The 144,179-nt window shown below is 45.8% G+C and overlaps 1 protein-coding gene, 3 long non-coding RNA genes and 1 pseudogene across 5 annotated transcripts; 1 reads left to right on the forward strand and 4 right to left on the reverse strand.

The window, feature by feature from the left end:
• Positions 1-27,254: 27,254 nt before the first annotated feature.
• On the reverse strand, positions 27,255-29,124 carry LOC135386880 (uncharacterized). The gene is made up of 4 exons (XR_010420685.1): positions 28,707-29,124; positions 28,525-28,633; positions 28,299-28,434; positions 27,255-27,707 (listed from the first exon to the last, which is right to left on the reverse strand). It is a non-coding gene; the product is annotated as an uncharacterized LOC135386880 (long non-coding RNA).
• A 1,396-nt stretch (positions 29,125-30,520) lies between these two features.
• LOC135389332 (uncharacterized) lies at positions 30,521-76,897 on the reverse strand (annotated as a pseudogene).
• Positions 60,911-61,569, reverse strand: LOC135388408 (uncharacterized). Its single transcript, XR_010421347.1, has 3 exons — positions 61,323-61,569; positions 61,079-61,250; positions 60,911-60,960 (listed from the first exon to the last, which is right to left on the reverse strand). It is a non-coding gene; the product is annotated as an uncharacterized LOC135388408 (long non-coding RNA).
• Positions 76,898-79,025: 2,128 nt separating the features above from the next.
• Positions 79,026-80,198, forward strand: LOC135389333 (uncharacterized). Its single transcript, XM_064619395.1, has one exon. The coding sequence runs from the start codon at positions 79,026-79,028 to the stop codon at positions 80,196-80,198; it is 1,173 nt and encodes a 390-aa protein (XP_064475465.1).
• An 11,223-nt stretch (positions 80,199-91,421) lies between these two features.
• Positions 91,422-102,945, reverse strand: LOC135388409 (uncharacterized). Of its 2 annotated transcripts, XR_010421349.1 has the most exons (5): positions 102,792-102,945; positions 102,532-102,634; positions 99,464-99,622; positions 93,166-93,311; positions 91,422-92,168 (listed from the first exon to the last, which is right to left on the reverse strand). It is a non-coding gene; the product is annotated as an uncharacterized LOC135388409 (long non-coding RNA). The 2 variants fall into 2 exon arrangements; XR_010421348.1 differs by lacking the exon at positions 102,532-102,634 and having other exon boundaries at positions 102,792-102,936.
• Between the last annotated feature and the right edge of the window lie 41,234 nt (positions 102,946-144,179).

The raw sequence follows: 144,179 nt of genomic DNA on the forward strand, positions 1-144,179 counted from the left end.
GACATTGATGGTGGCACCTGCCTCCTCCTCCGTCGACATCTGCCTCCGCTCCGCACATTTTGAGCTTGGCTGCTTGTTGTAGCCGGCAACTCTCTGGAAGCCCCAGCAGGCTGTGTGGTCGTGAGCTGTTACCCGAATCACTGCTTAGTTAAGTTGTAGAACTAAAAAGGAGGACGAGATCACTCGACAAGCTCAGCAAGCACACCGTAAATCCACCAAATAACTTTATCCTCGTCAGTATAGCAATCTTCCACGCGCCGTATAGTGCACAGATCACCGTGCTCGTCTTCTACGAATGTGATGCTAAAATAAAATACGAAACTAATTCTCAACACATGTGTAGAGTGAAAAGAAAAAGAGACACCTCCGAGCGCCGAAGGATTCCCTTCGAGCCAGCGACGGCAGCAGACGATACCGCACTGCATTCGCATTGGCTGATTCGTGTATTACGTGCTCATCTAGCGAAGTATGTGCAAGAAGGTTTCTTTCCACGCGGTAACAAAATTTATATTTGTTAGAGGTAAATACAAAGTAAGTTAATGTCGTCGAATTTAGGCTTTTTGCTTGACAGACTTGAGTCTGCCACCGAGAGTAGCGTCATTACTCCTCGCGCCGGCGAGGCTCGCCTATCCAGCGGACGACGGTGGCCTTACTGACCACTTCAGATCGTGCGTCGGCAGCGCGCGCTTGCCCGACGGTGGGCGTTGCCACGTTAGGCCGACGCACCGATGCAATGGCCAGTAATCCGCCCCTGGTCTGTTACAAAGACGATCTTTGACAGCAGGTCACAGTCATAGCCTAGTTTCGAAAACCTTCGCTGCAACTCCTTTCTTAGGTTGTCCCCCGTCTTCCTTTCCTCTGGAAAATCACACGTGAATAGAACATGGCTCTGCAGTTTCCAGTTGTCGTCAACCATGTGAACCGTTACTGTAGTGTATACCACTTTTTTGAAGTCATCTGTCCACATATCTGTTGTTGAAGCACAACATTCACTTTTCATAGCTGATTCCAAAGGACCTTTCATTTTAACCCGCAATTCATTCGCGACCTCCTCAGTGTGTCTCGAAATCGTGGTGGAATGTGGGATAATATCTTTAGCTTCGACGAGGCCGTATTGCGCACCGATCTTAATAAGTGTCTGGGCCACTTCAAGAAAGCCCTTACCAGCTACGGCATCATAGAGTCGAAGATCTTTGGCACAGAAGTGAACACATGCTGTGATTAACTCACTGCGAGTAGATGATCGGATATTTGGTGAACTTTCCTTGAAGTACGACGAAATAGCAGCGTATCTAGACTCGTCCATGCATTTGTGTCGCTTTAGATGAGATGTTCCTGTTTTCGACCCGTCGTACGCGAAAATTTTCTTGCATTTCGTGCACTGCACATGACCCTGTTGCTGCAGGGTATTCGTGTCGACAATAAGCTGGAACGTCTTCCACACGTCACTTTCTTTTGAGTCTCTCTCCTGCAGTTTGTACGTCCCTGCCTGGAGCTTTGCTTGAACATCACTTGGTGTGTCAGACATCGTTTACCGAGTTAGCACTCCTGGCTCACTGAATGAACATGTGGTCAAGACAGCGGCGACGCTGGACTGAACGCATCAAGGGCAACCTCCATGGAGCGAATGTACAGCGAAAAAGCTGTTAACTTCGCTCAGCGTCCGACGCCCTACGCGAGGCGTCAAAAATGTGAGCGTCCGCCGCCGATCTGCCCATGCTAGATATTTTCGCCCAGCGTCCGCGATTCCGGAAGCGTCAACTGCAGATGAACCAATCAAAGTGCTCTTCCGCTACGAATATACGCCAGATCGTCTGCACGTGGTTGTCTGCTCTCGTGAATCATCTTCATCGTCCTCTTCTTGCAACTGGGTGCTGTCGTCTGCTCGCGCTTTCGCCAACTGCAGCGCTAGAACGTGAGGCATTCTCTGCCAAGAAGCATATTTTCCTTACGCAGTAGTGAATATGCCTTTCGGTACGTTCCTGGGCGCATCTTTTCAGACAGTTGTTGGATTTAGTTGCAAAATTTGTGACATTAAATGCAATTTTTCGAGCAACTGATTTCACTAAGCTTTCACCTTATACCCTGGCAACAGTGACATCACAGCATGACTTCCCGACGCCGTCCGGTGGTTTTTCGCCCCATGGAGCTGGTGCCGGCGAACAACTGGCGGCGGAACGCGCGTGGCAGTCTGCCGCGCGAACTTCGTTGCAAAAATTCGCTCCATGGAGGTTGCCCTTCATATGACTTCGCATTGGAAGGAGGCAGACCCAGCGGCTCCATGCACCGGCGACGCACGTGGCGCGCGCCATCTCCCAGTGGTTAACTCTCTCACCAAGCACATGAGCAAAGCGAAATAGCTTTGGGAATGTTCTAGATCTGCAGGATCGAACCATAGAATGGTGCGGCCTTGTTTGTTTTTGCAGATACTATAGGGACAGGAATGACGCAAGCACGTCATCATATAAGCTAATAGTCCCGCATTGTATGGGGTTAGCTACGTGACACGGCCTGGCCGGGCTCACGAAAATATGTTTGTCAGCCCGGGCGCGGCCCGGCCCGCCGTACTGGCATGATTGGTGGGCCCGGGTCCGGCCCGGCCCGGCCCACATAGCAAATAAAATGTCGGGCCCCCGGCCCGGACCCGACCCGGCCCGCGGGCCGGGCCGGGGGCCCGTGCCCGTGCAGGGCTCTACTCTGGCCTGTCACCGCGGCACCGATTTTCCAAATTAATTGCACCGTGGTGATACAACTTTGGACAGAAATATTTTGTAGGAATGCTCTTCACATACTGCTTTAGCAGATGACAGCAGTTTTGGGCCATGTTAGATACCACTTTAATGCTCCTTTAAGCTAATTTCCAAGTTACTTTTAATTCGCCTTTCACTACCGTCCACTTATTTTCTTGCTTTCTCTCCGGTTCTTGTGGCATTTTATGCCACAGAACGTGATATTCAATCAATGGCAGTATTCTGTTCAGGAAGCAAGAACCGCTGCCATTGAAATGAAGCTGAATCATCGTGCGCCTACGTGGAGTAAGATGCAAAGCGTTCGAATTGTTGAACATAAACGAAAACGATCTAAGGGTGCTTCACTCCTCAGCATGCAACTCAAGGTCTAACTGAATTCCCCACGGGCGCTGCACCTGTGTAGTGCTATTTTGCGTCCGAAGTAACTTGGAAGTAACTCGTTCTTTTTTTTTAAGTAACTCCGTAACGGCGAGTTACATTTCAGGCTAAAGAACATCGTTATTAACTTAGTTAAATTTTTCACACGGTCACTTAACTCGTAACGAGTTCTTGTCGACGGGTAACTTCTTAATCTATGCTTTTCAGTATGCGCGCTCTGTTTGTTTGTTTGTAAAAGAAAGAAGCCCGCTCTGTCAGGGAACGAGGCGGCCGTGTAAAGCAGTGCAGCGGTCGGATTGACAAGTGCTTCTGATCTATTGCAATATCTCTTGCAAAGCAAAACAAATACGCCTCATTTTAAGAACAAAATATGATTAGATTCGAAAATCAATAAAAAAATTGTCAACAAATACCTTGAGACATCGTGATATTTTTATTCCCGTGTCTAGGCTTTGAGGGGAATATGAATTGGGTAAGGTATTTTTCCTTTTTGTGGAGCAGGACAATGGCTGACCCCTATGGGCTTTCTTTAGGACTAATACATTACATTTAAGTTTATATTTACATTGAACAAAATTTGTATTTCTTATTTTGTTAATATACTGTAAACACATCACGCGGCATCATGAGAGCTGCCTTATTGCGACCCTGATTGCACCCTCTCCCCATTGCAATGAGGGCGCAGCATGAAAGCGACGTCACTATAACCGACATTGATGACATAGTAGTTCACATAGTAGTTCTGGCATTCCGAACTGCCTAGTGAGTGTACTTATCGCAGTTTCAGTATGCATCATACAAATAACACGTGAATAAGACAGAACAGTTATGTGCATACCTGGAGTGAACATTGGCACCAAGTGCTCAGTGAACTGTTTGGTGACCCCAGCAAAATGCAGTGCATATAATCCACTGTCTGCCGAAACAAGATCAACGCTTCGGAAATTCATTAATGGTGATGGCCCTTTCACACCATTAATAGGGCACCATAGGTCTAGTGCCATGGCCACGTCCCTCATAACCATGTCGTCAGTGCGATTCCCCTCTGGCATGGTGCAGATGAACCTCATCCTTCCTGGGCAAATACCATGCATACCAAGCAGTTTTCAGAAGACAACATGCAACCAACATTTCTATTAAAGGGCTGAAAACGAAGGCCAAGATAAGTCACCATTTCTGTATTAGCCTGCAATATAGCACCATGTGCATGGGAAGTAACCACTGCATGCCACGTGGTTTTGTACAACAGCCAGTGCAGGTGTGTCTCCGCAGCAGCAGAGTGGCACAACTTTGGATAACATGCTTCCATGTTATTGTCGGTGTTCGATCTGCTTCCTCAATGTCCAAGAACATTGGCTTGTTTGGGTGTTTTTTGTTTTTTTTACCAAATACCAACAACCATACAGTTCTTAAACCGGACCCTTACTAGTAACCCATTGATGCCTCACCGCGCGAAGGATGTTGACTTGAATGAACCACACAACATTTTTCATTACTCCCACACTGAGCTTCCGTCTTTGTTAGAGTTGTTAAGTCTGACTTGGAAATGACACCCCATCACCTGTTAGTTTTTCTTTCTTTCTTTTTTTGTTTGAGAACTCCGTCCGTGAAATTTGTTATCATCTTATGGTTTTGAATAGACTCTATATTGTATTGGTTGCTATAAAAATCATCACAGTTCTTCTGCATTGAATGTTTTATCTCTTCAGCAAAATTTGAAACGCTGAAGAAGCCACCTGAGGCTTTTATCTCTCCCTGTTCGTACCTTCCTGAGCACACAGAGCATATCACTTCGGAACTGCCATCCTGCTCAAGTAGTGCGCTGCATTTCTCACAGTAGTAGTATACTTTCACATGCTTTGCTACTTTTGGAGTCCAAAGCTTCCTAAGCATATAGGCACATCGTGACGGAACTTCAAATCCAAACAAGGTGTTTATAAGCCGCAACAAGTCGTGTACGGATGCTCAAGTTAGAGAATGCCCTCCGGCAAACGAAAGTAATAAAAGGATTGCTTCATATCCCAGATTCAGTGATGCAGCTGGCGAAGTTTCTCCTTCCTCATACAATGGTACAGTATTGGGTTCCTGCGCGTCATCACTTAGGGGAGGTGTCTCGGTATATTCACAATCTGGACCTGTTCCAGTCCCGCTCAGCGAGCACTTCCATTCGCTATTCCTTTGTGTGACTGTCAACGACGTTTCACCACCACCACTCGCGCTTTCGCAGCAAGATACAGAAGCCAAATGCATGAGGGTGCCTTATAAGGCATTCTTAGTAGCTAATGCGCCAGAAAAACCCAAATCAAATCAAATCAAAAGCCTTATAAGGCATTGCTTTTCTTCCGGTTGTACTGCGTTGAACGCAGAATAATCAGCGGCTCCCTTTTGTTCACGTACTGCTTCCTTAGTTTAATTGATCGCTGCCTTCCATTTTGTGTTTCGCCAATATTCTCTGCAAACGCTTCTCCAGTACTGTGGGAAGGAACATCCTGGGAACGAGGGGGCACTGAAAACCGATTCTAGAACTGCAACGCAGGAATGTTTGAGATGTGTTGGCACAAAACGCAGATCCTTTTCGTCAAAGATACCCTAGTATCCGAAAATTACATTGTCAGATGCTATAGGTTTTACACGGGTAATATAGGTATTATAGGAGATGTAGGACCTGTATCGCTTATATTACATGTACAGTGCATGTATGGGGACAGAGCAATGAATTTGGCTGTGGTGATACATGCATGCATATGCAATGTACAAAAATAAAGGAAAAGTAGTACAATAAAATACGTTCTACTTCCCTGTACATTATTTCTTAAATTATTCTTCGTTTTTTTTACATTCAAGGGCACAGCTGTAAAGGCTTGCACTGTCGTGGAGCAGATGACAGAGTTGCATGGGTGAAGCGTATGCCCAATCTCTTTCGCAGGAAACACAAGGCAGTGAAGAGCCCTGCAACGCAGTTTAGCGTAACTTACCCAATGTCTTTCAACGTTTCCACGACGTATCTGTTCATTTTCCACATCATGTGTTTGCTGGCTCAGCTGCGCGGTTCGCCGAAATTAATCTGTCAAAAGCATCTGAAATTTACAGATTCGACATTACGCCAGTTTCACGTCAGTTCAGGCAGGGAGGTCCCATCGACCTCCTGAATTTTCACTATTTGTAATATTTCGAAGCTCATCGTACAGATGATCAACAGCGGTAAAATGAATAATTTCTACCGAATAGTTTTCGTGCAAAAAAATCGAGAAAATCTGGCTCTGGATTCGAGTGTTTCAGTTTTGCCGTGTTTGCACGCGTATATTTTCCCGAGTTTTAAAGGAACTGTAAAGTGAATTTTAACCCAGGGTAACCTTACGATTTTATGAAAGCCTAGGAGGAGCACGTCTCAGTTGCGAAATATTTCTGTTGGAATCCCTTTTTTCTTTGAGTAATCGAATTTCAAAGATCGCATTCGAGCGCAAAGCTGAGTACTCTCTCAGCAACAACACTGGATTGGCTCGTCTCGATCAAAATGTTCATGGCGCACACCTTTTAAGGTGTATTTTAACACCCTCATGGCAATTGGGGTGTAAAGCGTGTACCGCTGAATAAAACTGCTGGGTTCGTGGCAATATGCTGGTAACTGTGTAATCACAATTACCAGCATATTGCATATAATCACATTGAGGTCCACATATGTATGCACATCAAGGTGATTCAATATGTGTGCAAACATGCACAGACGACAAACCGACAATCATGTATGGCATGGCAGCTGTGCATGGCAATGAAGCATGGCAGCTGTATTTAGCTTTTCGTAGAATTGTAGACCTTCTCATGAGCAGGCACCTCCCCCATATGCATGTTCATTACTTAGAACGTTGCATTTATTCGTTTCTTCAAGGCTTTTCAGTGTGGTACCCACAAATATCTAACCCCTGTAAAATGCATTACATTGTTCATTATCCGCGACTCATCAGGATGTTTGGTCCTCTCCCAGCTCTATGGTGTATGCGTTTCGAAGGGAAACACCAGCAATTTAAAGATGTTGCTAGAAACACTCGAAATTTTACGAACATAACATTTTCATTAGCAAGAAGACATCAATTTGATCAAACGTATGTGTGGTCGCAGCCCTTCATCAGAAATGCCACATCTACTGATGGTTCCAAGGAGATACTACTTCAACATGCCCCAGAAGCAATTCAGAGTTACATTCATGACCGTGATATTCGCGCAGAATCTATAGTCTATGTGAAAAGTGCAGTTGATAATGATAACACATTTGCTGTTGGCTGTGTTGTTGCAAAAGAACTTTCCGAGGAGGACTTACCCGTGTTCGTCGAAATTCCAGGCATATATGTTATTAACACTGATACCATTTTTCTCATACAAACATTAACTGCAGTTGAGTATGATGAGCACTATCATGTATTTGTTCTGCCTTGCAATGAGGAGCAACGTGTTTTAAGAAATTTAAGCACTATCTCAACAGATCTTCTAAATCTGCATCCATTATCAGATGGTAGACGTGTTGTAAATCCACGCCATGCACTTTTGTAATCTAACTTCCCGTTCCCTGTCGTTGTATATATTTACTTTTGTTCATGTGAACGAAAATAAACATACTATCTTTATACACTCAGGCGACACACTTATCACCATATTTCACCTGAAGGTGTAGTACACCATTGTTACACCCTCAGGAACTTCCAAAACAAAGTTGTAGGGTGTGAGAGGGGTGTGATCTTTGTTAATACACCTATTTTACACCTTTAAAGGTGTGAAACGATTTAGAGTGTAGTCTCGCCTTTCTCATCCGCGTCCCGGTCTGTGGCGAAACCATAATGGCCGAAATGTTTTTGGGTTCACGGCGTGTGATGTCGATTTTTCCAAACCTGAATGCCCTCGAGCTTGGGATAGTTCAGCAGTCACGCCGGCAAAACTTTTGTTCTTACGAGGACACGCCGGAAACACAGCATGACGCGATATCATCCGCAGAATCGTCGACGGGGGATGAATTGCCGTCATCGCCGTCACCTGGCCGCGTGGGAAACTGTCTTCATGTGTAATGAAAATGTTGAGACCCTCACAGCGGAAATATGGTATTGCTCCTTCGGTTCAGGTGTCCTTGCGGCAAATGCTTGTCGATGACGACGGCAGACGAATGTCTTTGTTGCCGCGAAATGAGACGTTACTGAAGCAGCGCATTAGTTGCGTTTCAAGAAATCTGTACTTTGAAGTTCTGTGGCTGGAGACTGAAGTGCTTCAGATGTCCTACTGCCACGTGACAGAAAGCGAGGACTACGCCCTTATCAGGAACGGCGAAGTCAACAAGTGCGTTCATTCACGTGTGCCTTCAGTTTATCAGTAAACTTACATAATTAATTTTACGCTGCCCATGGTACATGCAGGGAACTTCGGTACGTTGCCTACAAAAAGTTTACCAGGTGGCTCTGAGGACCATTAGGAAAGCATTGCAGTCCTCAAAGCATGTACTGAACATGTCATAAGGGAAAACTTTGCTTCTGAAGCATACAAAGGTTTTTGCCTTTTTGGCGTGTGATGCAGTAGGTGTTGTCTGACAATGTGTATGTTTATTCGCTTTCACTGAGGTGAAGCTCTCACTTTTCTTTCAGATGCTTGTGTGCAGCATTGAATAACTGCCATCTTGACAGAGGTATACTGGATGGTTTGGTAGTGAACACGGCTTGATCGCAACAGTATCTCTTTCATGCACAATAGAGGTCTGCCATATACCCTTCTGGAGTTACCAGGCACGCACTACACAGTAAAATACATTCTACAGACATCAAAGCTTGTAAATATTGCTTTATTGATCACTGTGTTTATGAATGAACACACGAATGATAGCAGTAAACAGACAAACAAGGAAGGAGAACATCCCCATACCGTGTCCATATGGTGGTGGTGGTGATGGTGAAAGGGCTTGCCGTTATCGGCCTCACGTATGTGGGCAACGTCACGACTGACGCCCTGAGGAAATGTGCGTTCTGGGCCAAATTCTAGGGGAACTGTGCCGACATATGTCTGAAAGCGTCTGAGGAAAACCCAGGAAAAACCCCAGACAGCACAGCCGGCACCGGGATTCGAACCCGGGTACCTCCCATACCGTACCGTACCATACGGGTACCGTGTCCATATCAATTTGAAAGTGCTTCACCGCCCGCCAACCAGTAACGTAATGTATGCATGCTTTTTTTCCTACTTTTCAGTGCAGAGGTGTTTGCTACAAACACGTTCCAGTTCACAAGCGCTCTGTCTATGATGTATTTGGCACTGCACACGGCAATGTATTTGGGCACTGCCGAAAGACGGTGATGGACAAGTTGGATAAGCGGGCCACGTTCGGGTCAAACGGGCCATGTTCGCCACGACAGTTTTCGTTCTCACGAGTCAGTGTCAACGACATCGTGATGGACGGGAGTTAATTTGCACGAGTCAGTATCAGCGACACTGTGTTGCGCGTGTGTTAAAAATTGCGAGCTCTTTGCCTGCGCACATCGAACCTGACTTCATTTCTTTGGTGGAGGTGCGGCCGCCCCTGTTGCAAATAAGGTGCAAAGACTACTACAAGAAAGACGTTCGCGAGAGAAATTTCGCGGAAATTGCAACTAAGCTAAGCATCGAAGGCAAGTGATTGTTTACATAGCTGTACCAGTGGTGTCTATCAGCACTACGACGTCTTTCGTTGTCTGCACTTGCCGCTGCGAAGGCGAAATGAAATTCCTTGCGGTCAGCCTTTGAACGACGTGAAGTCGACCGAAAGAGTTCTGGCGACGGCGCCAACCAGGCGTACATATCAACCTGGATGCACTTCAAACGGATGGGATTCCTTGTTGGCGGAAACCCGAGGTCCGCAAGCGAGTCAAGCCTTGACGGAAACCTCCCGCAGGGATCTCCGACGGTTCCGTCTCCGTCTCCAGCTGTCTAGGTACTGTGCTAACATCCGATCACCTTACCTTAAATACCAATTGGCATAAATGAGATTAACATGCGTGACATTTCTTTCCATAAAAGGAGGTGGGCATAAATGTCAGCTACCGCTGGCACGAGGTGAAGTATATTCTATCGCACTACATGCGTAGATCAGCCTTGTTGTTATAGAACTGCAATGCAGATAGCAGTTGTGGTTCTTGTGCTACCATTTTTATGACGCTTTATCATTGTCATGATAGCTAATAATGAAATTATCATATTTATCATATTTATCATATTTATTGTATGCGTGGCTTCGGTGTGAGCACGTTCTCATTCCTTTCTGAGCCATTTTTGTCATGCCGTGCACAGACTTGAAGCATGCACGAACAACTAAGTATTTAATTGTTTAAGTCCTGTATTTTTCACAAATCTAGGTGCTCCTCGAGTCCACGCAGAGGACAGTGGAAGCAAGTTATGAAGGGCATGCAGATGAGCCCCTTCTGCTGGATGACGAGACGCACACTGCCGTTATTCAGGGATACCGGACAATGATCACATTATCAAGTAGCAGCAGCGCTGGGCAAGCGCGGGAGAGATCAAGGGCAGATAAAGAGGATGAGACAAGCATTGTGGCGCAACGGTCAGCCCTTCTTCACGCAGCAGTCTACAGGCTCAGCCGTCCTCCCCCACACACTGGTGAAGTCGTGGCTTCCTGAAACAGTTGGAAAACTTCATTCGCTGTGTTGCTTCTGGGACAGAGCGAGACAGATTATTACACGCAATTTGGAACAAAGCATTTAATTCGAAACATGGATCAGGAGAATTAATTTCTTTAGAGAATGTTGCATAAAATATCTGCTCTTTCGAAGTGTTGGTTGACTTTACTTCATTTAGGACCGCTAATATATATACTCAGACATCATTCCAGTCCAACTGCACGCCTCTGCTAGCTCACAACACCTGCTCCATTGAAGTAGGCACAGAAATTCTCCCTCACTTGCTTTGCTGCAGCTGTATTGTTGTGGCCCCGAGACCCGTGTGGGCAGTGTACCTCAAACAAGCCACGGTGACTCTGCCTCCATTCACTATAATTCATCTCACCTATATCGACGGAGGTATCGGCAACACTGACATCACTGGATCTAGCATGTGCCTACATCAAACCCAAAAAGTTTTCCTAAACTGTGAGGATGTCCTCTGTATCAAGATATCCAGGTGTGTACAGCCTCTTGGTACCCCTGGCGCTTCGTAGGACATTGTGCAGCGTCACGGTTGCCTTCACAACATCCCTTGCATTTTCCGCACGGACTCTCATACGGCATCTGTATACGTGCCAGCGGCTGGCAAGTACTTCAAAAGCATTTTCAATAACCCTTCTTGCCCCCGAGAAGCTGCATACAGGGTGAGCAGCTAATGGCGGCTTGTGTTCGTTGTCCTTGTGTACCAAGCTTGTGCACCTAATTCTAACCTTCTTTCAATGTTCGGTTCCCGGGCTTGAAAAGGTCTCTGCATGTAGGTCTTGAGGCCGAAACCTTCATCCGCTACAGTGGTGTAGGGAAGGACCTGGTCAGTACCCCGAGGAGCCCTGGCTGAGGGGATGTGGAGCTTGTTTATTTCGATCGCACTCTTGAGGCTGCAATGGTTACAAACTGCGCTGTCTGAAAGTCTCCCGTTCCTCCCCACATCGATGTACTGAAACTCGAGGTCAGCCCCAACAAGTGTCATGAGCACAATGCTGAAGCTGCCTTTGTAATTTCTGTACATAGCCCCAGAGTCTAGTGGAGGTAAGATCTGAACGTGCTTTCCGTCTAGGGCTCCCGTGCAGCTTGGAAATTTTCCATGCATCTTCAAAAGCCACAGGGATTTGCTTCCTCATTTGCAGGTGTCCTCAGGTATAGTGATTTGAGGACGTTGTACAGAGCCTTATACACTATCCCTGACAGGGTGTTATGAGCCATGTGGAACTGATATCCAAGTGAAGCCGCAACTGATATCCAAGCCAGAAGTCGCCGGGGAGGTGCAGTGTCGTTCCAAACACGAGCTCTGCGGCGGAGCAGGAAAGATCTTGCTTGAGGGCAGAACGAATGCCCAACAGCACAATCGGCAGATGGTCTACCCAGGTGACTTGAGCCTCACGAGCAATAAGAGATGCCTTAAGCTGGCGATGGAAGCGCTCTACAGCACCGTTGGAGGCCGGATGATAGGCAGTCGTTCTGATGTGGTGAACTCCCAGCACGGTCATGAGAGCCTTGAAGAGGGCGCTTTGGAATTGCCTGCCCTGGTCGGTCGTAATGCGAGTGGGGCATTCGTAGCGGGGGATCCAGGTAGAGACGATCGCACGAGCTACGGTGTCGGCGGTCATGTCGGGGATGGGCACAGCTTCAGGCCACCGGGTATACTTGTCGACCATGGTAAGAAGTTACCGGTAGTCGCGGGAGGATGGCAAGGGGCCGACAATGTCGACATGGAGGTGACGGAAGCGGCTGTCTGGCAGGGGAAACCGGCCGACGGGCGACTTGGTGTGACGGGTTATTTTGGCCCGCTGGCAGGCCATACAGGATCTTGCCCAGCGTCTCACGTCGGCGTTTATGCCCGGCCAGACGAAACGGGAACATAAGAGACGCTGAGTGGCCCGGATGAGCGATGCTGTGTAAGCTCTGGAAGGCTGGGAAACGGAACGAAGGAGGGAGATGCGGGCGCGGCGAATCACCGGAAACGTCGCAGGCGATGTCGCAAGGCGCCATGGGGAGAGCTATGTACTTGAGCTGGAGGGACGTCATGCGTTGGCCAGCAGACGCATAATCACGGAGTCTCGATCATTTGCCTGTGCTTCCGCGATGGCTTCGAGAGTGATGCCTGAGACACGGACAGCCTCGATGCGGGAAAGGGCATCCGCTGATTGGTTTTCAGCACCGTGCACAAAGCTAATGTCTGTGGTGTACTCAGAGATGTAGCACAGGTGACGAAGGTCGGTAGAGGAGTACGCAGCACTGTTAGACTTGAACGCAAACGTCAGAGGCTTATGGTCCGTGAGGACGTGGAAGGTCTGCCCGTCGAGGAAATGGTGAAAGTGTTTACGCGCACAGTAGATGGCCAGTAGCTCTCGATTGAACGTGCTGTACTCTTCCTCAGAAGGCTTGAGTCTCTGGGAAAAGAAGCGGCGAGCGGGCACCAACCGGATGGGGAATATTGCTGGAGCACGGCTCCGACGGCATGGGTGGATGCGTCGACCATGAGGCGGAGGTCTGCCGAAGGATCAGGATGTACCAGTAGGGCGGCATTGGCCAAGGCGGTCTTGGCACGTACAAATGCGTCCAGATCCTCAGGAGTGAGATGGAAAGGCTTCGCCGCACTCGCAGAATTGCGCAGCGTATCAGTGAGAGGGCCAAGAATGTCGGCACAGTGCGGAATGAAGCGGCGGTGAAAGTTGATGAGTCCGTGGAATTCGCGGAGTTTCCGAATAGAAGTGGGGGCGGGGAACTGCTGGATCGCCTGCACTGGATGGGAGAGGCCGAATACCCTCCGGGGTTACCTCGTGTCCCAGGAACTGCACGGACGATTGGCCGAAAACGCATTTTGCGGGGTTAAGCATAAGGCCATACTCGTCCATCCTGCGGAACAGCTGGCATAGATGTTCATCATGTTCACCGGGAGTCTTACTGACGACCAGTATATCATCGAGATATGCGAAGGCGAACTGGAGCCCGCGCAGAACCTCGTTAATAAATCTCTGGAAGGTATGCGCCGCGTTACGCAGACCGAAGGGCATGCGGATGAACTCGAAAAGGCCAAATGGTGTTATGATTGCTGCTTTTGGGATGTCTTCCGGTGCCACAGGTATTTCATGATAGGCCTTTACGAGGTCGATCTTGCTGAAGGTGGTCGCGCCAGCGAGGCCTAGGGCGAAGTCGTGAAGGTGTGGAAGGGGATACGGGTCTGGGACCGTAGAGGCGTTCAAAGCTCTATAATCGCCGCAGGGGCGCCAATCCCCTGATGACTTCGGAACCATATGAAGCGGTGAAGACCACTGACTGGACGATGGTCGGATCAGACCCAGCTGCAACATGTGGTCGAACTCTTGGCGGGCGATCTTGAGCCGGTCGCCGGTGAGGCGGCGTGGCCGAGCCGTTACAGGGGGACCCGTCGTCACAGTGGTGTGGGTGACAGCATGCTTCGGGATGACAGCGAAGTTGCAGGGCTTCGCGACGGAAGGGAAGTCGAGCAGAATGGCGGAATACGGAGACGAGGGCAAAACTGTCCTGATGCCCGAACTATGCTGGGAAGATGGGACGCCAGAGATTGTCAGGCCGGTTGCGGAGTCAGCAAGTTGCTTGCGGGTGATACTTATGTCGAGCCCGAAGTGGTGAAGGAAGTGGGCTCCCAGAATTGCGTTAGGCACGTCGGCTGTGACAAACAGCCAACGAAAAAGGCGCCTGAACCCGATGTCAATGGTGAGGGATCGCAGGCCAAAGGCTGCGATGGGCGACGTGTTGGCCTGAAGAGTCGAGGAGGAGGTCCACGGGCGCGATCAGCCCGCGTGGGGGGGTACGATGCTCACCTCAGCGCCGGTGTCCACCAAAAAGCGGTGGCCTGCGATTCGGTCAATGACGTAGAACAGGCGGCTTCCTGGGGGGCCGTGGTCGAAGGCCGCCTCTATCGACCGGCCTCCACATTTCCCGTCCAGGAACAACGTCGTGTGCAGTTCAGTGCCTTGTCGCCGTATTTCCTGTGATACCAGCAGAGGCCGTTGGGCTGGCTCTGCGCATCAGAGTGAGCGGAAGGAGAGCGGCGGCGGTCGCGGGAAGGCGAACGTAAATTCATAGGGCGGTGAGCGAGATCAGGGTGGAGACTTTCCACAGCTTCAGACAACCGCGCAATCTGCTCCTGAAGGGCGCGGGTAGCGTTGTCAGAGGGAGGAGGAGGGGCAGGTGGCGTGCGGTGGGAAACAGCGGGAATGGAAGGCGAAATGTACTCAATGATCCTATCCGCGAGTTAGGCAAAGGCGTTGAGGGAGAGCTCTTCGAAGCCCGCCAAGACCATTCGTACTTGTTGCGGGAGCCTCTGGAGGAATAGCTCATGTAATATGGGGTGCTGATCGTCCGTGGCGCCTCCGAGCAGTTGTTGCATACGGTGGAGAAGCTGCTGTGGCTTGCGGTCGCCCAGCTCCTCTCCAGAGAGCCGGTGACGGATCCGTGACTGCTCTGTGCACTCAGTACGTGAAAGAATCGCTTCCTTGACCTGCTGGTACGGATTTGCGGCAGGTGGGGAGGCCACAAGTTAGTCTACCTGGTCGGCAACATCGGGAGGTAAGGCCGAAATGACGTTCAGATACATCGTACGGAGCTAAGTGATTCGGCGAAGGGCGAAGCGAGCTTCGATCTGCGATAACCATGCGCGCGGGTTTTTCGTCCAAAACGGCGGTAGGTGGACTTCTCAGCCAACAGCGCCTATTGTGGGGCCTGTCGAAGCGGACGGTACAGGAGGCGGCGGCTCCAAAGGAGCGTCTGGAGAAACGTTCATTGTCGGGTCACCAGTGGAGGCGTGTACCTCGGAAGACAAGGAAGGACAACCAGACTGACTGTCGTTGTCAGAAGGAATGCGAAAGCGCACTGGCGCGCAGAAGCGGCCCCGTGAGCTCGCGTCACATTTATTGCGATCGTCGTCGACGGGCGGCACTGATAGGTGGCCGCTACACGATCTATGTCGGTAGCGCGAACGTGTCGTTCGGGAGCGAGAACACGTGGTATGTGACGCAACGTAACGCTAGCGATGAGAATTTTGTATTCCCTGCGCTCCAGACGCGTTGCCCGTAAGCGACGGTATCGCTGACGGGAACGACAGCCTCCACCCTGTCGTTATGGTTGGTCATACTGTCGTTAAGCGAAACGAGAGCTGTCAAGACGGCTGCAAGTTACTTCGCGTGGCACAATACACACAGAGGTCTGCCTAAAGCTTACATCTCTCCACTTGTCAACTGTCCTGACAGTTCCTTCGCTGAGAATTTAATATCGCGACTAATTCTGCCCACTGAATCTAATTGTGTGCAGGTCGTCAGCAATCACGAACTGCAACACAATTTCATATTATTCGTGCGTTGAGCGAGAAGCGCGAGACTTCTCCGAGGTCAACGCGTCGTCATCGTCGTTTGCTTCCAACACAAGGCATTCCACGTGATCCTCCTCCTGCTGCGCTGTTGGCTGAGAGTGCGGCGTCTCGTTCCCAGACGTCTTAACCTCTAGCGACAGTCAACAAACCAAGCGTACTATCGTTAAAAGCCACATGGGAATACCAAAACGGGCAAGTATCGCTCGCGGTGCTTGTAATCGCCTTCTACCGATACTCCTCTATAGACACCGTCGCTGGCGCTAGACAGTGGCTGGCTCGGAATAGGGCCCCTTGTTCGACTTAGAGGAGAACAAGAGCCGCAAGGCGCAATCTCTGTGCTTTCCGTATTTACTTCTGCCATGATTGCCTGTTGCGTTTCAAAAGACACAGGCTAGATCAAAACAAGATGAGCCACCATAGTTTCACGTTGCGTTGTCACGAATTGATACATTGTGCACTGAATTATGCTTCATACTCACGTAGTTGCAGGAGACAGTCGAAAATCGGCAGGTGCAGCCCAGTCTTCGTCGTCTTCGTAGATATTGAACAGCGATGGCGGCGAATGGAAAGTATATAAACTCCTCGGTTGGTTACTGTGACACTGACGTGTGCCATAGATCAGGATTTCAGCCACTCTCACTGTTCTTCCTGTTAAGTTGTATAATCACTGTGACCGATATTTGAACAACACATGTTCGGGACGATGTATAATCATACAAGCGTTTGGACTAAACGATGTTGTCAAACGAGAATTGTATGACCAGTGTGACCGAGCATTATACATACACCATACACATTTGAAGACATGTCGTCATACATGTTTGGAGCACGTGTATAACAAGTGTGACTCCGGCCTAAGAGAAAATAGGCTATCACCTTGCCTGTCAAACATCACGAGTTCATGACTTCATCAGTATAAGAAGGCCTCAGGTGGGGACACGCCAATGTCTTCAACAGTGGCTTCTCTTCAGAGGCATCCCTATCATTGACTCCACAAGCATGTGAAGAGAAATTTTAGACCTTTTCTGTGCACATCCATCTTTGTAACCCTTTCTCAATTTCCCATTCTAAATTTCCCATGATTCCCCTTATGCCAGTCCAGTTGCAGTCATTGGTGACGGCTCAGGGCTATTGCAGACCGCTACTATTTTACTGTAGCCCACATATTTGCAAGTTGTCGGTGTTTCACTCAGGAGATTATCTACGTCCTCTGCCAAGAAAAGATAATATGGTTATAGCTAAGTGTCTTCCCTATGCTCTTTATATCGAAACGTGGTCCCTCATGGCTGTCATGGATGTTGATAGCGTGCCGGGTCAAACCTAGACACATTATCTCGAAGTTAGTATCGAAGTGTTTCCTGAATGACAGCTCATTTGTATATGTAAGCTCATACTTCTCCACATGCTAAGCAGAAGCTCTGGATTTCCCTCAGAATTTGAACTACACCTGTAAAGGTGGTTACAAGACCGCTGCATCCACGGGGTTAGCTCAGCACATGCACGGGACTTGGCTGCAACCTCAAGCTTTTTTAACCCTCTGTTACAAGATCCTCGTTGTGACTACATGGCCCATAAGCATATCCAACCATGGCAATTGCATAGTGCAATTGTTTGCTATATGTAACTACAAGGTATTTCTTTTTACCTTTTATGACATGTACCTTTTACGTCATTGTTGCAGATAGAATTATTGTGACAGAAAATTCAAGTATGCAAAGCTTGTGTGCCTTCTTTTGTATTATTTTTTCGCTCCCTTAATCCTTTCTAACAAGAATTTGTATTTCCTCCTCATCACCTTCTTTGTCCCCTTTCTCTAACGTACATCAGTATAAATATCTGTACCAAGCGTGTGTGTCTGTATCGTACCTGATGAGGGAAGGAAGGAAGGACGAACTGAATTCGAAAGCTTGTGTTATAGTAAAATAAATTATTTGAATACTTACCTTATTCAATTGCGAGTGCTAGACTTTTCCAATTTTTGGTTGTTGGTTTCCACTCTATGCTCTGCAACAGTGCCATGAGTTCTGATAATCCTACCTGTGTCGCGAGGAGCCTTTCTGGTAGGTGTTGTAGGTGAGATCACTTTAATATCCCTGGTCCGAATTCCTATAGGACCTTGTGATGTTATGAAACCATATGGGACATGTAGGACTGATAGGAACCTGTAAGCCCCATTGGACCATATAGGTCCTGGTGGACATGTAGGTCCATATGGGTTGTGCCATTGCGCATGCAACGTGGTGCTGTGAAGTGAAAAGTCCAGGCTAAATGAAACTTAACACTTTTATTTTGGAGGCATAGCTTACAAAGGCATAGCTATGCAAAAAATGCCAAATGAGTACCTATAGAGAGCCAAATGTATCTTTACTGACTCTATAGAAACGCAATAGAAAATCAGCTCCTAATGAGTTTCCTCCATAGAAAGTCAAAATAGTTTCTTATGATTTCCCTAATTGTATTTCTAATTACAAGATTCTGTATTGACTTCCAGTTGAAATGAATATATATACGCATGTGAAAACTAACGTTATACCGAGAAAAATTTCCGTAAACACAGAGAGACAAATGAAATCTGACTACTTAGGTTTTTTGTGAGCGTCTGTTTTTGCTTTTTTTCTTTCTCTGTCGTCATAATTTTGAGCAATAAACAATTGGGTTCATGTAACCAAATGTGCCGTCCACAACACAATTGCTTGGCAGTTCTCTATATACTGTCAGAGAAGAGGACACCGTGGAAGCAGGTGGACATGGGTGTAGGGCAGCGCTTGACAGTGGTCGGGATCTGTCACAAACAGCGGCGATGGTAGGGGTAGCCACTTCCATAACCTTATCTGCATGCTGCGCAAGCTGAGCCAGAGGCAGGGCTGAAGTTGTGGCCAGAACCATTTCCACAGTGGGTGGAAGCCTTTGCAGAAACAGATCTCGGAGCAGGGCTTCGTCAAAGGTGGCAGCTCGGTCAGTGAGGAGGGCTTGCATATAGCGAGGTATCTGGGAGGGCGGCGGTCGTCAAGTTCCTCTGAGGTTAGTAGCTGTTGAAGCAGCTTCCGTCCCGATAGCATGGTGCGCTGGAGAACAGCAGCTCTCAAGGCGTCGTATCGGTTGGTCGCCGGGGGAGTGGATATGATGTCGTCGACGTCCATAGCAATTTCTGGAAGCAAGGCGACGATGTGCCGGTACCGAGTGAGTTGGGATGTTATTCCGGCGAGGAGGAATTGGGCTTCGACTTGCTAAAACCGGATGCTGGGGTTGCGAAGCCAAAATGGCGGCAGACGAATGGCGACGTGGCATAAATGGGGGTGGCCCGCGTCTTGTGCGGCGACCGCAGGTCCGACAAGCGGAATAAGATTGGGGTCGCCGGAAGGATCCATGAAGAAGGGTGTGCGTTCGATTCCGGGTCACCAAAAATGAGGAGCACGATACGACTACCTCATGACTCATGAGCCCGGGTCAAACTGATTTTATTCTACTTCGGCAGCTAGGCACGAAAGGAAATTCAAAAAGCGTGCCTCGAGGAGGCATCAGACTTCCTCGTCGTCTCTGTGGCATGGCCGCCAAAAAGTAAGAGAGCAAGAAGAACCCAGTGTCATATTTGTTATTTTTTAGCAGTTATACTGTGTTTAGAAGGATGAATAGCACCTAGTGCCGGCATTTGCACTGGGTGTCTCTCAGTGTGTCGTGAAGTTACATTTCTGCTGACGTGTGCAGCGCGGACTACGTTGCGTGTGCTGTGAATGATCTTGTGTAATACAGCGGAAGCAGAGGCCCTAAATAAGGTTATTTAGCGGCTCTTCGTACAAGCACTTACGTTTCAAAGATAATCATCGTTTTAATCGTTAACCGGATTTACTTCGGCGAAGGTTGATCACCGGCGCAACTTGCGTGTGCTTCGCAAACTTTGACAAGTGAACACGCACACACAAACACCCTTTCCAATGACTGCGTATTGTGGAGAATAGAACACAAGGAAGAAACGGACGACTCTGTGATATTGACAGATGCATAATTGTGCATGCCGTAATCTAAAATCTGCCGTGAGCAAGGTATTGACATGGATAGCCACATAGTGCATTCGTGTGTGTGTGTACTGTGTGTGTGTTCGTCTGCGTTGTGCTCACATTTTGTGTAACATAAGATTGGACTTTCAATGCAATCATGAACACAACAGCCGCAGGATTGCCCTTTTGTGAGTTTCAATGCATGATGTAATAGCTGTGTTGAATTATCTTTCTGGAATAAATTTCGTCTGCTCTGCAGTATTAGTCTCTTCCCTTGTGTGTCGTCTGCCGAATGTAGCTCTACCATCGGAAATGGAAAATCGGATAAGAGTGTGAAAAACAAGCAAAGAATAATATGACATTCTGGTGACCTACATGGAAAACAACCCTGAAGTTCATCAGAATAAACTCACACCAAAATTCACACAACGTGACAGAGACTGTCATTGGAAAACAATAACTGGCCCCTTGAATGCAGCCGCACCTGAAAAAACTATTGGCAATTGGAAGAAAGTAGGTTATCGCCTGTGATATGGGCGCGTTGTAGTTGCTGAATGCTTTCAATGGAGAGTTACATTACTAGGTGTGGGCAGACCGGAAGAGCAGTGTAAAAGACAAGGCATCGGGACATAGACGTGAAAGGCACAAGACAGGGGGAAATGAACAAGCATCACTAGAGTTGACGCCCCTTGAAAACAGAGTGGCTGCGCTTTTGGGTGTGCATGTCATCCATGGCGACCCTCTTGTTGGGGAAAGTGATGGAAACAAGGTCTATTTTACTGGATGTGGCACGTGGCTTTCTATTACTAACTGAATACGAAATATAACGTAATCTCGTCTTTAAACTGAATGTACTCTGTGATACATCAATCGAGTCACAGGCTGTCGATGCAACACACGCAACCATCGGAAAGTTTTCAAAGGAAGCCAAGATGTACAACATGATGACACTGCACCAGGGGCTAGTGTTGCACATCACCAGCTGCGGGCCTCCCTCCCTGTGGTGCAGATGAGATTACCTCGAGGTAGGTATGCATGCTTTGTGGGGGGAGGGCTCCTCGTGCATACTTCCGTGCAGTGAAAACTTACACGGTGGTGAAACACGGGATAATGTGTAGTAATTCATATGTTTCTCTCTTTACCGCGTGTTTTTTTTTCTCTTTTTCTCACACATATAAGAGAACACTAAAACTTCTCGTGCTCCAGAGCGATCTATAAATTGCACGAAAGCACTTTGACTAAGGGGGAAGGGGGATATGTTTAATGCTGATGAAAAAAGCGAGGGGAACGGTTTGACTTGGGTATAAGACTGAAACCTATGTACTTTTCTGCATTTGCAGTAAAGTGTTCTGCTAGTGGTGATGTTACAAAACACACAGTAAAAGTACGTTTATGTCATGTCATCAGTATTGTGAACATAACATACACAGCATACACATATACATAGATGTACGTGGCCGTATAGCATGCGTACAAGAAATACGACCTGGAAACACATAACCTGTGTAGAAAAAACAACAGCAGCTATAGCACAATTGGTGAACCCATCTATGAACCCTCATATCAAGAGAAGCTGCTCCGACATATTGCTCTGATACCATTTGTAGCGAAGGTAGCAAGTTTTGATTATTAATTAAGTTTGATTCATCTTGCAGTTCGACACAGTGGGAGACATCCGCCGCCGAGAACCTGTGATGAGTTGATTGCACAAGTGGCAGGAATCCATCAGCAACAAGGCAAGACTGTAAACGCTATTCGGCAGATGGCAGAGGCTCTCACAGATATCTCAAACAGTCTCTCTATAATTGCCTCTGCATTCCTTCAGCAAGATGAGAACATGGATATAGAATAAAGGTGAGCCCTCCATATGTCTCTTGAGTGTATACGCACAGCAAAGGTCAAAGCTTCAAAGTCTCTTTTCCAAACAATAACTGGTTACTGTGAAAGTATTTCAAACTTGTGTTACAATGACATTTACTGTAATTGATACCTCTAAAACAATTGTTCTGATAGACAAATATTGTCATATACAGCACAACTAAGGCTCAGTCAAAAAGTAATCTTAATCTTCTTTTTTATTTAGAAGAAAATGTAGCAGAGAGATAAAAAGCTTGTGATCACTTTTGAACGTAGTCCCCCAGCAGACTTGTACGTATCTTGAGTACGTACTCAAAATACAGTATTTTAAATACTTTTTCCGGTATTTTGGTACTCTACTCAATACTTTTTTACGACAAGTATTTTTAATGTATTTAAAATACTTTTTTCGGTATTTGCTACTCAGTACTCAAAATACTTTCCTTCCTCGTCAATCCATATCCAGCACGCTTCCCGCCGTGCCGAGATTTTTAGCTCACTGGAACTTAACCCCCTTTTTCTTCTTTTTCTTTTTTTTCGGGAATTCGCGATTCTGTCATTTATCCCCTTGTACAATAGGCTGGTCCCAAGCCTGGCCTTGCTTCTCAATAGCCAGCTTCGTCAGAAAACCGTTCCTATTCATATTGCCAGGTAAATCACCAGGGGATTAGGTACAAGATAATCCCAGCATTTATTCCCTTGGTCATCAAAGCAATAAACACGTGCCAGAGGTTGAAAGACCCAAACCGACATACAGGAGGGATTACGAAGTTTTGGGTCAGAACATATCAACAAAGTTTACTTGGGTTCACCAAACATTACTTGACACCAAGACGTTGCAAATGAAAGATATGCATGGCTGATGAAGTTTATTCCTTTCATTTGTAAGGCCACGTTCAGAATACGCGTTTCACTTACTGCTAATACTAAAGTACTTTAAAGAGTATCTTAAATACTTCTTAGAGTATTTAGTACTCTACTCAAATTACTTTCAGTTTTGAGTATTTTGTACTCTATTTTAAATACTTTTTCCGTAGAGTATTTAGTATCGTATTTTAAATACTTTTGCGCAGTATTTTGTACAAGTCTGTCCCCCAGCCCCCGCGTTCAATGCACATGCGCCACCGCTTCACCAGAGGCGCGTTGTTGGCCATACAGTCACTGCGTCGCCGTGTATCGCAGCTCGTCACCTGTCACCGCGCCGCTAGCGGAATGACGACACCCTCCCACTGGCCAGCAACGTGATTCTAACGAACCGTCATTTGCGTCCTCTTCTTTTTCCATTTCCGGGACGCTGCTGTGACGGTACCCTCCGTACCAGATGCCTCTTTGCAGCTTCAAAAAATAAGAAATCTTTCCAATAACAGAAATGCCGGTACTTTCATTGAATGTTATTCTTCTTTTCGTCGAATAAAGTTGCCGTTTATGCGCTGACATGAAAGTGGTGGAGAGGAAAGTACAGTACGCGTCGTTGACGTTGCATCTTCTCTACGGGGTCTGGATTCTCGTGCTATGGCCCTGGTTGGCTGGGACACAGTGGGAGGGGTTGCCGGTGGCGCTAACCTCACTGAAGATGGCGTGTTGCTGCCGTCAGAGGTAAGTGTTCTGCTTCAGATCACCATACTACTAGTTACTGTAGTACACCCATGCTGGCCACACGACAGGACAATAAAAACACTGTGATGCACTGTGTTCGCATCAAGAGGTCTTATTTCCTGAGAGGGTATGCGTTCATACGCGGTATTTGCTTTCTTCTCCTTTTGTGGCAGGAATCATTCCTTCCTTTCCTCTCAGAAAGTTCGACAGACAGGCAGACTCATTGCTTACATCTGTTATGTAGAATTCTTGTTTCATTGAAGATATGTTCACCCCCCGACAAAAACATTATTACTAAAATTTTTTTCCTAGCTACCTTATTATTCTTTTTGTCATGTGTCTATACATTTGGTGATCTGTCATTACTTTTCCTTTCGACGTTGCATGTTGTACACCACTTGTCCATAATTATTTAGAGATGACTAATGTAATGACTCAGCCAATTCAGTGCTCTGTATGTGAATTGTGCTGTAATTCGGTAGCCCCCAGCACTGCAGAATCTGTGTTTTCTACTAATTTTCTTAATGTACGACCAACTGGCCCTTCTTTTAGCTCTCTCCGATTTCATATATGTGGAATTTTTACGTGCCATGTCACCTCACCAAACACCTCAATAGAGGTGCTTGACCCATCAGTTGATTCCATCTGCACTGTGCTTTAACATTACGTTCATTGTGTTTTGAACAGTCGAACCCCCAACCACCAGATGACATGGATGATGCACCAGAAGAGGAGAACCGTGCACCTGTGGTATATACACAGTGAAATATTAGCATTTAAAGGAGCTAGGAAAGCACTTTAATCACCAGCATTTTTTTGAACCAAGTGGTTAATAAGCATATTAAAATGCACCATGCAAAGTAATACTATCAACAGGTGCATAAATATCCCAGAATTCGATTTTGAAAATCGCGACCGTGCGCAACGGTGGCAATACCCGGAACGAGCCGTCGAGCCGCTTGCGTCATTTTGACGTCAGAAAGGTGGATCCCCTGATTGGTTTCGAAGAACGTCGTCTGCTATTTTTCACTCGGAACCCCGCTGCAACGGTGGAAGACGTTTCTTTTGCTTTTTCTCTGGTTTATCAGATACAGTAAACGAAGACTGGTCTACAGACACTGTTCAAGGTTAGACCGTAAGATTGTAGAGGCCTCCTCATTGAACTCCCCGAGCGAAGTCAACCAAAAATCGGTCAACCTCTCCCGCTTGACCTTGCTTTCCCTAAAGCGACCTCCCGGAGTACGTGGATTATGAAAATAAACTTCAGGTGCCAGTTGAACGCTATTCTGTCCGTGTCTGTGTTTTGTATGCTGTTCGTTATTGTGGTGACTGTTTCTTTTGTGTTGTTGGTGCCAAGACGTATAAACACAGTGCGGCACTAAGCGCTGTTTCACTTCACGCCTCGAAATGATCGCTGCATGGCTATGACCACTAATTCCGTCCGCTATGGCATTATATCAATATACGCTATATCACTAATTCGCTATGATCACTAGCGCCCGTCACTTTGACTAGCAACTTTGTTAGCCATTCAGTTAATTCCTTATTCAGCTGGAGGAGCGTTCTTGCCCATACGTTGTCAGATGCAATCCAGTGAAATCTATCGCAATATGCCGCCGCCGGCACATCGTGGCATCAGGAGTTGAACATTCATTGCCTGAGTTACACACCAACATAGCCAAGCAGTGTCATAAGAGCACCACAATTTATGGTCAACTTACCAACCATCGAGCTAAACGAGAATTGGCCGATGCAGACTACAAATGTGGACGACGCAGACACGCAAGTTTGAGTTCATCCGCGCTCGGCGCCATTTGTTTTGTCACCATATAGTGCATCAGTTTTATCCACCATATAGTGACCGACAACGCCGGTTAAGTTTGCGTCCGACGACATATCAGCGTGCACTGAAACAACACGTGACTAGCGTAAATTTTAGCTGACTATGAAATGCACATGTTGCGCACGGAAAACTGCCAACGGCAAACTGTGACTAACCCACACATAATATTGCAAGCACACAACTAACATGCCCTCCTGCTAAGCCAAATGTCTTCTAAATGTGTCTTTCGTTCGCTAAGGCGACTTGAACACATATAGAAAATTCCTGAATTTGAGTGGTTAAATAGTGATGTTACGTTCTTAATCGCGGCATAACATCTTACGAAGCAGCATTTCCCCGTTTCCTTGTTTCCAGAACAAGAATTTCGAGAACGGGGGTTTCACGACCATGAATATCGAGGTCCTCCCTTATTCATCCCTTGACAGAGAGAAAGCAGGGTGAAAGAAAACGGAAAGGAAGAAAAGAAAACCAGTCAGCACTGACCCGGATAGAAGCGCGGTCGCCGCTTTCAACTTTTATTACGTCACCAATGACGTTTTTTTCTTTCTCCTCCTCGTTTGACCCGGAGGAGCGAGTCGAGTGGGAACACGCTCGGCGATGTTCGAGTGTCTTTTTTTCTACGAAAAACATCGCGCACAGAGAAAATTTTCGTGTTAATCATCAAGTTAAGTTACCTGCTTCCACAACGCGTTCGGAACGGAAAATTTTTGAGATGGCTTTCAGAGCTCCTTTAAGAGAAATTCACATAAAATGATTACAGGAAGTGGATCCTCAACCTAGCACCTCCAGTGATGCACCCTACATCCCAGGCATGAACACTCAAGCGTGTCCTGAGATACCAACTACAGCTCCAGCAATTGCAACCGAGGGGGACGTACAGAGACAGAGTGTGTGCCGCCGCAGGCGCAGGAGGGTACCACCTCCTGTGGCAAACCGCATCCTTGAAGTACGAGAGCGGTTGGGACAAGAGGTGGCACAGCTCCGTGAGGTAGTCATGAATTGGCATAGTTCTGGTCTTGATATTTTATTTGCATTACTGAGCTCGAAACACTTCATCCACACCGCTACAATGTTGAAGATAATTCCTTCGCTTCCCTAATAACTGGGTTCATACACATTCCCTATACCTGTCATGTACTAACAGCAGGCCTGTTTTGTACAGCTCCTGGCACCACTGATCGGCCCCATGACTGAGTTGGTTACACTCATGCTGAACAGAGAGAGGAACAGGGACATGCAAGCATAACGTAAGTTCAGCTTTGTTGTCGCGCTAAGATCATCTAACGGCGCAACATGCTTGAGCTCGTTTAGTCTTGTGAGGACACACATCAATGGCAAGGTAAATAACTTTGCTTTCAGGCAACTTACTAAAGATGAACGGTCACTTAAGTTGAATTTAACACTTAATTCAGCTTCACTAAACTACGTCACAAGCTAAAGTCTGTAAAAAAGAATGTAGCGCTTATTTCAAGTTCTGTCAAACCTCGATCTCGGATCAAAGTTAACCTGCGTTGGTGAAACCGGGCCGAAGTTTGCATGTCTAAGCCTTTTTAATGCGTACTAGGAACTACTGCCCTCCAATGCTGGATACTAACCTTGCGAGTGATCTTGAAAACAATTAAACTTGCAGTATGAGGCTGTACATAATAAAATGCTTTCAACTGAATTCTTGAAGTGGGTATTGCAAATACATAGCTATTTATGCGTCTCTAGTATTAATACTTGAAACTCACTCTTATAGAGACTACCAAACTAAGCAACGGGGACCTGCCAAGAATGTGTCACGAAGGTCAGAAGGCAGATACATAGTTTGGATGAGGCGCCTTTTATGTTTTTGTATGTGTTAAAACTTAAAAGTATATGTCCACAATTCTATTGCGTATGCGCATTGCCTGAGATGTTGAAGTGTCACGGCTGGGATTATCGGCAGCTCCAAAATCGTCCTCGTCAGATTCCTCATGGTCACTGTCATTTTCTACAGTCATCACGTCATGCTCCTCAGTTGGCATAGGCAAATTGTACGAGTGACATATGTTGTGCAGAATGGCACATGCAGTAATGGTGTTACAGGCCCTGTCTGGTGCAAAGTGCAGAGTGCGGTAACGCTGCTAGCACCCGAAGCGCATCTTCAACACTCCAAAACACTGTTCGATCCGAACTCTGTGCTGCTGTGAGCCTTGTTGAATGCTTCCTCTTTGTCTGTTCTAGGAGACCGAAAAGGAGTCATGAGCCAGGGCTCAAGTGGGTAGCCGAGGTCCCCTGTAAACCATATACAAAGCAACATGTTAACTTCCTTCTGTGATACTCATCCTTTAACCAAATTTTTGAAACCAAACTATTTTCATTGTACTGATCTTTTCAACATGTTTCGTGTTTTTTAATGACAGTTTCTTCCTTAAAGGGGTTGCGACACGTCATTCCAGGTTATTTGACATAATCGTAAAACACAGTTCTTTGCACCGATGTCAACCTGCGTTGAAAGATTCACTTAGTATTCTAACATGCAATGCAATGCATTCATGATGTAATAAACCACATGTGTTAAAAGTGTCCCAGCCCCCTTTAAGCTGCATGATGGTGTAACAAACATTCGTCTCTTTAAAACCAGATTTTGTACTAAAGGGTCCAATGTGCATTACTGGTATCCTTACTTCCTTCGATGTTGCTCAAGTATGTTGAAGCGTGTTTATTCTGTTATTAAAGCATCTTTAAGTGTGTTCATTCCACGTTTGCAAGTTATCACCACATTCATTTACTGTTTGTATCACAATTTCGTTATTCTTTCACAGCCAAATAAACAGTGTATATTCTTCTACTGTGCATCATCTTGCAGTGGGAGCTTGAAATTACCTAGTAGCCACTTTCCCTCTGCAAAAAGGACCGAGGCCCTCTGGCGTATCCTGCACAAGCTCCAGATGGCAGCATCGTGGCAGCTTCCTGGGTATCTTGCATTAATGTGGAGTATCCGTCGACTTGCATCGCAGATCTGTTCATAGAAGTCTTTATAGCACTGCTCGTACGTCTTTAAACATGCCTCTTGAAAGTACACAGTGTAATTGATTCCATATTTACCTACCCCCAGTTCAATGCATGATACCCCTTATGGCAGTAATAGTTGCCATCAATGAAGCGTGGATCTGCTGTGCTTGGTGCGATGATTGAGACTGCCGTCCCATCAACTGCGCCTGCATGAAAGGTAGCATTATGAATAAGCGATACAATGTGGTTGCATGGTGTTCATGCACATATGTTACATACCAAGACAACCAGGCAGGCCTTTTATATTATAGAAGCCACGCTTCACAGCCATCTTTTCTTCAGGGGTTGAAGGAAATCGCAAGCAGCTGGGAGCCAGGTTTTTTATGATGGCCATGCTGACCGCATGAATGGCCTCTGAAACCGGTCGCTTTGTCGTTGCGAAATACTCCTCATGAGCGACGTTATCGAGAAAGGCGCCGGTTCCATAGAATCGCAGTGCCATCAGAACCCTCTGTTCCACGGAAAGCGTGGTGGAACGCCACTGCTGCGCTGTAAATGAAATACATTTTCTGTCAACGCGGGTTTACTACATTCAGAGCCCAGCAAGTTGCACGAAACCTATCCCCGATGTTGTTGTTGTTGTTGTTGCTCCTCAAGCGGGATGGCGCTTATCCGCTAGGGAGATTGGCCAGGACTACGATGTTCTGTCCTTCTCTCCTCTTCTTCTTCTACCCCCTAGCTATAATGCGAATTAATGCGAGGTCCGGCCCAGAGGAGGAAACAAAGTAAAATATTACAGAATCCCGCTGAATGGACAAAGAAGATAATTTCGTCATTGAATGGAGTAGAAGAAGAAGAGGTGGCCAATCTCCGCTCACGGCCATCTATAATTCGCTACAACACATGTAATCATTCGTGCCTTTACCCCGCGAGACAACTCATTGTACGCGTATATGCAATCACATTTCGCTACATTATTCATACTGCATTACCTATTGATTGATGGTTAAATGATACAACGACTACAACTTCTAATACCACTGCGTAATACAGAAAGGTAGTACGTACGTCGTTTCAAGTCTCCCGAAACTGTGTTGCAGACTTCTCGAGTTGCATCTTTTGAGAGCCGGAAGTGTGCAACGAACTGATCATCTGACAGGGCTGTGAATGCGTCAGTATGTGGACGAAACACGCGAACCACATCATCTTCACCGATGCCCACATCTGCGAAATATGCATAGAGCTCCGCCATCTTTGAGCTCTCGCGACTCTTACTGACGAAGAATGACGCTAAGACTTCCGTCGTCTGTCACTCTCACCACGATGACGGTAACCGAGGAGTTCAGCGACGGTGTGAAAGAGGCCAGCAACGCCGCTTTAGCTGCACATGACGACGAGGGTCACGCGGACGCTCCGTTGCTCTGGCAACGGTGACGAGCAGCGCTCACCTGCGAACGCCAACAACGCTCCCAATGGAAGAACAAAAAAATTATTGCGGTTGACTTTGTAGCCACTCGTGTACTGCCTGCTTTACTTCGTCGTCACTGGCAAGCTTTTTCCCACCTAGCGCTTCCTTGAGTAGGCCAAATAGGTGATGGTCGCTGGGCGCAAGGTCCAGCGAATACGGGGGATGGGGAAGACGCTCCAGACGAAGGTCCTTCATTTTTTTCCACGGTCGCACGAGCAGTGTGCGGCCGCGCATTGTCGTGCTGTAGCAGCACGCCACGGTGTTTAGATTTTATCGCGGGCTTCAACGGTTTCCGGAGAAGCTCACTATATGACTGGCTGTTGACAGTGACTCCCTTGGGCATGTAGTGCTCAACGATTGGGCCTTTTGCATCCCAGAAAACGGCCAGCATTACCTTGCTGGCCAATGGCAGCGAATGGAACCTCTTTGGTTTCGGTTAAAGGGAATGCTGCCACTCCTTGCTTGGCCTCTTGGATTCCGACTGGAAATAGTGCACCCAACATTCGTCGCCAGTGACAATACGTTGCAAGAAGTCGTCGCTCTCAGCTTGATACCGCTGTAACAACCTCTGACAGGCGTCCATGCGACGTTCCGTGAGTTCCGGAGTCAAGTGCTTTGGTACCCATCAAGCTGGTACCTTGTGGTGCTGTAGAACGTCGGGAACAATGTGGTACGCCGAGCCATGACTGATGTTCAAGTTTCCAGCCACTTCGTCGATTGTTACATTGCGGTTGTCACGTATGACAGCTTCCACTGCAACGATAATGTCATGCGTAGAGGCAACGGTTGGCCGCCCGGAGCGGGGTGCATCAGCCACAGATGTCACGGCAGTTAAACTTCCTGCGCCACTCGTACACTTGCTGCAGCGACAAACAAGTATCCCCATACTGGGTCACCGTCCTCCGATGAATGTTCCTTCCATTTTCACCTTCACTCGTTAAAAAACGAACGAGTGAACGATGCTGGCGCACACGTGCAATGGGGCAGCCATCTTTGATGTGGCCTGATGACGTCACACTTCCCGTCATGCCACCTTTCCGCCTCTCACTGTATCGTCTCGCCGTGGAAAACAGCGTTTGCGAAGCAAAGTCGCGCGCTGTGATTTTTATGTTACTTTTTGACTGAGCCAGACAGACAGTACTAACACTGAATAAATCAAGTGCTATTCCCAATGCACAAAAAGTTCTCGTATGTGTGCATTACTTTAAGTACATCTCTAGTTGCACACATTTCCCCGTACTTGATTAACATTTTACAATGACATCTTGGTATTTTCCCCCTCAAGTACTGCAATACACAAGCCACAGTAACAAGGTAAAAATTGGCATCACACTTAGGATCGAGGTCATGTAAGTCATGTGTTGGTAATCTAGGTAGGTTTGCGTTGAGAAGGTCATGTCACCAGAAATAGGATACCTCGAAATATTATTAGTATTACTTTTGCGGTGACGTATTTCAGAGAATATTGAAAGTACCAATGACCCCAAGGCAGATTGCCCATACTTGGTAAAAATGGTCTGTTTCTCTTTTTTAATGAAAGTGGCATTTTTATCTGGACAGTTATTGGAGATACTGTCGCACCCAATACTGAAGAATCGATTGCCTTATTATCGCACTATTTGCTTTACGATCTGTTCTGGCCACTTCGGGATGCCTGTACAGTCCTGAGAAGTCTTTCTCTGTTGTTAACGATAATGCGTCAGGACCTGGGAGGCCGTACAGTTTGCAGGTGTCGTGTAGCACGGCACACGCATATATAATATTCGCTGCTGCCGTTGGGTTGTACTGGAGAGCTAGGAGGCGCAGAAGCCACCGAAATCTTGATTTCAATCCATCAAAACACCTTTCAATTACGCTTCTTACTGTTGCACGCGCTCTGTTGTAGAGGTCGATCCATTCTGTTTCCAGTTCTGGTTCGTCACCCAGGATTGGGGTCAAAATCCAAGGTTCCAGAGGATAGCCACTGTCCGCTGAAATACAAGCATCACCATGTGTATTTAGCATGTGTACATATGCAGTCTTTTCCACTTAATATGTCAGTACTATTGAGAAAGCGTGTCCAAGGCTCATGGAGTCAGCATTTAAGTTCGTGGAACATTTTCCGGCACATACAAATGTTCTGGACAGCTTTCAGTGGCTACAAATTAATTTTCTTTATTCAACTCTGAGCCTAGTTAGCCTAGTCAAAGCATTGTTTTATGTCAGAATCCGAAAGGGCACTAGTAATCTGTGCCCCTTAAGGCAAATGATTTACGTAGGCTATGGGCGTACCCAGAGGGGGCAAGGGCTGCCGTGCCCCCACCCCACCCCGAGCGCCCAGGTCGCTTGTGAAAAAGTGCGTTCTTTAGTCATGGGTCGTTATGAGTATTCTCCGATGTTATTACAGGAATCTCTAACACCCGCACAGTCCGCAACATCCGCCTCCAGAAAAAAAGGTTGTGGGGGGTTGGACACTCGCCCCCCGGAAAAAATCTTGGGAGCGCCCATACTTTTTCCTATACTATTCTTGGCACTGTGGTGTCGCTCATGATCGCATATGTCTCGCGACGTAAAGCTACAAATTATTGTTGTTGTTATTATTATTATTATTATTATTATTATTATTCCTGTCATTCAAAGTGTTCATACCTCGAAACATCCATAAGGGAAAAGCTTCGCAAAGATATATGTCGTTCATCCTATAATTTTTGGACAAGTAGATTTGTTCATGTCATTTTGTCACACTTTAGGTGAACTCCCTGCACACAACCAATGCCATATACATCCCATAGATACACTTTTGCACATATCTGTACATTCCTTGCATTCACATATTTATGTAACATGTAATCCCGATCGAAAAATCCATTCGAGCCAGTCCTAATCGAACCATTAGACCTATCGTAATTTCGGACATCTCCAATAGGACTAACGAGTTAGTGATTTGATAGAACCACTAAGACCTAAGGGCCTAACGGCTTGATGGGAGCTCCACCAAAGAAAAAAATTCTAAAAAATAAACATTCGCTTTTTCTCTCTTTTTTCCGATTCCTGTCATGACACAATTTAATCTCTCTTGATGCAGTTCTTTCTTTTGCTTCCAAAACGTTTCAAGATATGGAATGTGCACAGCGTTAGGCGAACTAAACACAAACGAAATAAACAAAAAGCTCTCCAGAACTTCAGATGCAGTCACAATGGACACTGGAAGGCAGTGTCCATTTCCTTTGATGTCGCCATATCAGAGTAAAAGAGCAAAGCGAGTCAGAAGGGCATCGCTCGCTCACGCTCATCATGGGCGGGGCCCGGAGGCTCTTCTCCCTGCGTTGAGTAAAGGTAAAGTGTCACATTCACACGCACAATCATAAGAGCAAGGTCTCATCAGATGCCGGCATTAGTGTGCTGGGTAGCTAGCAATCCAAAGGAGATGTAAAAGAAAAAAAATATCATACACATAGACGCACAGATCGTCAGCTTATGCGCATTTCTGCCGCGACAGAGGCCTAATACCAGTACATATTGCTTGCGGGGCTTTCGCTCCTCCAGAGGCATATCGCACACAATAAAAAATCCTACACTTACTGGCTCAGGGACTTTACGTCTCGCCATTGACCCTTCATGCACACCTGGATCGCTCTTGTACTTATAGTTCCACCTAGACCTCTGATCTTTCTGTCCTGGCTTACTAGCATTCCAGCTACACCAGTGGCCACTCTGAAGTTTCTCACTCGCGCACTCATCAACGCGCCTCTACCTAATAGGTTTCAGGGAGTATGTTTTCAACAGTTACTGCCTCCTAGGCTAACATGATGATGATAGAGTGAATGAATGTTCGGTTGATATGTGACGAACGATGTAAATGAAATGTGACGATGTGGGAAACAAGAACAATGGTATAAGGTATAGGATAAAAGCAATAAGAATGAAAGACGCAGAAAAAACGCAGACTTACCTCAATGCCTCCCTCAGTCAGCTGAAAGATGACGGCGGGCGACATCCACTGTCTGGTGAACTCCACTCTCTTTTGTCTGTAGAGTTGTCTTTTAAGAGACCAGCCTACTTCGCTTCTCCACAATTCTCACAAGGATAGTTGAAGTATGGGGTGGCGTTTTCCCATGGGCAACATCGCACCACATGCGCCATCGCCGGTAAGTTAGCTCAACCACAAGAAGAATGAACTGTCTCCTTCTGCGTCTATTTTTCAACGAGCAGTTTAGGAACCGTACTGTCGAATACGTAATGGCTTGGCCTGGGAAGAGCCGTCTTTCTTCATTAAGGAAAGGTAATATATAACGGAATTCAAAGAAATAGTGCTCGATGCTTTCTCTACCTCCGCATAGGCAGCACACCCCAGCTAGGTGTTTTGCACTCAGATGGTAACCAAGCCTCGGTAGCATACCATGAGCTAGTGGCCAAGCAAAGGCACTCCGTATTCCATCTAGGAAATACAATGCAATGTTTTGCCAATTTGGCGGGCCTCCAGGCATCTCAAGACGAACCTGGTACACTTTCTCTTTCCTGAGTAGCTCTGCCATAGGTGACGTCGTCATGTTAAACACATTCCTTTTTTTCTACAGTCGTCATGTAGTCACTGACAGGGTTTGCCGTTCTCGGCTTTACATTATCAAGCTACCCTCTATATGTCTTATACCTATATCCAAAGAGTATCTGACAATGGCGCTCACTAGCCTCATGTCACAATATAGTGCTTCCAATACCCACTTTATGTGTTCTACTCTCGCTATAGTGCTTCTGCTATAGTGCTTTCCTTTAATGCTTTGGCATCAAAGTGCAAGTGGATGCAGATAGTACAAATACTATAATTAGAGCTTGTCTTCCGTGATCTGGCGAATCCAACAGTCTTGTTTGCTGCTGCGGTTAAATAGAATGGGTGAGGTGTCTAAATTTAATTCATTTACTAACACAAGCAACATTGAAGTGAGGAATGGCTTGAGGTAACTCAAGGCTAACACAATGTCTGTGTTTCTTAATGCGTTTGGTTGAGACATTATGTAAGTCCATCGCGAATCGAACGTTCGCGGTGCAATCGCGCGTTCTCTTTTATCTTTTTCGTTCTTTCTTTTACTCTCGGAACACTCCATTCCATCAGAGAAGTCCGTCGACTAGGAAAATTTTTGAAACTGCCGACACGCGACATCTGCAAGATATACGGAAAGGGACGTCCACATATGATGCTCCCAATCGTTTTATGGATGCCTATGGTACTGCCGCACGGCACGTTAGGCTGCGAGCGTCGCGCGATGCTCAATCGTCTTTGCACTCTGGGGCGTTCGCATCTTGAGTCTCTGATCGCTGATCAGTTTTAGGGAAGTTTTATGAGGTTCACATATCATGAACCATATTTAACTTACTCTTGAAGCAATGGTAAAATATTTCGAGTAGCAATGAATCAGACGGCATAATACAATAGTAGCTTGACGGCCGGAGGTCTATGGGCCTGTTAGGACAATGCCAGCTTCCATATTGAATACTGTAAGCATGTCGGCGGCTACAGCGTTGCTCATTTCTTGTAACAGCTAGAACATTCGTTAGAAGGAAACGGAAAAGGACAAGACTAGGACAGGACAGTAGTTATCTGTTTTAGTTCTCTTCTTTACGGGGTCTTGAATGGAGTGTGTTAGCGATTATACGCTATGCCATGTCATATCTCTATTGTCCCATTAGGGTCCCCGGATCTACTATGAGGCATCGCCTGTTTGACCGCAAAGTCTCGTTGACGGACCATTGGGTTTTCCTGAGGGGCCACTAAGCTTACATTATGGGCAGTTGGATACCCTTTGTTGGGCAGCCAGAGGCTCTGTAGTACCATCAGGCCTTTTTGTGGGGCCATTCGGCCTACCTGACGGGCTGTGAAAGAGCATTGAACGCTAACAGTCCTGTTGAACCACTAGGAGTTGTTAATGTGCCGGCAAGCTGTTTTGATGGTCCATCAAAATATTCTAACGGACCATTAGGATTCCTGATTGAGCCCTAACGGATTTTTCGATGGGGATATTTCAAGTGGCGTAGCACACTCAGCAATAAAGCCGAGGCAACAAACTGCGTGTGTCACTACCCTTGTTGGGGGGTCCCCGATATCCACCATTAAGAATAAACGTTTAAGAATCAAATATTCAAGAATAATCCGCTTAAAAAATACACGGTTAAGAATATCTCCCAAAAACAAACCGCTTACTATCCCCGCTTGGAGATCACCTTTTAATAATCCACCACTAAAAATGAACTGTTTCAAAATCCCCTCACCATCTAGCACGGAGGCGGACTGATTGCAATTTACGCCGGGTTATATCATGTTATGTTAGGTTAGTTTAGTTTGGTTTCGGTTAGTTTGGGATAGCTTAGGCTAGTTTGGTCATGTGAGGTTAGGTTAAGCCCCTTGCTTGCAGTTCACCTTGATTTGGGCCATACCACATGACTCTAGCAACCATAGGGTGGATTTGGGGGGATTCTGAAACGATTTATTTTTAACGATATATTCTTAACCGTGGATTCCTTAGCGTTTATATTTAAACGGGGATAATTCGGCGATTATTTTTGTGCGTTTATTTTTAAGCGTATATTCTGGGAGATATATTTTTAACAGTGGGTACTTACGCGAAAAATTCCGTACGTCACCGCCGCCGACCGGAGCGTACAAGTTGACAATTCTGAGAACTGCGCCCGATAGGTCCAACTCAATCGAAATAACGCGTCCATCCCAATCGCGCTCAAACCACTTTACTACGCCGCGACAAGATGGAAAAATTATAATGCCAACTCCTGACCGAGGAGCCATGACTAAAAAGTAGTGTGGTACCAGTTACCGAAATATGGTATCGCGATACCGATACTCGTTGATTGAGTAAAAAGTATCGAAATACCGATATCGATACCTGTTTTTTAAAGTAACAGAGTACCGCTACCGTTACTCAAAAAAAAAAAGAAAGAGTAACGCGATACTTTGGGCGATACTTTTGTTTGGAATACGGAGATGACGGAGCATAGAAATATCGCTTCCGTAAACAGTTTTGCAGTGAAAAGACAGCATATTACATATGTAGCTCGGAAACGTTATGCTTGAAACAATAGCTGGTTCTTGAAATCGTATTCTGCCATCCTTGCAAGCCGTGGTCTCTCTGGCAGCTAACACAGGCCATTGAGATAATTACGTTAGTGTCAGGCCTAATAAATACCATGGAGTCCAATGACCAAGGAATCCTATCCGAAGTTAAGAATGCCACCGCATATATGAGCGTGACTCAGTGCGGCACGGCAGCGTAGCAGTGGGATCCAGAGCGCACTGTCAAAGTCTTGACCTCTGTTCGCTGACCTCAACTCTTTTATTGAACGCAGCGTGGTTATTTCCTTCAGTTTCAAAGAAAAACGTGGAACACGTGTTGGGTATAATTCCATAATTCCGGTTACCAGTAGCGTAGCCAGACCTCCAAGGTAGGGGGGGCTTGCTACGAAAACTCGCCCCCCCCCCGATCCTGTGTGCGACAACACACACGCACACTCGTGCGCACTGCAAACCGCGGATGACAAAAAAAAAAGAACGAACGAAAATGGTTGAATTGGACGTTTACAGTTACATGTATAGGCTGTCATGACCAATGAGGTGGTGTCACGGGGTTGGAACTATCTTGAAAAGCTCATACTTTGAACACCATTCAAGAGTGCTGGTTAGATAGACGCCATGAACCGCAAGAACTTTCGCGATCGTCACACCAATCCCCCCTTTTTTTATGATGTTCTCCTCGGATTTGCACGATTTGTGTGGGTCGGTCTGTGGCGGGTAGGGCTCGAGCCCCCATAGCCCCCCCCCCCCTCCCCCCGCGGCTACGCCACTGCCGGTTACGGAGTACGTAGGCGTGACCACAAGCTTCTTGGCGAGGGCTGGGCAGGTCACTGCAATGAATAAGAGTGAGAAATATGGCCTGTGAAGAAAGGGGGGGAACTAAAAAGTATCGGTATCGGTAACGATACAGTAAGCGCGTTACCGTAAATTTGTAGCGAAAATATTTTTCCGATACCGACTTAAGGAAGTATCGCGTTACGCACTCCGATACCGAAAAAGTATCGATTACTGTGACTGCGTTATTCGTTGCATCAAATGGAAGGCCGGCCACAGGGGCCGGCTTCCTGTAGCGAGACGCATGTGAAATGTTTATTGAAAGAGTAAACAAAGGCGTGTGTATTGTCATCAAGCAGGAGAGCCACCTATGGAGGTAGTCCCAAAGGTGAGACGTTTAGTACAGACAACCAGGGCTGCGTTCAATACCCCGGTTAGTCGACTGCCTAGCGGTCTAACCGGAAGTGCCGCTATGTTAAGTTTCGTTCCAAATCTCGCCAAGTCCGCTATTCAGTCGGCTACCGCCTAGTGCGCATCGATGCAGTCTAGTTACACGCCTGACCATCTGACAGCCGGGATGGAGACGCGCGTTGACGGTACCAGCGTGCCCGCTGTTTCTGCTGGCTTTAAATGTAAAGTTGCACATAGTGGTATGCTTTTTAAAACTGCATAGAGAGTTGCAACACACGTTTAGTTGTGAAGGTGACAGTTTATGCACGATGTCCTACAAACTTAGCGCATTAGAGTCCTGCTGCGCTTGCGCCGTACGCATTTCTTGGGTGAGCAACGAGATGGCGCCACAGGCGCCTCGGCTAGGCAGGCCTGTTCTAATAGTGACAAGCAAAGGGGTCTACTCAGCTGCCTGCAATATAAAAGCGTAGCTGAAGGACACGCTGGTTACAAACCGTGAGAACGTTCCTGCCAGAACGGACAGTTAATTTCTACAGAAACAGGATAAACTACGCACCTCATCTTCACCTACGCAGAGACGCCTTTCTTTCTTTTTATCCTGTCTCACTTGCTGTTTGTGTATTAAAGCTTCATTGCTGGTTCGTGAGTCTATCCTGTTCATCTCGTCCTGCGTTCGTCCTGTGTTTTCCCCTCAAACTCAAGGCAATGTTAATATCAAGATATTCTCGTTTGCACGTCGTCACTGTAGCGTTTCAGGATTATTCATATAGATGCATGGCATGTACAAGAAGCAATCTCGTCTTGCGAGTGTTCTTTTCCGGCAAGTGAAATAGAGTTTCCTTCGGTGTAAAGGGTAGTTCTCCTACTTGATCACAGTACGCACAGCGTAACTACAAAGCATGCGCACAGTGTGCACAGTATGCACATATGGGCCCGCTAGTTCACAAGCGGAATTGGGCATACGTGTATTAGCTTCTCCGGCGTCACACTATGCTTCCTGCGTCACGGGAGCAGATCGGACAGGCCCTCCACGGTCGTAGCACTCCGCACAAGGCTGATTTTCTGCGACTCTCTGGTTTTAGTGAAATTCCGGAGTGATACGTAATTGTTCAGCTAAAATACGAGTATTTTGCATGGTCAGTCCTGGAAGACAGCCTAATTGAGCAATCCTCGTAGGTGCCATTTCCAGGTTATATTTACATATAGCACTGCGCAACGCACTACGCATGCGCAGCTGTGAGCTATTCCGTGCACTTGAGGAAGATGCCTTTGTGAAGCGCAAAGGTAGCACCCAACTGTGAGGTGCTGTGTAGTCGGCGTTGTACTGTGGAGAAGTCCAAAAGTAGAACATTCAGAAGAGACTTACCTTCTCATTCACGCAAGAAACTGCTCGAATGGAAGCTTCTTTTCAACTAGAGAGACTAAACGAAGCCATCTCCTACCGATAATGGGTGTGAAAGGACACTAATAAGACACCATATTCCTTACTTGCGCGACAGACAAGGGACAGGGGCCTGACTCTTCTTCATAGGGGAGCCACCCAACTGCATAATCAGATACCCCGAACAAAGGCTAAGCTAATGCCACGAAAACCAGTCCCCTCTTCAACATTCGCCTATAAGGATGGGATACTATACTATTGCCTGTCCGCATCCTTGATTGTGTTCGTTGTTCTTCGTTCATCGGAAAGTTAGCCGTGTACAGACACCGGTATAAATACTATAATTACGATGGTGGGAAACATTATTCGCCTCTATATCGGGGGCGTCCAACTCATACCAATCCGCGGCCCGCATTGAGCCATGGAGGAATACAGATGTCACGAAAATCAGTCCCCTCTTCAACATTCGCCTATAAGGATGGGATACTATACTATTGCCTGTCCGCATCCTTGATTGTGTTCGTTGTTCTTCGGTCATCGGAAAGTTAGCCGTGTACAGACACCGGTATAAATACTATAATTACGATGGTGGGAAACATTATTCGCCTCTATATCGGGGGTGTCCAACTCATACCAATCCGCGGGCCGCATTGAGCCATGGAGGAATACGGATGTCACGAAAATCAGTCCCCTCTTCAACATTCGCCTATAAGGATGGGATACTATACTATTGCCTGTCCGCATCCTTGATTGTGTTCGTTGTTCTTCGTTCATCGGAAAGTTAGCCGTGTACAGACACCGGTATAAATACTATAATTACGATGGTGGGAAACATTATTCGCCTCTATATCGGGGGCGTACAACTCATACCAATCCGCGGCCCGCATTGAGCCATGGAGGAATACAGATGTCACGAAAATCAGTCCCCTCTTCAACATTCGCCTATAAGGATGGGATACTATACTATTGCCTGTCCGCATCCTTGATTGTGTTCGTTGTTCTTCGTTCATCGGAAAGTTAGCCGTGTACAGACACCGGTATAAATACTATAATTACGATGGTGGGAAACATTATTCGCCTCTATATCGGGGGTGTCCAACTCATACCAATCCGCGGGCCGCATTGAGCCATGGAGGAATACGGATGTCACGAAAATCAGTCCCCTCTTCAACATTCGCCTATAAGGATGGGATACTATACTATTGCCTGTCCGCATCCTTGATTGTGTTCGTTGTTCTTCGTTCATCGGAAAGTTAGCCGTGTACAGACACCGGTATAAATACTATAATTACGATGGTGGGAAACATTATTCGCCTCTATATCGGGGGTGTCCAACTCATACCAATCCGCGGGCCGCATTGAGCCATGGAGGAATACGGATGTCACGAAAATCAGTCCCCTCTTCAACATTCGCCTATAAGGATGGGATACTATACTATTGCCTGTCCGCATCCTTGATTGTGTTCATTGTTCTTCGTTCATCGGAAAGTTAGCCGTGTACAGACACCGGTATAAATACTATAATTACGATGGTGGGAAACATTATTCGCCTCTATATCGGGGGTGTCCAACTCATACCAATCCGCGGGCCGCATTGAGCCATGGAGGAATACAGATGTCACGAAAATCAGTCCCGTCTTCAACATTCGCCTATAGGGATGGGATGCTATACTATTGCCTGTCCGCGTTCTTGATTGTGTTCGTTGTTCTTCGTTCATCCGAAAGTTAGCCGTGTACAGACACCGGTATAAATACTATAATTACGATGGTGGGAAACATTATTCGCCTCTATATCGGGGGTGTCCAACTCATACCAATCCGCGGGCCGCATTGAGCCATGGAGGAATACGGATGTCACGAAAATCAGTCCCCTCTTCAACATTCGCCTATAAGGATGGGATACTATACTATTGCCTGTCCGCATCCTTGATTGTGTTCGTTGTTCTTCGTTCATCGGAAAGTTAGCCGTGTACAGACACCGGTATAAATACTATAATTACGATGGTGGGAAACATTATTCGCCTCTATATCGGGGGTGTCCAACTCATACCAATCCGCGGGCCGCATTGAGCCATGGAGGAATACGGATGTCACGAAAATCAGTCCCCTCTTCAACATTCGCCTATAAGGATGGGATACTATACTATTGCCTGTCCGCATCCTTGATTGTGTTCGTTGTTCTTCGTTCATCGGAAAGTTAGCCGTGTACAGACACCGGTATAAATACTATAATTACGATGGTGGGAAACATTATTCGCCTCTATATCGGGGGTGTCCAACTCATACCAATCCGCGGGCCGCATTGAGCCATGGAGGAATACAGATGTCACGAAAATCAGTCCCGTCTTCAACATTCGCCTATAGGGATGGGATGCTATACTATTGCCTGTCCGCGTTCTTGATTGTGTTCGTTGTTCTTCGTTCATCCGAAAGTTAGCCGTGTACAGACACCGGTATAAATACTATAATTACGATGGTGGGAAACATTATTCGCCTCTATATCGGGGGTGTCCAACTCATACCAATCCGCGGGCCGCATTGAGCCATGGAGGAATACGGATGTCACGAAAATCAGTCCCCTCTTCAACATTCGCCTATAAGGATGGGATACTATACTATTGCCTGTCCGCATCCTTGATTGTGTTCGTTGTTCTTCGTTCATCGGAAAGTTAGCCGTGTACAGACACCGGTATAAATACTATAATTACGATGGTGGGAAACATTATTCGCCTCTATATCGGGGGTGTCCAACTCATACCAATCCGCGGGCCGCATTGAGCCATGGAGGAATACGGATGTCACGAAAATCAGTCCCCTCTTCAACATTCGCCTATAGGGATGGGATGCTATACTATTGCCTGTCCGCGTTCTTGATTGTGTTCGTTGTTCTTCGTTCATCCGAAAGTTAGCCGTGTACAGACACCGGTATAAATACTATAATTACGATGGTGGGAAACATTATTCGCCTCTATATCGGGGGTGTCCAACTCATACCAATCCGCGGGCCGCATTGAGCCATGGAGGAATACGGATGTCACGAAAATCAGTCCCCTCTTCAACATTCGCCTATAAGGATGGGATGCTATACTATTGCCTGTCCGCATCCTTGATTGTGTTCGTTGTTCTTCGTTCATCGGAAAGTTAGCCGTGTACAGACACCGGTATAAATACTATAATTACGATGGTGGGAAACATTATTCGCCTCTATATCGGGGGTGTCCAACTCATACCAATCCGCGGGCCGCATTGAGCCATGGAGGAATACAGATGTCACGAAAATCAGTCCCCTCTTCAACATTCCCCTATAGGGATGGGATGCTATACTATTGCCTGTCCGCATCCTTGATTGTGTTCGTTGTTCTTCGTTCATCGGAAAGTTAGCCGTGTACAGACACCGGTATAAATACTATAATTACGATGGTGGGAAACATTATTCGCCTCTATATCGGGGGTGTCCAACTCATACCAATCCGCGGGCCGCATTGAGCCATGGAGGAATACAGATGTCACGAAAATCAGTCCCCTCTTCAACATTCGCCTATAGGGATGGGATGCTATACTATTGCCTGTCCGCGTTCTTGATTGTGTTCGTTGTTCTTCGTTCATCCGAAAGTTAGCCGTGTACAGACACCGGTATAAATACTATAATTACGATGGTGGGAAACATTATTCGCCTCTATATCGGGGGTGTCCAACTCATACCAATCCGCGGGCCGCATTGAGCCATGGAGGAATACGGATGTCACGAAAATCAGTCCCCTCTTCAACATTCGCCTATAGGGATGGGATGCTATACTATTGCCTGTCCGCATCCTTGATTGTGTTCGTTGTTCTTCGTTCATCGGAAAGTTAGCCGTGTACAGACACCGGTATAAATACTATAATTACGATGGTGGGAAACATTATTCGCCTCTATATCGGGGGTGTCCAACTCATACCAATCCGCGGGCCGCATTGAGCCATGGAGGAATACAGATGTCACGAAAATCAGTCCCCTCTTCAACATTCCCCTATAGGGATGGGATGCTATACTATTGCCTGTCCGCATCCTTGATTGTGTTCGTTGTTCTTCGTTCATCGGAAAGTTAGCCGTGTACAGACACCGGTATAAATACTATAATTACGATGGTGGGAAACATTATTCGCCTCTATATCGGGGGTGTCCAACTCATACAAATCCGCGGGCCGCATTGAGCCATGGAGGAATACAGATGTCACGAAAATCAGTCCCCTCTTCAACATTCGCCTATAGGGATGGGATGCTATACTATTGCCTGTCCGCATCCTTGATTGTGTTCGTTGTTCTTCGTTCATCGGAAAGTTAGCAGTGTACAGACACCGGTATAAATACTATAATTACGATGGTGGGAAACATTATTCGCCTCTATATCGGGGGTGTCCAACTCATACCAATCCGCGGGCCGCATTGAGCCATGGAGGAATACAGATGTCACGAAAATCAGTCCCCTCTTCAACATTCGCCTATAGGGATGGGATGCTATACTATTGCCTGTCCGCGTTCTTGATTGTGTTCGTTGTTCTTCGTTCATCGGAAAGTTAGCCGTGTACAGACACCGGTATAAATACTATAATTACGATGGTGGGAAACATTATTCGCCTCTATATCGGGGGTGTCCAACTCATACCAATCCGCGGGCCGCATTGAGCCATGGAGGAATACGGATGTCACGAAAATCAGTCCCCTCTTCAACATTCGCCTATAAGGATGGGATGCTATACTATTGCCTGTCCGCATCCTTGATTGTGTTCGTTGTTCTTCGTTCATCGGAAAGTTAGCAGTGTACAGACACCGGTATAAATACTATAATTACGATGGTGGGAAACATTATTCGCCTCTATATCGGGGGTGTCCAACTCATACCAATCCGCGGGCCGCATTGAGCCATGGAGGAATACGGATGTCACGAAAATCAGTCCCCTCTTCAACATTCGCCTATAAGGATGGGATGCTATACTATTGCCTGTCCGCATCCTTGATTGTGTTCGTTGTTCTTCGTTCATCGGAAAGTTAGCAGTGTACAGACACCGGTATAAATACTATAATTACGATGGTGGGAAACATTATTCGCCTCTATATCGGGGGTGTCCAACTCATACCAATCCGCGGGCCGCATTGAGCCATGGAGGAATACAGATGTCACGAAAATCAGTCCCCTCTTTAACATTCGCCTATAGGGATGGGATGCTATACTATTGCCTGTCCGCGTTCTTGATTGTGTTCGTTGTTCTTCGTTAATCGGAAAGTTAGCCGTGTACAGACACCGGTATAAATACTATAATTACGATGGTGGGAAACATTATTCGCCTCTATATCGGGGGTGTCCAACTCATACCAATCCGCGGGCCGCATTGAGCCATGGAGGAATACGGATGTCACGAAAATCAGTCCCCTCTTCAACATTCGCCTATAAGGATGGGATACTATACTATTGCCTGTCCGCATCCTTGATTGTGTTCGTTGTTCTTCGTTCATCGGAAAGTTAGCAGTGTACAGACACCGGTATAAATACTATAATTACGATGGTGGGAAACATTATTCGCCTCTATATCGGGGGTGTCCAACTCATACCAATCCGCGGGCCGCATTGAGCCATGGAGGAATACAGATGTCACGAAAATCAGTCCCCTCTTTAACATTCGCCTATAGGGATGGGATGCTATACTATTGCCTGTCCGCGTTCTTGATTGTGTTCGTTGTTCTTCGTTCATCGGAAAGTTAGCCGTGTACAGACACCGGTATAAATACTATAATTACGATGGTGGGAAACATTATTCGCCTCTATATCGGGGGTGTCGAACTCATACCAATCCGCGGGCCGCATTGAGCCATGGAGGAATACGGATGTCACGAAAATCAGTCCCCTCTTCAACATTCGCCTATAGGGATGGGATGCTATACTATTGCCTGTCCGCGTTCTTGATTGTGTTCGTTGTTCTTCGTTCATCGGAAAGTTAGCAGTGTACAGACACCGGTATAAATACTATAATTACGATGGTGGGAAACATTATTCGCCTCTATATCGGGGGTGTCCAACTCATACCAATCCGCGGGCCGCATTGAGCCATGGAGGAATACAGATGTCACGAAAATCAGTCCCCTCTTCAACATTCGCCTATAGGGATGGGATGCTATACTATTGCCTGTCCGCGTTCTTGATTGTGTTCGTTGTTCTTCGTTCATCGGAAAGTTAGCCGTGTACAGACACCGGTATAAATACTATAATTACGATGGTGGGAAACATTATTCGCCTCTATATCGGGGGTGTCCAACTCATACCAATCCGCGGGCCGCATTGAGCCATGGAGGAATACAGATGTCACGAAAATCAGTCCCCTCTTCAACATTCGCCTATAGGGATGGGATGCTATACTATTGCCTGTCCGTGTTCTTGATTGTGTTCGTTGTTCTTCGTTCATCCGAAAGTATGCCGTGTACAGACACCGGTATAAATACTATAATTACGATGGTGGGAAACATTACTCGTCTCTATATCGGGGGTGGCAAACTCATTCCTGCCCGCGGGCCGCATTGAGCCATGGAGAAATACAGATGTATAGATTCGATTTATTATTGTTATCAATAACGGACGTATCTTCAGTATATTTCGTCCAACGTAAGATTAAAACGAAGCGACCAATTTCAGCGAACTGGTTCTCATCGGTGCAGATCAATCAGTTCCGTTTGTAAGTCATCAGGAACGTTGTCCACAGCTGCGTTCTTCCTCAACGCGAATGATCTTTGCACGAATTCACTCGCGAGATCAGCGAGACCGAACCGCTCCGTTCCTGATGGCATTGAAGGCACCTAATACTATACAAACAGGCCATGTAGGATTTGCTCATAGATTTTGGTAGGATCGTGGTCTAGGATTTTTCTAATACCAGTCGGGTAAAAATCGGACGCAATGGCAGGTTTAGAAAGTCATCGGAAAGAACGAGGGAAGCAACACTGAAACAGACAGGGAACGTAGAACTTTAAACCTTCTATCATGCGATTAATTATGTTTAAATGTTCAAAGGTCGACGTGTTCACTGTTGTCATGCGCCAATCGGTCCCGCTCATCTCTTGTTTAGAAAGCCATCGGGTATTACAGGTCGACGGCAACAATTTTTGTATTACTAATCAAAGCCAGATAAATGGCGGATGAACTGCACAAGCACGGAGCCCGAATATAACGCAACGACCGTTCACTTCGTACGAATTTCTTTATTCTTAGTTGCATGCATATTTCAGGAGCTTTTAGTGCACAATTCTCGGTACTTTAGTGAATGCACTGTGCACACGCTATTGAAAACTCCTTTGCCAACAATTGCCAACAAGTACAAACCGATAATAATAATAATAATAACTTTATTTTTGTTTAGGTGCCCAAAAACAATCACTGGCGTCTTCTTGTTGGTGCACTAATAAAGCAGCAGGCACGAAGCGATTTTTGTGAGGTGCATTTTTGAGGAGACTTCTTCGCCAGGGGCCTTTTTTGCTGGGGGGCGTTTCCTCCGGGGACATTTTCTAGGAGGATCTCACCTACCCCAATTGTATCCTGTCTATTTTACGTGTTACAATGGATGCCTCCGACGGATTTATAAAACAAATTAGGGTTTATGGCTGTATTTCGAAGCTACCCATTCGCGTTGGTACCTGCCGCCTTTCTACCCGTTCTCAAAACTCCCCTCTCCTTGCGCCCGGCGCAAAACAACTCTTACCGGTTCTTCTCAAGACAACCCAGTCGCGTTTGTACACTGTAAACTTTTGTAAACACTGTAAAAACTTTTTTTTTGTTTGTGTAAATGGCTTGTCCCATGGTGCAGACCTTTTCGGTGTTGTCTTTACACCCGAATCCAGGGTGTTTTCTAAAACACGTTTTAATTAGGTGTATTCATCGCGAAACATTCTTTTAGTGGGAGTTTAGAAACAAAAACTCCGCTCAAAAAGGGGAGTATTGTATTCAAAACACCTTTCAGGGTCGAGTTGTTTTGTTGCAAATACTCCCTCTCAAGTGGCTAGTGTAATACAAGCTCCCGCGGCAGCATACCCGCGACGGTTTATGGTTCTATAACATCATCCAGACCTCATATTCATAGTCGATCCGACTGCAGCAAAATGTGCCTCCATGGACTTTGCCATCGTCTCCTGTCACTGTCTCTATACCCGGCTTCAAGAACAACAACAACAAAAACAGCTATCCTGATGTTATCCTTAGAAAACTTACGTTTGACTTCATTGAGACTCAATACTGCAACGGTACCGATGTATACACGGATGGATCGTCGGCCAGGGACTCTTCATCTTCAGCCTTTGCCATTCTGCAGGAGTCCGTTACACGTGGATGTCGTCTGTCTCACCGCACCTCATCGACATCCGCTGAGTTTTGTGCTATCCTGCTATTCTTGACATATGCGCCAGGCTATGAACCTCGGCCACGAGTCATTTATACCGACTGCAAAGCAGCTCTCCTGTGCATTAAAAACATGCGCATCCGCGGTTCCCTATCTTCAGTGGCGATAGATATCCTGTGCGCCCTGAAGTCTCTCCAAGAACGCTCTCACTCCGTTGCCTTTCAGTGGGTTCCAGGGCATTGCGGAATAACTGGGAACCACGAGGCCGACGCTGCCGCTGCACATCAACAGCTGCCTTCTACGCCCATTATACTTTCGAGAGGGTACAGAAGATTCCCCCTCAAGCATTTGTCTGATTCCTGATCTACCCTACAGTGGCAACGCGACATTCCAACCAGGTCCTCTTTGCGAAGTGTAGACCCAACTCTGCCATACAGGCTGCCTGCTAGGCTTCCTCATCCCCTAAAGTCGCTCATCCACGGGCTACGTCCGAGCTTACCTTGCTAACGTAGAGCGTATACTCCTCCGCTGTCAGACTTATATAAACGAGAGTTTATAAGTCCCAAACGTCGCCACACCAGCATTGGACAGCTGTTTCGGCCTTATTGGCCCTTGATCAGCAATGCGCATTGCTGATGAAGGCCCAATGAGGCCGAAACAGCTGTCCAATGCTGGTGTGGCGACGTTTGGGACTCATAAACATATGTTCAACGTTCAGCCAAAGAGCCTATGCTATTTTTTTCTTCATTTTATATCAACGAGAGACGTACACAATCCCAGCCTGCCACCCTTCAACTTGTCGCGCATCATCGGCCCTTTGGGACACCGCGACCCACTCCAGGCCGGCATTACGTCATGTAGTTGGGTCTTTTGAGGCGACTGACCTAAAGGACTCATTCTGACCCCGACAGCGCCCTGGGACATTCCCACCAATCATGGTCAGGATCGCCAACGCCACTCCGATCATCACAGTCATCTCTCATCATCGTCATAACGCATATTAGACCCCCTACCTATGAGGTACTGTTCAATTCCTAGAGTAGAAAGTCTCCCCACCTCATCATCACAATGTAATTTGTGTTTTGTCAGGAGGAGCAATAAACTTTGAAATTTGTCATGTTCCTAAAAAAGAATGTGTCAGACACCCTTGTGGACTTTACAATATAGTACACTGTCAAAGGGACAGCACAAACGTGGTGGTGGTTACGAGCAGATGAATCTTTTCCGCACAACCTATTCACTCGCTCACGTCCCATTCACATTATTAAAAGACATCCATGGAACCTTTCTGAGACGTAGATGGGTGCCTCATTTCTTCATTGTAGGGACACGCTGAGGCTACGTTGTGCACATGGATGGGATTTCCTCATATATCCCCAGTCATGTCACTGGGATCAGCCTGTGTTTTGAAGCAGCACAGAAACTATTTTCAACTCCCTGTTTTCTTTCTGTACAACTGTTAAGCATACCAGTAATATGCACAATGATAATAAGTCAGCCCGCAGAGACAAAGTTACCGCAGAAAAGGAATTTAGTGGGCGCCGCAAAAAGCGACCGTGCGCTACATTGATGGAGAGCGTAACCATCCTCCGGCCTTGCGCTGACGTCATACTGTCAGCGTTTGCTGACTGGTTGAGAGAAACGTCGTCTGCTACACAGCTCTCGCCTGCCAGTGAGCTGTTTAGGGCTCTGAAGAAGCACAGCTCCCAGGGAAACTACACGGCGGGACAAGGTAATCCTCCATGCGCATGGTCACCCTTTCAATCACGAATCCCCCCGAGGGAGGAGGTTTAACGGCTATAAAAGAAGAAAGCCCTCAAAGCAAAAACAAAAAAAATCGGTGGTAATTTAACGGTAAATGCGAGAGAAATGTGTTAGCAATAAGAGCCTTCACTGCTCCATACCTGACATACGGATATCCACAACCGGTCTTAACCCAACTTCCGGTTATCCAATTCCCGACTAAAACCGACTTCCGGTTTTCCGCTTCCCGTCTATACTTGACTTCCGGTATCCACTGCCCGTTCAACTCGGCTTCAGGTTCAACACTTCCAGTCTAACCTGACTTCCGGTTGTCCATCTCCTATTTGTATTTAGGAAGGGAGTTGCCTCAGGACAGAAGCCGCCGATATTTCGAACAGACACTGTTCTTCTTCTTCGCCCAGAAGAAGAACAGTCTCTGTTCGAAATATCGGCGGCTTCTGTCCTGAGGCAACTCCCTTCCTACATCTCTACCGGTTCGCTGGATTTCTACCCATCCTATTTGTATTTGGCTTTCGATTCGACACTTTCAAGTACTATATTTAAGTCTATTTAATTAGCCTTTAATTAGCCTCAATTACTTTGAGTTACCCTGTAATTACCCTTTAATTACCGAAGGCCACCTGCAGTAGTCTTAAATTTCATTCAGTTCCCTTTAATTGCATTTCCTTACCTTAATTGCTCTCAGTTCCGCTTTAATTTATGTGAATTACATTTAATTACCCCCGATAACCTGTGGTTACCTCTGTGAATCCTTAATTTCATTGAATCATTCTCTTAATGACATATATATTCTTCATTACCTTAATACTCAATGTTCTTGCTTTGTTTTTAATTACTTTCAATTACGTTCAGGTACTCTTACCTCTTACTCTTCGTTACCTTCGACCAGTTTAATTTCAAATCATTTAGCTTCATTTACATTCACCCACTTATATCCTGTTTAAATGTCCATTTATATCTCTGCCTGGGTGAGGTTTCATCGTCTGATACACGGACACACACACACACACATGCAGATTTTCCCATTTTGACACTCCTAATGCTAACGCACTAAAAAACAGGCGCTGCACTCGACTGACCAGTTAATGGGAACGCGCTGACAAGGTGCATTAACCAGTCACGTGTGCATTGTCCTTTTCCACGTCGTTACACCTCCGAGTGTGAAAGCGCGGCTGTTCTTGCGTACATTTCGTTTTCTTTTTTCTTCTTTTTTTTTGCATGGGAAATTGCATGCACATTAAAGCTTTTTGTAGCATTCGACAAACTAACGGACATACACTTATCAGACGTATTAAGCAGAAAATATTTTGGATGGCGCTATGTACTCCTTTAAACGTACTTTACAGGAAGAGGGGAAGTCATCCAATTATGTGAGGAAGAAAAGAAAAAAAAAAGGGTCCCGTTAGGTATGCTGTAAAGTTGTCAGTCATGGTAAGGAAATGACAAGGGAACAGTGCTATAACTGTTATAACCAGCACCTTTATTCGTGTTTCGCGTAACACGTTGTGTCTTCTTCGAGTGTATCTAAAACCGATAAGGAAGCAAGACAAAAAAAGTTAGTCCGAGGGTACGCTTTCAAGCTGTCTCATTTGTTCACTTCACTTCCACTGGTAAAGCAACCGTGTCGCTTCCTGCTGCCTCTCTGGGCATCTACTGCATGATACGCCAAGAGCTGACATTCCATTCTCGTCTGTGGCATCGATGTATGAATGTGGAAGCAGCAGCTTCATCGCGTCTATGTTAGCATCATCAATACAGTGATGCAGAACTTTACATCCACGTGTGTACAGATACGAAGGTGAGTTGATGAAACGCAAAACCAACGGTTTGATCTCAAACACGCTTGTCCGATCCAGATTCCAGAAAACGATCGAGCAGGTGAACATTGTAATATAATTATCTGCGTCGCTGGTCTCCGCATAGGGTAACAGGCCAACAAATCCATGCGGATACATGCTGCCTACAAAGTTACCAACACTTATTCCACTTATCTTTTCTCGCGAAAAATGAAGGCTGACTAGGGGATGGAATCGCTCCGGCAAAAGTGCTGTCACATGTCGTAACCAAGCGTTATGGGACGGATGCTGATATGTGGGTTCATGGGTTCAAACCCATTCCACTTTTAAAAATGCATCTAGCACGCGCGTGCCTTATGATATCCATATCCTCGAATTTTAATGTTCCAACGAGCCGAAACAGAAAAAAACAAATGCAGATATGATGCAAGTTACGGCAGCATCAAATCAACGACGGTGATAGAGCTGTTAAGGTAGTCCTATAGTAGTTGCTGCATATGTATCCCCCCCTCCCCCTGCTTGATGACAATATTACTAGTTTAGGCTGCCAAGGGGGATGTCGGACAAAGTAGGAGACACGACAACAGAAACAGCTTACTCTCAACTGACGAAATTTAATGCAAGGATGATGACAATACACAGGCAGAGCTGTGTATTTCAGCTCGCCTACTGGGTCTCCTGCGGGGTCCTCATCACTGCAGCTTTGGCGTGTCTCGCCCATGCTCGGGCAACGTAAAGGCATGCACAAAGCTCTTAAGAAGATGTACACTTCCTAAGATGGCCTAAATTGTCGCTATTCGCCTCAGCTGCTGCTATATAGGTCTCACGCAACCGCAGAGGCGGCGCCTATAGGGGCTTCAGCGGCGCCTTGCGTTCTGCGCCCCCGGCGGGATGTTTTGCAGGTAGGATGATAAGCGAGGATGTCAGTGTGGGCACGGTGAACGAATGCGTGAGATGGAAAGTCGTATGGGAGAGTTCATCACACCAAACGGACACCATAGAATGGCGCGCATATACCATACTACCGCATGAGAAAAAACTTACACACACTGGCTTGACGTAACAATGAAACAAAATGTAATATGACGTTTCGATGCCTGTTCGGGCATCATCATCAGAATGAAACAAGAAACAGTACGCCATCCGAGTTCTACTTATAGCTTAGTCATGACCTTGTAGCAATCAGGTAGTGGGCCTTTGTGACTGTTACATGCGTTATCATTACGGTGAATGTGCCAAGATTCCAAAAATTTTCTTATGCCCTATCTATGCTCGTGTGCCACGGTCTTTGCATTGTGAAAGTCAAAAGAATGACCTGTTTTTAGCACGTGCTCGACAAGTTCTGTGCGGTGATTCACTGCCGGTGGTTTTGATATCTGTTGCTCATGTTCTTTCAGTCTCGTGGCTTTCTTTCTTCCAGTTTCTCCCACGTAGCAGGCACTGCATTGTTCGCATTCCAAACTATATACAACACCAGATTCTTCCATGTGGGGCACAGGGTCTTTGGGGTGACATAAAATATTATACAGTGTTTTGATGGGTTTAAAGGCTGTGTGTATGCCAAGTGGTTTTAAAATTCTTCGCACAGCTTCTTCACCCCAAAGTCACCCAAGAATCTCGAGACATAACTGGAAGCCCTACTGGAATTTACTACATTTACTACAATTTACTATTAATACTACCCTGGAATTCATTTACAGTGTGCCCTTCAGCATTCCTTCTGACAACTATATATAATGAGGCTCCTGGTGACGCTAACCCCATTAGACGACCCTCTATTTACAAACATCTGACGTAACGAGAAGATCGGTTCGAGGTTATATATTGCTGTGGTTTGGAAGAAGCTGGAAAACGCTTGGACTACAGGCTGATAAAGCTGACAGTGCCCCCCAGCATGCTTTGCGGGGTGGCGTTACGTTATCAGTGACGCAGGGGCGCAGCTCATCTATAAGTGTGCTATTTCCCATGAATTTCTGTTACCTCAGAACGACTGTCTCTGGCCATAAAGTATGAGAAGTCGGGGACCGTAAGCACGCGACACAAGCAGCATGAATAAAATATGTGCTATGCTGAGATGAAGGCTTGAGAGAGGATGCGTCCCCTTGTTCTATGACGAATTCAATTGGGAGAGCAATTTTCATCCCGCGCACGGTAGGGTTTCGTGCATGATCCCAGCGGGTCGCACGGGTTTGCTTTGTCAATGGAATGCTAGCATTCAAGTATAATTCAAGGTACGAAGCGCGCGCTGTGCATAGCACGTGACCCGCGTGCTGTCTCGTGTTTGCTTTGGTCACGTGAAGTGGCATGGCACAGTGTTTATACTGTGCGAGATGCACGACTACCCGCGCGACACAAAAAGAAAGTAAAAAGATAAGAGAGCTCGAACATCACTTATCGCGCGCATGCCTCCTCTTCTCTGTCGTGTTCCGCTGACCCAAGCAGCACAATGTACTGAAAGTCGAGTGCAACAGGGGTGGACGGTATGTGTCTCATCAACGTTTGTTGTTTCACTAGTCCGTTCAAGGCCTTCCACCTACCCGTCCGCCCCTACTGCACTCGACTTTCAGTACATTGTGCTACTTGGGGAGGCAATCGTTCGGTCAAAAACTATTGCTCCTTGGAGCAACGTTTTTGCCCCTGCTCCATCTATCCAACGCATGCCCCGCTTCTGCCAGTTTTTGCCCTGACCCAGTTCTTCTAATAGAATATGCGCCATTAGCCCCGGCCGCTTCCTTTTCCTGAGCTCCTCAACTTGCTTGTCACTTGGTGTCCCTAGATGTAAATAGACATATTCACTTATTTCTACACTCCAGTTCAGCTTCAACCTTCGTCAGGAACAACAAAAACGAATTAATTTCACGTGTGCTTGCTTCGAATGATACTAGACACTGAGAGGGCCCACGTGTGCTTCAGGTATCAGATCTGGGGCCCTATCCTCGTCAAAAGTAATCGACCTCGATTACTTTACGTCACAAGCTGTAGGGCGGGGCTGCCACGAAATACTCCGCCCTTAAATCCCGCCCGTTTCAATTGAAATTTATACCTAGTTTTCCTTCGCAGCCTCTCGGCCCTAATCTCGGACCGTGACCCTACGTCATTTTGACGTAACAATGACGTAAAAGATTAGTTTCAAAGCTGAAAAGTAATCTAGCGAAAGAGGGTCGATTACTTTGAGCGGCGATGGGTTTCGTGATGGGTCCGCATGTGCATTTCCGTTTATTGTGTTGTATAAAGTCTGAATGTGCTCGTCACAACAAAAAAATCATGTCTTTCTTCGTTTGTGTTTAATAATGAGAAAAAATCACCGCGTAACACCGTTTCTCTGCGCCGATCGCGGCATCGTATGCGTGAAAGCGGCGGGCTTTTCGAAGCGTCGTCCAACCGTACGTCGTACAATCAATGTTATTGCAACGTAGTAGTGTGCACACGAAAAACTCATCGATCAAAGTTCACTGAATCTTGAGTAAAACTATCAATGCTCATTTGCGGTATCATTACCACCCCCACAGCTCACGAGCAAAAGAAGCATATTGAAATGCGAATTATCATTTCGCATATCGAGCACACGAACACACAGAAAAATATAAAGTAAAGCTCATAAATAAAGCTCAAGATTTAAAGCACGAACCGATTTCTCATAAGCGCGTTTACGGCTCGCGCCACACTGTACGTTCGACCCTTTGCGATGATCCTTCGCGCTTTTATCGTTTTGTTGCCTGCCATCAGCGCCATCTCACATATGCATATGCCGCATTATAAATGCAAAGTACAATCACGGTGTCACACAAACATTGCCGTCTTGCACACCTGTACGTCAAGTAAAATGACAAACAGCAAAAAAGGAAATTACGAGCGTGCTTTTCCACGCATTTTCCACGAAATTCAGTTTTACGCCGGTAGAGTTTTCTGTTTCCGACACCTAAGAACCGAAGCAACAAGGCAGGGCAGGCAGATCATAGGTGTGGTCTTCGGATTCTCAGGAGGAAACACCGATAAGGCGGGTCGTTTTCCAAGATAATACGTGGGGCGATTGGTTGATAGAAGATGTCAACCACTTTTAATATTCACGCCTTTTTAGATTGTGCACCAATGACAGAATAAATTTCAAGTAATCGAAGTAGATTACTTTGACCAGGATAGGGCCCCAGGTTTCGACACAGGTTCTACATGTGGGTCGCAGGACCCACATGTAGAAAGTTCGTTCTTCATCCACGGAAGCAAAAATTAATTTCGAACTCAGTAATAGTCCTGAATGAGCCGTAACACTCAACCTGCGCACTCAGCCAACAGTATATATCAAAAATCCCCCAGATAGATGATGATAATGATACTAATTAGGCAGAGCTTTGGTATGAGCTAGCTGCTAATGCATGATCTAAAATGGTTTATTTATTTACATCTTTATTTATTTATTTATTTATTCCAATGCTACAAGGTTTCGTTACTTAGTAGAGAAAGAGGTTCCATAGTTGCGCTATACTTCAGAGAGGCAGACCAGACAGTGACACGACAGGTGTCGCTTGTCTCCTCTCGCGTTACTGTCTGTTCACCTTTCTAAAGTATATAACGCAACCATTTTAGATCACAGGGATTTACATACGTCTCGAGACACACAAATGGTTGCTTTGCAACGGCATTCGAAAGGGGTGACGAAATGAAGTGTTGTGGAGTGGCCGGCCGCAATTGCGATCTACGCAGGTCGCTGTCTTTATTTCTTTTCTTTTTTTTTTCTTTTTGTATCTGTCTACCTAATAAGGCAGACCTAGACCGCATGCATTCTCACCTACGTTGAGCACCGAAGTGAACACGGTGTAGAAATTGCCAATTCCTAAATGAAGAACCTCGGCATTTTGTTCTGGTATTACTGCCCTCACACGAATATTCAATGTTGTCGCATTGTCATTGTGTTGGCTGCACATCATAAAGGGCATTTATTCATAGCTGAGGACGTTTTCACCCAGAGCCGGTCGTTTATTCATGCGGCGTTGTCCTTATTTTGGACGCTGATGATCATGTCCATAAGTCTTTGTACGAATCTGTGAAGAAAATATCGACGTTTTTTGGTGCTGCGTGAATAACTACGATAGACGAACAGAGGATAAACAACACAAGCTTTGATATTTGCAGGTACAACTTACTTGTAAATTTTGTTGGCCAACCTTCTCACGATTTCGGTTGGGTCGGCGGCTGTCCTCAAGAGAGTGCCGCAATCTGTAGGATCTATTGACATTTTCGTTCCAATCAAGAACCGCAAGTCCTTGACGCATTTTGTAGGTCTCGTCCTTGTAATGTATCCTCTTGTCTATATATATAAGGAATACGTTGTTGAAAGATTCGACGAAATAGGTGTCTTTTCCTCCAACATACACTCTAAATCCTGTGACGGACATGTGCCAGTTAAAAAAGTTCCCTCAGAAAGTGCAGCCGGTACACAGCCGTAACCGTCTGGAAGAAGCCGTAAAGGTTATCAAATAGCAAGCACAGCGATCCTCATCCCCAAATTTCAGCAGGTACAAAGCCGTCACGTTGGTATCAAACTGCTTTGTGCCCGCTGAATAACATGTGTGCCGCCTGAACCTTGTGCTCGTGCGCTTGTTGAATAATGCGTGTGCCGGCTGTATGGCCGGCTGAATATGCGTGCCTTCGTTGGAGCGTACTACCCCAGGTGGAAATTTTTCCCAAGTGGGACCACTTGCAAGTTGTTTATGAAACAAAAGTCCACTTTGAAAACCACTTTAATCTCGTTCCACTTTGAAAACCACTTGAATGTGGTTCCACTTTGGTAACCACTTGAATCTAGTTCCGCTTTGGAAACCACTTTAATCTAGTTCCGCTTTGGAAACCACTTGAATGGGGTTCCGCATTGGAACCCACTTGAATATGGGTCCACTTCTGAAACCTTTTGCAGTCGGTTTCCCTATGGAACCTGGCTTGCAGGCTGCAGGTGTTATAATTAAAACAACCCAGAGAACTGTGGGAATGCGACATTTATTTTGGCACAATGTTTTACTTTTAAGCACACTTCGCTAACCTAAGAGGAATCAAATATGGCTCACAAGTATGTGTTGGGCTAAATGATGCTGCACACTGTAATGCACCATGACGAGTACTTAAGGATTAATAAAATGAAAATGACATGAAAGTTCAGTATCCTTGTGATTCTACACAGGAAAGGCGAGGATACACTTAGCCCACACAAACAATCGCTTGGCGTCTTCCCTGCAAACTGCTTCCTGTGGCGTGTGATAACACATTTATGTAATCAAATCCAACAGACAAATATTGCCAACGCTTTGCTAAAAAACAGGATACTAGTTAATATACCATTAACAAAAGGGCTCACAATTCTATGTGCGTGTTGGGCTATGTAATGCTACACATTTCAGTATCATTGCGATTCCTTGCTAAACACAAGCTTTTCGTGGCATGTGAGAACAAATTTATATGGCTGAAACAAACAGAAAACTTTAATACTTCACGCTCTGCTTTGCAAGCTAGGCATATTAGTTTGGTTCAGTATTTTGGTCATACTGTCATGAACATGAGTTTGTTATGGTTGGATGGATATTGTGCCTTTTGCATTTGGAGTAGACCTGTGGTGGCACCTGGACACAACTTTCCACAGGCCGCCATGTCAACACTGGTGTACACTGCTGCAAATGCCTGGAGACCGAAGTTTGCGTCGCGCAGTTATTTTTATTACAGAGTATAGCGTTGTTAATTTTTGTGCCCCCAGAAGCTCGTGCGGCAAGTAAGAAACATTCTACAAGCAAAATGTGTTTATCTGCAAAAGGAAATAGCCCCGAAAATATGAGCATAAGAGCAGGTCCTGCTGCTGCCAATTCGGATGTAAAGAACAAGAAACTGAAATGTTCAGGACACTAGGTAGAGCTCGGGATAAGAGTTTGTGGAATGCAGCACTGGAGTATTTCATTATCAGAGCATGCCCCAAGTGGCCAACAAGAGCGGACAAAGCAGAACCGATAACAAGGCAGTGTAAAAAATCAGTGTTTCTATGTATTACAACAACGGGGATATGAAGTGAAGCCAAGTGCCTCAGGACGAGAGCTGCCGATATTTCGAACAGAAACTGCTCTTCTTCTGGGTCTCTGTTCAAAATATTTGCCGCTCTCATCCTGTGACACTTGCTTACAAGTTCACTGAATTTTCTACCAGTCTGCAACAATAACGGGAAGACAGTTAGGAGCAACTTTTTTTAAACGTTAAAAACAAGATTTCCGTGCAGAGTGTGCACTTCATGAGGTTATAGAGTAGCCATACACACAGCATGTATATCTACCAGAAGAAAGGGAATTTCTTTCAACCAGTATATTTACATGCTATGTGTATAACTACTCACCTCGTGAAGTGCACACTGTGCACGAAAGTCTTGTTTTTAACATTTCAAAGAAGTTGCTCCTAACCGTCTTCCCATTATAAGAGTTAAAAAGAAGTTGTTGGGATGCCAGTCATCTGTTCATTTTGTCCTCTCCCATTTGCTCCTAGGGGAATGCTCTGATAAAAAAATGCAAGACTGTCATGTTCTCTAAACTCTTGTCCGTTTGTAGTAGTCACGCAAGCTACAACAAAATGCATAGAAAAACATTGTCTGACTAGACACAGGCACTATACAGGCACTTTCAACAAGCACACATGGCTCCAAATACGTTACATCTCTAGCTTTCGCTTTGCAGTGTTTCTGGCGTCTTCAGTCTTTGCTGACAATATGGTGGGGAGTTGATTGAACACTGCTGGCACATCCACATTCCTTTCAGCTATCATGTCCTTGTGGATATCCGCCCAGTACATCACAGTTGCTAAAAAAAGATAAAGAGGAAGAAAACAAAACACTGTCTTAGTTATTGTTTGAAGTATTCTTTCAAACAACCTTCGTACAGTACGTCACAATCCAAAATGAAGCCCACTTAATGTCAAGGGGATTTTTTGCTACTAACATTTTAAACTGAATAAAAGTCAATGGAAGAGCACTCACTGTGCTTAAAATAAGGGCTGGCATAATCATATATGTGCTGCTTTCACTGTGATGCAGCAGTAGTGTGCTTTGCACTTGCGCATAACCACAGGCTCACATGCATACACTAGCTGCTGGCCATATCCACATTGATGATATTGCAGTTATAATTAAGTAGCTGAAGGCAGTATCTATGTGGAGACACAGCAGACCCCACGATATAGGGGACACTTGACACAAATTCTGCCATTTCCCGCTCATCTGCACACCATCATTTACCGTACACCTGGTAATTCAGGTGGCCCCTGCTCCCAGGTAATTCAAACTAGATGAACAACCTACCAGCAATGACTCCAACTTTATGAGGTGTAAGCCCCTTCCGTGGCTCCTTGTGACCTCCCTTTTTGTCTTTTGGGGCCAGTTTCCCACTGAACGTCCTCTCAGACAGGGTATCATTTCCCCATATGGCTTGCGCAGTCACTCTTATGACCTTTCTTGGCTCCTTTAGTTTATGTAGGTGGTGGAGAAGGTTCGGCGAAACTATGACTCCATCTTTCAGGTGATACTATCATATGGAAAGCAATGCATAAGTTGCATTGACAGACATTGCTTTAGCATATTTCGATGCACTTACACGAGTGTGATCGAGTAACGTGAACGGCTTGGGGTCAGCTGACACTGCTGAAAGAGCACTCAGGTCAGTCTGCACTTCTGCACGAGAATATAACAACAGAATTTATTTAGCCTGCAGTGAACAACACTTCATTAAAATGCTTTGTGCACGATGTAATTCTTCTGTGAAAACTCCGAAAAGAGTAATTGAAGAGGTGACTTACCGTTACCTAGCAACTCGGGACCTCCTGCCATGTTTCCTGTTAAGGAATCAAGATCATGAGATACAAGAAATGTGCGTTGAGAAGTTATTAAGGGAGAATAGCACCCTTGCTTACTGGTCAAACAACCAATGAAGTTATAAAACAGCCGCATGGAACACTAATGTAGATCACACTCACTTTCTCCGCCATGTGGATCAACATTCCTTGAAATTTCTCGATGTTCATTGACATTAGGTGTCGATGTCCCATGTGCTACAACCTCTGTCTGTGACTCGAGTGGTGCTGAATGTTCACTGACAAGTAGCTCATCGTGATACAGGTTGTCCGTATCGAATACCTGATCCCAGTCAAGGAAGTCATCTCGCTGTGTGCAGTCTGTGTAAAAGAAAAACCGCTGCCCAATCCTTAGTTTCACAAAAACAACAATAGCACTTCAAGTTACCATTGTTATCTTCAGACTGCTTGCGGCCTTGTTCTGAAAGATAAACTCAATAAATGTGAAATCCAAATATACTATTGCTTTTTCTTTTGAAAATTGAATGTGGAAAGAATCAAGAGGCTACCTAGCTCCCCATTATGTGCCCCATGATTACTTCACATGTTTAGCCTCCTGACAAGACTTATATACTGCATATTACCATCTATCAGCAAAGGCTGCTGCTCAATGTTTGCCCATTTGTGCAACTCTTGCACCACTTGATCAAGCGTTTTTTCTACTGCAAATGAAAGAGCAGCAGGATTAACTGCAAGAATACATGCAGCATATAACAAATGGAAATAACATAGAGCATGAAAATAAAAGCAATAAATAAATAAATTCTAATGTATGTGTACTGTCTGTCAACTTCTTGTGGCACTCTTCCATAGACTGTGACACGGTGGATAAGCAGGTGCAATCTCTCTTGGAAGACGAACTGGACAACACTTCTACTGTGTCATGAATGTCAACATCACTGTCACTTCCTTCCATCTCGGGTGGCTCATTACAATCTTGGTTCCCTGTAGCCTAGTGAGGCAACAAATATTTACAAAAATCAACAAGGCCATATTAGCAACTGTTTTGTTATCCAATACCTACATTACAGTCTGAAAGGGCCTCCTCATTTTTCTTTCTCATTTGGGCCACATGCTTTTTGAGTATAGCAGAATATAATTTCTTCCTAGTCTTGCCTTGTTTTTGCTGTTTGTTTTTGTCCTCCTGCAGATGGAACTATATGTGAATGTTAAAATCGACTGACTGAACATTATGCATATAATGAGAAAAAAAACAGAACAGATTGGGAGAAACATGTGGTTCTGGTTGTGCAACACACATGAATAAAACACTCAGCAATTGCTACAGAAAATAAACACTAAGCAAAATATTCTTGTCCCTGCCATTTCTGAACTAATTTATGATAATCATGAAAATTCTCCAGTTGGTCTTCCCACGATTGCCTGGCATTCAAGAGCATTCTTTTGGTACATCCAGGCTATCCAGATCTTCAGAGATTTCTAACAGAACTATTTAGAAATTCTGATTGTTTGATCACGTTTCGAAAAGATGCTCAGTCAAAAATCTGAGCTGGAATCCCAAGTGGATCCAACTGAAAAACAAGTGGAACCACTTAGGAAAGAAAATGGAACTATTTTGTTTTTCAAGTGTATCCACATGGGTTCCAACTCAAATTTTGCCTGAGAGCGTTATTATATATATCGCAGCAAACCTTTCTCATCTTCTGGTTTTCTGATAGCTGTCTTGATGGTGTTTCCTCACACAGCGATCTGCTAAGTTTGGGAACACATTCGAAGCACAAAAACGACAAACATGCCGCCACTTTGAGTAGGCTCAGAGAAACGTACTTCATTCAGACAAGCACAACAGTGCTATGCTAATTGCTTTGAAACATTTGCGTTTCTGGAAATGGCAAGTGCCCCCGCAGGGGGCATCAGCGTACGCTGATGTTTGGTGAGTGGCGCCACCACGGACCCTAGCCCCGGCGTCGGGAACTTGGCGCCCCCATCGCCCGGCAGCAGCCGCAGTAGCCCCCTCCTGCACTCACGGTTGGGTCGCCGCAGGAGGGAGACCCCCACGTATAGCTGTGCGTGGCTTTCCCGTGTCTGGGGAAAGGGGGATCCTGGCGGTTGAGTGGACCCGGAGGTTGTTTAGGACCCTTCGGGGCCCCTCCGGGAAAGCAACACACCGCTTTGGCCCCTGCTTCCCATAGTCGGGTGGTCCTGGAAGACCCGGCCAGGATTATCCAGTTAGTCGCCATCTCCCTTTTCATTACTTTCTCTTCCTTGGTCTCCTTCTTTCTCTCCTTTTCCTCTTTTCACCTTCTTTGGCGGCAAGGGTCAACCTTGGGCAGTCTTTCACTCTCCAGAAGCTGCACTTGGGTATAGTGCAGAGGCAAGTGTTAGCGTGTGGGACACGTTCCCTCGTTGGGCTCGATGGTGGGCGACACACCTCCTGCACTGAATCAGTCTTCTCTTTTATGGATTCTTCTCGTACAAAAAAACATGATCAGCGCCAAAAGAGGCGCTGCACCGATGCACCAGCTATGCAAATCCTCGACTTGACTCCTGAACCTTGGTTTGCGAAGTTCCTCATAGTCCACTCGGAAGATGAGACCAAACCTATGGCTAAGGTATCACCATTCACGATTGCAAGAGAGTTAGAAAAGACAATAGGGAAATCTTATAATGCTCGAAAGCTGACCACAGGAGATCTACAAATCGAAGTGACCACAAGGCAACAAAGTTCCGCTCTCCTTTCACTTAATAAAATTTCTGATATATCAGTCACTGTGACCAGACACCGAACACTTAACATCGTGAAGGGCGTCATCTCAGAGTCTCAACTCCTTGACTGCTCAGACACTGAGATCGAGGAAGGACTTAAAGACCAGGGCGTTGTGACAGCAAGGAGAATTGTGATGCGTCGGGATGGTAAAGACATCCCGACGAAACACATTGTCCTTTCCTTTCAATTGCACAGGCTTCCTCAGACCATCAAAGCAGGGTATCTTAATTGCCATGTACGTCCGTATATCCCGAATCCGCGACGCTGTTTCAAGTGCCAGCGTTTTGGACATGGGTCGCAGGTCTGTCGAGGACAGGCGATCTGTCCAAAATGTGCTGGCATGGACCACTCTGCAGAATCCTGTGCAAACGAAGTCCGCTGTTCGAACTGCAAAGGGAGCCACCCTGTCTACTCCAGGTCCTGCCCCCGTTGGCAGGAAGAGAAGGAAGTACTCAAAGTAAAAGTGACGCAGAATATCTCGTATAAAGACGCAAAAACACAGGTAGAATTTGCCAAGAAAGGCACGTTCTCCGAAGTGGTGCGCCGGGGAGTGGCACCACTGCGGAAATCTGTGGAGACGCAGACTTCTGGGTCTCCACCCCACACTCCCCCCACACAAGAAAAGCCTGCGGAGAGCTTGCTTCCGCTGGCACCAGCTGCTCAGGTGGGCAGCCGGGAAGTAGCGGCCACAACCTCTACGGAGGTTGATGGCGAGCTGTCAGTTTGGGACGGGCTCACAGGGGGCTCATCCCAGGCTGCCACACACACGATGGATGTTGACGATGATGACTGCATGTCGCAGAAATCATCGTCAAGCCTTCCCCCCAATCCTTCCCCATGGAAGGAACAAAGAACGAAAAAAGGAGGCCGAGGCAGGGGCAGTACGTCCCTAGGGAAACACAAGCAGCCCCCCCCAAGGGTTACACCTCCTACATAATGTACAGTCTCTCTTTGTTCTTATTCATCACTACTTTCATTATGGGACAGGTAATCCTTCAGTGGAACTGTCGAGGCCTCTACACTAACATAGATGATGTACACGATCTCTTTGAAAAATACACTGCAGCTTGCTTCTGTTTACAGGAAACCTACCTTCAGGAACAAAGTTTCAATCCCTTCCGCAGACATACTATTTTTAGGAAGGACCGTACAAATACCACACGTGCGTCTGGAGGTGTGGCTATAGTCCTTCCGCAATCTGTGTCTGTAAAACAAATCCCACTTGTTACAGGGTTGGAAGCAGTTGCTGTTCAAGTGTGCCTCGATAGGGTTTTCACTATATGTTCACTGTACCTTCCCCCATCAGAATTAATAGAACAAAGAGATTTTGAAAACTTGTGTAATCAACTCCCACAGCCATTCATGATTCTGGGCGACCTGAATGCCCACAATCCTTTATGGGGCAGCGCAAGACTGGATACGCGAGGAAAAATGTTGGAGGGAGTTCTTCTTTCAAGGTCCCTTTGCATTTTGAACACTGGGCTGCCTACATACGTCAACTCCTCAACACAAAGTTTTTCTTGCTTGGACATTTCACTGTGCAGTCATTCCCTCTTCCATTGTCTGGACTGGACCGTGGACCAGAATCCTCGTGGAAGTGACCACTTCCCGGTAGTTTTGAAATTTCGTGGTCCTACAAATTCCATCTCGACGCGACCGCGAAGGTGGAAACTTAAAGAGGCTGACTGGAGCTTTTTCCAGAACGAGGCAAAGCTTGTTTCTTCATATTTTGAACATATGTCTATTGAAGAGGCAAACGAGTTTGTCACAACGGCCATCATAAATGCCGCTGAACAGTCTGTCCCGCAGACATCTGGCCGGCTCCCCAAGCGTCCCAAACCTTGGTGGACGGATGAATGCACACAGACACGAAAGCAACAAAACAGAGCATGGGGTATCTTCCGCAGATACCCCACTCCTGAAAACCTCCTGACATTCAAGAGGGCACGAGCCAGGGCAAAATGGACCAGAAAACAAGCAAAACGGACGTCGTGGCGTAACTTTGTCTCTTCGTTAACGCGCACAACACCGTCAAAGGTTGTGTGGGATAGACTGCGAAAAATTAAGGGTGATTACACTAGTTTTTCCATTCCCCTGCTTCAGGTTAATGGCATACCGTGTCAGAGCCTAGAAGAGCAGGCTAACGTCCTTGGTCAACATTTCTCTGACGTATCGAGCTCCTCACATTATGATAGAAACTTCCTGCGTATTAAGGAGCAAGCCGAAAGGCAAACAATTCCAATTACGGGTGGTGACAACTACAAGTACAACCAGCCTTTTACCATGGTAGAACTCCAACGAGTGCTGGCTTCAGTAAAAGTCAGCGCTCCTGGACCAGACCGCATTGCATATCCAATGCTTAGTCATTTGTCCGATGATTCCAAAGAGCATCTATTGAAGTTCTTCAACACGGTCTGGGACAAGGGACAGATGCCATCAGCATGGAAAGTAGCCACAGTCATTCCTTTTTTAAAGCCCGGGAAAGATGCGTCCAGTCCAACAAGTTACCGACCTGTTGCATTAACTAGCTGCCTCGGTAAGACATTCGAAAGAATGGTCAATAACCGGCTGACGTACTATCTAGAGGACAATAACTACTTTAATAACTACCAGTGTGGTTTTAGACCTGCACGTTCAACGTTGGACCATCTAGTTAGACTAGAATCAACAATTCGTGAGGCGTTTGTGAGACGGCATCACTGTGTGTCAGTGTTTTTTGACCTCCAAAAAGCGTATGATACCACCTGGCGCTACGGTATTATCAGGGATCTCTATGCGCTTGGCATTCGAGGGCGACTCCTACGTTGCCTGATGAATTTCCTCCAGGGAAGGACGTTTAGGGTCCGACTGGGGACAACTCTTTCACGTCCTTTCATCCAGGAAAATGGAGTTCCCCAAGGCTGTGTGCTTAGTGTTACTCTCTTTATTATAAAAATGAATTCAATAGCTGCTGCAATTCCCCCGTCCATTTCCTATTGCTTATATGTTGATGACGTCCAGATTTCTTATTCGTCAACAAACCTGAGTACATGCGAAAGGCAGCTCCAACTTACAATTAACAAATTGGTTAAATGGGCAAGTCAAAACGGATTTAGTTTCTCACCCGAGAAAACTGTTTGTGTTCTATTTTCAAGGAGAAGGGGTCTGTACCCAGACCCGATACTATCCATCAATGGTCAAAACCTGCCCGTACGCACTGAACAGAAGTTCCTCGGTGTTGTGTTTGACAGAAAGCTTACTTTTGGGGCACACATCAGGAACTTGAAAAACAAATGCTTAAAGTCCACAAATATACTCAAGGTAATATCCCACAGGTCGTGGGGTGCTGATCGGGAAACACTCCTTCGCATTTACCGGTCTGTAGTCCGCTCTAAAATGGATTACGGATGCCCTGCTTATGGGTCAGCACGACCGTCCACGCTAAAGGCCCTCGACACAGTACACCACCTTGGTTTGCGACTGGCGCTGGGGGCTTTCCGAACCACCCCTGTTTATAGTCTGTACGCAGAGGCAAATGAGTGGTCGTTAGGGAGGCGAAGATCGTATATTACCTTGTCCTATGGTTTGAGAATAAGAGGCCACCCTCAGCATCCTTCGTTTCCTTCAGTGACACAGAGCAACTTCAAACAACTGTTTCTTAATAAACCCAGAGCTGTGCCACCTTTCAGCATTCGTGTACAACGAGACGTCGAATGTTATGGCTTTTTCAGTTACAACTCACCTTCCTTGGTTGCCAGTAAGTTGACTCCTCCCTGGCAACCACCAGTTGCATATGACGTTTCACTTGCAAAGTTTAATAAAAGGGAAACGCCCACCACAGAAATCCAACAGGAATTTCTGATTCTCAAGGAGAGCTTTGGAGACCACACCGAGATATATACTGACGCTTCAAAGACTTCCACAGGAGTGTCATGTGCTATGGTATGTGGCTCGTGCACAAAGGCACATTGCCTAAACAATGTATTTTCAATTTTTACTGCAGAACTCTATGGTATTATCATAGCACTGAACCATGTTTTACAAACACACATGACACACACAGTAATCTACACAGACTCTTTGAGTTCGTTACGTGCCATCTGCAGTATTCAATCACATAAAAACCTCCTGGCAAGACGTGCACAGTTCCTGGCCAGTATTATAAAAGAAAAAGGGTTCCAGCTGAGACTGTGCTGGGTACCCAGCCATGTCGGAATTTCCGGCAATGAGAAAGTAGACCGCGCTGCCTCTGCTGCTTTAGGCAACGATATAACTCCTTTTGAAATTCCATTTAACGACTTGCTGCAGCAACTGAAGAAAGCCATCCACACGGATTGGCAAGCTTTTTGGGATAAGCAGATAACAAACAAACTGCACACAGTAAAACCTCGCCTATGCAAACCTACACAAGATTTTGAAAACCGCCACCATGAAGTTTTATCGAGCCGTTTGAGGCTTGGGCACAGTTTTCTAACGCATGGGCATTTGCTACGAAGGGACGACACGCCTCAGTGCCCTCACTGTGGAACAGACCTATCTATCTTACATATACTCATAACATGCCCACTTTTAGAACATCATCGCCACCTACACTTTCCATTCTTTTACAAATACAAGGTCCCTCTTCACCCTGCTCTTCTACTCGGTGATGAACCTCTAGTCGATTTTAGCCATATATACAAGTTTTTAAGAGACACTGGGTATTTAAAGCACATCTAAGCTCATATATATTGTTTTTATTTTATTTTATTAATATTTTTAAATTGAAATAATCCTTTTAAACTGCTAACCATCCATACCATTGTCTTGGCGCACTATGGCCCTCGTCGCTAATGCGCCAAAAAAACCTTAATCATCATCATCATCATCATCAAATGGCAAGTGCGCGTTAACCCGAAAGTACTTTCGGGTTAACGCGCACATGCCATTTCTAGAAACGCAAATGCAGGTGGAAATGGTCTGCAATCCCAAGGGGTTTATGAAACTTTTTCCACTTGAAACCACTTTGAACCACTTTGTACGTAAGTGGTTTAAAGTGGAAAAGGTTTCATAAACCACTTGGGATTGCAGACCATTTCCACCAGGCCGCCTGCCCTTAACTTCACTAGATATTCGATGGCATTAATGCTTGTGCTGTTGTATCACATGCACCATGCACATTATAAAAAAGCATGCCTACCAGCAAGCATGAGTACTTGAACGCGATAGACGCCGGAGTCGTCACCGTCTTGCCATGGAACCTTGTACACGGACCTGTTGTTGAAGTCGCGTTCGTGTTCCGGGTAGAAGTTTTTGATGTCATTAACTGGTATTATGCGCAGCCCGTTCTCAAATGCGTTTAAGTTGCGCACAAGTGCGTACATTGTAGATACAGAGAAGACGCAACCATACAACGAAGATCAGTTTGAAAACGCAACCGTTTCAACAGCGCGCGATACCGCCAGCCGTCAGCGAGCATGAGCGAGTGCGCGGCTGGAACTGGAACCTGGCACGACTCCGAAATCTTCACGATTCCAATTCATGACCAGTCACGCAGAAAATATTACTGTGTTTTAAAAGAAACGTCTAAAAATTATTAGAGACGTCAATAAAGCAATTAAAGCAGCGTAAAAGGTTTATAGCTGCAACACCTTTTGCGCATTGCGCATGCTCGGTTCAGTGCGCATGCTTCGGTTCGCATTCTCTTGCTTTCGCTTCCACTTCGGAATCCACTTTTTCCCGACCCTTGGTTTCGCATGCAAGCGCGGACGTTTATGGTGCCTCTGCTCTTAAAGTGGTTCCAGCGATGCCAAAGAAGAAGGTTGTGTCGCGAAAACGATTTTTAGAGCTCTCAGAAAGCAATCAATCTGTGCCACGGACTACCGCATAGCGTTCGCAGCGTGTAGCTGAAGGAGGCGGAAGTCCATTGGAGAATACGGATCCGGAAAGTCAGAAGCCAAGGGCTTCACATGCGAATGAACCAATTATTTGTTCAGTGGGTGTTACCCGCGCTACTGTAACAGAACCTTCCGCAGAACCGGAGGTCTACGCAAATCAGGACGGCCCTTGCAGATGAAGAATATCCAGAGCCGCCAGCCCCGCCTGAAGAACGTTCCTGGGATATTCATAGTGACGTTCCGCTTTCAGCTGCTCTGGGCTTTAACATCCCATTGCTAGGTAATGCATCCCTGTCTCAAGGAGACGCGCTTGTGCTCGTCATGGACTATGCAATGAAGCATGGACTATCCTGGGCAGCAATCGAAGACTTGCTTAAGCTCATAAAGTGCTGGGGGGGGGGGGGGAGACGTACTGCCAGTAACCAAGCATTTGTTCAAGAAGTTTTCAGGCATCTCATTCAAGGATATGACATTCTATTTCTATTGCCCGGTGTGCTTCGACATACTAGGAAAGTGTGATGGTAGCTTAAAGGAGCGCAGCAAAGCAGAGCTTAAGTGCTCCCTCTGCAATACAGTATGCAGTGGAAGGCAGCTTCAGAATCAGGGCTGCTTTTTTGTGATGCTACCAGTACACAAACAGCTAACTGCCTTGCTGGCTAATGATAACATTACGGAACAGCTTGTCAACTCGTTGCACAGTGTGTCTACGAAACAGGACATTAGAAGTCCAGAAACATTGGGGGACATCACTGATGGCTCCCTCTACGAAAGGCAGCGCAGACAGCATAACTGTAGCCAGTACGACCTCACCATCACCATGAACACCGATGGGAGTCCTGTGCCCGAGTCTGCCAACTATAGCATCTGGCCACTACAGTTCACCATAAATGAACTGCCATTACACCTGCGATGGAGTAATGTCCTCACACCAGCGCTGTGGTATGGGACAAAGCACCCCAACATGATTTTGCTGTTGGAAGCATTTGTTGAGCAGATGAAGAGCCTAGCTGAGATGGGAGTACGTTGGACTTTCAGAAATACCCCTGTCCTCTCAAAGGTAGGCACCCATCATATACCAAACTGCCGCATTTGGAACAAGATCATGACCCCTTACAGTACCTTGACATTACAGTATTGCTGATGTTTTAGCCTTTTTTATTATTTGGTGTTTCTAATGCTGCTTATGTATTTTCAGGTATTTTGCATCTGCTGTGTAGCTGATGCACCAGCTCGAGCTTCAGTACAGAATATGATGCAGTACAACAGCTACTATGGATGCGGGTGGTGTTTTCACCGCGAAGAAGCAGTTGATGGTAATGCATATTCTTGCGGCGCATTGCATAAATATAATTACATGCCCTCAAGCAACAGCCCGCAGCATTTTCTCGGAATGCTAGTCCAGGTGGACAATAAAGTGGCACTAAGATGCCAGCTACACATTACTTTTAGATCAATTTAACAATTTTTTATTGGTTAATTCAAAACTAGGATCTTTATGGTGCTTACACGTAAAACATATAGAGTACTTTCTTGCCACGTTGCCACGCCATGGTTGTCACTTCACTTCGTGCATATATAGGGTGTCCCAGAAAAGGTGTCATTGAATTATAGTATAAAAACTACGCCACCTAGAATCATGCGGTCAACGGCATTTGTTCTTACTAGCTTTCTGCCACGTCCTGATGTGCATGTAATGTAACTTTAAGTTTAATTATGCAGATTTTTGCGAACTAAACTCAGAAATTTGCCAAGTAAGGGTCACTTTTTTACCCGACCAACAGGAAGAGCGTGCCCAGTTTACTCAAATTCATGACAATTGACAGTGATCAAAAGTCTCCTGCTTCAAATATTGATGGCTGTGGTGCTGAGACCCCTTTTTTATTTTTTACTGCCACCATATTGTAGGATTACTTTAATGTGGAATGATAATTTAGTAAGTTGTTATTCAAAGATCTGGAAGTGCGCATCATTGCTGTGCATTGACAGAAGACCATGGACAGATGTTCTAAATAAAAGGAAAAACAAAACCGTACACGAGAAATTAGCCGAGGCAGGCTACAGAGATGGCCGACACGTAAGCCTCCAATGCCCAGAATCAATTAAATCATCTTAGGAAAAAGGTGCTGATGCCAGGATTCAGAAACCAGAAGACCCAGCTTTGAATCCTGGTGTCTGCACCTTTTTCCTGAGTTGTTCATTTAAAAAGCGTACGGTCCACATTAGTTTTCCCCTATGTGATAAGGTGCCATGTGTGTATTGGGACTGTCTTTCATTTGAAAACAAGCTTTTTTTTTTTTGCTTTTGGACCCCAAAAGGTTCTGGGAAATGTAAATATAGTGACCGATGAAACAGATGCTACTGCACAGGACCTTTGTGTTGCTGTTTCCTGGCCCTTTAATTTAAAGAGCACTTTCCCCTAGCTAATCCTGATCTAACAACGTAATACTTTTCTACTAGGTGTTGTCAAGTACACAAACTCTGGTGGGCCAGCTGATGACAGGACAATGAAAGACATGGTAGCAGACATGACCAATGCAGCAGCTCTGGGAGCACCAGTGCGTGGTGTCAAAGGACCCTCCCCAATGCTTAATTTACCGGGCTTCAACATAGCCTGGAGTTTCAGCCCTGACTACATGCATTGTGTGCTGCTTGGTGTAACACGACAAATAACAGAGCTGTGGTTCTCGAGTACAGGTACAGACTGCTACATTGGTGCACCTTCTTACATGAGAACAGTTGATGGCAGACTTTGCAATCTGAAGCCTCCAAGGGTCTTTAGACGGCTTCCACGTTCACTAAGCACCAGAAAGTACTGGAAAGCTGCAGAATGGGAGCATTGGCTCCTCTACTACAGTTTGCCATGTTTGCGCAATGTGCTGCCAAATGAATATTATGTGCATTATAGCCTTCTCGTATGTGGGGTATACAACCTGATCAAGGGAGAAATATCACTAAATGGCATCAATAACAGCACAGATAATCTAACAGAATTTGTTGTACAGACTGAAGTGTGGTATGGCAAGGGCCAGATGACGTCAAACATGCACACTTTGCTGCACCTTCCCAAGGCTGCTCTCTTGCTGGGCCCCAGCTACTCAAGCATGTCAAGTCATCTAAGGGTGTCACAATCCAGATTCTGTCAAGGGTGCTTTTTCAGACTAGCATTGGATCACTAAAGAGCATGGCAAGTCAAAGTGTGGCTGATGTCTTTCACCAAGAGCGCACCGCAGTGTCAGACAGTCCAAGTGCACTGGGAAGAGGTCAGCCACCAGACAGTGCCTTGCAGTCATTTCTTGAGCGACACATGGAGCATTGTAAGGATATTGTGGAATATACCCGAATGTCTGTTAAGAAGCACAGGTTTCATAGCGTTAAGTACACCTTGCCAGTAAAAACTGACTCAACCGCACTCAAGCAAGGGGACTTGTACACAAGAATTGAAAATATCATTTCTGTAGCAGGCCGTGATGATAGCAAAAAGATGTATATTGTAACACGAAAGTGCATTGTTGATAGCTTTCCCCGTGCCCCTCACATAAAGCTTTGTAGGATGACATCACAGAAGCAACTCGTAGAAGTAACAAATGATGCTTTGCCATGCATGTACCTGAATGTTGATGAAAACTCGTTTTTTTTGTGATCTGTGTGTGAGATAAATTGCAAGACGATGTTCTTTACCGTAGAAGTGGTCTTTTTCGCGCTGAATTATTTTTCGCACATTCCTCCAAAATTGCATAACTCTGTGCGTAACCCTGGCGATATGAGCGTGAAAATCGTGCGGCGTTCGACGCTATACCGTGACTACCCTTTCTACTCCATACAGCGTAGGCAGTTTAAGCAAGCCGCAGACGATTGTTTTGTCCCATCGGGCAAGATGTAAAGAAATGAAAATTGATCACGCTTTCGTTACTCCTACAAATGCATTGCACTATATACCACTATACCACGAAGCCGCAACATGCCTTTCCCTGCCTTCTCAAAACCAGCTTATATGATAGTACGACATCTCAACCAAACTGTTCAGTGCCCTGAGTGATAATGAGTGAGAACTGCTAAAATGAACTGGCTGACCTGTACACGGCCAGTACTATGGCCTCCTGCAGGGTCCCTAAAGGCCAGGGCCTTTCCTTCCATGTCTGTGAGGAGGAGGGATCGACCTAGAATGCCGCCATCCCCGTGAACAACGGACGTCTTAGTACGTGCCGAAATATGCCAGAATATTGGCCGTGGCACGATATATAAGAGCAAAGCCCTCCTGGAAACCCGTGTCACGAATTTAAGTTCTCGCTAATCACTCCTCAAACCAGCTTTGTTCGAAAACGCGTAAAAAACCACTTCTACAGTATTTTTTAGATGCATTTTGACTCAACAATGAACCCGAAAAATGTGTAAAATATGTATAATATGGTTCTTCTATATTACACACAAACCTGTATAGCACATAGCACTTATTTGTGTTTAAACATTTGATCCATAAACCCCGCTGTTTCCTGCTAGAACATCAGATGAAGTGTTAGTTCATCAGATGCTACCCACATTTTTAGCTTAACCAAGCAGAACGCAATATCTGTATTGAAGGTTGCTCCGAAATTGTGATATCTCTTCATTTATTTTGCATGTTCATAATATCAAAGATATAACTTGCAGTGCATCATCCTTTCCTATGTCATTGCCTAATAAATTGTGTATATTCTTACATGTAAATACTGAGAATCATTGCATACCGGATCTTTACATGGACACAGATTGTATTTTGGGAAGCAATATGTTTTCCTTATTGGTCATTAGTGACGGATGTGTTAATGGCTCATCACCTTGTGTACGAAGCAGGACACAGGCTGGTTCTCCAGTGGGTTCCAGCTCATTGTGGTGTCGTGGGGAATTAACAGGCCGACAGCAGAGCAGAAGTCTCTCTCTCGTCTCGGATACGGACGCGTATTGCGCTTCTGAGATTAGACCGTCGTTCCATATTCTTCGACACCTCGTGACACCCCCGGCTTCCCGCCAATGAGCAAGTGACATTCTCCCACCATCTATGCTGAGAGTAGTTGATCCAACTCTTGCTTTCCGCATGCCGCGACATACCTCTCGTCAAAATGCTGCATTAATTCATCGAATGCGACATGTGGATTTTACGGCTCAGTGGTGTTCCTGCTTGAGACAAGTTGACTCTCCCACGCTGTCACTTTGGTGCCATTGAAGATCTAGGGCACATTCTTGTTCATTGCCCACACTACCAACTTTCCCGGACCGCATCCCCCCCCCCCCCATCTCTCAAAATTGCTTGGTCCCTGGCCAAATCCAGTCCACCAACGCTGAGCCCGGTAAGCTCTTTTGACATTTCTGGCCACAGTAGGGATTCGGACCTTATTGTGAAGGGGCTCATTATTTCATTCCCCACATCACCATCGGCACGGTGAAACTCACCATTCATCGTCATAAAAATAAAGTTGTCATTGGTTTAACGCTGACAAAATAGTTACTCAGTACACATTCTCGTTATGTAACCGTGTGGATCATCTGCCAAAAATATTTATTAACAAATGTTCCATAAGAAACACTGATCTATGTGTAACCTTCCAATAGGTGCAACTTGGTTTCAGTCTGACCCTTTCAGCTTTTAAACTGGTCAGCTTGATGCACTCCAATGATGTTGTCTGCATCAAACTGCAAGTGGTTCCAGTCTAACCCAGAATGACTTCGGTTGTCTTCTGAAACCCATCTTGAACGAATCAAGGTTAAGCCCACTTTCATTTCAAAATGGACACTCTTTGGCCAATCCTGCTCACAAAGTGGATCCATTCCAAACCACTTGGCTGTCCAAGTGGTTACTTTACGGTCCACCTTGGTCGCAAAGTGGTTCCATTTGGACCCACTTTGCTGTCCCAAATGATTAACTTTTGGTCCATCTTGGTCACAAAGTGGTTCCAGTTTAACCCACTTTGCTGTTTAAGTGGTTCCATTTTGACCCACTTTGCTGTCCCAAGTGGTTCCGCTCTGACCCACTTTGCTGTCCAAGTGGTTCCATTGTAACCCACTTTAGATTCCAGTTTATTTTTTCACCTGGGACGTTGTTCCGCGCTCCGCCGGTGAGGAGTGACACGGCACGACGTATTCTCCCGCAGTACGTTCCTTCCCGCTACCCGCTTTCTTGACGCTGTCTGCGTTGCAACCTCGCCTTTGTGAAGGATGACACCAAGCTTTTAAAGTACAGGTCTCATGTTTGCTTATGGTAAGCCAACCTAGCTGTGATGCATCGTATACGACGCCTGCGTTTTACTCGTGTTTAACAATCGAAGTAAATTCTGTTGCAGACGGTGGACGCATTGCAAATGGCGGCAGGAGAGGATCGGCTGCATCGGTGAAGCGACGATGTACATTACAAGCGAGGTTAATTGTGTTCTTTCGTTATAGGTGGCCGTGGGACTATATCGATTGCGAGGAGGTGAGTTACAAAATGGAGTACTATTCCAGCATTAACGTTGGAGCAATACCAGCGTGATATTCACTTCGGTTTCTTTACAGGTTGTTTCCTGTCTCAACGGTCACACATACGCGTGAAAGATTGCAACTGCTTCTCACATGGAATTGGTGTCTGTTGCCACTTGTTGGACAATTGTTGCTCGGCCATTTCGTTTGAGGAACCGTCGTGTTCGTCAATAAGGATCTTCATTGAGTTTTCAGTGCCAGCCTGTTCGAAGTTTCGAGGATTGTGTGTTCGGCGTTTGGCGGACTGCCTGGTGCATCGGATCACCGGATGGGTTGTGTGTCCGTGCAACGTGTGCTCCATATGTGTGTGTTGGGATTAGTGAACCGTGTATGCTTGCCATTCGGCAAACGATGGTGTACTGGATGCAATTTAAAGGTATGTGCAAGCCAATAAAATTTGGTCTTTCATGTTCGATGTGCTTGGAGCATTTTCTTCCTTGCTTTTTCTTTTTTTTGCGAAACGTGGAGGTAATTTTTCTGTTAGGGAACTCGAGAGGCGCAATGTGTTTCGCGTATTGGTGGGTACAAGTAACCCTTCGATACGTCCGGTACATTGTGGCTCCTGGCGTCAGCAGGGATGTCGTACCAGTTGCTTCAGGGGGCACATGGCACCTGCAGCTTTCGCAGGCACCGCGTGCCCCTTGAAGTCATGTGGCACATTTTTTTTAAAAATGTGCCAGTTGATCAGACGGCACGTGTCCGTCACTGGGTTTAGAGTGTAGTCTTCTGCGCTTCTGTACAAGGTAGACGACAGAAGAAAACCGCGGAGCAATTGAATGGCAACCGGGTCCGTTAGCAGCATTGTTGCAGGAACATGAACTCTTCCTTGCACGGTGAACCATCGTCACAGAGATCATGACGTCCGAGTTTTCGTCGAAGCTCCTCCGCGCTGCCGTTGCAGTTTGACATGGCCTAGTATAAGGCATGGTTTCGTACGGCTTGAACCTTGTCAGAGAGCTGAGCATGCCACGTCTTCCCCTCATTTTTCTTTGCACCTGATGCAATAGCTAGGCAACCTTTTTTGAGGCTCTTAGCAGCGTGCCATCTGTCGTCGTTCCTGGCACCTCTATGTTGTCTGATAATTTTGTTGACACCAGTGTTTCTATCATGAGCATGGCTCATGATCTGCACATTCTTGGACTCGAAATGTTTATACAGAGCAGCTGTGCCGAATGTTTCGTGTTTCTGAGAGCATTCTTCGTCCTGTTGTGTGACATGGGCAATGCCTACTACTTTGTGCGTGCTCTGGCCAAGGGCAACAACATCGGTGTGATACGAGTTTTTCCGGCATGCGTGACGTGCGTCGGATTCAATACTAATTACGGGTTTTCCAGTGTTGTCATGGTTACTTGTTTTGACTTCCTCTTCAAGAACAAGCTCAATAGGCAATGTTTTCAGGACGTCTACTGTGGCGGCTATTTCTTTAGAAATTTTTCGGACCAGAATTCTTGAGTACCTCAGGTGGGCAAAGTTAAATTTTTTTTTTCTAACTACCGGCAACATCCCACTGCACGCAACGGTAGCCATGCAGTCAACATACATTTGCCGCACTTTGCTACTCAGATGGAAAGTTAATTTGTGGGTATTGCAGAGGTAATGCAGGCGAGCTGAGAAACCGACGGCCGATACTTTTTGCAAGCAAAGGGTGTTATTGCAATGGCTGGCGTGGCGCTCCACTTGCGCTATGATGTTAATTATGCTTTCTTGCATCGCACAAGAGCAAGCGCACATCCTCAGCAGAGGGCAATTCAGTGCAGCTTACTTCCTTCAACTCACTGTGGATGTCTTCAGGAGTCCTCTCAACAATCGCCTCGCTGGTTTCCGTTTGCGTCTACAAGGTTTTGCGACGCCCTAGTGAAGATGGAAGAAGTTGAGCTTCCGGGGTACATTGATTTTGTTTGTTTGACCAGCCTATCGTACCAGTCCATCTCAGATTGATCAGCAAAGGCCATATTAATAGTTCTTCTGGAGCCGGTCCGGTAATACATGTAGGTTTTATAAGTCCCATGTCGTAGCCTCTTTTTGCACGACCCTGTTCTCTCAGACATGCTGCTTATTGTCGCACAAGGATCATCAGTGGGGAGCACGATAAATAACGCAGCAGGTCACGTAGAAAGAAAATTAAACAAACAGAACAGCAGCCATACGGGGGTAGACAGTCTGCGATCTCATCAAATGCGATAACCTTCTCGTATGGTAATGGAGATAAGGACCGGCATACAGCACTACCTCACCTCTGGGAAGCTAGAAGGTTAGGAACAAGAGCACGCCACCGTGAGGAACAAGAGCACGCAGATGGGTAAGCGCTACATTACCTCTGCTTAGAATGAATGAACTGGAGAGAACTGAACTAATAGGAGTGATTCATCGAGTTTTATTGCAGCTGCTTCTGCGTGCCAGAGTGGGTCACTAATTTCTTGTGGTGGCAGTGAACGCGCACCGGAAAGTGTTCAACAGCAAGAGGAGTGTACCCATTGCCGCTGCACACCTTGCGTGGTTCAGCGAAAACATGCATGGCTGGGGACCGGCCAGAGGCCTTCCAACAAGAATCCCAGCATTCGAAAGAGGTATTATAAAATGTTCTGGAGCTGCCTTTCGAATCTTGGACTTTGGCGCGATCCGCGTTATCTTCTGAGAAAACGCAGTGATATCAAGAAAGCTGGCGTGGTTTTCACAAGGCGCGAACTTATGCCGCTGTGTGTTGTAGAGTACCTTCGTGTCCTCTATCCCAACCCGAACAAGGTACCGTATGCAGGCCACAAATGGGTATAGCAACTGTATCTGAATGAAAAATTAATAAATTGTGCAATACTGCGTAGTACAAAGTTCACTTGTGGTTGTGTTGCTTGTGTCGCCTCCTCACTGCCCCCACTTCTCATACTTTATGGTCCGAAAGAGTCATTTTGAGGTAACAGATATTCGTGGAAAATAGCATATCTATTGAGATTAGCGTCACCAGGAGCCTCATTATAGCCGTCAGAGCGAATAGCTCAAGGGCACACTGTAAATGAATCCTAGAGGCGACCTTATCACAATATTATTTTCTTTCTGAGATGTCTCATCCATTGCAGCTCTTTCTCATTATTTTTCCCCGGCGTCGGGAAAGTGGCGCCCCCATCGCCCGGCAGCAGCCGCAGTAGCCCCCTCCTGCACCAACGGTTGGGTCGCCGCAGGAGGGAGACCCCCACGTATAGCTGTGCGTGGCTTTCCCGTGTCTGGGGAAAGGGGGATCCTGGCGGTTGAGTGGACCCTGAGGTTGTTTTGGACCCTTCGGGGCCCCTCTGGGAAAGCAACACACCGCTTTGGCCCCTGCTTCCCATAGTCGGGTGGTCCTGGAAGGCCCGGCCAGGATTATTCAGCTAGTCGCCATCTCCCTTTTCATTACTTTCTCTTCCTTGGTCTCCTTCTTTCTCTCCTTTTCCTCTTTTCACCATCCTTGGCGGCAAGGGTCAACCTTGAGCAGTCTTTCACTCTCCAGAAGCTGCACTTGGGTATAGTGCAGAGGCAAGTGTTAGCGTGTGGGACACGTTCCCTCGTTGGGCTCGATGGTGGGCGACACACCTCCTGCACTGAATCAGTCTTCTCTTTTATGGATTCTTCTCGTACAAAAAAACATGATCAGCGCCAAAAGAGGCGCTGCACCGATGCACCAGCTATGCAAATCCTCGACTTGACTCCTGAACCTTGGTTTGCGAAGTTCCTCATAGTCCACTCGGAAGATGAGACCAAACCTATGGCTAAGGTATCACCATTCACGATTGCAAGAGAGTTAGAAAAGACAATAGGGAAATCTTATAATGCTCGAAAGCTGACCACAGGAGATCTACAAATTGAAGTGACCACAAGGCAACAAAGTTCCGCTCTCCTTTCACTTAATAAAATTTCTGATATATCAGTCACTGTGACCAGACACCGAACACTTAACATCGTGAAGGGCGTCATCTCAGAGTCTCAGCTCCTTGACTGCTCAGACACTGAGATCGAGGAAGGACTTAAAGACCAAGGCGTTGTGACAGCAAGGAGAATTGTGATGCGTCGGGATGGTAAAGACATCCCGACGAAACACATTGTCCTTTCCTTTCAATTGCACAGGCTTCCTCAGACCATCAAAGCAGGGTATCTTAATTGCCATGTACGTCCGTATATCCCGAATCCGCGACGCTGTTTCAAGTGCCAGCGTTTTGGACATGGGTCGCAGGTCTGTCGAGGACAGGCGATCTGTCCAAAATGTGCTGGCATGGACCACTCTGCAGAATCCTGTGCAAACGAAGTCCGCTGTTCGAACTGCAAAGGGAGCCACCCTGTCTACTCCAGGTCCTGCCCCCGTTGGCAGGAAGAGAAGGAAGTACTCAAAGTAAAAGTGACGCAGAATATCTCGTATAAAGACGCAAAAACACAGGTAGAATTTGCCAAAAAAGGCACGTTCTCCGAAGTGGTGCGCCGGGGAGTGGCACCACTGCGGAAATCTGTGGAGACGCAGACTTCTGGGTCTCCACCCCACACTCCCCCCACACAAGAAAAGCCTGCGGAGAGCTTGCTTCCGCTGGCACCAGCTGCTCAGGTGGGCAGCCGGGAAGTAGCGGCCACAACCTCTACGGAGGTTGATGGCGAGCTGTCAGTTTGGGACGGGCTCACAGGGGGCTCATCCCAGGCTGCCACACACACGATGGATGTTGACGATGATGACTGCATGTCGCAGAAATCATCGTCAAGCCTTCCCCCCAATCCTTCCCCATGGAAGGAACAGAGAACGAAAAAAGGAGGCCGAGGCAGGGGTAGTACGTCCCTAGGGAAACATAAGCCCCCAAGGGTTACACCTCCCACATAATGTACAGTCTCTCTTTGTTGCTATTCATCACTACTTTCATTATGGGGCAAGTGTTCCTTCAGTGGAACTGTCGAGGCCTTCACACTAACATAGATGATATACATGACCTGTTTGAAAGGTACAGTGCCGTCTGCTTCTGCTTACAAGAAACATACTTACACGAAGAAAATTATAATCCTTTCCGCAGACATAATATTTTTAGGAAGGACCGTACAACTGGCGCTCGTGCATCTGGCGGAGTGGCTGTGGTCCTCCCGCAGAGTATAGCTGCAAGACAACTTCCGCTTGTCACAGACTTGGAGGCAGTTGCCGTTCAAGTCTGCCTCGACACTGTCTTGACAGTGTGTTCATTATACTTGCCACCATCATCACTAATAGAACAAAGGGAACTTGAAAAGCTATGCGATCAACTTCCTCAGCCCTACGTCATCTCAGGCGACTTTAACGCTCACAATCCCTTGTGGGGCAGCTCAAAAGTAGATAGACGAGGGAAAATGTTGGAGAGGGTTCTTCTCTCAAGGCCAATATGTCTCCTAAATTCAGGGTTACCGACATACATAAATTCTTCAACGCAAAGTTTCTCTTCTTTAGACCTTTCGCTGTGCAGTCCTACACTTTTTTCACGTCTGGAGTGGACAGTTGAACAAAACCCTCGTGGTAGTGACCATTTTCCTGTCATTATAAAATTTCGTGGTCCAACAAATTCTCTAAGGTCACGACCTCCACGATGGAAACTTTCTGAGGCAGACTGGAACTTGTTTCAGAAAGAAGCCAGCCTCGTATCATTATCTTTTGAGGATACTAGCATTGAAGAAGCAAATAATGTTATAACAAATGCAATAATAAATGCTGCTTTGAAATCTGTGCCACAGACATCTGGCCGTCTCCCCAAGCGTCCCAAACCTTGGTGGACAAACGATTGTGGGAAAACACGCAAAGAACAGAACAGAGCTTGGGGTATCTTTCGCAGATACCCCACTCCAGAGAACCTCCTTGCATTTAAAAGAGCACGGGCGAAAGCCAAATGGACGAGAAAGCAGGCCAAGCGCTCTTCGTGGTGCAGTTTTATCTCTTCCTTGACACAAAACACTCCATCAAAGGTGGTTTGGGATAGACTTCGGAAAATTAAAGGAGATTATACAGGCTTTTCTATCCCCTTACTTCAGGTAAATGGGGCCCCATGTCAGAACTTGGGCGAGCAGGCTGACCTCCTCGGTCAGCATTTTCATAACATATCGAGTTCTTCTCATTACAACAAGGATTTCCTCTCTACAAAGCAACAAGCTGAAAAACAAGCCATTCCAGTCACAGGTGGTGAGAACCTTCTATATAACAAGCCCTTTACCATGGTAGAGCTCCTGAGAGCACTGTCTTCAGTAAAGGTCAGTGCCCCGGGGCCAGACCGCATTGCATATTCTATGCTCACTCACCTGTCAAGTGAATCTAAAGAATGTTTGCTTAAGTTTTTTAATAATGTCTGGGAAAAGGGCCAAATGCCATCAACATGGAAGGTAGCAACGGTCATCCCCTTCCTGAAGCCTGGGAAGGATGCTTCAAACCCAACCAGTTACCGACCTATTGCACTGACAAGCTGTCTGGGAAAAACTTTCGAGAGGATAGTTAACAACCGACTGATGTATTATCTTGAGGTTAATAACTGTCTTAATAATAACCAGTGTGGTTTTCGAAATGCACGGTCGACAGCAGACCACCTCATCCGGTTGGAATCCACTATTCGAGAGGCCTTTGTTAGAGGAAATCACTGTGCGTCTGTTTTCTTTGACTTAGAAAAGGCCTATGATACTGCTTGGCGGTATGGTATCGTCCGAGACCTTTACTCATTAGGAGTACGGGGCCGACTTCTCAGTTGCATAACCAACTTTTTACAAGGTAGGACCTTCAGAGTTCAACTGGGAACAACGCTGTCGCGACCTTTTATTCAAGAAAACGGAGTTCCACAAGGTTCAGTACTAAGCGTAACACTTTTTATAGTTAAAATGAACTCAGTAGCAAGCGTTATTCCCCCTTCTATTTCATACTCTTTGTATGTGGACGATGTACAGATTTCTTATTCGTCCAGAAATTTGAGTACTTGTGAGAGGCAGCTGCAACTCGCAATTAACAAACTGCTGAAATGGGCCGATCAAAATGGTTTTAAATTCTCTTCAGAAAAAACTGTTTGTGTCCTGTTTTCCAGGAGAAGGGGACTGTACCCAGACCCCACACTGACTATTGATGGTCACGCTCTTGCTGTACATGAAGAACACAAATTCCTTGGCGTCGTCTTTGATAAAAAACTCACTTTCGTGCCGCACGTCAAGATCTTGAAAGCAAAATGCTTGAAATCTTTAAATATTCTTAAAACCATTTCACACCGTTCCTGGGGTGCAGACAGAGAGACTCTTCGCCGCATATACAGTTCTGTTGTTCGTTCTAAACTAGATTATGGATGTGTTGCATATGGATCAGCACGCTTATCAGTCCTGAAAGCTCTCGACCCAGTGCACCACCTTGGCTTGCGGCTGGTACTTGGGGCTTTTAGGACCACACCGGTTCAAAGCTTATATGTTGAGTCAAACGAGTGGTCCTTGGAAAGGCGACGCTTTTACCTTGCAGTGTCTTATGGGCTGAGAGTAAGGAGCTATCCACAGCATCCTGCACACTCCACTGTAATCAGCACTTGTTTCCAACGGCTCTTTATTAATAAGCCAAATGCTGTGGCTCCATTTAGTATTCGTATCCAGCGGGATGTAGAACGTTACAATTTTACGAGCTATAATCTACCGCCCTTGTTGTGCAATAAGCTGGTATCTCCTTGGTATCCACCTGTGCAACATGATACAACTCTTCTGAAATTTGACAAACAGAAATGCCCAGCCTTGCAAATACAACAAGAATTTGAAGCCCTCAAGCAAAGCTTTGGCGACCATGTGGAAATATACACTGATGCTTCGAAAACAAATACAGGAGTATCATGTGCCATGGTATCTGGTGTATACACTAAGCCACACCGTTTGAGCAATATTTTGTCAATTTTTAGTGCTGAGGTTTATGGCATCATTGTTGCGCTCAACCATATCTTGCAAACACACACATCATCATCGGTTATATACACAGACTCTCTTAGTGCAGTGCATGCCATATGTGGTCTCCACATGCACAAAAACCTGCTGGTAAGACGAGCACAGTATCTTGCGAGTCTTATACAAGGAAAGGGCCACAGTTTGTGCATTTGTTGGGTGCCCAGCCATGTAGGCATAAAGGGAAATGAGAGCGCGGATCGTGCTGCCGCTGCTGCTCAGGATACCGACATTACGGCATTTGAGATTCCTCTCAGTGATCTCCTGAGAGACCTCAGACATGTTATCAACAAAGAATGGCAAAGCTCTTGGGACACGCAAACTCTGAACAAATTGCACACTATCAAACCACGGATAAAACAGTGTGCACAACACTTTGAAAATCGATTAAATGAAGTTCTATTCAGCCGTCTGAGAGCTGGACACACCTTCTTAACACACGGGTATCTTCTCCGAGGCGAGCAGATACCACAGTGCGAGCATTGCGGGACAGCCTTGTCCGTTATGCATATACTCATAGTTTGCACCCATCACGAACGCCATCGTCAACAACACTTCTCACTGTTTTACAAATATAGGATTCCTCTTCACCCAGCGCTTTTGCTGGGGGACGAGCCTCTCATCAGTTTTAACCATGTGTACAACTTTTTAAGAGACATAGGTTACCTGAACGACCTGTGAACATGGAAATATTTTCACTGCTTTTTACCTTTCAATCAATCATATTTTTACCTTTCCTGTTTTGACTTTAAATGAAATCGATTATTTTTAACTAGCTTTGATTCATACCATTGTCGTGGCGCTCTATGGCCAAAGTTGCCTTTGCGCCATTAAAATCCTAATCATCATCATCATCATCATTATTTTTCAAGAATGTTGCACTCTCCGCCGGTAACTGTACGACCAATACAGCAAGCCCCACCCGAGATAATGATAGCAGTCACCTCGCAGTGGACACATGCAGGAGACGGATCCTTCCTGAATTGAAATGCTTTCAGTCGTTCAAGAACGTCGCTGGCATATTATCTATCTGGATGGGCACAAGACGTTGCTCTATCATTCTGCGATAGATGAGCAGACGATGATAACAGCGGACGCGCGACAGAGGGCGTGCCGGGACAGCGCGCTCATTTTATTGTTATTTTGGTTTCGTCACTGATCATCCTCTCCCATTTCGAAGCCAATCAAATCTTCCTCACCTCCTGAAGAGAAAAATCTGACCTGAGGATTTAAGCAGTGAAACAGGACGATAGGCATTTGGGTCTTGCTTTTTACTGTGTGTGAGTGCTGAGGGGATTTATTCAGATATTGCTTTTCGTATCACTAACTTACGGATGGGACTGTCTGAGGTTATTTTCTGAAAAGGTTTTATTCACAGCGATCGCAAAGATGTTTGCTCATGTGTGCTGTGTGCGACGGCGTCCCAGCGGTATCCAAGACGGGATTCGTCTTGAATGCGGGCCATAACAAGCGCCTCTGATATTTTTGTTGGAGGGGTTTCTTTGACATCGACGCCTTCTAGGCGTTGTATTGCGGAGTAGTGACCTAGGATAACAGCGTAATGAGCAGCCAGAGTTTCTGCTTTAGAAGACATGTTCAAGGAAGACCGAGGTAAGACAGCTCTGCCGAGTGGCCCTATCCAGTATGACATTAGTCTTCCAGCCAGATGATCAGGTGCATCTGCTATACGCAACACCTGTCGCAGCGCTAGGGTTTTAGCCACTGTATCTATTTCGGGTAAATCCCATCCACCCCGCAAAATTGTACAATGGAGATATTGGCGTGCGACGTAATGGGCCTTACCACTCCAGAAGAGTTTGATGAGGGCTGAACGCAGTGAACGAACAACAGAGCACGGGTGAACGCTCACGTGCGAGAGGTGCGACAGTCGCGCCGTGAAGACTCCTCGTGTCAGGTATGCCTTCTTTCTGTAGGAGAGTGCGAACGTGTTCGCCTTGGCTATCTCTTTCTGTATTTCCAGGGTTGCTTGTGTCCAGTTTGACCGTGGTAATCCCTTAGCTGTAAAGAGAAGGGCTAAAATGCGAAGTGTAGGGCACACGGCAAAATCTAGTCCATTCAGGTTAAAATTACCTAACAAGAGGAGCTTGGTCTTGTCTTTGTTTAAACTTGCACCGGAATACAAAGCCTACTTATCAAACAAGTCCACGATGTGCATGAGCGAGTCCGGGTCTTGTAAGAAACATGTGATGTCATTAGCATAAGTTGTCACCTTCCAAGCACCAGAACCAGGGAGGGGCAAGCCATTCGCTCTGTTACATGAGATAATACTGCGAAGAAACGGGTCCAAGCTGGTAACAAATAGCAGGGGTGACAGCGGGCAGCCTTGTCTAACACCGCGCTCTATATGAAAGGTTCCACCAATGGCATTGCCGAACAGTAGAGTACTTGTTTGCTAGTTGTATGCAGTTTTGATCCACTCGGAAAACTCTGCCGGAAGTCCATACGCGTCAAGGAGGCAAAACAGATACGCTACCCTGTCAAACGCCTTCGACTGATCCAGAGACAAAAGTGCTCCACTTGAACGACAAAATTCTGTGTATAGACCCTTTCTCGACGCCAGGGTGCGCCAACGCGCAACAACTGGATGAGCACAGCGTCCCGTTCGTCTTCCGGTTATAGCTGTTGTTTGCAAAGGCACTTTTGATAGCTGTGTTGAGTCAGAGAAAGGACTGCAACGGAAGGTTCTTTATTGCCGGCTGGGTGCGAACTGAACTCGATCAGGGTGGCCGAGTAGAATGGTCAAAGGCTCGCGCGTAACACGAGGGGCGTGCAAAACTCGATGTGCCTGCGCACGGCGCACGCCATCTGTGTCGTCTGCTACAGGGCACTCCCGCTGGAGACAGCCCAGGCTGTCCGGCCATGAGACATGCTTAGAGCGGCCGGGTGCAGAGGAGCGGCTGTTGAAAGCGACGGACGACGAGGAACCGGGCGCAAAGGAGGCGACAATGCCGGGGTTTTCGAGATACGCCGGTTTCAGCCGGTCGACTGAGACTGTGTCCTCTTTCCCGTTTTTCCAAAATGCGGTATGTTTTGTCGTTCCTGGCAAGGACAGGATGCGGTCCGGGGTAAGGCGTAGAGAGGGACTTGCGCACCGAGTCTGTCCGCAGGAACACGTGGGTTGCCGTAGGCAGGTCTTGGGGGATGTTGGGGCTATGGTGGGATGCAGCTCTTGACGGAGTTGCTCGCACAACGCTGAAAGAGCGATGAAGGCGCTGAAGGAGGGCCGAAGGTGAGATGTCGGGTTTCGACGGGCTAAAGAACTCTGCGGGGAGGCGGAGTGAACAGCCGTAGACGAGGTCGCCTCAACTGCATCCGAGGTCCGGCTTAAGTGCGGCACGAATACCCAAGAGCACGAGAGGGAGATGGGAGACCCAGTGATCTCTGTCTTCGTGGGCGATGAGCGCGGCTTTGAGGTGGCGATGTAAAAGATCCACCATGCCATTAGAAGCAGGATGATAGGACGTTGTGCGTAGCCTGGTGGTGCCGAGGAGGGTAGCGAAAGCGGTGAAGAGCTAGCTTTCGAACTGCCGCCCCCGGTCAGTTGTGATTTGGGAGAGTACGCCAAAACGCGATATTCGCATAGACAAGAAGGTGGCGGCGACAGTTTCGGTAGAAGGACTGCAACGGAAGGTCCTTTATTGCCGGCTGGGTGCCAACTGAACCCGATCAGGGTGGCCGAGTAGAATGGTCAAAGGCTGGCGCGTAACACGAGGGGCGTGCAAAACTCGATGTGCCTGCGCACGGCGCGCGCCATCTGTGTCGTCTGCTACAGCTTCATGCCGCCAAGTAGCGCCAGCGCACGATAGCCTGTTTTGTTCCCCGTATGTCTTCCGGTTTGCGTCATTTGTTTGCAAACAGTGAAATGGTCTATTGTATCATGTCCGGAATGCCGGAGAGTGCTGTGTACATACTTCGACCTTGCACACTGCACACTTGGGCTAGATGTACAATGCTCTCCATCACACTGTTTAGTCTTGCTGTCAGGACGGCCATGACGATCTTGTAGTCATTATTCAGTAGAGAAATTGGGCGCCATGTTGACGGGTCACTGGGATTGCTGTTGTCTTTAGGAATCATGACAACGTAACTGGCCATGAATTCGGGGTTCCATGTGGGGGCGGTTAGTAGCCACTGAAGACATTTGTGGAAGTAGTTGCAGAGTGCAGACCAAAACATTTTGTAGAAGGCAAATTTCATTGGCACTGCTGGCCTTGCGGGACCCGACGCATTTCACTGTAGGCGGCGTAGAAGTCACGGACACTCCACAAGGAAATGTCTTCATGTGGGCATTCGACACGCATGCGCCGCACGACAGCAACACCAACACAAAAATAAGCAGGGTGTACTTCCGCCCTGGGGCGAAGCTGGCTTTCTAGGAGCAACCTGGCGGCATATCCTAAGAGAAATGCTGCACTAATGCGCAGGACGGGTGCTCTGACGGACGGAGCACCTCAAAGAGAATATGCGATTGAAGCGCCAAGCACTTTTCTGGCACAGCCGGTACTCTCAAGCCACCCAGATCACGGCCTCCGTGGCGTTGAGACCTACAGACCCATTCAACGAATCCGCCCCACAGAAAGCGGAACGCGTGTCGTGTGATAGCAGCTTGTATTACCGGTGGCGGGGATGAAACAGCCGCTAAAAACCACAAGCGACTGTAGTATCATGCTGCTAACAGCCGTGTCCGAGAAGTGATCGGTAGGTCAACAAACTTAAGCTCTCGCAGCACAGCACTGCAGCGGCTGAATACTCGAGGCCAGTTGACAGTTGAGACCCCTGCACTCTCAAAAACAACTCCCAGGATTTTAACCTGAGGTCTTACAGGAACTTGGAACAGTGCAGCACAGGTTGTCTGAACATTTAAAAAAAGAGTGACACTTTTGGGTCTGTTCAGTCTTGCCCCAGAAGCTGTACCGTAGTCTTCGAACGCTTTCAACACTGGCTCTAGGGAACTCTCGCGCGGTAGTATGACGGAGACATCATCAGCGTAAGGAAACACAGGCGGTGGGCATCTATTAGGTAGCCTTAGGATAACTGAGAGAGAACACAGCCTCACGAGGAGAGGGTTGATGGCAAGGGCATACAAGGCGGGGGGAGAGAGGGGATCCTTGTCGGACACCACACATAACGTCAAACGGAGACGACAGATCACCAGCTAAGGAAACGACACTTTTTGCGCCTTTGTATAGCACCTCAATGAAGCGCACCCAACCATCGGCGAAACCATATGCCCTCAGTGTTGAAAATAGGTATATGTGGCACACACGATCGAATGCCTTGGACTGATCGAAGGAAGCCACCACTGCCGCTGTGCGTGAACACATTATCCAATGGATGGCATCACGTACCGCTATCCTGTGGAGGTCTGACGCCCTGCCAGGGACAGAACACGCCTGGCACGCGTGTAGCACCTTTTCGAAGTGCGGCAAAACACTCAAAAGAAGTGCCTTGGCTAGGATTCTGTAGTCGCATGCCAATAGAGTGATAGGCCGGTACGCATCCTGATCTCGTTTTCTGGACGGGTCCTTGCACAAGAGGAGAACAACTCCACTCTGGGCATGCTAGAACATAGCGTTCCTCGGGACAAGCATAGATTAAATACCCGAGTCAAGGAGTTACCAATTACCCTGCAGAAACGTTTGTAGAACTCAACTGGGAGGCCATCAACGCCGGGACACTTTCCGTTTGGCATTGAGGCGACAGCTGCTAGAATCTCTTGTTGCGTGAGCGGCCCCAGCTCTATCTTTTCCTCCGGCAGTTGGTGCTCTCGGCTGATAACGGGTTCGTCGGGTGATGGCTCCTCGTAAAAAGCCGCTCAATGCTCACGCATCGCTGCTTGAATGTCATCAGGTTCGGTTAGAAGTGAGCCGTCAGCTGAACGGCGCTCGGCTATACTCGAGCCAGGATTTCCTGCCAGATAGCGCCGCAATAGCATGCGGGAGCAATAAGCTTCCCGACACCAGGGCCCGCTTGCACGAAACACTTTGAAGACGCTCTGGGACACCTCGGTGCTTTCCTTCCTCTGTAAAGTGGCTTGCACGAAACAAGTTGAGGATCATAGCTATGAGGAAGGTAGGACGGTGGCTGCCGAAAGGGCTGAGGAAGCAACTAGCTCTATCAACGCTGTTTCTACCGTCCTTTACGCTAGCACTAACATGAATCGCATGGATCGCGTTGAGAGGCTGCGATGTCACCATCGCCTTGCGCTCTAATTGTTGCAGCAGCGAGTCTACATAGACCATCAAAATCATTTGGACTGTCTATAGACGAAGGTGATCTGCAACAGCGGTTCCGGTTTACGAGGGATGGAATACTTTTCATAACACCACTCGTCGCTCCCGACATCGAGCCTGGACCCGTCGGAGCCAGTCCCTCCCGTCGTCGCTACAAATGCTATACTCATACTGCAGTTCCCTGCTACTGGAAACTTTTTGATCCTAGCGGGTGACATCATCAACGTACACGAAGCGACGGCCTGTCGTGTGGTGCTTGTTGTGGTGTTTGTTGCTCTGTTTAATTGTCTCATCAACTGCCAGGTTACATGAAGTTGTTCCTGATACATTTGATAACTCCAGTGCAGAGGTCATGCTCCTCGTACAGGTTGATTGTGATGTAGGACTGTGTGGATGTCTTTATGTCACTTCCATTGCAAATGAGGAACAGGTGCAAAAGAGAACCCAATATAAAACCAATGTATATATTAAAGCCTGATTCTTACTTACCAGCTTGGAACGACTGTCTTCTGAAATCTGAGACACACGTGAGTGACAGAGCGTAATGTTAGGATAAGTTATTCCAAAGTACAAATAACACCTTATACGTGTATAAGAATGAAAATGAAACAATCGCTCGCTCTTGTGGATTCGTAAAATTCCATGGGCGATACCAGAAGCAGACGACAGCTCCGCTCAGCGCGATCGCTGGTTGGTCGAAACGAGAACGCAAGTGTTTTCTGAGGAGGAGCTTTTGAAGCTCGTTCCACCAATAACAGCCCCCCGGAAGTTCCTAGGACTAGGAACTATGATTTGAGTGGATTGTGGCTCCCCAATCCACTCAAATTAGAGGATCCTCAGAGCGTCCGTGCAAGCCACTTTCTGCTGCATCCGATAAACGTCTCAATTCAGGACAGAAACAGTGATTTCCCCAGAAATTCACTGTTGGGGGGGTGTCGAGCTTTCAAGGGGGGGGGGGGGTATGCTTGGTGAAAGTTCCACTTACGGAATGTTTCTTAGACGCGGAAAGAATCGTGGCACAATGGTGACATATCTTCACAGCTTTCCCGTTTTAGCTTTCCCGTTATCTGTTCGTGTTATTACGTTAGAACACAGTACATTAGAATACATATTCGTTATGAACGGCATTTCAACATAATTAAGATGCATAATCACACGACTGACAAACAAAAAAGAGTATCACCTTGTCTTACGAAGCTTAATGAATACCTAACAACCAACGGTGAAAACTTTAGACGAAATAAGCAGAATACCTTGCTTGATTGAGTTGGGCGCAAATGGTTCTTGATGATTCACATTGAGTTTGCGTGCCCGCACGCATGCATTGAACAGTCACTTTCAAATTATTTTGGAGAAATGCATGGTACGATCATCTGCATGACTGTGGTCCTATGGCCCAAGTTTGACAGTACAGGATGTAATTCGCTGCGCCGGACTCACTACCAGAACGTGTTGGTGGCCCAGCTGGTGGTTGGTGGTGGGGTCACCTGAGAAATCTCAGGGGGGGGGGGGTGTTGCAAAAATGCAGGGAGGAGGGAAATCCCTGGACAGAAATGCTTGAGGAAGGCGACCGTTGAGGACTGTCCCGAGAAGTGTTTCGTGCAAGCGGGCCTTGGAGTCGTGGACGGAGTAAATTTCAATGGCTCCGAAATGGGGAGTAACCGCGATGTAGGATACTAGAACCTGCAGTTGGTCCAAATTCATGGTTTTCTTTATTAGAGTATATGTCTGCTATGCAACTCACGTGTTTGACCACCTATGTCGTTCCTCGTTTAAAACGTCCGTTAAAACACTTTACAGTACGAGGAAAAGGGATCAGATTAAGCGGGGAAGATAAATAAATACGGTGAGGTACGTTATAAAGTCATGATACGAAGATAACAGCGACATAGTGTTGAAATAACCAGCAACTTTATTCGTGCTTCTCGTAACACATGCTGTTTTAATCGCGTGTGTATCAAAAATCCATAACGAGGCAAGACAAAAAAAAATTTAGTCCAACATAGAGGACATTGTTCGCGTCACGAGATTACTTCTTTCTCTGCTGCCCCTTTTATTCGTCTGTCCGCCTCTAGTTTTTAATCCATCCCCGCAGAAGCTTTTCTGTTCGCTTATTCCCGTCCGCCATTCTGCCTTCTGGTCGCACCGCGGACATTTCCACTGCATCAGCCGTCTTTCGTGTAGTCGTACCGTTCATATCGCCATGCCATCGTTAAGTGTTCCGTCTTATTACTTCCGCGTCCGAGATTCGAGGGACCCTAGTTAAGAGTCTCCATATATCGTCACGAAGAATAGTTGTCGCCGAAGTTCAGATTCCTCGGTCTTGTTCAAACGCTCCAAGCATTCTTCCTCCTCCTCATTTCTGAACTCACAACTGTGAGACAGAAGCAATCCATAAATGTAGAATGAGCTCTTTTCGATTGCTCTGTACATGGCTGATTCACCTGTACTTGGATGTAACCATAACCTGAGATGAGCCACAGTATGGAGGCACTGCTGTACTTGAAGATAGTCCTTGTCGTCTATCGCCTGATGCATTTTTTCACGTATGTCCTTCCATTTGGGTGACATCTCTTCCTGCATATTCTTTTTAACTGATCTAGATGTAGCCATTGTGCTGAAGATCAGTTTCAGGCCTGTAATGAAACGATTGCAATATGAACGAAGAATGGCAATTTGTTGCTTCGCCATCTATAAGGATGGAGGACATCGTTAGATTAATTTTACCAACCCCAGGATTATCTAATGGGGACAGTGTGATTTGCTTGCTCATTGGTTGCTGCTCTGGGAGGGCAGAGATGGCGGCACAGGAGAGGGAGGGGTGTACAGTTCCTCTTGCTCTAACATTCAAATAGTCCAGAAGAACTGCCCAGCGCAGAAGAACAAGAAAAAGGACGCGAGGGATCCATCAATGACCTTCATTGGGAAGCTTCTTGTACCACATAATCTTATCATGCCATTGGGCTTCGTACCTCATCGAAAACTCAGTCATGAACATGTTCTCTTATGCTCAACTCAACATGCATAGAGCACGAGCGACCATGCTCACGAGCACGAGTTTTGCCAAGCACATCGGGGGCCTTCGAGTTAGAGATGCAGGAATTTTTGTGTTTGCTTGCACGTGGTGTATTGCACAGTTGAAACAGAAGTTCACCCAGCCGACTACCATTCCGGATTATATCATTCAGTGTGGTGATTTGTTCAAACCACAGAGAGATGCCTATCTGGGACACGCACAGGCATCTCCTGCTCCCACTGTACTCTTACTGTAGCAAGTTAGAATATTGGATACACATAACGAGGTCGTTGACAAAAACGTAGAAGTTGTCCTCGTTCTTAAGCCTATAGTAAACACCGGGGTCAAGACGAGGACCACATATTCCTTCTAGATCTACGCCGAACGCTTGTACTCTTGAAGTTGGCGTTCTATGTAATATCGCAACTGGCCCATTTTTGAAGAAAACTTATCGGTACTCTAAAAAGTGAACCTCACCGCATAGCACGCTAACCATTGCTATGTACTGTAGGGTACTTCTGATTCGAAGATAGAGGGAGCCGGACGCCTTTTTGTGGCAATGGTTGGCGCAGAGCATGCTCTTCGGTGAAGTTCAGTTTTTAGTGCGTGGAGCTTACCTTTCAAGAATGCTTTTTTAGGCGAGGTCTCTGAGACGGCGTCTTGAGCAACGGCTTCAATTCAGTTCCTGCAGTTCCACGTTGCCACGAAAATACGTGTGATTTGTGAAGGTTTCTGATGATGTAGAATCAAGCTTCAAGGTGACCTTGAAGAAGGAACCCAAAAAGAAGCGCATTCAGCGAGGTGAAATTTTAAACTTTAGATAGTAGAGAAAGGGTATACAGTAGGGTATAGAGGGTATAGACATTCTCGGGCAAACATAAACAATCCCCCATCACAACTTGCGCTGTCACGACAACTTCCGGTCCTTCAGCGACGAAGGGCGCTCGGAACCAGCCACCATGCAGAATGATACTTCCGCTTTCCTGATTTGTTGAAAATGGGATGCGTACGCCCTTTTGTGGCAATTTGAATTGCCGAAAAAAGGCGTATAATGCCCTCAATCTCCTCGAATCAGAAGCGATAACTGTATGCATCGGCATAGTGATCGGCGCAGAGCGTGTTTGCTGCGGAACCGGATGTCGTTCTGTCAACAAACCGGAAGTGGTGCAGAAAGGCATGTATATACAGGGTGTCTCACTTATCGTGTCAAAACATTATATTTAAAAATCTACACGTCGGAAAATGTTGGGGTCAACGATATTCGCCTTCAAAGTGTTTTTCCCATTGTTTTCCCATTCTGTGACAACACTTTTACGAATTTTTTTGCAGTGGGAAATTTAAATATACGAATTAAAGTCCAGAAATTGCCTAGCCAACCTCATATTTTTCCAACACATTCGGGAAGCAACTGTCGAGTTTAGCCCACCACGTAAAAACTCATTTTGTGGTACAAAAGTAAGGATTGGGAAAATATCCCATTTCAGGCCGCACAAAATGCCGCTCGCCTTTCGCATCCCGCCAGAGCGCTCCGAGCAGCGATGCATAAAAAACAGTCGCCCCGCCCCTTCACTATCGGCCCTTCATATCATGCAGGTTGGCGAGCGGTATCACTAAAGCAAACGATAAAAAAGGCAAAGAGCAGAACAACGAAAGAAAGAATCGCAATCACCAAGTGAACATATCGCCGAAAACATGAGGGCGTTGGGAGGGGGTTAAAGGGGCGGGACGAACGTTTCTTATGCATCGCTCCCCGGAGCGCACTGACGGAATGCGAAAGGCGAGCGGCATTTTGCGCGGCCCGGAACGGGATATTTTCTCAGTTTTTTACTTTTGTACTACGAAATGAGTTTTTATGTGGCGGGCTAAACCGGACCAGTGCTTCCCGAATCAGTCGAAAAAAATGTTAGGTTGACTAGACAATTTCCAGACTTTAATTCGGAAAATTTAATTTTCCACGGCGAAAAATTGGTAAAAGTGTTCTCACACGATGGCAAAAGCTTTCTGAAGGCGAATTGACCCCATAATTTTCCGACGTGTGCATTTTTAAATATAATTTTTTGACACGTTACGTGCGACGCCCTGTATATTTTCCCTCTGGTTCCTTCGGCTCCTTGTATGTATTACGTGAATGAATGAAATAAATTGACTGGTTAATTGATTGATAGTGCAGCATAATAAGAGGGCGTGACTAGTAGATCCTCAGCTGGCGGCGCTCTTGAGATACCTTTGAAGACAACGCGATAGTATAAGAGTTCCTCTACTGTGTTAACGTGACGACATCTACAACGGGAAGGAACATGTTTGACGTGCTAAATTTTACTTTGTTCTCAAAGAAAGTGATGGCGATAACGGGTTAATGGAAAAAGATGAGGATGCTAGTCACGACAGAATCGGACTGGCTATACCCCAGGAAACCTACACTCGACGAATACAAACATGCATACATGGCGGACAGTTTTCAGAGAGTCATAGGCGGAGAGTTTTCAATCTGCCAGAAGGGGCTGAGGGGCAGTACACCCTTCTCGGTGCAAAGGTTTCAGGCTACGAGGTACTTGTCCCGTACTCACGCACGGAGGTCGAGCGAGTACCTAGGATTGCGTGTCATTAGGCGAATTTTTACAATACCGACATGTTCTTTTTTTTCCGCGAAGCAACTGTGGCTATGAGCGGTGTGCAGGCTTGGATAGGTGGAGAGAGGACAGCTGGAAGGAGTGGAGGACAGGGGAGTTAGTATGCGTCCTTGGGAGCCAAATTCCGTAACGTAGGCTAGTATATGCATAAGAGAATGCGCTTCATCCCCATTGGATGCTGCTGCGGCAGCCAGAAACGGACGTAATCGCTACCGCGGTCGACATGGCGGCCACTGCAACTGGAATGCGAATTGAATTATTGCAAAGTGTAGGCGCAAGGAGCAAAGAAAGTGGTAGATGAACCACTTCTCGTAATACAGTGTTGCAGTGGTGAAAGTTCTGTGGCCAGCCTTCGTTCTGTGCGGCGTTTTGGTTGGCGTGTGTGTGCAGCGCGCATTGACCAAGTACGATCACTATATAGATGCACCCAAGTGTCAATAAACTCAATGGCTGCTGAAGACACAAGAAATAGAAGCCTTAAATTCCATGCCTTTTCTTAATTGCACTTCTTGCTTCTTGTCATTGCCTGTGTCATTGACGCAGGTAGTACAACCATTAAGGACACGCCTTTTTTGCTGTGATAGGATTCTGAATAAGGGAAAAGTATTCCGTATAGCCAAACATGAAGAGCAACTGCTATTTTTCATTTCGACAGCTTTCAGCACATTTTTGCGAGAGAATTGAAGTAGAATTTAAGTGTGCCACTATTCTTACGTCCTCAGTTGGCGATTGAAAGGGTGTAGTCAATTTGTGCGGTTTCGCGAGCAATATTCGAGGCTACGCCGCCCCCCTCCAAATAAAGGGGAAGGGGCGGCTTCCCTAGTTGGAGAAGTCTAGTCGACTAGAATAGTTTTTATTTCTCTCTCTCTCTCGTCTGTGTGCATCCAAGAGCCGATATACGAGTATTTACCGTTATGTCATGCTGATTAAAAGGGAATCTGCTCGCAATAATAGAATTCACAGCTGCCTCTAGTTGTGGTGGCCTATATGCAGCATGGCCTCTTGAGCGGTTTGTTCTTCTGTGGGCTTGTGGCCTGAAACTGCAAGTCACAACACTTGTCCAGTTAACCACGGGCCATTTGGAAGTTTCGCGAATGACTGTACAGCAACTGAATCTTTTCTGCATCACTTAATGCAGCTTAATGTAATTTGTACCTTTTTTTTAGCAGCTTTTCTCGTGTACTGCGCGGGTACACACCCTGTGTACATTTTCAGATGATTTGGAGACAAGAACCAGTCTGCCACTGCCTTACTCAAATTACTTTCAGCATTGAGTATTTTGTACTCTATTTTAAATACTTTTCACGCTGCGTATTTAGCATCTCAAGGACTGTTCCGACGTAAGGCGATTTGCTATACAGCGCTAGAAAATAGTGCGATATTTTCCTCCTCGCAATGCTCCAACCGCTAAAAATTAGCGCTTGCGGGATTCGAGCTCCTGTCAACTTTTTCAGCGCGAATCTTAGCACTATATTCATGTGGGCCAATGAGGAGGCCCTTCAGCGATGACGTTACGGAAGTTATGGGGTTGTTTTGCTTCCGCGGTTCACGGCAACCGACCGCACTGGAACCGGCGAGCCTCTCATCCAAAACGTCTGCGTAATTTTACGGTCAGTCAGTTGATTGAACTTGTTCATGCTGTCGAACCGCGGAGGCACCATGATGGAAGACTGGATAAGGCAACCAAACTTCCGCTGAATTATAGCACTAGCGCCACTTTGCAAGTGTGAACCGTCCAATAACGGTGAATGATGTTATTGGGTGCTTTTTTGTAGCGCTATATTAGCGTGCTGCTATATGTCAGAACAGGCGTTTCCTTTAAGCACTTTTGCGCAATATTTTGTACATGTCGTGCCCCACGTTAGGATGCTTTTTTCGAAAGAGCATCACCCAGTGCTGTTCATTTTGCAAAGAATGCTTGCATAAGTGCTCTGTGCTCGTGCATGGGGCAATGCTTAGAGTTCTTAAGCATGGTTCACACTAGTGCATTCTGCTGCATGCGGGCGCCTCTGTGCGTATGCGTGCGTTGTAAGCAATACGTTCTGCAGTTTACATACCTGCGTCCGAATGCGTGCGTCACCAAACCGTAAGCCAATGAGCGCCGAGCGAGATTTCCACTCCTGTGACCGCCATGTTGAAAACTGTCTCACAGAGAGAAACCTACTGCGCACGCTCGGAGGGCGGCCTCGCGATTCGTTCTCCGCTTGCGGGCTGCTGCGGGCGTCGGACAAAGTTGAGCTCGGGCAAACTCCTTGCGTTCTGCTGTGGGAGGTTGCGCACGTGTCTGTTGCTACGGTAACTAGCGCCCATTACGCAGCAGAATGCACTAGTGTGAACCATGCTTGAAGCCATCTGCAGCGTCAGCATACACGATGTGAAATGGATCATCACATTGTAAATAGCTTTTGACGTTCACATAAAAAATGGTATATGGTAAAGCAACTGTACAAGAATTTTTTTTTACTTTTCTGGAAAAGCATCGCTCTACTTTGTTTACTCCTCTCCCTCATTTGCTCACTTCGACATATGAAATCAGAACTCGTCCGCTACCACGATTCACCATTCTACAAAAATTCTCAAATGATTGCAGCTATCCCGGAAAATTTAAGCCTGTAGGCACTAAAAGAGCAACACTCTTTCCAGAATATCCGTATTGAGAAAAATAGGGGACCATGTTGCGCCCTTCCTGCTAACTACTGGGAAACATTTACTACTCGTAGACGACACTACGTAGCTGCCCATGAAGTTGACAGTGGTTACGATCATCCTCAAGGTTATGTCCACTGAAAGCACGTTCTTGATTGGCTACGGCCATTGAAAACACGAGTCACATTGTCTGACTCAGAGTCGTTACGTCATGTCGACGAGTGAGCAGGCTATCGGCATCAAGGTGGTGTTGACATATAGCTCCCTTAGTAATGGAACGCCCTACCTTCAAGAGTACTCGCGTATAGAATGTGGGGAGAGGCTTGCCATCCATACTGATGCCGTAGATAAGAACGAGAGAAATGCATGGACTATGTGATGGTTTTTAGCTTGACGCACCATCCATTGCCCGAAAAGAGAGTTTCAATATTAACGAGAGGAAAATACATTCACGAACCTTGAACATCACAAGAATCATCCATAATTTGAGTTGCACATAAGAAGCGGCTCCATATTAACGAGGCACGACTGTATACGCCACGCACCTTGCTCTGCCACACACAGGGGCGGATTTAAGGGGGGGGGGCGACCGCCCCCCATACGGTCGCGTTCCCTATGTAAAAACCCTATCTCCTGGACGATGCGGCGCCGCAAAGCACGAAATTTTCTTAAGACCGCCCCACCCCCTCCCCATGACAGACCCTTAAATCCGCCCCTGGCCTCACACTCTTAAAAATGAACTTCGCCGAATGATACCGTACGTATTTTTTGTGACACTTATGCTGTTCATAATTGCGGCGGTGGCAACTCTCCGTCCGTTTCTGGCCGCCGCAGGTTTTCGGGTTGCCGCAGCGCCAACCAATAGGTGTGCGCGCATTCTCCTATGCGTATACTTGCCTACGTTACGGAATTTCGCGTCCTGGGCCCACTTCAGAGAGAACTGTGCCGACATTCGTACCGTCACGTTCACGTGCATGTACGAAGCATGCCATTTTTCGGATGTCACTAGTAGCGTTCATTTTGAGTATCAGTTTTCGATCATTACTTTACAACTACACTCTAAAAACAGAACTTCACTGCATAGCACGCCGTGCTCCAACCATTGCCAAGAATGATACAGTTATCGCTTGCGATTCGAAGAGAGACGGGGGCGTACGCCTTTTTGTGGCAATTTTCATATATCCATATTGCCACAAAAAGGCGTACGCCCACCTCTCTCTTCGAATCAGAAGCGATAACCATATCATTCGCGGCAATGTTTGGCGCACAGCGTGATATGCGGGGAAGTTCTGTTTTTAGAGTGTAGAACACAGGGGGGGGGGGGGGAAGGAGCAACGGCACATAACGCCTTTGCTATGCCGAGTGTACCGCACCCCTGCTGTCTGCTGTAGTTGTGCAATTACTGCTGTTGTAAATACTTTACTATAGTATTTCTACAGTAGCACCACGTAGTTACAATTGGTAGGCTTGTAACACCCCGCAAAACGCCATTCTTCCCACTGTTCCATATGATTACGCTGGTAGAGAGATATAGCGCGGGTATTTCAAAACAGTCGGTTCTGAGGAATGATGTCAAGTGATGTGATGTGATAAAGAAAAAATGAGAAAGGGCATGTGCGGAATCTTTAATGAAAGTTACCTTTAAAGTTGCACTGTTCTGTTGCCGTATCGTGGAGACGTTTCCAGCAAAGGCGCTATAGCATGATCTTCGAAGTTCGACGTGAAGATGTTGTTGGCAAAGGCAGGTATGCACGATGTAGCTTGACGAAGATCACTCAATCCTGGAAATGTGGATAGACTGAAAAAGAACTGTCTGTTAGGCAAGTAGCCGAGCGATCATATAACTTTACTGTTAATTAACGATCAATGTGTATCTGTTAGCTGAACACGTCAAGGACTCTTTTGAAGAACAACATCCGCTTATGGATCCCTCAGTAGATCAGTCCGGAAAATCCCAGTGCTCTTTGCACACGCATTGCATCCTGGGCGCTTGCTGAGTGGGGGAACGAAGAATAATCCTTCACATTTCGCTTTCGCTATCCTCGACACGTCGTGGACAATGGACCGGTACGGCAGAAATCGGAGCAGAGTGGAGGCCACCCGTTTCTTTCGTATTAGTAAACTCCCACAGTTCAAAGCGACGCTAAGCACCAGTGCCGGATTTATGTTGAATTCCAATGGCAGATTCGGAGCGTTTCCAGAGCAAGTTTTGTTGCTCCGCCGAGAGCAAGTCTGTTCGGTTGGCAGATTGGGAACAGTTCTGGAGTCTTCCAATGGGAGCTTCGGAGCGGCATACGAGCCAAGGTCGCTCCAGGGAGCAACCCAGACTGCTCCGCCAAAATAGGCAGATTGAACCGGAACTCTATGTGACGTGTCACTTGTCGCTCGTGCTTCCTATTTCCTGTCTCTGCTTCGGCAACAAGGCCGCTTCCCGACGCGTCTTCGCCGTGACTAGTACTTCGCGTCGTACGTTAGCAATTTTGTTTCATGAAGAAAGCAATAAGCCAGACATCACACGGGCAACTTTAGGAGATTAGGAGGACCTTGATGTTGCAAAACATGGCGTTGTATTGGAACATGAGTACAATCTTCTTCTTCTTCTTCCTCCGTCTCTGGCAGCCATACACCAAGGAAGATTGGCCAGGGCTAAACTCCAGGTTGGGCGCAAGTGTTCCATTCGCAGATTCGGATCACTTGCTCTAGGCCAGATCAAGCCGCTCCACTGCGGAGTGTGCCCCTTGCTCCGACTCTGCCATTGGAATTCAACATTACAGTGGTGGGGGCCCCCGGACACTGTGCTGTGGGGGCTCCCTCATGTATTCTACGTCTATCCAATGTGTTATTCGGGGTCGATATGAGTGGACGGAGGACAGATTTTTACCAAGTTTCCGTTTCAGGGATGCGTTTCATGCATGCAAAACAGATTTTCCTTGGACAAGACCTTTTCTGGTGGGGGCCCCTTTGTGGTGGGGGCCCCGGGGCAAGTGCCCCGTCTGCCCTCCTCTAAATCCGGCACTGCTAAGCACTCTGGGATTTTCTGAACTCGTCCATTGGGATTACGGGGATTTCGAGGTCGTCCGGAGCCTTAGTCCCTTTCTAACTCGGAACTCCCGACTGGAAGTCGTGGGAGGCGGGTTAGCCGGTCTAAGAAGCCTTTGTTACCCACTTCGGAGAAAGCTATGAGTGAAAGTGAAAGTTTTGCCCTATGAGCCCATACCTTAACATCAGTTTCTAATACTCCGATTGGTGAAGAAGATGTGGCCTTTCCGTTAAAACGCGACGCTTCTTGACCACTAAGGTGAATTGTCGGTTGCCGACGTGCCGTCATACGTTATAAATAAATTTAAATAGTAGTTTGTCTGTGGACTTCGCCTGCGGGTCCGTCCTTCGAGCAAGGTGTCGGTACAATCCGGGATTTGGGTCACCGAACAGGGTAAATTGGGGCTACTTGAAGGCGGGGGGCAAGTTGAAGACAGTTTGGGTTTTCGCGTGGCATTTTCTTAGCAATAATTTTTTCTCGCCTGTGACACCAGGGTGAACGCTGTCGTTGCCTGTGCTTTGAAGTAACGTGTTGCCGTTCGGCACGTGGCTTTTTAGAAAGACGTCAGTCGCTGTTTTGCAGATGTGGTCGAGAAAAGGGGGCTGTGAAGGTCGTAGCTAATGGTCGAATGACGCGGCCGACACTGCAAGGACATTTCTGAGTGCATCCTCGGGAAAGGGTTACTGAGCGGAGGGGAAACACGAGGGAAACGTGACCTGGGGGAAAACAAGGAACTCAAGTGCAAAGTCCAGACGACGACGGCGCCATGGTTTAGCGCTACCAAAGCTACGGGTCTCGTAGTGCAATCAGTCATGGTTTGCAAATCTCATAGTCCGCCGTAGCGGACAGACAATCGGGATATTCCCAGTCCGCCCGCGACCGAGCGCTAATCCTACTCCAGCCAAGGACGCTCGAGTCACAACAACGTTATTGTTCAACCCAATAAAGGAACCGCGACGTTGGGCGCGGCCTTTATAAGGATACGGCAGCAAGAGGGAAGGGGACTCGGGCAGTGGGGACTCTACCAGTCCACATCTCCATTTTTCCCCAGCCGAGTTTTGACCAACATGTAAATAACAGTGTGCATGATAACTTGTAAATAAACCCTCGCATATCACGGCAACCTAGTCTGGGCTCCAGTCAGTGACAGGCAGCAGGAACAACATATCCGGGCCCGGGAACGACGAAAGGGACGACCAACTCGGACGAGCGTCAACATCGTCGTGGACTCCGGAGGATCAAGCACAACAAGGCTTCAAACTTTCTCGAGCATTGACTTTCAATTTGGTCGTTTCTGCTCCTCGGCTAATAAAATATGACCTCTCCGTTTTTTTTTGTTTTTTTTTTATGGGTTAAGAGAGGTCAACCTAGCAAAGCTGGCTTGCTCCCCTTTATGTTGCGGTGTCACTGCCCTGTGTTTCCACGTCCACTATACTCGTGTCTGACTTTTCGGCTGACCCAAAGACAAGACAAAATTTAAACCAGGCATTAATTCTTTTATGTCCTTAACTTTCCCATTGGGTGGAGTAAGTTCATGAACATACGTAGTATGTCATGTTTGGTTTGTACGAAATAAATATCGGGTTTAGCACCACGGTAATTTGTGGAATGTAGATTTTGTGGCTTCAGTTAACAAACTATGGTATAACTTAGGCGATTATTCTTACCGATATTAACGAAATAAGTCGACTGTCTTCAACATAGATCACCTATCGCATCATCGCTACAGGCCCACCCCGATGAGGAACCTAAGTGTGTCTATGGTAGAAGCTTGAAGGCGCAGATGTGGAAGTAAAAAGTATACAAACGTAACTTTAAAGGTAACGTTCTCACGACGTACAAGTATTCCGCGAAGGAATTGTGAGAATATAAGAAGACAAACAGTGAAGATAGGCGAGATAAATGTGATTAAGTTATGCGAACTCACCCCAGTGGATGTTGGACAGCCACATCTCTCAGCCACTGATTGCTCGCCCAGCAATGAGTTTCGGCGCTTGTCCGCTTTTAAGAAGAGGTGCTGCTGTTATCTTATTAACTCTTTGCCCCCCATGGTTTTCTCAGAAGTCAGGACTCAGTGGCGTAAACACTTTATGAAATCACTCGTGACGAGAGGTAATACACGGTGTTCCCTTATCGGCTCTAGTGTCTCCGATATCTGTTGGCGTACGCCGTTTTTAGGTATTTCCTTCCTCGGTGTAATAAAATATAATCTCTCGCTTCACTTCCGTTTCTCGACGCAAACCGTTCGCGAACAAATGGAATGCGACGTAATTCTTTCTTTCAATCTGTCTGCGTCAGTGTTTGAGCTGTAGACCCTGTATAATAAGTTTGAATTGTTGAACGTCTTTTCAGTACTGCATTCGCCTTGATCATAAAGATCGAAATTCACTTGTCCGGTAGAACTTTAAATGAACTGAGGTATCGATAGAACTGAATTAAGCTTCCTGACGGTATAATAATTACAGGCTTTCCCAAATGCGCTCAACCAGGCCGTTTGACGGAAACGACGCATTCGAGCCCCAGATTCGAGACTCCGCAAGCGTCGAATTGACGTCAATGAAAGTTCTATAATAATTATGCATCGTATCTAGAGATTGATTTATTGGACTGAAATAAAAACTGTCAAAATTCCCAGTTGTGGCTCGGTGTAGTTGGAACATGAGAGAACTGGTGCTCTGAGTCTGGAACAGAGGACAAATCCATACAAATCCTCAAGCGCCTAAGAATTAACGAATAAGCTGGAAGTCACTGAAAAGGTTAGCCAGCTGTAGTACTCAAATCATCTCCTGGATTACTGAAGATCCAGATGTGGGTTCGAGTTATCTCATGTTCAACAGTTGCCGCCTGCGTCGATCCCGCGGTATGATTGTGTGTATGAGTGAAAAAACAATGTAAGAGTGAAAGGGGGATGAGTGAGAGAGAGTGGTTGGTCCAAGAACACCACAAGGGATTGGTATTGATGGACAACGTTAAGTAGTTATAGATGTAGTTAAAATGCATTGCAGTAGTCAAAGTACTTGTAACTGCTCCTCTGAAAAGTAATTGAAGTACTAGTTAAACTACTCCATCGCAAGGCAGCTAGTAGTTATAGTTAAACTACTGACGAATTAGTTAATGACCATCGCTGCTGCTTTGACTGTAGCTCTTGGTCATGTTCCACCGACGGGATTCTTCTGCTAGCGGCGTTCTCCCATTTCCATTTTTTTAAACATAGGTTTACTGGGGTATAGCCACTACGACTTGGTCGCGACACGCCTCCACACTTTTTCTCCCGTCTTCATCATCATCATCATTGTGAAACGCTGAATTTCTAGCGAAAGGATGTACGGAAATAGGAAGGAAGATAACGGATAACGTCCAATGTTGCATATAGGTTGCGGTCGAACTGCACCATTTTGAAAGACGAATTGTCAGCACAGCTCCCCCTGAAGTCGGCCCAGGACGCATACTAACTCTCTGTCCCCCACTCCTTCCTGTTGTCCTCTCTCCATCTGTCCACGTCTGTACGGTGCCCATAACTACAGGCGCTAACGCTAAAAAAAGTTTAAATTATTTATACAGTTCATAAACTACGCAGTAAAGGCGTACGTTTGAGAATGATACAATGAAGTTCGTAGATAAGGAACATAGGTGGTGAGCTCCTCTCTCGTTATTCACGCCAAGTGCTGGACTACGAACACTGCGTTTGCCATCGAGCACCAAATCGATAAGAGTATAGTGCTTCAAAGAAGAGATATACTTCAAGGTAATGCGTCAGGTGAGTCCAATCCTTGTCAGTATACGAAGCGACTGGCAACGATCCAGTGTATTGCGGAAGATTTGTAAATACGTCTTCCCGTATTGACGTCTTTCCGTCTTCCAATACGTAATTCCGTGACCTAATTTTTTGTACATTTTGGATGAACCAAGATTCGAGTTGTTCGCGTCCCCCCCCCCCCCCCTCGTTCTTCACGTGCTAAAATATCAAGGTTATCTAGGTTAACTTTGTGTCCGGTTAGCCACACGTGATCACATGGTTCAGTTCATTTGGATTTTTTTGTCGATTTGGTGATATCCCATCTGTGTTCCTTCATTCTTGTGCTTTTTTCTTTCTCTCGTCCTGTTTCAGCGATATAAACAGCTGGGCATTCTTCCCAAGATATATGGTAAACAACTCCGTTTCATCGTCAAGGGGTGACTTGTCCTTTGGATGGCTCAATAGGTTTCGAAGTATCCTTTGTGGCTTGAAACTTGTTTTTATATTCAACTGTGATAAAATGCATTGTATGGGTTCTGAAACCCACATAAGGATGTGAGATGTACTAGCTTTCTCTCGTCTTTGTTTCTGCCTTGCTTTCTGCCGTTTTTTGCCTTCCCGGCCTCTGCATTCCATCCGCTGGTAGGCGCCGTTGATGAAAGTCTCCAGCTAACACCTATGTCGTAAATTGTTCGTTATAATTTCGAGTTCTTTCGTTCTTTGTTTTTCTTTTTTGGTGGGTAAATGGTACGTTCAAAGATTGATAGATCATTGACAGGACCACGGACCATTTATGTTCCATGGGGAGGTCTGGTTTGTAGTGGAGGACCAAACAAGTTTCCAGCCACAGAAGACTGTTCGTAACCTGTTCAACAATCTAAAGAACATGACACCCCTTGGCGATGAACGCAGAGTTGTTTAACCTTGCGAAGAATGCCCAGCTATTTATATCGGTGAAACACGACAAAAGAGCACACGCACACACACAAGAATGAAGGAACATATTCACATCCACCGCGGACGTCAACGAATACTGCAACTTTCTCCGACATGTATGCCGGACCCTGTGCACCGCACCTACCCGGAATGTTCCATCAACCACGCGATACGTCCCTTCAAATTTAGCAGTGTCCACTCACGTCCGCCAACAGGCGCCAAGTGTTTGAAAGTCCCACCAGGCTCCTTACGCAGTACCTTATAGAGTCATCTCCCTGTCCCCTAAACGTTCGTCTTCGACGTAGACGGCGTCCATCAAACTGTATTTATCGATCAAGTCAAGCCGGCTTTCCTCGACCATCTTCTACCTGTATCCCTGCTCCTCGCCCAGTGATCTTCCCAGGATTTTCTTCTAGGGGTGGTGTTGCAAATCAGTTGGGGGGAGGGGGTGCGCGACCTAATAGGTGACGGTCTCGCATGATGTCACTACCACGTGACCATATCCTATGACGTCACGTATGATGTGACCCAGTGGCTTTTCCTAGGGTTTTGGTTTTGGCGGAATCGGGATTTGAAGGAGTGGAATAGGGGGTACAAATGCGCTTTAGATGACTTGCCCATTAACAACTATGTTTCTCGCTAAATGTGGCGACATTCAATTTTCAGACATTAACGCTTTATTACGATGAACATTGCTTTGCTGCTCTCAAAATACCACCTGTTGTGAGCATCTTCATTTCTGGTAAAAATGTTGTGTGACATTAAAAGCAGAAAACGATGACAGGTCACGAAAAACGTGAAAAAACACACGCACACATGACGCAGAGCCGTTCTCTTCATGTGAAGAGGTATGTTTCCCCTTCATAGCCTTCTTGGTTTCCAGACCCATTTTTCGAAAGCTTTACCTCTTAACTTGTCGTAGTACTTGTAGGCGCTGCCCTCACGCGTCACCTGCTGTCGCGGAGTCTGTGGTTCTTTGCGAGGATATCTTCACCAGAGCGTCAACATACGCAGGAAGCAATCGCGAACGTTCTGAGCAGAGTATTCGATTCATGGAGCCATTCATGAAAGCAATATTTTAGTGCAAGAGCACAACACTCAGTCTCGTTCCTGTATATCTCGTTCAAAAGTACAGTTACCACACATTTCAACGTGATCCATGGAGAGCACCGTACTCTAGCACGATGATCCGATGTAACCAGGTTCAACTCCATACTTTTTTTATGCTTTACTCAGAGCGTTCAAAACCAGTAGGTACCGTAAATATCAAGGTTTGATTTGAATACTCGACAGGGCCAGCGATGACACCCGTCTGGGGGGGGGGGGGGGGGGGGGAGAGGTGTCATGAGCAGTTCCTGGGGGGTTTTTGACAAATTTTTTTGGGGGGTGAGGGGGTCCTGGGAAAATCACTGTCCTCGCCGACCACCCTGCTTCCGCTTCGGTCCCACCGCCCTGCCCGGCTCCTAGCGTACGGCTAAACAGATATCCTGTCTCCTGCCGCGGGAGGGGGAGGGAACCAAAAGGAGGCGCCTCAACGGCTCTTCGACAGCAGAGAGAAGCATTGGGCATGTGACGTGAGGATAGGAGATGAGCTGTACCTTCTTTGGAGCCACGCGGGGGTCAGATTACCTGAATAGCCCGATGAGGTCGCTTTGCGCACGCCAGTTTGGGGTCAACATCGACGCCTCTCCAAGTATTCCGAAACTATGCGTTGGGAGCTCCACACAGATGTATGTAACCGAAACCGGAAGGCGAGCGGTGATGTCATTGGAGTGGCCGCCTAATCTCTCCTGCACTTCTCGGAGCAATAGGGCTCCTCCTCCCTTTCCTTCCTCCATGGGGGAACCGCTATGGTGCCGCTGCCTCCCGCCTCATCACAATCGTCATCCTTCGCTCCCGCGATACGGTCGTCGAATAACGTTCATTCTCGTCTTGTCTCTTCGTGTAACTGGTCCCTTGCTCAGCCGCTACGACAGGTCCCACAAAAGGCACTTTACGACCACGCCCGCCCCCCTCTGTTGTCGTGCACCCTCGGCAGAACCACTGCCACCGTCCTTCACCGGATCCGCTCAGGATCCGCCTTCACGCACAGCTGGCTTCACCGCTTCGGATCTACACCAACACCCCTATGTCGACAGTGCTCCTCAAATCCGGGAACCATAAGTTACATCCTGCACTCTTAACAATGAACTTCATCGCATAGCACGCTCTTAGCCAACCATAATCTCGAATGATATCGTTATCTGCCACGATTGTTTTTTAAACCGGAGGCGTATATATGTCTTTTTTGTGACACTTATACTGTTCATAATTGTCACAAAAAAGGCGTAGGCTTCCCGTTTTCGACAAATCATGTCAGATAACGATATCATTCGAAATGATGGTTGGCTGGGAGCGTGCTATGAGGTAAAGTTCATTTTTAAGAGTGTGCTTGAATGTCCCACCTACAACGAAGCACGCAGGCAGCTGCTTAACCTGGATTCCAGCATCTCTACATCTGACATCATCATCATGCTGTCCGCTTTCAGCGTGACCAACCACTGCTATCAGTATTCACCTTCATCACCACGACCACGAGGATGGTGGAGAGCTACTTTAGTGTACTGTCGCAAAGGTTCCGAATTCTCTAAAAGCCAATTAGAGCGACGCCAAGGATCCCTACAAAGCTAGTACTGGCTAGTACTGGCCTGCTGCTCCATCCACAGCTTCTTGAAGGCCCAAGAAGTCCTGGAGGAAAGCAGCACACCAGCATTAGAGGGTGAAGCCTCAAGCCAAATGGGCCTGCAGTCTTTGCAGCCAGCACAGTACTATTAGGGTTCTTCGTTTTCGGGTTAAACCCGATTTTTCGTGATAGTTCCCCCCGAACAAGCCTTCAATTATTCTGGTAAAGCCCGATATCTACCCGAAATCCTTGCTGACCTTCAACTCCTGGTTGTATAGGTAAGCCGTCGGAAAAGATAATCATAATATCAGCGAGGAGAGCTATTCGTGTCAACCTATGTGAACTCCTTTTATCATCCCCTCCTGGAGGACAAAAAAGATTGACTTCTGAGGAGCCCGCACAAGTGTTTGAATACCACGGTCATTCGCTGCCCCGGTCCCGAGCGGGAATATGAAGATTATTATTTCTCGTCCCAGTGACACAGCAGTGGCTTCTTTCATATGCCTTTCGTTTCACGCGAAAATTCTCCGACGACATATATCAGACACAGATCGAAGCCCCCGATTTGTCCTCGAGTTCTCGTGTGTAACTAGCACCCTATTTTACCCCCAGAATTTGAAAAGTCATAAAACCCGAAAACGAAGAACCCTAAGTACTATGTATGCATCCACAGAGACCTGCCACATCGGGGGAACAGATTGCAAGACATGAAGGCAGTGTTCCGTGGCAGGACGCAAATGTGCACAACTTCTCATGGTCGGGTATAATTCCACAGTGTTGCTTCTCAAATTCATTAGATCCCGAGGCGAAAACATTGCATATACCAAAACTACATGAGTATCATGTACATGGTAGGAATTGGCTGTACCAAGCGAAAACGTAAAAGTATCGCGTTCTCAAGAACTTGTGGCATAGTATACTGTTGAATGCAGCAAGAAACACACAATGAAGAACGAAGTTGACACCACCGCTGCTTACTCATAACTGGCAGAAAATTTATTTCGAGACGGACAAGGAAAATAAAGCATTTGCGATGAACAGGTTTGAAGCACGAATAAGATCCACTGCCCCCACCCCCCCACTGTTAACACACATGCTTAAAGATAACCCATCACTATCTAACAATTTCACACACGCCACGCATGGCTGACAAAGTACCGAGCATATTGTTCCACATCAAAGATTACATCGTATGCATATATGCTATCTCTTCCAAAGTCAGGTCAATGGACGGCTGGCTTACACACATATACCCGTTCTGTATTATTAAAGGTGCTTCAGCTACCTGCCGGAACTAGCGCCGCCTTGCTGTTCCTGAACACAGACAAAGCTCCAGGCGCTGACCTCGCCATGTGGTTCAACGCGGTCAATATGGCGAAGAACTCCGACTCGGTTGATGGCGCTTCGTAGGGAAGTTTCTACGCCAGTTCAAGATATTCCTGTGGGATGTAAAAGGCTGCTGCTGACCCGTCTCGAGACACTGATCCATCTATGTACACTGGGGGGTCGTTGATAGTTAACTGAGCTGAGGTGCTCCAGCGTAAGTTGATGAGCGATATCGGGAGGTACTGAGCTTTCCTTTTGTTTGCTTTTTTTTTCATCTTTTCAGAAGATTAGGAATGCGGTGACATACAGGAGGCTTGCGAAGAGTCTACACTTTAAACTTTGTACCTTCTAAAATCCGGGTTTATAAGGTACATCTTTGCAAAAATGTACCCTATATTTTATACGGTACGCGCTGCATTGTCCCATAAGCCGTTTAGCTTAGACAATAGGAGGGGGATTTTATAAGGTACATCAAGTATAAGGTTCGCAATTCAGAAGGTACTATATATATAAGGTATCCCTTTTATCAGGTACGTAGTTTAAAAGGTACAGCGAATATCAGGTACACGCCCCATGAGGTACGCGACACATCAGGTACATGTCTTAGAAGGTATGTGAAATATCAGGTTCGCGTTGTGTCAGGTACGCAGAATATCAGGTACGCCTCGTGGAGGTACCCTGCTTATAAGGTTCGCTAGATATCAGGTTCGAGGGGTATCCTTAATATATAGGGTACGATTCTGCCATTATTATAGGTTACGTAATTTTACCGTTTTTTTTTTCTATACCCGTGCAGGGAACATGCATTGCCGATTGTGTACATGCAAACGTGGAAGTCACAAACGTACACATTTGTTGGGTAGAATATTTTATTGGATTACAACGCCTTTAGCTTCTTCAGCAACTTACATAAGCAAGGTTTCATATATGATTTTGGAAAGTGCTTGTCTCTAACCACGTAGATCTGCAACAGACCCAGGAGTTGACCAAATGGCTTGTACTACGGACTGTGGGTCTGGAAGACCAATGGGGAAGGTCAGACACTATGTCAACTATCATTGCACAGGTGACAGGTTGTATTTGTTTCGTACTATCCGAGAGCTATTAATCGACGATTACGTAACATGTACATATATCTCGCTGTATAGCGTCTGATAACTTAAAGCATGTAAACGTTTTGCAAGACAACCAGGAGCATAAATTATAATCTCTGATTGACGCATACCTGTAACTGATACTTGAGCTTCAATAGTAGTTGAAACTGTGTGACCTGCTTAGCCATCGAGATTGGGTAGTGGACGAGCTAGCGGGAGAGATGAGAGTTAACATAACATTGACGTGAAGTTCTCGTCGGTGTACTATATGGCCAGCAGGAGTCGACTATCACACGCGAATAGCAAATGTGGTAGTACATTTTCTACCCCTCGTTGCCCCTACCTTGTGCGGGCACTACTGATGTGTACGGTGAATATCCAAGTTTTTAGGCGGTGAGCAAGGCTGGCTGGCGCCTAGGATTAGACAGGAACCACTTTAGTGCAATTTCGAATTGATTAAGAAAGTGGCGTTATTATAAAATGTTTTTATGAATGAACGTTCCTTGTTATGGGGGTTGGGATAGCTTAAGTCTTGCTACCCAAAACAAAGTGAGAAAGTAGAAAAAGTGGATGTGATGTGATGTGAATAAAGAAAAAATGGGGATGTGAGTTTCGACGAAAAAGCGGATGGATGGAACGAACCAGTGAGACCACGACACAATCACAGGAAGTGACCAGGAATTTTTACGTACCAGAGCAATGGCCTCCGCAGTCACTCGAAAATGACTGCCACATCCTTGAGGTGGGGCTGGTTGTTGTTCATTGTAGTGCCCACGAACCGGAGGTGTAACAAGCCCTGCATGATAGTTTGAAACGTGGATAATTAGTTCCCTAATGTCAAACCATGAAACTGTATCGGCATTATATTTGCATTTGCCGTGGTATTTTGTCAGGTGGCCATGCACCGTGACTCGAACTGGTACAATGCATTGGTCCCCACACACTACAAAACGTGAAATCTTCCATAGACGGCTTTAACTAACCTAGTGGGAAGGTGAAGCCATCTGTGAGGTATTGGTTACCGCCATCACGATGAATATGAATAAACGGGCCTGTAGAGAGCAACAATCACGTTTTACAGCCCTATAGTTCACAATGAAATGTAATCAGTGCTGGTCACAGTCAAACAGCAAATACTTACGGTAATCAGGTGGACCCTGGTCCATACTGCAAGGCCCAAGGTTAGTAGTAGTAATTGTACGGGCCGAGGCTACGGCATAGCTAAACTACGGCACCCCTGCCCCTGAGCCCTGCGCGTATTTTTCCCCGCGCGGCGCGTGTGCGGAGGGTTGTCCACGTGCTTATCGGCGGGGGAGGGCTGTGTGCGCGCTTACACTCTCACATTTTTCAGTCTGGGCCGACGTCTTTCGTAATTTTTTTCCAGCTACAACAGGTGTGCAGTAGGCTGTTTATATGCAAAGGATAGCCATACACAAAAGTACAAGTGAAAATATATTTATTAAAGTCATCAGTGTCATAAATTATGTTATGACTCTGTGTGAACGAGAAAAACACAGCCAAAAAAACCTGATGCAGAAGGAACACAATACACGTAACAAAGAATATACTTATTACAGGCATGATGCAATAGCATTGAATAGGTATCACAGATCAAACACAATATTTTTTATTAACTGTAATCATACACACAAGTTTTCAATTAATCAGAATTAAAATGCAGTAGCACGTTTTAATCAAAGAAGATATTCTTAATCAATATGATTAGAATCAAAATTAAAAGTTTTATTATAAAAAGTCTAACATTATTATACGTGAGCACCATAGTGGAGTTTTAATTACAAAGTTCTAATAGGATGTACACAAAAAATATACAAAAAAAATAGGTGTACACGCTAATAGATGCACACACAAGTGAAAATATATTTATTAAAGCCAATACTGCTGGGAATTGTAATGCCAATTGTGATGAAGGAGAAAAACCGAGCCGAAATCCTTCACGACCTGAAACAGAAGAAACAAAATGAAAGACAGTACATGTAAAGAATATACATATTTTATTCACTATACCTAGCCATCTGATTCTGAAAGAAAACATAAAATCAACATTCATCACATTGCTTACTAGTTTAATATTCCAACATGACACAAATTTAATTAATCAGTTTCTTATGAAGTGAATAGCGCAGACATATGCAAATAATTAGAATAAACACGATCAACACATAGCATTAATACAGAACCAATCCTCCAACATGTAGGGAAATAATAGCTACACAATACCATATCAAAACGAGAAACAGTCACCACATTTAATCAAAGAAGATTCAAAGAAGATATTCTTAATCAGTATGAATACAAACAAAATTACAAGTTCTATTATAAAAAGTCTAATATTACTATACGTGAGAACCATCAGTTCAATAGAGGGAAGTTCCAATAGCTGTATGTAATTAATTGTGAACAGCAGAGACCCTGGAAGACCATGGGACACGAACACAAGAGCAAGTAAAATCTATACCACTACATTTAATCAAAACAACAGAGGAGGAGAATAATCTATCATTTGAACTGCCATAAAATCATCCTCGTGACATAATCTAATCGGACACTATACAATTTTCATTCTAAGAGACACTACAAACCTTACTTTGTTTTATGAATCCAACCACATAGCACGCTCCTAGCCAACAACGAGCTCTGATGATATCTGCTATGATTTATTCAAGACGGGTGCCGATAGATGTATGGAAGACCACGGAACACGAACGACACGAACACAAGAAGAAATAAAATCTATACCACTACAAAGAAGATATTCTTAATCAATATGATTACGATCAAATTACAAGTTGTATTATAAAAAGTCTAATATTCCTATACGTGCGAACCATCATTGCAATAGTGTGAATATCTGTCATAACATTTCGCGCGCAATAGGGAATCTAAATTTCATATTCCAACATTACACAACTTTTAATTAACCAATTTCTTATTAAGTGAAGAGCATAGACGCAATGAAATAACGAGAAACAACACAATCAACAGCTACAATTATTAGAGAGCCAGACCTGCGTACCATCCAACACAGAGAAATAATAACTAATCAATCTATCAAAAGGAGAAATATTAAAAATTTAACACTATAGCACAGATTTAATGCTGAAGAACAGAGGAACACTCTAAGCGGCGACACGTAAACAACAACAGAGGAAAATAATCTATCATTGAACCATCATAGAATCGAACAATATACAATTTTCATCCTAACAAACACTACGAACCTTGATGGAGGTATCCAAGACATAGAAAATATGCACTGTTTTCATCTCGGTTTTCACTCTTTTCCTCACAGCCGGGAGACTGTATGCTTTATCCCATGCTTTATCACTCAAAGGGTTGGGGGCAATATTCGTTCGTCCAGCAAACAGAACGCTCTAGAGGTCAGATAAGATAGTTCAAATGTGATATCTTTAATTGTGCAGCGCAAATAAATGTCAATATTACTCGTTGGGATCGCTATCTTTTCGCATCCTTTCCTTGAAACGGAAATCTTTCGTCAAAGTGGTTGACACGTCGACTAAGTTTGTACATATGCGATATTCTTATTGAACATGTAGAGAAAGTCCAGATTATTAAAGGGACTGAAAAGTGAAAAATAACCCCCATATTTTTGCCCACTATCGTGCACAACATCATTGTTTGATAACACACAGAAAGCATTACTTCTCAATACGGCATATTTTTTACGTATAAATATTTTGAAGATTGCCGGAACATGGACGGTGCTGCCAACGAACGGCGAAAAAGAGCAACTTGGGTTTCGGGTCCTGGGCTCCCAGAGATTGGTCAACCCTTACCACGTGAGAGTTAATTTTGTAGAGAACAAAGTTGACGCACACTATCTTACAGCTAAACGCCATTTTAAAAATGACGATCACTTCCATAGCTTCTACTTTAATAAAGCATTCCGCTACTCCGCCGGTCCCGCCGCGACGAGCTACGATCCGCAACGCCATCTGCTAGGCGTTTATTGTGGTTTATTGTGTACGTCGTGGGTGGTCATGCTGGTCGCGCGAAGCAGGAAATGGAAGTGAATGATATGTCTGTGGCTGCTGTGTCATGTATTCGAGAGACCGCCTGGCGTAGTTTTGATGTTCGGGGATGCAAAAATCCTCTTCGCCCATCTCCGACGACGGGCGTTTCCTACCACAAGATTCCAGATGACGTAGAAGGCGAATTGCGAAGACGACCGAAGCAAGCTGCCATTCAGTAACCAGTGATTTTGCTTCATCGAGGTGGCGAGTTCAACACAACCTCTTGGGTATGTGCAGGTGTCACGCATGTATAAATTATAATATAGAAATTCCATTTAACTTATGTTATCCTACTTGTCCCGTACTGAGCATTGTCAACATCAACAAATTTGATTTTAGGGGCCTTTCAGTGTTGAAGTGGCGCCAGACTGCGTCGTGTGTGTGTGTGTGACTCAAGCACTCAAGTTGACATGACAGAAATAGCTGAAAGCAGGTATGCAAAGTCCACAGATAGATTCACTAGATCTGTTACGTGTTGCAGACTTCGTGACATTTTTGGCGTCTTTGGGCAGGTGCAGAACACCAACACCAAGGTCTGACACCAACAGCAGGAGAAGAAACCGATGAGAGCTACTAGCTTCTTTGAAGGGTAGAGGACTATACTTCCTGTTGAGGTACAGTTATGACGATGGAACGTTAATTTTCTAGAGATGCATCCTCTATACTTGAATGCCCACTGAAACAGCGAAAGTTCATTGTATTTGAAGCCCCCGTACTGGAATTGTTCAAAGCGTGTCACAGCTGCAGTGAGCCACACAAGGCTACATCATATTGGTCCTAAATTTGCAGAGTTCCCCTATCTCGGACACAACGCCCATTTCTCTTTATTGCTCTCTCAATCCTACCTTCTCCTAGATTAAGGTGGCCCTGCGTTGCATGGGCACTGCTTATGCTTTTTCTACTTATGATTTCCGTTTCTTGTTCTGTTGAATAAATCTTCAATTGAGAGTTTGCAGCCATCACGCTGTCTACTGTGATTGCCCCTCATCTATATTGATGTGCTATAACGGTGTAGCACATCAACATGCCGACAACTTACCAACAACAACCAAACAACCTTGCCTAGTCCTACTTCTGGACGGAAGCTACACGATGTGGTAGCATCCGCATATATAAAATTTTAGTTGACGGAGATTTTCTGTTTTTGTACAGCCTTCATTGTACATTTCTTTTGTCATGCTTAGCACGCGTGAAGAAAAGTTCTCATCTTCATGAAGATGACAGGTCATTGTTGAGTCTATCTGCAGCGTTATTGTTCCTGCAATTTTCTCATCAACACGAGAATACAAAAGTGCACACATGGTGAAATATAACTTGCTTGCTAAATTCAAAAGGAAAAGACAAAACTGTTTATACTTCTCTTGTTTATTTTGTTGCAGGTTTTACAACTCTATCAAGTACATCAAAACATCAGAGGGCAAGAAGTCCTACACTGTTTCCTAAATCTCTGGACAAAATAAAAAGAAACATATAGTTTGAGGTGTGACAAAATGTTGCTTCTGCTCTTATATTTCAATCAAATTTTACGATGCATTTGTCGTGTACACTGAAGCCAGTTACTTTTGACAGGCCCGCAAACTGCACTTTACAAAAGTACATCTCAATTACAGTAACAGAGAACTTATGCACTAAATTATTTCACCATTTTTGACTATTATGCACACCAATACTGCATGGTTTACTTTGTACCCAGATCCGAAGGGTTGATAATACTTGAAGTCAGCCGTCAAGTCCTTCTTTACAAATGTTAGGTGGTGATGTGATAATGAATCAGTTACAAGTACTGCTTTTAGTAAAACAGAGTTAATCAAGTGCTAAATTCCAATCTTGGTTCAAATATTAATTGGCATTTGGAAACGTGGTCAATAAGAAGTATATTAAAAGGCCATGAATACAGTTCAGCTAAATGACACTGATGAAAATCATCTTATTTACTGCTCATATATACAAGACATTAGTGTAATCTACAAATACAGATTACTTAACCCTCAGGATCACTTAGCCCCCAGGTTACTTAACCCTCCAGGAACAAACTAATAATTATGCTGTGACAGCAAAGAAAAAGCAACGAGCAAAACTTACAGCAAGCAAGAAATGAAGAGCAGCAAGAAATTTGCTGACATCAACATTTCTACAAGTCTGCGCACTGATGGGAAAGCACCCCAAATAGTATGCACGACGCAGATCGAGATCCAGTGGAGTACTTTCTATTGTATTTTCTCGGAGCACCCCATATCCTTCTTGTGAGTGGCCGACAGGTGGTATAACGGAATTTACTGCAGAAATAAGGGTTTTCCGTCCAGTTTGCCGTTCAAGTAGCGCATAAAAACCACACGGCGCTGCCGGGTATATGTAGCAATGCTCTTCAGTTTCTCGGATGTATGTAAAAGACACTTGCAGTACTTCGGTTCCAAGGTACAGTATTTCGAAATATTCGTTAGTTGTGATGCAATTGTCTGTCCGCTTTCCAGACGCACTTTCTACCTTTTGGCAGCAAAAACCGTAGTATCCGTCGGTTTGCATTTCACACATGAACACCTGCACGACGAAAAAAACAGCGCTTGTTTCGGCTTACACAAGTGCCTCTCCCTGATACATGGAAATTTCACAAAGCAGTCGATGTTCACGGCACGATGATCTACTGGTGAAGACGAATGTGACTTCGGTTAATCTCTGGACGAGGAATCTTCTACTGCGAAGCGCACACCAGTGGCACACACTTTCCAGCACGCTAACGCACGAACAGAAGTTCTGTGAGCGACAGTTCTCGACTGCGGAATTCCAGCGCACTCATGTTCAAGAGGCTCGACATTCTTGGCGTAAAAAGTGGTCACAAATCACAGGGGTGGCATCCAATGTATTGCTCCGTAGACGAAAGCGTGCTGGGCGAACGCAATGCATCTTGGACTGGTCCTGGCCGCACGTCACAGCAGACGTCAAGGCACACGTGACCTTAAAGATGGCGGCGCCCGTGATCGGCGGCCAAACCGTTTGTAAACAATGCGGCTGTTGTTTCTGGACGACGTTTTGGATGTTTTTCGATCACGGTAATTATTTTTATCCGATAATCTCGCAATTAAACGCGCAGTTTTACACATAAAGCCTCGTATTGTTGCCAACTTCCAAAGATGTCATGACGACCGCGCGTTAAGACTTACCGAGCCGATGTGATGTACTTTTAAACTAAGGTGAAATGGGCTACCATGTTGCGGAAGAAGCACCACATAGTTTACGCTGGCAAAATACGGTCATTTCTTGGTGTTATGACGGCGAAAATATGTCGGTAAGCGGCAAAATGACAGGTAAACAAAGTCACATGACCTCAAAATGACGTTTTCTATGACGTGCGACCAGGACAAGGTGGCAGTTTTGCCAAAAGCACCCGCTTGAGGGTAGTTACAACAATGGCGGGCTTGTGTCACCCCTGTGTCACAAATGCCCACTGCCATTTTCCTTTTCGCCGGATTAGCGACCGGAAGCGCGCGTATTACATGCGTCCTCGATAGATGGCGCGAGGTCATGCAATTGTTGACAGACTGCTCGGTTTCCTACTAGGTCCCTGGACATGCAATTATGGAAAATTCGATTACAGAAAAACTACAGCGATTTCAGCGGAGTTCTTTGATATTTGAACTTTTGAAGGTTCAAGCTTTTTGCTGAACATAAAGTTTCGATAGGTTTATATTCACTTTTCCGTCCCTTTAAATTGTACCAACAATACTCAATCATAAAGTTTCGATAGGTTTATATTCACTTTTCGGTCCCTTTAAATTGTACCAACAATACTCAATCAAAAACGAGAAACAAATTTAATTACAGCAATTTTTGTAATATCTTGCAACAGAAAGTTCTAATGAACCACCCAGAAATATCAAATGTGAAATGCAACTCAGAGGTATGAGGCATTCCCATCTTAGAGATTATTTTTACTTATATCAATCGAGTGAACAATTGAAACAAATGCAAGACAATAATTATTTCAGGTAGTGACTTCACAACTCATAGAATATCAGTCGAGTGAATACATGAAACAAAGTCAAAACAATAATCCTCACGACTGGTGGATATTATAGCATTCTAAACCAGATAATAAAATTTTAATCAATAAAACTAGCATACATATGCTTTTAATTAAGTGCAGACGAGCACTTGAAAGCAGAAGAGACAATTGCTCTACATTGAAAAGATGGACAGATTTTGTACTCGCTACCATGAGTCATGAGAAGATGTGATAAAAAACTACTTCGAAAAGGAAGAGCCGCGAAACGATTCCATTATCGCTGCATTTGAATACGTCCTAGACATGATCGTATTCGGAGATATGGTACAAACTACAGAATTGAAGGTGCAAGAATTTATATGCCGAATCTACAATACTTATAAAAATATCTGCACATCAACGTCGGAAGGGCCACTGGAATTGATGGCGGAGTTTTTGAGGTTTGCTAACGAAGAATTGAAATACACTAGACCAGATGTAATTGTAATCATTGCAATGGGCATTGCGTTCATCAAGAAAGCAGTCGGATCAAATTATGATATACAAGCGGTCTATATCGCACGATTCATTACGGATTTGTTGAAATTGCACATATCTGAGATGGAAAGTACATAAAAAATTATCACATGATATGTTCCACTACCATGACAACGCAATTATTTTCTTCTACCAGACTCTGCAACGATGTCGAACGAGCCGAAGTTCAGTATTATTGTACAAGGTCTAATGTATCATCACTTATTGAAACTCAAACATATCAACTGCGGTGGACCACCGGACGATTTCCATCTAATACTGTCGTGTACGCCATTGAAGAACCTTCATACAAAGAAAGAATACATCAATAAGAGATTGTGCAAGTTCGTCGCAACAAAGTGCAAGTTGTTGAAGGAATACAAACACGGCGACAACATATCACCCGCGTTAATGAACGCTGGATTCAAGCGCCCAATAATCAGAATAAACTACTTGATGTCTTCGGAATTCATCAGTCAAGACAACAAACGAAAACTTCAGAGTTTGGAATAGAACTGTAATTTATCGAAATAAACAAGTGTATAATTGAAATAATAATTGTATTCTTTGTCATCATTATAATGAATTCTGCGCATCACAATGAAAAACACTTTGCATTTGGCATGGCTAGACTGAGAACAGTGATCGCTAAGGAAACGAATATTCCACACTGTGTGTAAGAATTCTCACATGGAATGAGCACTGGCAATCAAAGAGATTTTACACGACCACACTCTAGACAACACCGACACCCGAAGGAAAGAATTGTAGGAGAATCGCTATTTGAAATTTAGAGGCATGATACATCAGTCTATGATTACAAAAAAAAAAAAAAAGGATCACTAATCTTTTGCGAAAGCTTATTTCATGAATTAAATTCCACAGTGCATGTATATTTCTCACAGTTGTACTAGCCCAGACGTAGTAAAAGAAGAAGAAAAGGCGGCTTTGAAAGCAACCCGATTGGAGTGCGGAATAAATATTTTCGTCAAAAACAGTTGTCCGTTTGTATGAGTGGATAGGAAACATGAGCCGTCCAAGATAGGGCAAAACGGGAAATAAGGCACTGATTGCGGCGGGATAAGTCAAAGCGTTCGCGACACAGTGTCACCGACTTTTACAATCGCATTCGGGTTTAGTGCCTGCGAGATAATACGAAGTCTTCGCGAAGAGCGAATCTATTATCAAATGCCGCGACGCAAATGGAGGATTTTACAAGCATGATGTGCAGGCGAAGTATACATTTCTAATCACGTAGTCTTCCTAACACACGGCATACAAACGTATATGAACCAATTTCCAAGTGGCAATCAGATTTTCGGAGAAACGGATCACACAACTGCCATCAGAAATGCTTAACCAGTGTACAATGAAGATGAGCGCTATGCATAAACACAATGGAAGATATGCTATATTAATTATAATAAGCAGATCAGCGCAGGTCACACATAAACGTAGATCCAATTCACTCGAGATTTCCCGCAGCCATACAGAAAAGCTATCACATTATTTTTGGTGTCATAGCATCCGGGCACTGCAAATGGAAAGGCCATACTTTAATTTTATAAGTCTTTAGCTCATAACGTTGTAAAACGCAAATTCCACACTAAAGATCATTTTCTTCCTTAAATTTTCAAAGTCAAAACTGCGCGCTATTTCTTGCATTTTTTAAAGATATAGATTAAACAGTTGTGCATATACTCACACATACTATACAAGATATTTGATTGTGGCTTAAAGGCTAAACTTTATCGATTCACATTCAGTAGAAGTGGGGACTACCACACATCAGTAAGAATTTAATTAAAATTTGAACAGGTGTTGCGATTTATGATCAGTGTTGTAGAATGTGTAATTTCACAATACGCAAGCTTTAGCTCGCTCACTTTGACCAGCACTCTTTCATGATGGGAGATATTTTAATCGAATGGATTGATATTTTCTATATACTATATAACTATATAATATATACTAACTTATATATATATATATATATATAGTTATATAAAAAGTAAAAAAATAGCCGAAGCTCTGTAGCTGCACAGTGAGCATATGTTTACAATTTGATCGTGCACTCCCAGCCAAGGACAGCTGTTTCGCTCTACTTGGAGCTCGTCAGCCTGGCGTAGGGAAGTGACACGATCTTGGGTCGGCACAACAGTGCGTCTCGGCGAGACGTCAATGTTCCACGGTGACGACGCCACCTGTGGAGGCCGCAGTGCAAGCCAGCAAGTACATATAAAAAGTAAAAAAATAGCCGAAGCTCTGTAGCTGCACGGTGAGCATATGTTTACAATTTGATCGTGCACTCCCAGCCAAGGACAGCTGTTTCGCTCTACTTGGAGCTCGTCAGCCTGGCGTAGGGAAGTGACACGATCTTGGGTCGGCACAACAGTGCGTCTCGGTGAGACGTCAATGTTCCACGGTGACGACGCCACCTGTGGAGGCCGCAGTGCAAGCCAGCAAGTACATATAAAAAGTAAAAAAATAGCCGAAGCTCTGTAGCTGCACGGTGAGCATATGTTTACAATTTGATCGTGCACTCCCAGCCAAGGACAGCTGTTTCGCTCTACTTGGAGCTCGTCAGCCTGGCGTAGGGAAGTGACACGATCTTGGGTCGGCACAACAGTGCGTCTCGGCGAGACGTCAATGTTCCACGGTGACGACGCCACCTGTGGAGGCTGCAGTGCAAGCCAGCAAGTACATATAAAAAGTAAAAAAATTGCCGAAGCTCTGTAGCTGCACGGTGAGCATATGTTTACAATTTGATCGTGCACTCCCAGCCAAGGACAGCTGTTTCGCTCTACTTGGAGCTCGTCAGCCTGGCGTAGGGAAGTGACACGATCTTTGGTCGGCACAACAGTGCGTCTCGGCGAGACGTCAATGTTCCACGGTGACGACGCCACCTGTGGAGGCCGCAGTGCAAGCCAGCAAGTACACATAAAAAGTAAAAAAATAGCCGAAGCTCTGTAGCTGCACGGTGAGCATATGTTTACAATTTGATCGTGCACTCCAGAAACAGCTGTCCTTGGCTGGGAGTGCACGATCAAATTGTAAACATATGCTCACCGTGCAGCTACAGAGCTTCGGCTATTTTTTTACTTTTTATATGTACTTGCTGGCTTGCACTGCGGCCTCCACAGGTGGCGTCGTCACCGTGGAACATTGACGTCTCGCCGAGACGCACTGTTGTGCCGACCCAAGATCGTGTCACTTCCCTACGCCAGGCTGACGAGCTCCAAGTAGAGCGAAACAGCTGTCCTTGGCTGGGAGTGCACGATCAAATTGTAAATATATATAGTTATATATATATATATATAACTATTTTATATATACTATATAACATAATGCGAATTCTTTATGTCGTGGATATTAAAAGTTACGAATATTTTCCGAACGAAATTTACTTAAAACTCGAAGAAAGGGTCACCCGCGTCGACGAAGCCGTTTCCGGAAAAAGCAACACGCTCGCGTGCGGTACCGCGTTAACGCGCCGGACGCAGAATCGCGTTCGGTTTCGGGTACGGCATTGTGGAAACGCGGCCCGGCGTGTGTCCGAAACGTCTTCGAGGACGCGGGTGACCCATATCTCTTCCACCAGAAAAGCACCACGGCCACTTCCTGAAACCTGTTTGAGTTTCGGTAGCGTGGCACCCTCAGAGCTGACATCCAATCTAGGCCTGTAGCATCGGAATACGAAAGTGGAAGCAGCAGCTTCACCCATCTGTGTGACCAATTTCAATACAGTGATGCAGCAGTTTGCGTCCATACAAGCTTAGATACGTACGTGAATTGATGGAACGCAAAATTAATAATTTGAGCACTTGCACACGGTGCCATCCTGGTGCCTCTGAGAGGATCCGCATGAATGTTTTAATACGGTTGTCTGCGTCGCTGGTGTCCTTATAAGGTAATGGGGCAACATATGGAAGCGGATAGTCGTCCCCAGTGAATCTTCTTTCTTTTATCTGGCACAGCTTTTCTGAAGACAAATAAAGGCAAAAAAGATGGGAATCGACGTCACATGGAGGAAGAAGCAGGTCGATGATGTCAGCCCTGACTTTCCTTCATCGCCAACTGAAATGGGGTACAACCATGTGCATCCGTGATATCCATCCGCGATCGGAGGAGTAGAACCTTTAGCAACTCTGTACAATTGCTGTATAGGCTCAGGAACAGCGGAGTTCTCCCGGAACCGTCTGGAACATCTTCTACGGAGCAACAGGAGTAAATGCAGTTCATCATGCGAAAAGAGGGGTCAATGGTGAGACTGTGCACGCCTTGTGCATCCGGTAAGTACATTTTTTATAGGCGAACTCTTGTATATAATGATGCAGCGCCGGGTCGCCAGATTCGTTCTTAGTTTGAACGTCGCTGTATGACAACAGGAGTTCGAGGGCAACCGTAGACTTCGCATGGAACAGGAGGGTGTTGCTATACTCATCCCTAATAGTATCGACGTCCACACGATGGCGGTGGCGCCACTGTTGGTGCCAAATGCGATGTCATCGTTTACGCATCCTGCACAATTGGCACAGAAGATGATGTAACAGGGAACAGAGGTTACCTTGCACGGCCATATACAACACAGACTCATCCATGATCTTTTCGTTCCTGACGTTCATGTAAATGCTCGGAATTTCTATAGCCCACTCGATCTTCGCGTCAGACAACCGGGCACAGAATACGTCCAAAGTGCGCAGCGTTATTATGTCTTTGTCACGCGCTAGAAGTGTGTCCAGGTACATTAAGGGGCTCATGCCAAACTTATCTTTAGTCATGAGCGACTCGTTAATTGGGAGCATTTACAGGATGTCAGGGTTTGGATGCAACGCGGCAACGTGCAGTATCGTCCGACCGAACTCGTCGCGCTCGTGTATATTTTCTTCGGCCATACAACTTAGACTTGAGTGCCCGTATTCACCAGTCCCACTTATCCACTGGTTTAGTGACGTCTGGTTTAAGTTGATCACGTGATCTCTCCGGCTGTGAAGCCCTTTGACCACAACGCATGCGCGTTATTCACATGGCACGAGATGGTTGAGGGAAGGGAGAAATTATCAGACGACGGAAGGGCCGCGAAGAGGAAGACGCCCGGTTTTTTGTTTTTGTTTGTTTTTTGTTATGAGGTTGATAAAGAAAAGTTCAGGCGGCGCTGCTACAGGTGGTTGCGGGATGGTGTGTGGGTAGCCGGCGATTAAGCCTGCCTTTGTATTTGTTAATATGATCGCTAAAACAACGTACAAAGAGCGCGTTTGCCATGTTATTGAAGAGGCTTCTAATGGAGGCGATCGTTGTACTTTTGTCACGTCAGTGTTCGGTCGTTGATTGTGGTTGCGTGTAATAACTGCATCTCCATGGACCATCGCTTGTTTATCGTTTGTTGTGCGGCCTGTGTGGTGAATTGCAACGATCCAGATAGCCTTTCGATCGCTGGGGCATGTGAGCAGCGTGTCTTTACGCTTTCAAGTCTGGTGTCATGTGCGTAGCGTGTGTGCAGGCGCATCATCACGGTAGGCTGCCTGTAAGTAAACAGCAATAACATTGATGCAAGGGTGGCCATATCCTACATCGGACTCCCACACGCATAGCTTTTATAGTGTTATGGTTTCAAGAAATTGACGTGGTACTTTACAAGGTATCACAAATCTGCAACGCGTTAAAGCATCGCTTCGCTGGCTGCGTTTGTTCGGGCGCACGACGGAAAACTAACTGTGCAGTCCTGTTTACACCCGCGTCCTGTGTGTGTGTTAGCAGTGTTTTCATTATGTTACCCAGGGTGGCCCTGCCAGGGTGGCGTCCTGTGTGGAGGTTGCCATTGTCGTGACCTCCTGTCGTTGCGGTGCTATGGTTAATTGTGAACTCCTTTATCTGCGTATCTCTGCATATAACATTCTTGTACAAATCATCAAGCACTGAATTGATTTATTCTGTTCAGCTAACAAAGACTGGCTGTGCTGTGACTGCCACTTGCTAGAACTTAATATACTGGGAATGTACACCCTTGTCCTACAGTCATATATTGAGCGCACTTGACATCACAGATGCCATATCTGCAAAAAATAAAAGGGCACACTTTAGTGTCGTTTCAGTAGATCCGAGCCATTCAGAGTATGTTGTTTATTGAGACCACATACACAAAATACAAACAATCTTCTCTTTGTTGTTAAAATGGATCAAATATCTCGTACAGAAGGTCTTATTTGTCTCAATAATGGTGTTTCATGGTGGGAGCAAACATACAATGAACCAAGGCAAAGACATACAACAACAGCTGCAACATCAGCTACAAGCAAATCCGTACTGCTATTTGCATTGTGCTTGCTTGTTCAGAGTCATATATTATTTTACATACCTGGTCAGGGACATGTATTTTTCTGCGCTCATTCCTTATAAGCTCCTCTCGACTTCATACTGGCATTGTAAACAACCTCACTTCCATTATCATTGCACCATTACATGCCAAACAATCACTACCACCAATGCCTAAAAACTCCCCACAGCTGATGCCATGCTATAATATGCCAGCTGAGGCTTTAAATTTAGGCTTTCTGTTCACAAAGAATTTGTATGGTGATGCTGTTGCAGTTACCACTTCGCTCTGACACATGTAGCTGAACTTGAGTTGAAAATCACATGAGAGGCCCGTGTGACCTCTGCTTCTCCTTTGGCAAGGCTGCTCTGAGAACTGCCACTGTTCAATTGTGCAAATTATGGTATTGCATGATTACATCAGCAGCTCTGTACAGCGTTCTTGAGAATTTTTTTTTACCTTTTAAGTCATGCTATAGTTCTCTGACTGTTCCCAGTTTTCTACACTGTCCTGTACTGAAGACAACCTGAAATACAGATGGTAAAGCTCTAAAAAATTTGTGCATGTGCCCCATGCATTTGTGCACTGCGTAGTTACGCAGTTATAAACTGCACAGCTGTGTGCTGAGAGATTGTGCTATTTCTTGAGAAACAAGACTGTGGAATATCAAAGCAAACAGCAGCACTGATCACTGCCTGCTAGCTTTCTGTATTGATATGTAATGGACAGTAAGTGGAAGGACAATTAAGGAAGGACAAGGACAAGGAATGGACAAATTAATGCAATGCAAATAAGCTCATATAAAGAAAAGAATGAAACTTGAAATCAGATGCATCTTATCTACAATGTGCTGCTATTATTTTCTAGGAAATACAGGATTGTATATCTTTCTTCCACCTTTTCTGTTATCTTTTGAGACACTTTGGCAGTTGTAACTTTGCAAAAGCCGGCATATTCATTCAGCTGTGTCAGCACAAAGCTACACAACCAAACAGTATACTAGTGTAGTGAACGCGGTGTACTGCATCATCAAGGACAAAGTCTGGGAGCAGAAATGTGGGACATTGCTTAATATGCAGAAAAATAACATAGATGTGTTTGCATGGCTGACCACCTAACTTCAATAGCCAGTGCTGAACATGCGATGTCTTCAGCTGGTGTATTCTAGAGATTAATAGGTGACGTACGTATGGGGAGGGGGGGATATGGTTTGCAAGTTAACAGCACCCAACAGCAACAACAGTTTCACAGATTTTCGGCAAACACATCAATGTTGGCACACATGAAGGGCATACAGTTATTTCATTACACTTGAATCTGTACCACACAACTTTGTGTACCAATAAGGATGCATCACAAAAACAAAGCGGGAGGGGGCAGGGTTAAAAAAAACAGAGGTAGAGGTAGTGCGAAACTCCTTTTTAGAAGAAAGGAAAAATTCCGCACACACAACCACAATATTCCTGAAGCAATGGTTTCTCCTCTTACAATGACATATTTTTCATGCATTTAAGCAGGGTTAGTCATGTTCCAGCCACATATCTGTACGACAATTAGTTTTCTTCACGTATTGCATTTAACTGCTTTCCTGAAATAAACTAAATAAGAAGGTGTATCATATGTCACAGGCATCTTGTGCCGGCTATGCAGTAAAACTAGTGTGCTTGAGGCACCACATATTCTCCTGGTGATGATGCAAAGGAAGGAAGCTTCAATCTTTCCAAATGTAAATGAGTGCCGTGGTGCCTTGCATTGTAACAGCATCTAGGCACTCTATCCTATGTGCTTTCGAGTGACAGATTCATACATACTAGAATCATTTGTAATGATGCTGATAACAACACTCTTAATTACATCAGAATTTTGTGACGGTAGTATGCCCATATTGCGTTCATCCTTCATTCACTGGTGTGCATTTAGGGGCAGAGTGTGAGTCAAGGCAGAGGTGAGCTAGTACGAAATGGGAGTACCTGTTCCTACCATGTAACGTACAGGACATGTGAAAAAAGGAAGAACCGTGGGCACTTAGCACGTACCTGTACTGGTGTAAGGAGAACGAAGTTGCAACAAAATTGAAAGTACAGTTAAGTGTATATTAGAAGTGGCCATTGGTTTGGTTCATGCAGTATCACTACAATTTATACTATTCTATACTTATTGTTCGAACTCAGCTATTGCCACGTGGTGACTGTCCTCAGCATAGCTGCGTTGCAGACAGATCGATGTACCTGTGCGCCGCAGTATAAGGTCAAAAAACAGCATTACCAATAACACCCTGTGATCTTCATATATGTCACGGTACTGGTAATTGTGTTACTGGTTCTCCTTGCACCGGCTCAGACACACCCTACATGTCCTTCCATGTGTAACAGACAGCATTTCCGGTACTCAATCACTCTTCATGTCCAATGTATGCAGTAATTTGAACTGTTCAGTTTTGGTACTTCCTGTGCCAGTAAGAGTGTCAGCAAGTGGTTCTGCTTTTCATGCTAAACTGCCCAATAGGCTCTCATTTGTCCATACAAATTCGTTGACACAAAACACTGCTCGCAATATGTCCTTGTATGCCTCTGCGGGATATTTCTACCTGTACTTTTATCGAATAACCAAGTCCGATATCCTAATGGCACGCTGTTTTGTCAAAATTTCTCCCAGTCGACATATACAGCAGCACCCTGCGTTGAAGCCGATAAGCATAGCCAGATCTCACCGGCACAAAATTGTGCCAAGAAAAATGCTCATAGCGATTTCCAAAAAAAAAAAAAAAAAAAATAGTGCTTTCATCACAATAGTGCTTTCCTATATGGGGCTTGCATCTTTCTGGGCAAGCAAATCAAGCTTGCAAGGGGATCTAGAGCTAATGCACTGGGACATCCAACATACAACTCCAGGTACCCTCTCACTCAGGAATGTCACTTGCACATTTCAAAGTCGAGCTACGTGTTTCATATTTGTGCCTTTACATGCTGGGTAACATGTACCATACTTCGCTGTATAGCTGTAAGGCACATGGAGGTATAACTGCTCCATGGATCCCCCCCCCCCCTTGTGACCGCCTTTTAGTTTAGAAGACAAACATGATGGATGCATTTTTACCAGGAAACACTCAACAGTAATCTAGGAACACAAAGCTCGTTCACAAGTACCGGCGATCACTGTAGTGTGCAGCAAGTCGTTAAATGTATCAATCAGAAAAAGCAACGGCAGCACAGCACGAACTATTGTTAGTGGTGTATAACAGAGGCACTAGGGACTGTATTAAAAGTACCACGTAAAATCAGCGTCGTTTTTGTTGCTGGAGGTAACAGCTGTTTGTGCACGACCTCCTGTCAGCTTTGGATCGGAAAGTGACTTGTGTCTACCTGCCAATGTTGACATCACTAACTTTGACGATGTTGGTCCTAAATTAGGAGAGCGGATTTCAAAATTCCACTTCATACCGATCGTTAACTTTTTATCGGCGGCGGGTTTATTACTTCACTTTCTTCGCACACAGTTCCTTACAACGTTCTTTTTGCTTAATTTGCGCAATTTCGACTTGAAAACTAGGCAACAGCGTCCAGCAAAAACTATTTTTGGGTTTTTTCTCGAAGGCTCATAAACAGCTGCTCCGCGGTAGATCGGCTTTAAACTACCCCAACCCCTAGTTTAAATCAGTCTTATGCAAATACATGGGAGTTAGACAATGGCTAGGCCGCCGGGTTTACGACGTGTGAACGGCGAACGAAATGAGACATTGAGGGCAAATATTGATTGGAGTGCAACAACATTCGCCTTACGAACGCTTCTAGTTGCTTTAGAAGTCAAAACTTACCTGTATTTCGCCGAAAAATTTCCGGCGAAGCGTAGATTAGGCCTATGCGTTGTGCACACAAACTCCATGGAGGCCGCCATGGGCCTCACGGTAGCCGGGTTAGACCGGCGGGGTGGTTGTTCGTGATTGGCGGACGAAGTACTCACCAGTGGCTAAGTGGGAATGGTGAATACGGGTAGTTGTGTTTTCTTCCTGACTTGTAAGTGACGGTTACGTCATACTCCTGTAATCGGAGGCTCCATCTCGCTAGGCGTCCTGAGGGGTCCCTTAAACCAGCCAGCCAGCACAAAGAATGATGGTCTGTTACCACCTTGAACGGCCGTCCGTACAGGTAGGGACGCAACTTTGTGATGGTCCATATGAGTGCAAGGCACTCTTTTTCGGTCGTCTTATAGTTCTCTGCCTTGGTTAGCGTTCTGCTTGCGTAAGCGATGACACGTTCGACGCCGTCGTAAAGTGCTCCGACGCCGCGAGCACGGCTCCTAGACCATCGTTGCTTGCGTCGGTATGTATTTCTGTTTCGGCGTTTGGACCGAAGTGGGCAAGCACGGGTGCGGTCTGTAGAGGCGTCTTCAATTCATGAAACGCCTGTTGCCGGCCTTCACTCCAGATAAACGTGGACCCGTCCTTCGTGAGGGCATTCAGGGGTGACGCAATTCTTGAAAAGTTCGGAATGAACCGTCGCTAGTAGGCGCAAAGGCCAAGAAAGCTCGAACGTCTTTCACGTTAGAAGGAACAGGCTAATTTGCGATGGCCGCCGTCTTCTCGGGGTCGGGGCGTACGCCGTCGCTGCTCACGAGTTGGCCGAGAAATCTGAGTTCCTCTAGCCGAATCGACACTTCTGAGGCTTCACGTCAGTCCTGCAGTTCTGATAGCCTCGAGGACTTGCTTTAGCCGTTCAACATTGAATTGAATTGAATTGAAATTTATTTACCATGAGCTTGAAATTTATTTAACATGTTCTTCGAATGTTCTTGCGAAGACGACAACATCGTCGAGCTACACCAGGGAGGTTTGCCACTTCAAGCCGGCGAGAACTGTATCCATAACACGCGGGAACGTAGCTGGTGTTGTGCAAAGGCCGAAAGGCATAACCTTGAATTCGAAAAGTCCATCCGGAGTGACGAAGCCAGTCTTCTCACGGTCCCGTTCGTCGACTTCAATTTGCCAGTACCCTGTGTTGAGGTCCATGGAAGAGAAAAATTTTGCGTTTTGAAGGCGATCGAGCGTGTCGTCGATGCGCGGTAACGGGTAGACGTCCTTCTTCTTTATCTCATTGAGTCCAGTAGTCGGCGCAGAACCTGAGTGTTCCGTCCTTCTTCTTCACTAGTACCACCGGCGATGCCCACGGACTGGTCGACGGCTAGATAATGTCATCTCTTAGCATCTCTTCTACTTGCGTTAGGATCGTTTCTCGCTCTTTGCAGGAGACCCGGTACGGCATGCGGTGAATTGGATGGGCCTTTTCGTCGACGATGATGCGGTGCTTCGCAATGGGCGTTTGTCTTACTTTCGACGATGCAGTGAAGCAGTCACTGAAATCGTTGAGCATCTGGAGAAGGCTTTGCTTTTGAGTTGTATTGAGTTGAGGGTTTACGTCGAAATGTCTGGCCTCGTGTTCTGTGGTGACCGCGATGCGAGCAGTGTCCATCAGGCAAACATCCGTGGTGGATTATTGGTCTACGATGACGGCTATTTTCGTGCCGTTCGCCAGGTGTTGTGGCTCCGGGCGGAAATTTGTTACCAGGAGTTCGAATATTCCGTTTCTTACGGGCACAATTCCTCTTGCTATCCCAATTCCTCGTTCGAGGAGAAGTTGCCTTCAGCCAACAAACAGCCAGTCGGTGCTCTGTTGCACGTAGCGGTCACAAGGACTGACGACAAGGGAGGCAGGTTGACGTGCTGAGTCGTCACGGCGGTTACGTCCGTGTTTGCGCGTTTCTCCGGGGTTATTCGTGCCCACCACTTGTCTTCTGCTGTTTCCAACGTTTTAAAAGAGATAACTCCATTTGTGAAGTCGATGATTGCTTCGTTTTCGACTAGAAAGTCCATTCCGAGTATTACATCCCGTGGGCAGTTCGGCAAGACGGCAAAGCTCACGACGTACTGGATGTCACGCACTTGTATGACTGCCGTGCATCGGCCAGTCGGTGTTACGACGTGTCCACCAGCAGTGCCGATGTCATGTTCATCCCACTTCGTTTGCACCTTGCGAAGCTTCTTAGCCAACCTACCACTTATAACAGAGTCGTGGGCTCCGGTATCGATTTAACGCAATCATCTCATGGCCGTCGATGAGTATTTTCAGGTTATTGGTAATTTTTCGAGCGTCGTGTTGGTGCTGCGTTGCTGTTCGTCGAGTTGGAGGAATTGTAACTTGTCGTCGCTCCGCAGCTTCACCTCCCGGAGCTGCAGTCTTCAGTTTTCCCGGTTAGGGCTGCGCCACACAGGTCGTCTTGCCGGTGACGGTGAACGTGCTCTTCCTGGCGACCTGCTGCGGTGGGGGACGCTCGGGGACAGGTCGCGTCGCGAGCCAGCAGAAGCATTCTGCTGCCGTAGATAGTCTTCAATTGCGGCGGGGCGACTACCGCGCTGGGGGCGGGGGGCGTCGGGTGAAAAACAGGGAAGGCCAAGGCGTCGGTAGGGACATCGGCGATAGACGTAGTTGGCCTCTCCGCAGTGGTAGCAGAGCGGTCTGAAGTCGGGAGTCCGCCAAACGTCCGTTTTGCGAAACGGCTGAGAGTGTGGCGGGACGCTCGGAGTAGGTTGGGCAGGCCAAGGAGGCGTCCAACGGTTTCCGTAGTACGACGGACGAGTAGGTAGCACCTGTCTCAGAGCGGCGGAGTAGGTTGGTCTCGGTACTTCGGCGTCGGGGTTGGCGGTTGACGATGTCTGGATTGCCTGCTGAACCTCTTCCTTGATCGCACCGATCGAAGACAAAGGGTCTTCAGCCTTCTCAGGACAGAGGAGAGCTCGTACTTCTTCGCGTACCACCTCTCGAATCAGCTGTCTGAGCGATTCGACGTCGAGGCCAGCGGCCGTGGAGAAAGCCTCGTACCCCTGGTGTCGTTGGTCGACGGCAGCGCGAGAGAGCAGGGTCCTCTCAATGCGGACCGCTTCGTCCAGAAAAGCGTCGGTCGTGGCGGGTGGATCCCGGGACAGGGCGCGAAAGATTTCTTCTTCTGCGCCCCTCATGAGTCGCTGAACCTTCTTCTCCTCGGATGCTTTGGGGTCAGCTCGCCGGAAGAGCCGCAACACATCTTCGACGAAGCCTGTAACGCTTTCGTTTGGCAGCTGGATCCGTCTCTGGAGCAGATGTTCAGCTCGTTGTTGAAAAGCGAACGCCTCGCGGAGTTTGCTTTTGAAGACGTCCCAGGACGTGAGCGAAGTCTCCCGGTTCTCGAACCATGTCTTCGCGGTGCCTTCCAGGGAGAAATAGACGTTGACGAGCTTCTGGTCGTCACTCCAGTTGTTGAACTTGGCGATCCGCTCGTAGTGGTCGACCCAATCGTCCACGTCGTCGTAATACTCCCCGCTGAATGTCTTCGGCGACCGTGCAGAGGCTATGGGCGTGGCAACAGGTTGCGCCACTTGGGTACTGGTCTCCGCAGTCATCTTCTTCTTGCGTTTAGGGGGTTCTAATGGACCTAGTTCTGTAGGCCGACCAAGCTGTCTTCTGCTTTGTCGCAGTTGGTCTTCCAGGCCGTTGGACAAGGGATGCCCCGCACCTCCACCAGAAATGTCACGAAGCGAAATGGGTAGGCGAGTCGTCGAATCAACAGCGAACGGTTTATTAGACTACTTGGTAGCAAAACACAAGAGTGATAGCTCTCTGAACACAACTGAGTTCAAAGAAATGAATGCTCCAGCTTGGAGCGCACAAGCATTTAAGCGTCGCGCCGAAAAGTCTAGAAACAGCACGTGCGTTTACCAGCGAGCAGGCGATGTGTCTGGAAGCTGCTTGCTTCTTCTTCAGCATGCGCCGGGATGAGATGTACCGTTTCGTGCCTGCCGTGGAAGTTTCTCGATGATGATTCGTGGCAATATAAGCAGCTTTTTCAACTCTCCCAGTCTTTTCCTTTGTGAGGCCGACAACGGTGAGCCCTTTCACCACCCACCACCACCACCACCCAATCCTTTTGTCTCTGTTTCTGCGGTCAATTCTGTCTTAGCTGCTCCTTGTCCATCCTGGTTTGCTTCGAAGCTTTCTGACTATGGCGTCGTGTACTATCCTTCTTTGGTGGTCTATGTCTAGGGCTTCTGGAAGCGTCGACAAAAGGATGTCGACCATCATGGAAGCATAACTTTCCTTTGTTACTCATAACGCTCGAAGTCCTCTCACGTGAGCCTGGACATAATGGTAAAGTGCTCGAAGCCGCACGACATCTTCCGTCGACTTCACTGGTGGGAGTTTTCGTAACCTTGAGAGGAGCTCATGTTCTATCCGGGTAGTATTCCCGAAACGCTGCTTCAGTATGTCTATAGCATCGTCATAGCATGCCGCTGTTGCCTGTAGACCTCGAATAGCTGATGCTGCATCTCCTCTCAACAAGGTCCTCATGTATTGAAATTTCTCACTCTCAACCTCGTCAACCTTGCGTTCTCATCAACTGCCGTACGATACTGCTCCCAAAAGGATATCCAGTTTGTCAACTCGCCTGAGAAATGTTGGAGCTGCAACTTCGGGAGTTTGACTCCGCTCTGCGACTGCACAGGGTCCAGTCTCAACTCATCCAAACGATCCCGTACATCTCTGCCCGTATCCCTGCACTTCTTTCCCCAGAGATGGGTGAATTCCCTGCTGTTCCCACGGTCAGCATTTTATGTTTGTATTATTGTATCGGGCCTTTGCATAATGCGGCGTCACACCCTCATGGCAGTAGATACAGCTGTGTTATGATTTTATGCACGTTTTGTTCTTATGGAGAGTTTGTTTATTTTTTTGTGTGTGAAGCAGACATGTCTCTTCAGTGTACAGCTTCATGTGAGCTGTACTTCAGAACACCGCATCAGCTGAGATAGCGTATTATATCTTCATGCATTATGCGTCTCTATCTTTTTCCAGTTCCTTGCCTTGACCCTGCCTTGACCCTTGCTGTTGACCCTGGCACCCGTTTTGAAGAACTTAGATGCATATGTAATCCTCACCTCATCAGCCTTCTACTCAAGCTCTTTGGTACTGCAGAACCAATACCTACTTCTCCCCAGCAGTGCGCCTTCTGCTGAAGTTATTTATGAAGTTGTCTGCTGGTCAGAATGCAGTGGTTCTGTGTTGAAGGTATGGCACTGCACAATCTTAATTTATTGTTTGTAAATTACAGGTGTGTCACTTCAGAATATTCACTGGCCATTGGATTCGCCCATCGCATTAGATGCCCTGGTCAGTGCTATACGCTTTGTAAATGAGTTTCTGCGCACAAGAGGAGGAGGTGAGAGTGGAGTGACGCGTGCTCCTATTCGTAGAGAAGCCCATTGCACCACGTGCGAGCAGCGAAAAAGGTAAACAAGCTGGATCGGTCGCTTTCACGCTGTGAGTTTCTCGTGTTTTACGTCGTTTTAAGCGAAAAAAAAAGGTAAATACATGTTGTGGATTTCGTGTTGTGATAAATACGTGTAATGGACAATTGGATGAAGTATCTGTCTTCCGTGTTCCAAAAGACAAACGGGAACGTCGGCGGTGGGAGAAGGCGATCAACCGTCACGACTGGCAAGCTACAGCTACCAGAGTTGTTTGTAGTCGTTCTTTGACGCCGCAGTACCGAGGCACCATTTTCAGGACTTTTAAAAGTAACGGGTTACTTTCTATATACTTTGAAGTCACATTTCGGGGCCGGACATCAATCCCGTCTGATAGGGTTTGGATAGTTTACGCGCATACCGTTCAGGACCTTATATCGCTTCCTGAGTGCCCCCAAACCGCCCAAACCCAAGTTTGTATGCTACCCCTTCCCAAGAGGGACGCGGATGTCCCGAATATCTCAGTCGCTGAAGCATTATGTACATGGCGCATTGAGGCGACAAAAGGGAATAGCACAGAAGGGGAAGAAGGGAAACGCGCAGAGTAGCGTTTTCAAAGTAACTTGGAAAATACGTAGAAGTACAGAAGAAGTATTCACGTTCGATTGCTAAATTCGACCTTTTTAAAAATATACTTAATTACACTACTCAGGTTACTGTACAGGTCTAGTGGTATGCTACTGTTGGGACGGCGTACCTACTGTTGCAGTACGCAAGTCATTGATATTTGCTTGATGGCAGCATATAGCAATGTAGCGTGCTGTATGACTACATTTCCCATTTCCGTTGGGGCATTCACACAAAGCACACTGGGTCCGTCCACAGGTTGACAGCGTAGCCCTCACGCTGTGTGAACGATCTCTGAATGAAGCATGCGCATTCGAACTAATACAGACGTTCAGGAATTCAAACTTAAGCACGTTTCCTATGTTCAACTTTTTGTCACGTTTGTTCAAACAGCCAAGGTCATCACGAAAGAAAAACGACTCTTCTGATGTCGATATCAGAGCCATATTCGCTGTTTTACCGCTCAGCTTCGGCTGGACGCTGATTTGTTTACCTTTCAGGAGCGAGCACATGTCTCTTCCAGCCAATCAAAGGCGTCCTGGAAACGTTACTTCTGCGTCATGCGCGGTGACCCCGCGCGCTTACAGAGCGTATACTCCGCCTCCTGCCAGCACTGCTAAGAGAGAAGACAGATGGAGTCATCAAGAAGTTGGTAAGCAGTGTTCTTTGTAGTGTAGATCTATTTTGTTGAGAAGGGGTGGGTGGGTCTCCAAGATACATGGAATATTTATACACCTATGTGAGCCATTGTGCAGCCTCTGTCATAATGAACATGAAGGCGCATACTGAGATTATGCGCAAACATGCATACATTAGGTTAATATAGAGGGTTTTTACTGAATACAGGTATTTATTTGTAGATAAAGATATAGATAAAATTATTTATTCTAGGTAGATTCGATCACTGCCCCTAGGTTACTGGACCCTACACCTGGAGCTGTACGATATCGGAGTTAGTCAATTAGCTAAATGTTTGAATTATTCATTTCAGGAGTTCAGGAGTAAGTAATTTTGGGCTAGAGTTGGAGCACCCAACTGGCTCACTGCAGTTAACATGCACCTTGGAAGGTCACACTAGAAGTTTGTTTGTGCTGCAGTACACATTTATGTTTTAATATGCAGCGCATTGCAGGGTGTTTCGTGTCAAGTGATAAAAAATTGGAACTGGCGACGTAGGCGCTGGAGGATTGCGGAACTTTCGGTAATTACCAGTTCTGGAAACTTTTACCACCATAGAGGAAGGCTTTGGACAATTTTTAATTGCAAGAAATTTATTTTTAGTCAAGTGAACTTCGAAAATAACCAAGCGAACCTCACTTTCTTTTTACAGAAATACGAAGTCCTCCACGGATAAGCGCCCAACAGACCCAATAAAAACTACGCACAGTATCGCAATTCAAAATCGTAAAAAAGAGAGAGAGAGAGATATCAAACAGGTCGAAACAGATCCATGCCAGTGGGAGTCAAATGACTCCTCTTGATGGCATCAAATGACCCCCCTGCCTTGATCGAGTCATAGTGACTCGAGGAGGGGGGGCGGGGGCTATCTACAGGGTGTCCGGTGGGAAAGTGTCATTAAATTTCTGAAAATAGGTTTAGCTTCAGAAAATTATGAAACTACTTGGAATGCACACACACAGACTTTTGCCACAGATTCAGGCCGTTTCCATTCGCGTCACACGTTAATTAAGCTAAATTTGCTAATTGAGCTCGAAAATTAGCCAAGCAGAGGTAACGTTTTTCTTGATGAGTTGGGAAGCCAATGGCCATAGCACATTATTCCAACCGAAATCACAGGTTTCTTCAGAAGATTTGTGCAAAAATTTGACAGCCGCAAAATCGTCACTTGGCAAGGCGTGCTCGATGAAATTTGCGTTTGCGGAACGCAAACGGTTCGGTTGATGCTATGACCATTGGCTTCCGAATTTATCAAGAAAAACGTTACCTCTGCTTGGCTAATTTTTGAGTTCAATTAGCAAAATTAGCGTAAATAATGTGTGACGCAAATGCAAACGGCAAAAGTCTGTGTGTGTGCATTCCAAGTAGTTTCATAATAATTTTCTGAAGTTAAACCTATTTTTAGAAATTTAATGACACTTTCTCACCGGACACCCTGTATGTGGCAGGGTTTGACTCACCCAAGGGGAGTCACCCTGACTCCCTTATTTTTTAGAGTGTACACTAGGCTGTTTATCAACCTCTTTTTCTCACCGTCTGCACATTCAGGGAGTGGTATTCCTTACGATTGACATAAACCGCTTCCCTGTATGCTGGTGCAGACGGTGCAATGATTGCAATATGTGTGCAGTCAATGGGCCCAATACAGCCAGGCATTCCACTCATTGCGGCAAACCTCTTCTTGCTGTGTCCCAGCTCCTCTTGTGTCTGGGGAAAGGCGCAGTATCTTCGTAGCAGCTTTACAGCTATGGGCTTGCCGCAGACCGCAGACTGATGACGTATGACCGCAGACTGATCAATGGCAACAGCCATATCTTGAGCAATGCTTTGCAGGTAACTGCCAGAGGTGTAAAATCGGAGGGCAACAAGCACCTAAGTAGATCTATCAGAATCCTTCTCTATAGTGCATGTTTTGTATATGCTGTTAGGTGCAAATGTCGTTTGGAGGGTGGAGGTTTCGCGTTTATGTGGCCTTTATGTGCAGAAGGTAAAAAAGGGGCGAACCCCAAGGTTTTGCGACATTGTTGCTTTGTTATCTGTGCTGTGTTCAACCACAAGTACCGTGTGTATGTCCGTGTGTGGATTTCCTTCGCTCCCCATCTTCTCACAACTGCAGTATTTTTGTGTATTGGCCACGTGCCGCTAACTACCGTTAGCAGTGCAAGCAGAGCAGTAACGCAAAGGGCCATTTACCTTGGTCTCGACGGTGAACGCTGTCCGCCGTGATGTTCGAGGTCTGAGGGCGACCCTGAACTCTTCACTGCTGTGCATATTCCCCCGCTTTGGGAAGCCGGAAGAGTTCGCGGAGCCGCTATTCGCTATAACAAAATGCGTCCTCGCGCGAGAGTAACACTCGCATACTACGCATAGCAATAACAGCAGCTAGCACGCTGCACAAGTCAGCCATCATGCTGGATCCCTGCGTTTCAAACTTCGCGATGTGATAAAGAATAACGATCGATACGCACGTACAAAGCTATCGTTAACCCGTCGCGGTGGGAGGGGTTTAGCTATAGTTCGATGACGCGTAGCGCGGGAGCTTCAAATAATAACGATAACGAAAACATCTGGCCCCTTGTCGCCCACTATACGAGATATCACTCGTTGCTATCCACCAGCCAATCGTTAGGGGGGAGCACTGTGGCGGGAACATCGTGAACGCCACTAGCGCTGAAGCGCGTGCGCTCTGGTTCCCCTGCTGGGCAGTTGCGTATCTTGTCAGTCTCTACGCAACAGACCTTTATGTAGGAGCGGCAGATGGTGGGTGAGCGCAGTATTTACTCGTGCGTGAGCCAAATATACAGACGCCCCCCAATATTTCATCTACTCGAGACTCGTAAGGGTTGCCCTTTTCTTTCTATGTATTATGTAACACTCGTAGCTTCGTGTTGTTGTCGTTCACTCAGAGAAAAATCTATACCCTTAGAGGTATAGATGGGCTGCTCAATAACTTAGCCCTTCTTGGGTATTATTTTATACCCCGTTTACAGGTATAAAAAAATAGTCCTTAACGAGGGGCTATATGCCATACCTTTAGGGGTACAGCTCTATACCCCTCTGACGGCCTGCACGGGTACCATCAAGGTAGTAAATCACACCTAGGCATAGGTATGGGCATATACCTGCAAGGTATATTAAATAGTCCTTGCAGAGGGTGCCTATGAAGAACTTGAAGTATAAAAATATCCCTCTTCTAAGGTACAGGCATATACCACTAAGGGCCAAAAATATACCAGCAATGTATTAAAACACACCTAGGCATAGGTATAGGCGTATACCTGCAAGGGATATAAGATAGTGCTTCAGGGTGCTCATGAAGAACTCCAGGTATGAAAATATCCCCTTCTAAGGTACAAGCGTATATTACGAGGGGCCAAAAACACACCTTCACATAGGTTTACATGAGGTATATATATGTTCAGTTTATATGCCCTCGCAAAGGGGTACACCATTCCTCAAAGTGCAGAGGTTATATCCTCAGGGGTCAGATAAAACACCCTGTGATAAAATGTCCCTGAAGGTATGCATCTGTACCCTATAATTTCCCAACAACGTGCCTTCCGAACACTGGAGAATGACCTGCATAGAAAATCATAGAAAAAAATGTACAAATGCAGAAGTGTGTCCCCCAAGTTAACACATGCACTCAATGACAGAGGCACGAAATAAAGCAAACTAAACAACTTTTAGTTTACTGTTCTCCTTTTTATTTACCTTCTGTTCACGTAATGAGTGAAAAAATTAATGTATTCGAGACACCTAAGTCGCGGCTTTGTCTCCTGGAGTCCCACTAGGGCCCTCTAGGGCACTCTATAACGTAATGTGAATTCTCCACGACGTGGATAGTAAAAGTTACGAATATTTTTCGAACAAAATTTACTTAAAACTCGGAGAAAGGGTCACCCGCGTCGACGAACCCGTTTCCGGAAGAAAGCAACACGCTCGCGTGGGATGCCGCGTTAACGCGTTGGGCGCCGAATCGCGTTCGGTTTCGGAAGGGTGTCCTGGAAACGCTGCCCGGCGTGTTGCCGAAACGCATTCGACGACGCGGGTGACCCTTTCTCCGAGTTTTAAGTAAATTTTGTTCGAAAAATATTCGTAACTTTTACTATCCACGTCGTGGAGAATTCACATTACGTTATAGAGTATATAGAAAACGTCAATACACTCGATTAAATTCTTTGTCATCGCAAAGGAGTTCTTAAAACCTTCGCGTATCAAAGTGAGCCAGCTAAAGGTGTGAAATTACGCTTTCTACAACTCAGTTCGTAAATTACTGTAGCAGTTCAAATTTTAATTAAACACTTACTGATAGTCTCCACTGCTCCGGAATGTGATCTGATAAATTTTATCAATTAATGTACAAACAAATATCTTGTATACAATGTGTGACTATATAGACAGCTTTTTAATCTACATCTTAAAAAAAAATTGTAAGAAAGAGTGTACAGTTTTGACTTTGAAAATTTAAACACGAACCTTTGGTGTTGGAGATTGCGTTTTGGTTCATTATGAGCTAAAATCTTCTAAAATTAATGTATGTCCTTCCAATTGTAGTGCCTCATATGCCGTGACATATCGAATAGACTCGTAGTTTTTCAGTATGGCTAATTAAAAACCTCGGGTACATTCTGTGAATTGAAGCTACGTTTATGTGTGCTGCTTTGGTTAAGTTTGCAAAAGGAATATTTACTTATTATAATTACATATCTTATGCATAGTGCTCATCTTCATTGTATAGCAATTAAACATTTCTGATGACAGTTGTGTGATTCGATTCTCCCAAAATCTTATTGGAATTGTGTGCCGCATGTTATGATGATTAGAATTGTAGACTCCACCTTCGCGTCATTTGATAATAGATTCCTTTCAATATAGTATTGTCAACTGTCCAATAGTTTGAGAAAATATATACACTGTGCAATTTAATTCGTAAAATAAGCTTTCGCAAAATATTAGTGATCCTCTTTGTAAGCAAATATTGATGTAACATGCCTCTAAATTTCTATTATCGATTCTTCTACAATTCTTTCCTTCGGGCGTCGGTGTTGTATAGAGTGTGGTCGTGTAAAAATCTCTTTGATTGCCAGCGCTGATTCCATGCGAAGATCCTTGTACGTAGTGTCTCCCTAGCAATCTAATCAAAAGCTGCTTTCGTTGCGCTGTGTAGAATACATTACAATGATGACAAAGAATACAATTATTATTTCAATTATACACTTGTTTATTTTGATAAATTACAATTCTATTCCAAACTCTGAAGTTTGTGTTTGTTGTCTTGCTTGATGAATTCCGAAGACACCAGGTAGTTTATTCTGATTATTGGGCGCTTGAATCCAGCGTTGATTAAGGCAGGTGATATGTTGTCGCCGTGTTTGTATTGCTTCAACAACTTGCACTTTGTCGCGATGAACTTACGCAATCTCTTATTGATGCTTCCTTTCTTTGTATGAATGTTCTTGAATGGCGTACAAGAGAGTATTAGATGAAAATCGTCTGGTGGTCCACCGCAATTGATATGTTTGTTGAGTTTCAACAGGTGATAATACATCAGACCTTGCACGACAATATTGAACTTCTGTTCATTTGACATCCTTGACTGGTAGAATAAAATAAATGTGTAGAGGTTCTAGGGTGGAATATACCACGTGATAAGATGTTTTTATGTACTTTCCATTTCAACCGTTAGGTGTAATTTCAACAAATCCGTAATGAATCGTGCGATATAGACTGCTTGTATATGATAATTTGATCTGATTGCTTTCTTGATTAATGCAATGCCCATTGCAATGATTACAATTACGTTTGGTCTAGTGTATTTCAACTCTTCGTTAGCGAACCTCAAAAACTCCACCATCAGCCCAAGTGGTCCTTCCGACGATGACGTGCAAATATTTTTATAACTATTGTAGATTCGGCATACAAGTTCTCGCATCTTGAATTCATTCCATAATTTGAACCATATCTCAGAATACGACCATGTCTAGGACGTATTGAAATGCAGCGATAAATGAATCGTTTCGCGGCTCCTCCTTTTCGAAGCAACTTTTTATCAGGTCCTCCCATGACGAATGGTAACGAGTACAAAATCTGTCCATCTCTTCAATGTATATCAGTTGTCTGTTCTGTTTTGTAGTGCGCCTCGACATTTAATTAAATCATATTGGTGATAATTTTATTTATGAAAATTTTATTATCTGGTTCATAATGTTCCACCTGCCGTTAGAATTATGAAAGTCAATTTACAAAAAAAGATGTGATGTGTAAAGGAAAAATGTTTGCTCTCAGTGATTCTATGTACAAGACAATGCTAGTGCCCCTCCTTCCCTCACTTGACTTGTAGGAGCGATTTTATGGCTTTGTATACCGAGACCATTGTTTGGATTCCCCTACTCCCTGCGGGCGTAACCTTAACCGAATGTGTACGGGAACTCTCTCACTTCGTTTCCACTAGTGGGTCCTGAATGAAAAAGACGTGTTTCTGTGATGTATATTTGCGCTGTGTGATTATGAAAAATGTTTGCCCAAATTAATTACTGCTTTTGACTTTGTTTCAGGTGATCACTCGATTGATATTAATAAAAATATTCTACTAGTTGGGAATGTTGTGTGCGTTGATTTCCGCTGTAGCAAACAATATAATTTGCATTTCAGATGAGTTGTTTGCGACTTCTGCGTGTATTGCAAAGTTAACATAAAACGATGTAATTAAATTTGTTTCTCGTTTTCGAATTAGTATTGTTTCTATCACTGAATAAACTTGACTTTCACTCGATTGATATTCTGTGAGTTGAGAATAATGATTGCCTAATAGTTGTGTCTGATCTGAAATACATTAAATGCAACGTTTCTCGTTGAGTATTGTTTGCACCGATAATATTTTCTCGTTTGCTTAGAAAGTCTATTCTTAGATTTTTTTTTTATATAGAATTCTAATTGTGTTCTTTAGAATCGAATAATTCCAATGTCTATTTGCAATCAATGAAAAATTTCGCCTCTGTACACCGGTCCTAAGAATATTTCCTTTTTGGAGGAAAGAATTTGAAAAAGAGAGAGGATTTCCCCACCTCGCAGATTGACAACAGGCTCCCCGCTTTTTGGGCTGTATAGATGGAGAGAGTGACCCCACCGGTCTGCATAGAGGGAGAGAGTGACCCCACCATGTCTCGAGTCTGGTTGTAATTATTGTAAAGCTGTGGTGCTTGTTTGGATACCTCTGTCAAGGTAAGTGCCTGAGTAGGATATTGTTAGCTCGCAAGGTTGATTTTATGATAGTTCAAAAGATATATTATTTCAAATTGTAATGTTTGCTATTATTTTCCTGTGTGTTGTTTACATGTTGGCAGACGCATCGTTCAAAGCCTTTCTCTGCTATTCATTCGTGCATGTTTATCGTTTTGATTGATTCTTTTTCAATTTTTTCCTGCATGTGTCTGTTGTTTACCGTTGGTAGATGCACCGTTTAGAGTGTTTCTCTGCTATTCATCCGTGCATGTTTCTTGTTTTGTTAGATTGTTCTTCAACTATTTATCCTTTGTGTACCTCTTGTTTACGTGTTGGATTTTGGCTCTCTATTATCTGTTTCAGTAATATTTTCCTGTCTGTTGTTTACATGTTGGCAGATGCGCCGTTTAGATTGTTTCTCTGCTATTCAGCGTTAGCTCTGTGCTGTATTAAATTATTCATCATGTGCCGTTCAAAGTGTTTCTCTGCCATTCATCCGTGCATGTTGATTGTTTTGATAGATTCTTTTTCATTTATTTTCCTGCATGTGTCTGTTGTTTATGTGATGTGTTTTGGTTCTCTATTAGCTGTTGATCGTTTTTCTCATTATTTCCGTATGTCTATGCTGTTTACTTAATAAGAAATTGATTAATTGTGTAATGTTGGAATAATGTTCCCTATTGCGCTCGAAAGTGTTCATAATTGTCAGGTGTACGCCTCCCGTCTTCAACAAATCAGTGCAGATATTATTAGAGCAGATTGTTGGCTAGGAGCGTGCTATGCAGTGAAGTTCATTTTTTAATATATTTTCTGTGTTGAATTCATAAAACAAAGTAAGGTTTGTAGTGTCTCTTAGAATGAAAATTGTATGGGGAAG

This window comes from Ornithodoros turicata, chromosome 3 (genome assembly GCF_037126465.1).
Source record: "Ornithodoros turicata isolate Travis chromosome 3, ASM3712646v1, whole genome shotgun sequence".
In the NCBI taxonomy this organism is placed as follows: domain Eukaryota; kingdom Metazoa; phylum Arthropoda; class Arachnida; order Ixodida; family Argasidae; genus Ornithodoros; species Ornithodoros turicata.

Bases quoted from the DNA above. Each gene is read 5' to 3' on its own strand.
- LOC135389333 (XM_064619395.1), top strand. From the start codon at position 79,026: ATGCAAATCCTCGACTTGACTCCTGAACCTTGGTTTGCGAAGTTCCTC.